General features: G+C 34.8%; 7 protein-coding genes across 14 annotated transcripts; 4 read left to right on the top strand and 3 right to left on the bottom strand.

The window, feature by feature from the left end:
- Positions 1-60869: 60869 nt before the first annotated feature.
- On the bottom strand, positions 60870-63648 carry LOC140883449 (transcription factor BHLH089-like). The gene is made up of 6 exons (XM_073289915.1): positions 63235-63648; positions 62748-62939; positions 62550-62615; positions 61596-61664; positions 61398-61463; positions 60870-61270 (listed from the first exon to the last, which is right to left on the bottom strand). The coding sequence occupies exons 1-6, from the start codon at positions 63469-63471 to the stop codon at positions 61142-61144; spliced, it is 759 nt and encodes a 252-aa protein (XP_073146016.1). The 5' UTR covers positions 63472-63648; the 3' UTR covers positions 60870-61141.
- A 22335-nt stretch (positions 63649-85983) lies between these two features.
- LOC140885226 (glutathione S-transferase U17-like) lies at positions 85984-87282 on the top strand. Its single transcript, XM_073292173.1, has 2 exons — positions 85984-86316; positions 86784-87282. Exons 1-2 carry the CDS (start codon positions 85999-86001, stop codon positions 87156-87158), a joined length of 693 nt encoding a protein of 230 aa, XP_073148274.1. The 5' UTR covers positions 85984-85998; the 3' UTR covers positions 87159-87282.
- An 8309-nt stretch (positions 87283-95591) lies between these two features.
- Positions 95592-97196, top strand: LOC140883919 (glutathione S-transferase U17-like). The gene is made up of 2 exons (XM_073290541.1): positions 95592-95978; positions 96673-97196. The coding sequence occupies exons 1-2, from the start codon at positions 95661-95663 to the stop codon at positions 97042-97044; spliced, it is 690 nt and encodes a 229-aa protein (XP_073146642.1). The 5' UTR covers positions 95592-95660; the 3' UTR covers positions 97045-97196.
- A 7128-nt stretch (positions 97197-104324) lies between these two features.
- Positions 104325-108611, top strand: LOC140880903 (uncharacterized). 6 transcript variants are annotated; one of them, XM_073285762.1, is made up of 14 exons: positions 104325-104582; positions 104907-105059; positions 105194-105292; positions 105511-105612; positions 105874-105956; positions 106326-106424; positions 106502-106631; positions 106710-106814; positions 107099-107205; positions 107288-107339; positions 107608-107697; positions 107788-107872; positions 108214-108278; positions 108364-108611. In XM_073285762.1, the coding sequence occupies exons 1-14, from the start codon at positions 104490-104492 to the stop codon at positions 108451-108453; spliced, it is 1353 nt and encodes a 450-aa protein (XP_073141863.1). In that variant the 5' UTR covers positions 104325-104489; the 3' UTR covers positions 108454-108611. The 6 variants fall into 6 exon arrangements, 4 of the variants coding, with proteins under 4 accessions (XP_073141863.1, XP_073141864.1, XP_073141862.1 ...); XM_073285760.1 differs by having other exon boundaries at positions 104330-104582; positions 105813-105956; positions 106326-106420; positions 108364-108610; XR_012149734.1 differs by lacking the exons at positions 108214-108278; positions 108364-108611 and adding an exon at positions 107955-107973 and having other exon boundaries at positions 105813-105956; positions 106326-106420; positions 107615-107697.
- A 3755-nt stretch (positions 108612-112366) lies between these two features.
- Positions 112367-114970, top strand: LOC140879396 (uncharacterized). Its single transcript, XM_073283090.1, has 2 exons — positions 112367-113128; positions 114222-114970. Exons 1-2 carry the CDS (start codon positions 112602-112604, stop codon positions 114667-114669), a joined length of 975 nt encoding a protein of 324 aa, XP_073139191.1. The 5' UTR covers positions 112367-112601; the 3' UTR covers positions 114670-114970.
- Positions 114971-116227: 1257 nt separating this feature from the next.
- LOC140879395 (uncharacterized) lies at positions 116228-120007 on the bottom strand. 2 transcript variants are annotated; one of them, XM_073283087.1, is made up of 4 exons: positions 119138-120007; positions 117807-117997; positions 116910-116987; positions 116228-116790 (listed from the first exon to the last, which is right to left on the bottom strand). In XM_073283087.1, exons 1-4 carry the CDS (start codon positions 119814-119816, stop codon positions 116401-116403), a joined length of 1338 nt encoding a protein of 445 aa, XP_073139188.1. In that variant the 5' UTR covers positions 119817-120007; the 3' UTR covers positions 116228-116400. The 2 variants fall into 2 exon arrangements, with proteins under 2 accessions (XP_073139188.1, XP_073139189.1); XM_073283088.1 differs by having other exon boundaries at positions 116228-116792; positions 116915-116987.
- A 2358-nt stretch (positions 120008-122365) lies between these two features.
- On the bottom strand, positions 122366-131565 carry LOC140880928 (AMP deaminase-like). 2 transcript variants are annotated; one of them, XM_073285814.1, is made up of 20 exons: positions 131060-131565; positions 130578-130747; positions 130036-130237; positions 129748-129923; positions 129592-129643; positions 129361-129488; positions 129064-129243; positions 128875-128942; positions 128641-128783; positions 128155-128216; positions 126706-126819; positions 125728-125868; positions 124723-124875; positions 124528-124581; positions 124339-124449; positions 123762-123935; positions 123611-123691; positions 123190-123288; positions 122933-123015; positions 122366-122645 (listed from the first exon to the last, which is right to left on the bottom strand). In XM_073285814.1, the coding sequence occupies exons 1-19, from the start codon at positions 131529-131531 to the stop codon at positions 122947-122949; spliced, it is 2649 nt and encodes an 882-aa protein (XP_073141915.1). In that variant the 5' UTR covers positions 131532-131565; the 3' UTR covers positions 122366-122645; positions 122933-122946. The 2 variants fall into 2 exon arrangements, with proteins under 2 accessions (XP_073141915.1, XP_073141914.1); XM_073285813.1 differs by lacking the exon at positions 122366-122645 and having other exon boundaries at positions 122751-123015.
- Positions 131566-144179: the final 12614 nt, after the last annotated feature.

Raw genomic sequence — 144179 nt, 5'->3', positions numbered from 1 at the left:
GGGAAAATTTTTATAAAAAGAGGGATGCAATTGGCCCCGAAAAATGTGTTAGTATATTTTTGGGAAAGTTAGGAAACTTTAGGGACATAATCATTAATTATCCCTCAAATACCTATGTTGAAATTTGAGTTCTTGCCCTTAAATTGAATTGATAGTAGGATTTTTGAATTTTGCAAGAATTCAAATTGAAGAGAGTATAAAATAAGATGCACGAAATCAAAATAAAGACTCTAAACTAAAATAATGAACCTTCAAATACCTATGTTGAAAAAAATTTTATTCATCAATTTGAATCTTTCTTAAAAAATATTACAACCAATCGAATTCTTAAATCTAGACGATTGCTTATTCATAAACTATTATTATTACTAGATTACTTAATATTATTAATTATTAATTTTATTTCTTGAATAATTCAAGAATCCATTAGTTTGCTGCACTTTTGCAATAATAATATTAATAATTAATAATATTAAGAAAGATTTAATTTTTTACATATTAATCAGATCATATAATGAAATCCATTACAAATCAATTTTCTTCAACAGAATCTTACATACAGAGAGGATTGATAATCTTAGAAACACTACTAGTTATAGTGTATATGTTGCTCACATAAATATTTGTAGGAACACCAAAACACGGTGTACAGAAATCGAAATCCAATCTATTACAAGTTGAGAGAGGGAAAAAAATCTCATTCATTCATCCATTGATGATCCAATAAGCCCTCCACCACACTGATAATCAAAGGATATATATATATCTCTCGTTTATCAGTCACTCACAGAAGAGAATTATGAGTCTTGGAGTCGTGTGATGCTCATTGATGGCTCTTTCCGTTAAGAACAAATTGGATCTATCTCTCAACCATCGTAACAATTATTTAAAGTACTAATTAACCATTTATATATACATTTATAATTATAATGAAATTGATCTATTTAGACTGGTATATATATATATATATATCCATATATTTTCCGTTTGATCACGCCGAATTCGACGAAATATAATCTATATTGGAAAAGTATTATATGCATGGTTCAAAACCATCGATCTACTGAATAATTTTTGATGTCATTATAGTAAATTCTATTCATACACATACAAATTACAATAATGTTCCAAAATATATATGTCCGTACGCACAACATGAAAATGGATTTGGAAATCTGATGAACATTTCAGAATGGGAAATTAAAAAATATGAGAGCTGTGCTATGAAAAAAGAATGCATATATGAAGCAATATGGTTTATATTGTACAAAGATATATCGATTGCTAGAAACTACTAATCAACAATAAGCAGTAGGCAATATCTGGAAACGGCACATAGGACAGTAACGGCTAGACTGGAGCCACTTGTTGATGCAATCTTGGTGGAAAATATGCGAGCACGGCATCGATAAAACTTGACATCCCGCGTAGAAATCATCAAGACAGATGCAACAACTCCGCTCTTCGTTTTCGGTGCAGGTAGTAGTAGTAGTCTTGATCTTCAAATATTCATCAGCCGGAACCATGATCTGATCAAAATCCGCGGAATCTGAAGTCTCCAAATCCTCCTCATGATCAGACGACAGTGGATCATCATCCATCCATTCAGGGTCATTTTGGTCGACGTGTTTGTTGCAATCCACCAAAACACGGAAAGGAATCACCAAAACATTGTGCTGCGGAGGCATAAACCTCGCGATTTCTTTCGCCACTTTGAAAGCGAATTCGCTCAACTTTCCACGGTTGCGATCGTCCAGAGGCCATTCAGCTCCCAACTCCCGAGCGATCATTCGGCGCGACTCTTCGGGATCCATAAGTTGCTTGATATCCATACGGACTGATTTTGTCATGAATCCTTGTCGCACGATATGTCCGAAGGGGACATTATCGTACGATTCGCACACGTCCAGGTCGCAACAAAAATTCATATCCACATGAAATTGATCATCAGCTTCACGTGTGGTTACCACTTCGGACACCACCGCATATGCCTCCACCGAGACGATCTCTAATTCACCAATATCGATATCCATTAATATTATTCGATCAAGAAGGAGAAGAAGCTGATTATTAATATCGAAATATATGATCGAGGGAAGAAGATGATCAAGAAAAGAAGAAGATGGTCCAAATATGAGAAGAAGATGATGATCGAAATATGACAAGTATTTAATTTATAGGTCGGTTGTTCATTTGGATTCTAATAATAACAATTTCATGATGCGTATATAGTACGTAGGATTAGGAGTCATGATAAGATTCTCAAAATCAAGATACTTAGTTTAAATTTAAAATTTAGATATATAGGATCGATATAAAATCAAGATAAATAATTTTGTAACTAACACATTTCATTTTATTTTTCGAGAAATCGTAATTTTTAACGGGGATTTTGGTTTTCGAGGGGGAAAATAAATAGCCCATGTGGTTTTTTTATTTTTGGTTTCACCTTATATCGATATAATATACAAAATGGCATAACTAAAATCCACCGAGAAATGCAAATTCGTAATTTTGGATATTTTATTTTCATTGCACTTCACAAGCGAAGCAAAAATTTATAGGTGAGGATTTTATTATTTATGTTTACGCATTCAATTTCAAGTTGATTAAATTCATTCGGCAAGTTTATGAGAATATTATTAAATGTGTAGTATTTGTTTCCAGTTAATTTGATTGATGGATATAACTATGTTCTATTCCGTAAATTCACGTAATTAATGCAACCAATTTTATTGGGTTTGATTATACTCTTGTTAGTATTTTATTATTTATCTGTTGCTTTTTCGTAGAATTGCTCTCTATCCACAAAGTTTTCGCTTTGTTGTATTATGTTGCCGATATGTTAAAGATCATATAAATAGGATCAGTGACCACTGTCGACTACCATTACAACAATGTTTGTGTTTCTTTATGAAATGATATTTTTATTTTTATTTTTTGCATTTTTTTTTCTTACTATAAGGTTCCATTTTTATAACTTAAAATTAATGATTAATGTGTGCCTCTGTCATAATTAGAGAGTCTTAGATAGAAAATAAATGCATTTGTTTTTTTTATTATAATTGTTAACACAATTTCATCATCTTCAAACTTTTTCTCTTCTCATTCTCCAACTTCAACTATTTTTTTATATAATTTCTTTTGGGTATGTTCTACACCATACCCTTTTTTTCAACAACCCATTTTTTAATTCACCAACTCCTTCAAATATTTTATCAACACATTGGGGTTTTTTAAATTTCTAAGAGCTCAAAGGGTATAATTGTCTCAAATTTTGGTTAGAAAAATAGTGTATAACCTAAACTCAAGTTGTCAATGCAGTGTTGAAGAAATTAAAAATGTGGTTTAACTATGTGTCATCGTTCAATTTTATCAAGCTCAAAAGGAGTTACTATTGGAAGTGATGGCTTAAGAATTTTTCAAAGTATTGTTAGAATAAATCCTTATTTTATAGTTTTTCGGTAGCCGTTGCCACAATATTTTGTGAATGTTCTTTTCTCATTTTCAGTTAGTTTGTATGAGAATATAAGTCAAACGTTGTTATCAACAATGCAATCAATTTGATTTAATTCACTTTGTTGATCAAATAAAGCTTTACAAATTGGTATCAGAGCCTCACACAGAGGCCAGATCGTGAGAAATTGAGTGAGGTTAGGAAACCGAGGTATATATCCTAACGTGAGGAAGGTTAAAACACTTGAGAGACGAGTGAAACACTTAGAAAGTGATTCAGAGATGGCAGCAGAAAGAAATACTGGTTTTGCTCAACCGAGCATTCCCAAGTTTGAAGGAGATTACGATCATTGGAGTATTCTGATGAAAATCTTCTGAGATCGAAGGATAATTGAAATCTCATCGAAACTGGGTACTCTGAACCAGGAGTTGGAGAAGTTTTGACAGTTGCACAGAAAAAAAATTAAAAAATTGGATGAGCTAAAGCTGAAGGATTTAAAGGTGAAAAACTATCTTTTTCAGTCATTTGACAAATTAATCTTGAAGAACATCTTTAAAATGGATACATCCAAACAAATTTGGGATTCAATGAAGAGAAAGTTTCAAAAAAATGCAAGATTTCAGCATGCACAACTCCAGGCACATCGGTGAGATTTCGAATTTCTGAAATGAAGGTTGAAGAATCAGTTTTAGATTATCTCTTAAGAGTTACGTTGGTTGATAATAATATGCGGAACTTTGGAGAAGACATGTCAGATATTAAAGTGGTGGAGAAAATCCTACGCTCCTTAACAGAGCAGTTCAACCACATTGTTTTCTATATCGAGGAGTCAAAGGACATCAATTCTAGAGATATAGTTTATTATTTTAACAACAAAAATATATTTGAAATACATCGATACAAACAATTAATTTAATAAAACACAAGATTAACTAGAAACCCTGATAATTGGACACCTATCATGAATAATTATTTTAGAGATATGTTCCGAAACTTCATGATTATGAATAAACTTCAACTCATGCGTTGGTGTTACAAGTTTTTTTTTTTTTTTTTTGTAGCAGAAGGTATTAAATATATATATAGGGGGTGAATGCGTTCCTTCTTATCTTTTCTTCTATTTTTCTTGTGTATCAATTTTTTTATTACTTTTTTTTTCTTCACTTTCCACCCTTTCTTCCGTTTTTTAGGTTTCTTTCAGTTTTTTAGTATGAATCTGTGACCGTATTTTGTCTAAATAGTATACATAGGTAATAAATAAAAAAATACTAAAGATCCAAGCCATAAAATTATTCAATTCTGATATAAGGTACTTATTAGATCGAATGTACTTATTCGATCTAATAGAATTATTTTGTCGTATCTAGACTAATATCAATCCAAGTCATTTCATGAATAAAATATGACCAAGCAAATTATTGAATATTTCGAATAAATCCCAAAATTCAAAACTACCTATTGTCTAATAAAAACCTAAAATTGGGCTTTACCTGGAATGAAAGAACAAAAATGGATTCATGAAGGTTTAATTACTGAATCACTTCCCAATGGCATGTTCCGGGTTCGGTTAGATAATGAGGAACTCTCTATGAGTTGGGCTACATAAAAGATCCTATTCAAAAATGGATGTAGCTTAACTAAAGCCCAATGCAGTGAACTCTATGGAATCTAAGCCTCACTACCCTCTTAGAGCGTTACAAGGAATTTGTTGGGATCGGTTCAGAGGGTAGAGGGGGGGGTGAATACACTCTGAAACTTTTCTTCTACTTCTTTAGAATGATCAAGTGAAGTTTAGTTCACTTAATCAGTTTTCTCAACTTCTAAAACGTTTTGAACAACTTAAATAGTGCGGAAATAGTTCAGAGGTTTTAGTGATGCAAAGTTTATAATGCAATGTATGAGCAGGATGTGAGATAAGTGGCAGTAAATGCTAAAGCACGATTTTATGGAAGTTCGAAGGCTTAATCCTTCTACGTCTCCCCTTCTTCCACTTAGGAAGGAATTCACTAGAAGACTTTGGTTATTACAACGTCTTGTAATACACCCACTTCAGACTTAGGACTTATCCAATGCCTAATCCGAAACTCCTAGATTTACACAGATAAGATTCTCAGTTCTTATCAGACTGGTGGAAGCTTTCAGAGCAGCTTCAAGTCTCTTCAACACTGAGTATAGTTGAGTTGAGCTTCTCAGACTACAGAGCGGTCGAGAGGCTTGAAAACCCTAGGATGATCCTTGACGATCAGATATGTGAACTGTAGGCGAGGGTTTATTTGAGCAGCAGATGATTGATCTTGTAAGTGTGCTCAAGTATATCAGATGAGGACTTCTGATATTAGTCAAGTGATTGAAATTTTTCTGAGTTGCTTGTCTCTCTTTGTTGTCTCGTATCACTTGTTGTTGTTGTTTGAGCAATCTTCCCTTTATATAGGTCAATCATCAACGTCTTTATTTTGAACGTTCTGATGCTGCATTGAATGCACATTTAATGCTCATAAATGCATTGATGATTCTGCATGAGGATCGTACACTGCAGACAACTTCCAGGGTCCAAAACTGGAATAAACGGTCGAATGCTTTATCTGCAGTCATTCTGTGTTTTTGCCATTTTGGTACAACCTGTTGTCTTGATTTGCAGGAGTCAACAAATCTTCTGAAACGCCGGTTCTGCTTTTAATAAAAGATCCTGCAAAGAACATCTTGTCATAGGTACTTGTCTCGAGATATCTAGATAGGCAGTTGGCATTCTACCGGTAGAGATATTTGTCCTCTGCTGGTTTGAATAACCTAGTCGATAAGCTTGTGACTTCAACCGGTCGAGAGATAAAGGCGGTTGACAAGCTTCCGGTAGATAGATTTATCCTCTGCTGGTCTTGATAGCCAGTTGATAGGCTTGTGACTTCAGCCGGTCGAGAGCAAAGGCGGTTGACAAGCTTTCGGTAGAAGTTGTAGTAGGTTCCTGAAATACAATGGTTGGCAGCACATTCCTATACAATGAGTTGTTGTTTGTTATCACCAAAATATCGGATTCAACAATTTCCCCCTTTTTGGTGATGACAAAACTTAAGTGCTCCAAGAACAATATGAAAGCATTAAAATGAACTTCATTGAGAGAATGAATTTCATTAAGTACAATAAGCATTTTTATTACACCTACAGAAAAAAAGATGCGGCTGCGATAAGTAAAGAAGAGATAAGTTGTTCATCTTTTGAACCAACTGGCTCCTCCTGACCTATCGCCTTCTCTTCTTCTTCTGTCGGCTTCTTCTTTTCTTCTGGACTCTTCTTCACGTCTTCTTGCCTCTGCTGCTCTACGTTGCTCTTCTTCCCCCTTTTTGGCATCACCTTGGTTAAGCCGAAGGATGACCTCAGTGAGTTGAGTGCCAAGGCAGGCTTGCATAGTGTCTATTTTTGCATCGATTTGAGCAAGTAGAGTGGCTTGCATAGTGTCCATCCGATCATTCAACTGCTTATGAAGGCGATTTTCGGATCGGATAACTTGTTCGGAGACGGTAGAGAGCGTGTTGATTTGAGTGCGATGATGATTAGTGATCTCTGTGGACAGACGAGCGAGGTCTCGAGACACGGTCTCGAAATGCCGAATCATCGTCTGGCGTGAATTATCGACCGATAAGGATGAGTTTGTTATGTCTTGAGAGAAGGACCTAACCGTTTGCATGAGCTCATGAAGCCGATTTATCAAGGTATGATCTAGAGCTGCGGCCATGGCTTCAATTAAAGAATCATCAGTCTGAATCATTTGCCCTTCTGAGTCATTTCTTGGTGAAACAGGGCTAGACTCACGATGATGTGGCGCGGGTGAACTTGCTGGAGAGCTACCCGATGGACCTTCCAATAATGGTACAGTTGGAGATGTAATAGTTTCGACTGCAGCCAATATGGTTGGTGGAGTACCAGGATCAGCACTTGGTTCATCCATAATGAGATCTTCCATAAACTTTTCAATAGATGGAGACGGTTGAAGTGCTGGATCAGCATCAGTCACTTGCTGTTCTGGAGATGCAGGTGATACAATAGTGCTTGATATCTCCGTTGGGGGCACTGTTGCTTCACTACTGCAAGGAGCCTCTGTCACAGAGGTGACAGGTATCTCTTGTGCAGCCACTTCTAAAACATCTTGTGAATGACCGGGAGAAGTGTGAGCGGTCGTCACGGGAGAGGAGCGAGCAATCACAACTGCTTCCGGTGGAGTAACTACTTGGACTGCGGTTGAGGAGGGGTCGACCGATGAAGATGCTGCTACACTCGATCTTAGAGCATATGATTGAAAGAGGTCAGCAGTGATGAGATCGGTCAGAATCCCATCTGAAGAAGGAAGAGCATAGACGTCTTCTTCACCCTGATCTTGAGTGAGAAAGGTTTTCATCATCACTTGTGCTTCCAGCACATAAGCTTGCAAACAGGCTGCTGAAGCTGGTGTTTTGACATTGTTGAGAGCTTGGAAGTGCTGAAGTAGTTGAGTGATTTGACGTAGACTATCCTGTAGTCCAGTCAAAATCACAAAGTCATCGGCAGCGGTAGGACTCTTGGATTTGAAATTCTTGACACGCTCATTAATTAGCAGTGATAGCAGGCTTCCTCGAAGCTTCAAGTCTATGAGATGTCTTCTTCCAGAGCCTCCACGATGTCTTCAGTATCAGCAAATAGAAGCATCTTCTGCTCAATGACGTTTAGAGATTTCCATTTAGGAAATATTTGAGCGAGTGTCAAGTGAGTGCGGGAGTGATGCCATCTGTCAAAACGTTGTAGATGACGCTTGATAGTACGGAGTACGTGAGAGATGATCATATTGAGTTCTATCGTAGCTGCTGGTTGAGCCTTGGGTGTGTAGATCATCACACCTTTCCCTTTGTCTTTGGGATCAGCTAGAGTGACCTCAGGAGCTGATGAGGCACCTTCTCGGATTATCACACCTTTTGTAGGACGAGGAGCAGTAGAAGCAACAACGGTAGTAGTCTCGACCGTTGGCAGGGTAGGAGCAAGTCCAGAAAGAGACTTTAGCTTCTTGTGCTGCCTCTTCTTCTCGCCTGCAGGCGTGGATGACACAGCTGCTTTGGAGACCGAAGGGGATGACCTGCTGAAAGCTTGAATCAGTGGAACATTCTCACGTGATTCATCCTCAGAGTCAGATTCGATGATCAGTTGACGCTTGGCAGACTTTTTGGTATGGACTGGTTTGGCCACGACCGAAACCGTTGAAAGCGGTTGAGGGATAGCAATAACCTTTGCGGTTGAGGGCAAGGTGTCGACCGCAGTCTCTTTCTTGTTCAGGAATTTGAGAATCGTAGACTTGTTGAGCCATTTGGTGGGATGCAGAGGCTCAGTCTTGGAAAAGTCCACTCCAAGGACGCCCAAGATGTGGCAGATTTGCAAAGCAAATCCCTCGGATTGCCCTTTGCCCCTGATCATTTCACATAGAATATTGAACAGAATGTCTGACCAGTTTATGTTGATCTTGGAGGCAATACAAGCCATGTATTGAAATTTCTCCAGCGTCACCTTGTCGTAAGATCCAGCCTTGGCCAGAAGATTCTTGGCCACGATATTAGTCAGTAGCCTGAATGGAGCTTTGAGAGATGTCTTCTGGGCCGGCAGTTTGATCGGAGCATCAGTAGTTGAGAACTCCTTCAACCAATAAGAGCAGTTACCATCTGGAAGATCCGTGCATTTTGTCAAACCCCTGGAGGGCAGATCAAATGTGCTGGCGAAGAACTTCTGATTGAAGGAGTAGACCTCTGTCTTGATCAAGCATTTGATAGTCCCATGCTCGATTTGAGCGGTTGCGAAGAACTCCTTCAAAACAGGCAAATCGCAGATGGCGCTGCATTCCAGAAATTTCCTCAGTCCAGAGGCTTCAAGCATGGTGAAGACCTCAGTTATTCCTGCGTTGTTTGCCTTAACAACGGAATCAAAGTTGATGGCGAGGCAAGTCTTCTGGATCGACATGATATCTATAGATAAGAACTCGAGCAAAGAGTAAGCAAAAGCTTGAGAGTAATTCGATGGAGCGTTTAATACAATATGAAAGTTTTTAGCAAAGGTGAAAAATTGATATACGAGTGTAAAGAAGTATATATAGGAACCTATGGGCCATAGGGTGATGTCATGAAAAGTATTTTTGAAATTCAAAAAGTTTTGAAGAGCATAATCACGGCGCCCAATTAATGTCATTTGGTTCAAAGCACCAAGCTGCTAGTACGAAGCCTGTCAGAGACTAGTTAAAGGCGGATGATATGTCAATATTAATGGCAACGTAACAGCTGATCTATTAATGTCATATTGACAATCATTCCCCCTAAACACATGCATACTAACTTAAATCTACTAAGCCAAGAATATTTCGAAAATATGAAAACTTAGCGTCCGGTAGAGGCTTGGTGAATATGTCTGCTGCTTGCTGATCGGTAGAGATGTATTCCAGCCTAATTTCCTTCTTTAAGACATGATCTCGGATAAAGTGATGCCTGACATCAATGTGCTTTGTCCGAGAGTGCATCACTGGATTGTGAGTGATGGCTATGGCACTTGTATTGTCACAGTAGATTGGAGCTTCACTCGACCGAATCCCATAATCATTAAGCTGCTGTTGAATCCAGAGTATTTGAGCACAACAGCTGCCAGCAGCAAGGTATTCTGCTTCGGCGGTCGAGGTAGCAATTGATGTCTGCTTCTTACTTGACCACGAGATTAGTCTATCTCCAAGGAATTGACATGTGCCACTTGTACTTTTGCGATCAATTCTACAACCTGCATAATCTGCATCTGAATAGCCAATAAGATTAAGATTTGAATCTTTGGGATACCAAAGACCCACATTAGTAGTTCCTTTAATATATTTAAGTATTCGTTTGGTAGCAATGAAATGAGATTGCTTAGGTGCGGCTTGAAATCTAGCACATAAACAAACTGAATACATGATATCCGGTCGACTGGCAGTCAAATAGAGCAGTGAACCAATAAGGCCTCGATACATGGTTACCTCAACCGGAATTCCCCCTTCATCTTTATCAAGCTTAATTGATGTACTCATGGGGGTAGATACAGTTGAGCATTGTTCCATTCCAAACTTCTTTACCAATTCCTTGGCATACTTGGACTGATTGATGAATATTCCAGTTTCAAGTTGCTTTACTTGAAGTCCAAGAAAGAAGTTTAGCTCGCCCATCATGCTCATTTCAAACTTCTCCTTCATCAGTTTAGAGAACTTTGAGCACAACTTGGGGTTAGTTGACCCAAATATAATGTCATCAACAAAAATTTGTACTAGTAACACATGATCACCTTTTACAAATTTAAACAGGGTCTTATCGACCGTTCCAATTTGGAAATCATGTTCCAGTAAAAATTTTAGCAAAGTGTCATACCAAGCACGCGGTGCTTGTTTTAATCCATAGAGAGCTTTGTCAAGTTTATAGATATATTGAGGATGAGTAGGATTGACAAAACCTGGTGGTTGTTCAACGTACACCTCTTCTTGAAGTAGACCATTGAGGAATGCAGACTTCACATCCATTTGATAAACTTTAAAATTCTTGAAGGCTGCATAAGCAAGAAAGATGCGGATTGCTTCTAGTCTTGCAACTGGCGAAAGATTCCTCAAAGTCTATGCCTTCTTCTTGTCTGAATCCTTGAGCAACAAGTCGAGCTTTGTTACGCACAACAGTGCCATGTTCATCGAGCTTGTTACGAAACACCCATCTAGTTCCAATCACATTTTGATTTTTCGGTCGAGGAACTAGATGCCAAACATTGTTGCGGGTGAATTGATTCAACTCTTCTTGCATAGCTTCAATCCAGCTGGCATCTGATAGAGCTTCATCTATTTTCTTGGGCTCTACCTGAGATATGAAAGCTGCATGCAAGAATTCATTAATCATTTGACCACGTGTTTTTCGAGGAGCAGAAGGGTCACCTATGACCAACCCAGGTGGATGATCTTTGTTCCACCTAAAATAATTCCCTAAAGGGTTGTCATCAATTGGTTGATGAACGTCCTCGTTTACTGGATCATCATTGGCTGGAGGATTGTTATCAACCGGTGGATCCACTTCTGGCCTTGTTTGATCACACCCGGTAGAGGGAACTGGATCATCCTTCTTTGGAGGATATAGATCACTGTCATTCTCTTCCTGTAGATTTGTGATTTCCAGTCTGTGACTCAGATCATTTATGCTCCCTTGAGTTTGTTCTGTACATAGAGTAGATTCATCAAAAACAACATGAATGGTTTCCTCGACCGTTAGTGATCTTTGATTGAACACTCGATAAGCTCTGCTAACGGCTGAGTAACCAATAAAAGTTCCTTCGTCTGCTTTGGCATCGAAGGCTGTCAAATGGTTTTTGCCATTGTTGTGGATAAAGCATTTGCACCCAAAAATTTTGAAATAAGAAATGTCAGGTTTTGTGCCATTCCAGATCTCATATGGAGTTTTGTTAAATCGTTTATTAATCATAGATCTGTTTTGAGTATAGCAAGCTGTGTTAACTGCTTCTGCCCAAAGTCTTTGAGAAACATTTGAATCAGCAATCATAGTTCTGGCTGCTTCTTTTAAAGTACGGTTCCTTCTTTCAGCCACCCCATTTTGCTGTGGGGATCTAGCAGCTGACAACTCATGCTTGATTCCCTGATCATCTAGATAAGTCATAAGAGTGGTGTTTAAAAATTCAGTCCCTCTATCACTCCTGATTCTATCTATCACAGTAGATTGTTCATTTTGCAAGCGTTTAAAAAGCTTAATCAGGTGAGGTGCGGTTTGATCTTTTGAGGAGAGAAAGATGACCCAAGTAAATCGAGAAAAGTCATCTATAACAACAAGAGCATATCTCATTCCCCCTATGCTTCTTACTGGTATAGGACCAAATAGGTCCATGTGAAGTAAGTCTAAACATTTGGAAGAAGACATACACCCTTTATTTTTAAAAGTTGCTCTCACCTGCTTTCCTAGTTGACAAGCAGGACAAACTTTGTCTTTTATAAAATCTCCTTCGGGCAGACCAGAAACCAAATCATGCTTCCTCAAGTTAAAAATGGACTTAAAATTTAGATGATTTAACCGCTTATGCCACAACCAATGTTTATCATGATGAGCAGTAAGACAAGTGGGTGAAGAAATATGTGAGCAAGACCAGTTTACCTTGTAGGTGTTTAGGTCTCGTACACCGGTCATAAGAGTCTCACCTTTGTCATTTTTTATGAGGCAAGTGTGTTTGTGAAACTCGACCGAATGATCATTGTCACATAGTTGACTAATACTTATCAAATTATAGCATAGTTTGTCAACAAGTAACACATCTTTAATATGATGTTACCATGGATGATCTTACCCTTACCCACGGTTTTACCTTTGGAGTTGTCTCCAAAGCTGATCTTTGGTCCTTTGCACAACACCACTTCTGTTAGAAGTTCTGGATTCCCTGTCATGTGTCGTGAGCAACCGCTATCTAAATACCAGGTAGTGTCCTTGATAGAAGTGGTTTTCTCGCCCGTTTGGACTTTTAGTACCTGCAAAGAGTGAAGAACTTTTGGTACCCATATCTAGTAGGGTCCAGGTCGGATTAGCCCTTTCGGGACCCACACCTGGAACACCCTTACAGGTTTGCCCGTGTGTGTCCAGAAATCTGTGCGGTTGATAGGCAGTAAATGTGTGTGCTTGTGAGGTTGCTGTGTGCTGCTTGCCTTTTTTATTTTCATCAGTTAGCATGTACCTCTTTTGAACTGGCCTGCAATTAAAGTACTGGTAAGGCTTCTCCTTTGACCATATTTTCTTAGAGTAGTTAGACTCATTCCATGGCCTTTTGAAATTAGATTGGTTTTCCTTTCTTCTTTCATTAGGTTTTGGTTTGATCCAAGTTCCTCTTTGATTAGAGGTCTGGGGATCCACATATCCCAGCCCTTTATGCTTAGAGCTTCGTTCGTTCGATACTTTCTGATTTTTGTCAAAGCTGCACTCATCGTGTTCATATATCGTGCTGGACCTGACAAATCTTATTTTGTTAAGATTGCCTTTGTCCAGGCTTGACTGAATACAGGATTCCATAGACTGTTCATTTGTTCCAAACCCTAGACCGGTTTTATCATGTACCGGTCTTTGGATTTCTTGAATCTTGTCAATGGTTACCGAAGATTTATTCCAAGCCTTAATGGTTTCAAGTAGTTTTTTATTTTCAATCAAGGTAGCTTGGAATACTCTTTTCAAGGTGTCGTTCTCAGTAGCCAGCAGACTTAGCTTGACCTTAAGACCATCAAGCTCTTTTTGCTGCATGCAGCTTGATTTGCTTGACTTATCTTTTAGATTAGCTCTTTCTGCCTTTACTTCCTCGAACTCCTTGGATAATGCTTTGTATTCATTAGCCATTTCGTGTAAAGCAGTAACTAAATCACTGTGAGTAAATTCAGGTGAGCCAAAGTCAAATACCTCCTCAGCTTCTTCTTCGATGTCGGCCATAAGGCATTCCACTTTTTCATCATCGCTGTCATCTGAAGAGCTTCCGGTATTGGAGTTGTCAGAGTCAGACTCAGCCCACTTGCTTTTGCTTTCATCTGCTACTAGAACCCTTTGGTCTTTTCCTTTTCTAAACGTCCTTTTATCCTCCTTACCCCTTCTTCTTTCGGAGAATTGCTTCTGATCATTGTTCTTAGGCTTGGTGCAGTCTGCAATGAAATGGCCTGGCTTTCCACAGTTAAAACAAGTAGGACCATCGTTTGTATGGTCCGATTTATGATAATTTTTAAATTTAGAATTGTTTTTACGCATAAATTTACCAAATTTCTTGACAAAGAGTGTCATGGCTTCATTGCTGATTTGCTCAGCTGATCTCTTTGGAGGTTCCTCGACCGGTGGACGTATCACGGTTGAGGTTAAGGCCTTGGTTGGTTGAGATGTGGATGGTTCATCTTCTGTTCTCATGTTGAGCTCGAACTCGTAGGCTTTGAGATCAGCAAAGAGATCATGCAGTTCAACCTTGCTCAAGTCTTTTGACTCTCTCATGGCCACTGTCTTGATCTCCCATTCTTTGGGCAGAGCTCTCATAACCTTCACAGCAATTTCTCGGTTAGTATAAGTTTTACCTAAAGCAGTAAGATCACAGATGATACTACTGAACCGTTCATCAAATTCAGCCATGGTTTCCCCTGGCTTCATTTTGGCGTTGTCATATTTTTGAATGGCCAGAGTGAGCTTGTTTTCCTTTGTCTGGTCATTCCCTTCACACAGCTGAGTGAGCTTCTCCCAAATCTCCTTTGCTGTGGAACATGACTTGATTTTGCTGAACATATTCTTGTCCAGTGTTTTGTATAGGATGTCCCGGGCCACATTGTCAAGATTGGCCTTCTTTTTGTCCTCAGTGGTCCACTCAGCTCTTGGTTTCTCAATCATTTGTCCTGCACCATCGGCTAGAGCTGGGTTGACCTTCATAATTTTGATAGGACCGTCTGTTATGACATATAGCATGTCATCATCCTGTGCTGCAAGATGTGCCTGCATGCGAATTTTCCAATCATCATACTCTTCTTTAGAAAACATAGGAATTCTGTTGAAAGAAGTCATGATTTGAAAACTTCAGATCAGCAGTTGAGAAAGGAACCCGCTCTGATACCACTTGTTGGGATCGGTTCAGAGGGTAGAGGGGGGGGTGAATACACTCTGAAACTTTTCTTCTACTTCTTTAGAATGATCAAGTGAAGTTTAGTTCACTTAATCAGTTTTCTCAACTTCTAAAACGTTTTGAACAACTTAAATAGTGCGGAAATAGTTCAGAGGTTTTAGTGATGCAAAGTTTATAATGCAATGTATGAGCAGGATGTGAGATAAGTGGCAGTAAATGCTAAAGCACGATTTTATGGAAGTTCGAAGGCTTAATCCTTCTACGTCTCCCCTTCTTCCACTTAGGAAGGAATTCACTAGAAGACTTTGGTTATTACAACGTCTTGTAATACACCCACTTCAGACTTAGGACTTATCCAATGCCTAATCCGAAACTCCTAGATTTACACAGATAAGATTCTCAGTTCTTATCAGACTGGTGGAAGCTTTCAGAGCAGCTTCAAGTCTCTTCAACACTGAGTATAGTTGAGTTGAGCTTCTCAGACTACAGAGCGGTCGAGAGGCTTGAAAACCCTAGGATGATCCTTGACGATCAGATATGTGAACTGTAGGCGAGGGTTTATTTGAGCAGCAGATGATTGATCTTGTAAGTGTGCTCAAGTATATCAGATGAGGACTTCTGATATTAGTCAAGTGATTGAAATTTTTCTGAGTTGCTTGTCTCTCTTCGTTGTCTCGTATCACTTGTTGTTGTTGTTTGAGCAATCTTCCCTTTATATAGGTCAATCATCAACGTCTTTATTTTGAACGTTCTGATGCTGCATTGAATGCACATTTAATGCTCATAAATGCATTGATGATTCTGCATGAGGATCGTACACTGCAGACAACTTCCAGGGTCCAAAACTGGAATAAACGGTCGAATGCTTTATCTGCAGTCATTCTGTGTTTTTGCCATTTTGGTACAACCTGTTGTCTTGATTTGCAGGAGTCAACAAATCTTCTGAAACGCCGGTTCTGCTTTTAATAAAAGATCCTGCAAAGAACATCTTGTCATAGGTACTTGTCTCGAGATATCTAGATAGGCAGTTGGCATTCTACCGGTAGAGATATTTGTCCTCTGCTGGTTTGAATAACCTAGTCGATAAGCTTGTGACTTCAACCGGTCGAGAGATAAAGGCGGTTGACAAGCTTCCGGTAGATAGATTTATCCTCTGCTGGTCTTGATAGCCAGTTGATAGGCTTGTGACTTCAGCCGGTCGAGAGCAAAGGCGGTTGACAAGCTTTCGGTAGAAGTTGTAGTAGGTTCCTGAAATACAATGGTTGGCAGCACATTCCTATACAATGAGTTGTTGTTTGTTATCACCAAAATATCGGATTCAACAGAATTCTTGGCCTAATGACAAGAGTTTAAAGTATGGGTTAAACCATAGGTGAAAGATAGCCTACACAAGCTAGGCCTAGCTAGTAATAAACCAAAATCCCGTACGCGATTAGTTACAAACACTTTTTAACAAGGATTTGCCGCAAGAGATCATGTAAACCAAAATCCTATTAATAGATAGGGACACATTCCAACAAATTCCCAAAAAATATAAATTTGTATCAAATTCGAACTATTAACTAATCCCAACATAGAAATACCGAAAAAACTCATATAAGCAAAAAAATCTCAAATATCCTTGATCGTAAGTCATATAATTATCACTATAAATAAGAATCATAATGTCAACAGTAGTGGTTAACATTGACATAATAGAAGTAAGTAATCGATAAAGTATCCAAATTCTAAAGAAAAATCATTATCAAGAGTCCAAGACCATACATGTTGATAGATAGAACTGCTATTTATTAACTAAATAAACAGATTATGTAGTGACTCTGCATGGAATCACTTACTAACTGGCAACTTAATAGCATGCATTAAACTTAATAAGCAAAATGCTTAACAGAGTAAAACGTGCGGAAACATAACCATTAATTTACATATCAGCTTAGTAAAACCTGTCCAGGCTTATTACTGTAGTGATACAACCATATCAAAATACCTAAAAATAAACTGTCTAAACCATTTATACAGCTAAACAAATCCTGTTGTATAAAATCCCCTGAAAAGCTCTGGCTCCCTAGTCCTGCCTCGAGCTACCGGCTTCGTCCATCCTGCGACCTGCCCCGTGGAATAGGGTGTCCAAGATAACAACTAGGACGTGAGAGCTAACGCCCAGTACATAAACATGAGTAAACATATATATATATGATGCATGCAACATGATGACTGGTAAAGGGTCATCTGAAAAGTCATGCTCAGTACCGGTGCCACATGAGTGTTGCCACCGCACGGATCAACCTCTGGGTGCAACCACACTCGTCTAGTACACCAGAGTATTCAGACATACATGTCTCCGCCATCGCGGTACTCTCAGTGACAGATTGTCGAGTATAGAGCTGAGCCGCTCTATAAACAGGTATATCAAGGTATAGGCTCAACGTGTATGTGCACATGATATATGAGTATAGAAAGCGGTAAAACATACATCATGTCACATAATAATGCCAAATAAATGCAACATATAAATATGCGGAACTTTGGAGAAGACATGCCAGATATTAAAGTGGTGGAGAAAATCCTACGCTCCTTAACAGAGCAGTTCAACCACATTATTTTCTATATCGAGGAGTCAAAGGACATCAATTCTAGAGATATAGTTTATTATTTTAACAACAAAAATATATTTAAAATACATCGATACAAACAATTAATTTAATAAAACACAATATTAACTAGAAACCCTGATAATTGGACACCAATTGACCGGCTAAATCGGTGTGATATAAATCTACTGGCAAGCATACCAGGTTAAGTAATAGTAAAGTCAAAAGTGGACTGAGAGTCCAAGTATCGATCCCACAGGGACTGTTGTCAATTCTCAAGAATTAGTTATTTTACTTAATATAGACAAAATAATAAAAAGCAATTTGATTTAAAATAAAATAAGAATATAAAATAAAAACTGATTAAGAAATAAGAATAAAAATAACTAAAGATAAAAATAATTAAAACAAAGACAACCAAGACACACGTAGGTACCGAACAAATCATGTAACATGTAGTTGATTCAGGACTCAGATTTAATCTTAATTCACGGGAATTCTCCTAATTTGTTCAAAGGACTATTTCTAAAATAATCAAACCTATTCAAATATTGATGAACTAATCTTTCGTAATTCTAATCAAAATTGAATGCAATAAATATTTGTGAAAATTTAGTTTACACCCAAACCGCACACTGAAACCGAATTCTATTTCTAGTCGGTTTTACAATATGTTGATTATCAGAGTGATCGAAATCAAAACCTCCTCTGTCGACTTGGAATTGATTAACATGCAAGCAAACAGTTGATCAGACTATTCACAAGACAAATATAAATCTGACAATCAATAAAACAAAATCAACTCTGAAAAATCCCAAACAAACATCCAAGTTTTTTACATGAATTTGTTCGGCCCAATCACGCCGTCTTGGTTGAAAAATAACTACTCAATAATTGAAACTAGAATTAAACAAAAATAAAATAAAAAGAAAGAACAGAAGAAAGAAATAGCAAAGAAATCTTCTCTGCTCCCAGCCGCCGCCTTGCGTCTGCGTTATGCGTGTTGGAACCCCGTGTTGGAACCCCTAATATGATGAATAGATTCGTATTTAAATGCCCAAAGGTCTTCAAAAGATAGCATCCAATCCGAGCAAGAGTTTCTAAAAATACAAATTCTGCACGCTCCGCTAGCTCGAGCGAGCACAGGTCTCGCTAGAGCGAGCAACTCTCTGTCCAAATATTTTTTTTTTCAGTCCAGGTCTCGCTCGCTCGAGCGAGCATAGACTCTCGCTCGAGCGAGTTAATTTTTCTACTCCGCGCGACAATTTTGAAAAATTCATATCTTGAGATCTAGCCGTCGGATCGAGTTGAAATTTGGACAGAAGCTTCAAAACATCTTGAAATTTATTCTGAACGGTAGAGATCGGATTTGGATCTTTCTAAAATTAAATTTGATTTTTCGATCAAGGCTGCTCCGTAATTCACTCTTCAAAAATCCATTTTCCTACAAAATTAACCCGAGGAGTGAAATACACACACATGAACTAAAACACATAAAAACACATAAAATCAATATGAATGCACATAAAATAGACATAAAAATAACATGAAATAATGCACACAAAATGCACTTATCAACACCCCCATACTTAAACCTTGTTCGCCCTCGAGCAAGACATGCAAAAACAAAATGCAAACAAAAATATAAGTAAGGACGATTCATAAATGTGCACAGCCTCCGAAAAGTTCAATCACAAAACCAAAAACAGAGACATGCTCTCAACTTTTCATAATACACTTTCGGTTTAACGTGAACGTGTGTGTGTGAAATGTCATTCCGGTTTCATGCAACTTAGATCGAATTCGTCTCAAATCTGTTTAGCGACCTATGACAAATCAGTGCAAGTATCACAATCTAGTGCCTATTCCTTCCAACGACCTCTAGACTAAACCCACCTCCCTTGAGATAATGAATTACACACCTCCGGATTTTGCACCCGGTATTGCTTTAGCCCCAATAATTACCCGCTGACTTAGCTATAACTGGATAGGATATGAAAAATCATTCTATTTTTTCTTTCTAATCCTCTCATCTATAGCCCGGATGGAGCATCAATCCCATTTAATCCGCATACTTAGCCTTAAATTTAGTCTTTTATAGGATTTTAATCCTTTCAAGACCCGGATGGAATTGAAATTTTTTTTTTCTAGGTGCGCCCAAGATCATAAGTGTAAACTAGAGCCTCATCAAAATTCATAGAACACAATCAAGATCCACAAACCACCTATTGTCGTGCAATGGTCAAACAGACAGAAACTTCATCAAATATTTCGCTACAATTCACTGGTCTAACATTAGTGCTTAAAAATATTCACGGTTCAACCTACAGTTTCTCATGTCAAGTCAAGAGCAAATTTTTTTAAAAAATCCATTTTTTTCAAATAAACTTCATCATCATTGGCTATTATGACTCATTCTACTCATAACAATGCAAACAATAACAAAAACAAACTAAATGCAAACAAACACAAAACATGACAGATGCAACACAAACATAACAAACAATGCAATATACTAGTCTACCTCCTACTTATCCAAAGCATTGCCCTCAATGCTTCAGAACAATGAACAGAATGCATAACAAAAACACAAATGCAAAGACGAACAAAAACACAATGAGAACAAAAATAACACTCCCCTGGTTTTCAATTCATCCTCTTCCTTCTTGACAGTATCAGCTGGGACATCAGCAGCAGACTGTGTATATCGGCAGGCTCGGCAAACTGGAATGGGAAAGAAGTAAAAATTAAATAAATAAAAAACAAAAAAAAACCAAAAATAAAATAAAAAAAACAAGGGAAAGAACACTGGATTGCCTCCCAGTCAGTGCTAAATTTATAGTCTACAGCCCGACTATGCAGAAGACACCATCAAAGAGCGGCTGCCGCCCATAGTAAGAATCATACGACTCTACGTATGGGTCTTGATTTCCTTCGCCCTCAAGCTTGGCGTGATATATACTTTGTAAGCTCGTCGGTCCAACAACACTCAGTCGGAACTGATTAGTTTGGAAGGAGACTCGGATTGCAGGCTGAAGCTCATGGAGGATGGAATATTTTTGAAGTGGAATCAATGGCAAGAAAGAATCTTCTAACGGTGTACATGGAACGACCATTGACGAGGTAAAATCTGTAGCCTTGTATGTTTCTTCCTCCTCCACTATCACTATTGGCTCTTCTTCACAATAAAATTTCTCAAAAATTATTTCTTCATGCGCTGGCTCAGTTACTTCACTCTCTTGGCAGATCTCAAAAATTGGTTCTTAAGAAGCGCAATCTGTTCATTCAAAAGACACCAAGACTTGATACGGCTTTCTAAGAATTGATTTGTCTGTGTCTGTTTCCGCAAAAGATTCTCCAACTGAGCCACATAATCTTCAGAACACCCTACACACTCTTCTTGACTCTCCGGTTGTTGGTTTGCAAAATTTTTAGAGTTGATATCTGGAGGATATTTGTGACTCCAACCTTGTAATGAAGGATCACAATGTCAATGGTAGTCGAAATCTGCCATATCATTTAACAAGTGCATCGCACTGTCTTCATCTCTTCTAAACAATTGACTGCCAGTGGCCAAAGCTCCAGAATCTACCTAACTTCTTGTAATCTCATCCAAACCACCATAAAAAATTTTAGTAAGGGTGTAAGTCAAAAATTGATGTCATTGAAATTTGTTCGCCAAATCATTGAATCTCCCCCAAGAAGCATAGAAAGGCTCCAAGTATTGCTGGCCAAATCTTGTGAACACCTGTCGATGGTCCATCTCCAAGTACCTCACAAGAAAAAGAGAAAAAAAATTAAAATTTAAAAATAATCAAAGGAACGAAAAAAATAGGAAAAACAATTTCTAGTCTCAAGCAAATAATCTATCCTAATATTAACTAAACAGTCCCCGACAACGGCGCCAAAAACTTGACCGGCTAAATCGGTGTGATATAAATCTACTGGCAAGCGTACCAGGTCAAGTAATAGTAAAGTCAAAAGTGGACTGAGAGTCCAAGTATCGATCCCACAGGGACTGTTCTCAATTCTCAAGAATTAATTATTTTACTTAATCTAGACAAAATAATAAAAAGCAATTTGATTTAAAATAAAATAAGAATATAAAATAAAAACTGATTAAGAAATAAGAATAAAAATAACTAAAGATAAAAATAATTAAAACAAAGACAACCAAGACACGCGTAGGTACCGAACAAATCATGTAACATGTAGTTGATTCAGGACTCAGATTTTATCTTAATTCACGGGAATTCTCCTAATTTGTTCAAAGGACTATTTCTAAAACAATCAAACCTATTCATATATTGATGAATTAATCTTTCGTAATTCTAATCAAATTTGAATGCATTAAATATTTGTGAAAATTCAGTTTACACCCAAACCGCACACTGAAACCGAATTCTATTTCTAGTCGGTTTTACAATATGTTGATTATCAGAGTGATCAAAATCAAAACCTCCTCTGTTGACTTGGAATTGATTAACATGCAAGCAAACAGTTGATTAGACTATTCACAAGACAAATATAAATCTGACAATCAATAAAACAAAATCAACTCTGAAAAATCCCAAACAAACATCCAAGTTTTCTACATGAATTTGTTCGGCCCAATCACGCCGTCTTGGTTGAAAAATAACTACTCAATAATTGAAACTAGAATTAAACAAAAATAAAATAAAAATAAAGAACAGAAGAAAGAAATAGCGAAGAAATCTTCTCTGCTCCCAGCCGCCGCCTTGCGTCTGCGTTATGCGTGTTGGAACCCCGTGTTGGAACCCCTAATATGATGAATAGATTCGTATTTAAATGCCCAAGGGTCTTCAAAAGATAGCATCCAATCCGAGCAAGAGTTTCTAAAAATACAGATTCTGCACGCTCCGCTCGCTCGAGCGAGCACAGGTCTCGCTCGAGCGAGAAACTCTCTGTCCAAATATTTTTTTTTTCAATCCAGTTCTCGCTCGCTCGAGCGAGCATAGACTCTCGCTCGAGCGAGTTAATTTTTCTACTCCGCGCGACGATTTTGAAAAATTCATATCTTGAGATCTAGCCGTCGGATCGAGCTAAAATTTGGACAGCAGTTTCAAAACATCTTGAACTTTATTTTGAATTGTGATGATTGGATTTGGATCTCTCTAAAATTAAATTTGATTTTTCGATCAAGGCTGCTCTGTAATTCACTCTTCAAAAATCCATTTTCCTACAAAATTAACCCGAGGAGTGAAATACACACACATGAACTAAAACACATAAAAACACATAAAAGCAATATGAATGCACATAAAATAGACATAAAAATAACATGAAATAATGCACACAAAATGCACTTATCACCTATCATGAATAATTATTTTAGAGATATGTTCCGAAACTTAATGATTATGAATAAACTTCAACTCATTCGTTGGTGTTATAAGTTTTTTTGAAGCTGAAGGTATTAAATATATAGGGGGTGGCTGCGTTCCTTCTTATCTTTTCTTCTATTTCTCTTGTGTATCAATTTTTTTATTACTTTTTTTTTCTTCACTTTCCACCTTTTCTTCCATTTTTGAGGTTTCTTTCAGTTTTTTAGTATGAATGTGTGACGGTATTCTGCCTAAATAGTAGACATAGGTAATAAATAAGAAAATACTAAAGATCCGAGCCATAAATTTTTCAATTCTCATACAAGATACTTATTAGATCGAATGTACTTATTCGATCTAATAGAATTATTTTGTCGTATCCAGACTAATACCAATCCAAGTCATTTCATGAATAAAATATGACCAAGCAAATTATTGAGTATTTTGAATCAATCCCGAAATTTAAAACTACCTGTTGTCCAATAAAAACCTAAAATTCCTAGTAATAAACCAAAATCCCGTACGCGATTAGTTACAAACGCTTTTTAACAAGGATTTACCGCAAGAGATCGTGTAAACCAAAATCCTATTAATAGATAGGGACACATTCCAACCAATTCCCAGAAAATATAAATTTGTATCAAATTTGAACTAGTAACTAATCCCAACATAGAAATACCGAAAAAACTCATATAAGCAAAAAATCTCAAATATCGTTGATCGTAAGTCATATAATTATCACTATAAATAAGAATCATAATGCCAACAATAGTGATTAACATTGACATTATAGAAATAAGTAATCGATAAAGTATCCAAATTCTAAAGAAAAATCATTATCGAGAGTCCAAGACCACATACATGTTGATAGATAGAACTGTTATTTATTAACTGAATAGACAGATTAGTTGAAAAAATCATGACTATACTTAACAATAAAATACTTGTAAAGGCCCACATACGATGAAAATCTTTTGTTGTTATCGAAAAAAGAAGAAGTCCAGTTCCTATTAACATAGGAAGTACTGGAAGTGGAAGGAAAGTTATGATCCATACGTATTGATAGGTATATTCCATAAAAAAGTTTTTAAATTCGTGTATTCGTGTAATTAATATTTATTGTATTGTTTTCGATTCACCGGTACCCCTTTTCAAAAGAGTCAATAAAAAATTAAGATATATACTAACTTAAATAGAATTTTTGTTAAATAGATTTTTTTTTTTCATTTTTCTTTCTTTTTACTTATTTTTTTTGGAGTTTATGTTAACTACTTCAAATATTCAAATCAAGAAATTACAATTGGTCAAATGAATGTAAAATATTTAAATTATTCTCGCTCAAATTTCAAAATTTAAATAAAATTCGGAGTATTTTCCCGAGTTTGACAAGTTAATAGAACAAATTTTAATAAAGTTTTTTTATAAACAGAAAGTCGGTTTCTTATCTTAAACCTTTCATGAGGTATTTTCATTTTATGTCAAGTTATGTACTTTTGGATTTTTTATTTTTATTAAGTTCAAGCAATTCCATTTCTATGGCACAATATATTTTGGAAATATAGATTTGAATCGAAAAGAATATCAATGACAAACACCAAGTGGTAAAACCTTTTTTTTTACGGATATATATTCCATGGAATGTAAAAACTTATTTTAAAAATAAAGAAATAATATTCTTCTTTTTAATTTTCTATTTTTTAATAATATTTTATACAATTTTTGCATATCATTGACCTATACCTATTCTTTTTTATATATAAAAAATATATATTTTTAATAAATTAATAAATTAAATATATAATGAATTAGGAAAAAATATATTTATTTTGAACAATAGATGTCTTTCACATCTAGTTATACCAATGAGTAATCTCTTAATTTTAATTTAAATGGCAGTTCCAAAAAAAACGTACTTCGATATCAAAAAAGTGTATTCGAAAAAATGTTTGGAAAAAGAAGGGGTATTGTGCATCGTTAAAAGCGTTTTTCTTAGGGAAATCTCTTTCTACCGAGAATTCAAAAAGTTTTTTTTGTGCGACAAACAAATAAAATAAATAGTAAAAAGTTGAAATAATCTGAATCGGCCTGACTCGAAAAATAGACTGATTTCCATTCAAAAATAAAATTCTCAATTTCCATTTCCTATCTGAGTTTTTTATCAATATAAAATGGAATTCTCGCCTCTTTGAGAATCTAGAATATATGAAAAAATTCTTTTGTTTACCTTACCAAATTCGAAAAAAGAAAATAATAATTTCTTTTTATTAACAAAAAAACACAAGATACTCGATTTTTTTTAGTATATCTTTTCATTTTCAAGGTGGGGAGTATTATTTTTCCCATAAACCTATTTCTTCCAATAATTTAAGTTTTTATTTTTTCTATATATTCACTTTCTCTATATCCTTTTCTCTATATATCTATAAAAGAGTAAATATCTTTCGTTACTAAAATAATTGAAACTAAAAATCGAAACCCTTTTCTGTAGCTTTCTTACTTTTTCTATTTCCTCGAAATTCCTATATAGACCACCCTATATGTCTTGTGATGAATCCATTCAAAAATACTTATTGAAATTATTCTGGATAAATAATGTGTCAATTGTGACTGATTCAAAATGGATTTTTTTTATTAATATTCAGTGATAACTGCATTTTTTTGTTTTCAATTTTTGAGATCAACTAAATTTTGAAATAGTTCATTAAAACAAAATTTTGAGTTATTGCCCTTCAATTGAATTGATAGTAGGATTTTTGAATTTTGCAAGAATTCAAATTGAAGAAAGTATAAAATAAGATGCACGAAATCAAAATAAAGACTCTAAACTAAAGTAATGAACCTTCAAATACCTATGTTGAAAAAAAAATTATTCATCAATTTGAATCTTTCTTAAAAAATATTACAACCAATCGAATTCTTAAATCTAGACGATTGCTTATTCATAAACTATTATTATTACTAGATTACTTAATATTATTAATTATTAATTTTATTTCTTGAATAATTCAAGAATCCATTAGTTTGCTGCACTTTTGCAATAATAATATTAATAATTAATAATATTAAGAAAGATTTAATTTTTTTATTGTGTTCGTACGCGTGTTATTCTATTAAAGATCAAGAGTTCATACGATCATATCGAGACGATGTAGATTTCTTTATCAATTCATGATATTCTTTTGATTGTAAAATTTAATTAGTCTTTAACTAACAATTCAAAGAAGAGTAAATTGTTATCATTATATAATAAAAATAGTATGGTATATTACTATTGAGACTCTTAAAGAGAATTAACGAGAGTCTTTACAAAGATGGCATTTTAGATAATTATTGAATTGCCATTATTCAAACAATGATAGCTAAAGTTTATCACATGAATTTGCAATTCCAATCAAATTATACAACAATAAAAAAAATTTATATATCTAATGAAGATTTCAGCATGGGAAATTAAAAAGGAATAAAAATATATCAGTACGTATTATGGACATTAATTAATTTCCATTAAAAAAAATGCATATGTGAAGCAATATATTGTACAAAGTCGATACCCTGCCTTAATATAGAAACTAATCAACAATAACGTTAGGCAATATCTGGAAACGGAATTATTAAAGAACCTCCAAAGACTTGTCATCCTCTTAATAACCCATCTCCGATCGTATATCGTGAGAATCAAAGAATTTTCCTGCCATTATTAAAGATTCAAAGTGAGGGTTTCAGAGAGTTTTTGCAGAGAGAGTTAGAAAATAATGAAGCCGATGGATAGATCAAACTCCTCAATGACAGACATAAATAGGGATAAGGGGTTTAAGCGGTAAAAAAGGCACGCAAAGTATTACTATATATATATATATATATCTATATCTATATATATAAAAAAAACAAGAAAGTATGCTAAAAAAAGAAAAATAAACATTTTCTTGCCTAAAGTTTATTCTAAAATTAGTAAAATGTTGCATAGATAAAAATAAATATATTGTTGAAATTTAAACTAGGTAAAGATAATATTAAAAATAAAACAAATATTATATTACAAGAGATAAAATATGTTATCCAAAAATTTTAAAATATAGTTAAAATACGAGTGATTTTTTTTAAAAAAATTAAAATATTATTTTTCTTGATTCAACAAAATTGAAATTTTTTCTAATAGCCGGTGGCAATTATGTATATACACAAAGAAGATTAAAAAATAATATTATTAATCTATATCTATATAAAAGCAGAAAAGTCTGCTAAAAATATTTTTCCGTCCAAAAGTAATTTATAAAAATAGTAAAAACATTATCATTAATCATTAAATTTGAAAATAAAATATAGTTAAATTTAAAAGTATAGATAGAGATAATATTGAAGATTAAAAAAATAATATTATGATTGATAAAATATTTGATTTAAAAATTTCAAAATATATATAAAAATCTGATTTAATTTAAAAAAAATTAAAGTACTATTTATAGTGATCAAACAAAATTTCATTTTTGTTTTTAATAATGTGGTTGTTTTGTATCTATATATATATATATATAAACAAAAAAGTCACATAAATAGAAATAAAACAAATTTTCACGCCCAAAAGATATTTTCAAAAATAGTAAAAATATCATAAAATTAAAAAATAAAAATAATATATTATTTAATTTAAAATTATAGATAGAGAAAATATTGAATATTCAAAAAATAAGATGATATTATAAATAATAAAATATTTGATCTAAAAATTTTAAAATATATATAAAAATACAATTTAATTTTAAAAAATTAAAATATATTTTATTTTGATCAAACAAAATTTAATTTTTGCTCTTAGTGTTAGTTGTTTTGCCCAATAAAACGAAATTTGTACACCAAATTTTACAACACAAAAAATTATATAGGAATTTAATATATAAAAATATCATGATAAATTAGATACAAAATATAGCGATAACATAGCAAAATTTCAAGATATTGATATTTTAGATATCATTGCACATGATATTTGTTATACCTTTAGCAATTTTTATATATAAAAACATAAAACTCATATGCAAATATTTAAACTAAAATTTTGAAAATATAAGTAAAAAATATGATTGAATTAAAAAAAAAATCAAAATAGTCTTTCTACAAAATTTAACTTTTTTATTTTTTTATAAAAATTCGACAGATTTTTTTTAAAAAAAATTAATAAAAGTTTGATAAAAACTTTCATTATTAAAAAAAGTTTAATAAAAATTAGTGATATTATATTTAATCTAGAAATTATAAATATACATAAAAATACAATTGAAAAAAATTAAAATATTATTTTTTTATCAAATAAAATTTAATATTATTTTAATAGGATGATTGGTTTGTCTATATGCATATGTAGATATACACAACAAAAATATTCAAAAAAATATAATGTTATGAGCGATATATTATTTAATATAAAATTTAAAATATATATAAAAATATTCTTGAATTTAAACTAAATTAAAAATAAATTTTTTTGTGATAAAAAAATTAATTTTTGTTTGTATATATAAGATGAAAAGATTTCTAAAATATAAACTATAGTATTTTCAATCGAAAAATTATTTTCGAAAATAGTGAAGGCATTATCATCAAATTTAAAAATTCAAATAAGATATGATTGAATTTAAATCTATAGATAGAGATTATATAGGATATTCAAGAAAATATTATTTTGATTTGAGTGATATATTATTTGATTAAAGTTTTTTAAAATATAGATAAATATACGATTTAATTTTAAATTGTTTTCATTATAATACTTATAATTTTTTTGTTTATTTAATTTTATATAATTTATATATTAATTTTTTGTTAATATAAAAAACATTTTATACTAATTGTAAAAAGTTTAATGTAACTTATATTATTAAAATATTATGTATCTATATTTTATTATATTTATTTTTATATTTTATATTTTTATATTTAAACTTTGAAATTTTAAAATTTATTTTAAAATTTAAAAAAATTATATTTTTCTTTTGTATAGAATACAAATACTGCATGCATCAAATTTATAATTATTGGATAAATAAATCCCTTAGAAAATAACAAATTTTTTAATACAAATATAATATGAAAAACTAAAATATTAAAATAAGATATTTATAAAAAAAAAATAGGGGTGAACAATATATATATATATATATATAAACATATTAGAAGATGTTAAATAACTTATTTCAATTGCTTAAAACTATTTTCTAAAAAAAATTTCAAAGAAATTTACAAAAGTTTTAAACTCTGTCAAACACCACTCCAACAACAATGAATTTAAATTGAGTGCAATAATCTAAGGATTTGAAATCCGTTGTGATGACTTCAATTGTGGTGTAATAAATTTCAAGTTGAATTTTTTTTTTAAAGTTAAGCAATGTAGATTTCAAATCATTTAATCCAATTCAACCTTAATTTATTTATATTTTAATTATTTATTCAAGCGCTCATATTATGTCAATAATTACATAAAAATAACATACTGTGCATCGCACAGGTGGAAATACTAGTCTATATATATATAATAACTGAGTTTTTGCCAAATATAGTAAAATCCCGCCAAAAACTTTAAGCTAAAATAGGAAACAAACTTTATTTAATTCTATTTATATGTTTTATGCACCGAAATTTATTTTAAATATTACTTAGAAATAGTTGTCATTTTCATATATATCTATATATATAATGCACAAATATAATTGATTCAAATTAACTTATTTTATAATAATTTTATTTGCCAAAAACTTACTTTAATTTAAAATTTGCTTAATCACTTTATAAAAAATAATTAATTATTTGAGTTCATATATATTTCAAAATATCTTACAATACTATAAATAATAATGTACAAATGTATTATATAACAATTTATTTCATTTAGTATTTCGAATTTGCTTCATAAACAATTTTATACGGAACTAAATTCATCTGAAAACATGCTTTCAATGCCAACGAACAAACTTTTCAAACAATTATCATATATATGTGAAATCTTCAATAAATGCTATATATATATTATATAACAACAACAACAACAACAACAACAACAACAACAACAACAACAATAATAATAATAATAATAATAATAATACAACAAAATTTTGCAGACTTCCCAATTATATATAAAATTTTCAATAAATGATAAAATTTTTGTAATTTAGAATTAAAATTTATATGGGTCAAAATTCGTCTGAAAATTTGCTTCAAATCAAATTTTGAAACAAATTACCGCATATATGTGAAATTTTAATAAATTCTAAATTTCTATAATAATACAACGAATTTAGAATATTTCTCAATTACATATAAAATGTTCCATAAATAATACAATTTACCTAATTTAGAATTAAAATTTAGAAATTTTACAGAATTAAGGAGGTTCATTTTTCTTTAAAAAAAAGTTTATGTTAGAATATTATTCGCAGAAAAATTTGATTCGTTTTAAAATATTTACCATATTTATGAGAAATACTTATATCATTTGAGATAATCTTTAAATGGACATACCAATTTTGTGTGATTACATTAAATTTTTTATCTTGGTTGATATAACTCTTATTAATAAAAAGAATATAAAAAGATATTATAAAAAATCATATATTATTTTTCAATCAGAATTTTTAAAAATAAATATTTTTCAAAAAATTCAAATTTTTTGTCGATTAATAAATTTGATTAAAAATGATAATTATTTTTTAGAATATGTTAAGTAAATTTATATCAAGGTTCTAATTAAGATACGTAATATAGATTTATGGAAAGTTAATGTTGGGATCGGTTCAGAGGGTAGAGGGGGGTGAATACACTCTGAAACTTTTCTTCTTTCTTTTCAAAAATGATCAAGTGAAGTTTAGTTCACTTAATCTGTTTTCTCAACTTCTAAAACGGTTTGAACAACTTAAATAGTGCGGAAATAGTTCAGAGGTTTTAGTGATGCAAAGTTTATAACACAATGTATGAGCAATATGTAAGATAAATAGCAGTAAAGACTAAGGCACGATTTATGGAAGTTCGAAGGCTTAATCCTTCTACGTCTCCCCTTCTTCCACTTAGGAAGGAATTCACTAGAAGACTTTGGTTATTACAACGTCTTGCAATACACCCACTTCAGACTTAGGACTTATCCAATGCCTAATCCGAAACTCCTAGATTTACACAGATAAGATTCTCAGTTCTTATCAGACTGGTGGAAGCTTTCAGAGTAGCTTCAAGTCTCTTCAGTAATGAGTACAGTCCGGTTGAGCTTCTCAAACTGCAGAGCGGTTGAGAGGCTTGGAAACCCTAGGATGATCCTTGAAGATCAGATATGTAAGCTGTAGGCGATGGTTTATTTGAGCAGCAAGTGAATGATCTTGAAAGTGTGCTCAAGTATTGCTTCAGTATATCAGATGAGGACTTCTGATAGTATTCAAGTGATTGAGTTGATTGAGATTTTTCGTGTTTCTTATCTACACTCACACTTCTTTAGCAATCTTCCCTTTATATAGGTCAATCATCAACGTCTTTATTTTGAACGTTCTGATGCTGCATTGAATGCACACTTAATGCTTCATAAATGCATTGATGATTCTGCATGAAGATCGTACACTTCTTTAAATGCAGACAACTTTCAGGGTCCAAAACTGGTATAAACGGTCGAATGCTTTATCTGTAGCCATTCTGCGTTTTTGCCATTTTAGTGCAACCTGTTGTCTCGATGCAAGAGTCAACAGATCTTCTGAAACGCCGGTTCTGCTTTTGATAAAGATTTTGCAATGAACGTCTTGTCACAAGTACTTGTCTTGAGATATCTTGATAAGCAGTTGGCATTCTACTGGTAGATAGATTTATCCTCTACTGGTTTGAATAACCAGTCGATAGGCTTGTGACTGCAACCGGTCGAGAGACAAAGGCGGTTGACAAGCTTCCGGTAGATAACTTGAAGGGTTTAGACGGTTGCGGTAGGAGTTGTAGTAGATTCCTGAAATACAAAAGATTGGTAGCACATTCCTATACAATGAGTTGTTGTTTGTTATCACCAAAATGTCGGATTCAACAATTTTCCCCTTTTTGGTGATGACAAAACTTAAGTGCTCCAAAAACAATATGAAAGCATTAAAATGAACTTCATTGAGAGAATGAATTTCATTAATTACAATAAGCATTCTTATTACACCTACTGAAGAAAAACAAAATGAGATACAGCTGCGATAAGTAAAGAAGAGACAAGTTGTTCATCTTTTGAACCAACTGGCTCCTCCTGACCTATCGCCTTCTCTTCTTCTTCTGTCGGCTTCTTCCTCACGTCTTCTTGCTTCTGCTGCTCTTCGTTGCTCTTCTTCCCCCTTTTTGGCATCACCTTGGTTGAGTCGAAGGATGATCTCAGTGAGTTGAGTGCCAAGGCAGGCTTGCATAGTATCAATTTTTGCATCTAGTTGAGCAAGTAGAGTAGCTTGCATAGTGTCCATCCGATCATTCAACTGCCTATGAAGGCGGTTTTCGGATCTGACAACTTGTTCGGAGACGGTAGAGAGCGTTTTGATTTGAGTGCGATGATGGGCACTGATCTCTTTGGACAGATGAGCAAGGTCTCGAGACACGGTCTCAAAATGCCGAATCATCGTCTGGCGTGAATTGTCAACCGATAAGGATGCGTTTGTGATGTCTTGTGAGAAGGATCGAACTGTTTGCATGAGCTCATGAAGCCTATTTATCAAAGTGTGATCGAGAGCTGCGGCCATGGCTTCAATTAATGAGTCATCAGTCGGAAGCATTTGACTCTGTGTGTCATTCCTTGGTGAAACCGGGCCAGACTCAAGATGATGTGGTGCTGGTGATCTGGCTGGGGAGCTAGCTGATGGACCTTCCAATAGTGGTACAGTTGGAGATGTAAGAGTCTCGACTGCAGCCAAGATGGTTGGTGGAGTAGCAGGATCAGCACTTGGTTCATCCATTATGAGATCTTCCACAAACTTTTCAGTAGATGGAGACGGTTGAAGTGCTGGGTCAGCATCAGTCACTGGCTGTTCTGGAGGTGCAAGTGATACAATAGTGCTTGGTATCTCTGTTGGGGGCACTACTACTTCACTGCTGCAAGGAGCCTCTGTCACAGAGGTGACAGGAATTTCTTGTTCAATCACTTCTAAAAAATCTTGTAGACGACTGGGAGAGGTGTGAGCGGTCGCCGCTGGAGATGAGTGAGCAGTCACAGCTGCTTCCGGTTGAATTACTGCTTGGACTGCGGTTGAGGCGGGGTCGACCGATGAAGATGCTGCCACACTCGATCTTAGAGCGGATGATTGAAACAGGTCAGCAGTGATGAGACCGGTCAGAATCCCATCTGAAAGAGTAATAGCAGAGACGTCTTCTTCACCCTGATCTTGGGTAAAAAAAGTCTTCATCATCACCTGTGCTTCCAGTCCATAAGCCTATATACAAGCTGCTGAAGTTGTCGTCTTTACGTTGTTAAGAGCTTGGAAGTGCTGAAGTAGTTGAGTGATTTGACGTAGACTATTCTGTAGTCCAGTCAAAATCACAAAGTCATCGGTGGCGGTAGGACTCTTGGATTTGAAGTTCTTGACACGCTCATTAATCAACAGAGATATCAGGCTTCCTCGAAGCTTCAAGTCGATGAGCTGTCTTCTTCCCAGAGCCTCCACGATGTCTTCAGTGTCAGCAAAAAGAAGCATCTTCTGCTCAATAACGTTCAGAGCTTTCCACTTAGGAAATATTTGAGCAAGCGTCAGGTGAGTACGGGAATGATGCCATCTGTCAAAGCGTTGTAGGTGACGCTTGACAGTGCGGAGAACATGAGAGATGATAAAGTTGAGCTCTACAGTAGCTGCTGGTTGAGCCTTAGGTGAGTAGATCATCACACCTTTCCCTTTGTCCTTGGGATCAGCGAGAGTGACCTTTGGAGTTGATGAGGCACCTTCCCTGATTATCACACCCTTGGTAGGACGTGGAGCAGTAGTAGCAGCAGTGGTAGTAGTCTCAACCGTTGGCAGAATTGGTGTTGGAACGGTAGGAGCAAGTCCAGAAAGGGACTTTAACTTCTTGTGCTGCCTCTTCTTCTCGCCTGCAGGCATGGATGACACATCTGCTTTGGAGACAGAAGGAGATGACTTGCTGAAGGCTTGAATCAGTGGAACGTTCTCACGTGATTCGTCTTCAGAGTCAGACTCTATGATAAGTTGACGCTTGGCAGATTTCTTGGTATGGGCTGGTTTGGCCGCTACCGGAACTGTTGAAAGCGGTTGAGTGACAGCAACAACACTTGCGGTTGAAGGCAGAGTGTCGACCGCAACCTCTTTCTTGTTCAGAAATTTGAAGATTTTAGACTTGTTGAGCCATTTGGTGGGATGCAGAGGCTCAGTCTTGGAGAAGTCTACTCCAAGGACGCTCAAGATGTGGCAAATTTGCAGAGCAAATCCCTCGGATTGCCCTTTTCCCCTGATCATTTCACATAAGGTAGTGAACAATATGTCTGACCAGTTGATGTTGATTTTGGAGGCGATACAAGCCATGTATTGGAATTTCTCCATCGTCACCTTGTCGTATGATCCAACCTTGGCAATAAGATTCTTGGCCACGATGTTGGTCAATAGCCTGAATGGAGCTTTAAGAGATGTCTTCTGAGCCGGCAGTTTGATCGGAGCATCAGTGGTTGAGAACTCCTTCAACCAGTATGAGCAGTTACCATCGGGAAGATCCGCGCATTTTCTCAAACCCCTGGAGGGCAGATCAAATGTGCTGGCGAAGAACTTTTGATTGAAGGAGTAGGACTCTGTCCGAATCAAGCATTTGACAGTCCCATGCTCGATTTGAGCGGTTGCAAAGAACTCCTTCAATACAGGTAGATCGCAAATGGCGCTGCTTCCCAGAAACTTCTTTAGTCCAGAGGCTTCAAGCATGGTGAAGACCTCAGTGATTCCTGCATTGTTTGCCTCAATAACGGAATCAAAGTTGATTGCAAGGCAAGTCTTCTGGATCGACATGATAGCTGTAGATAAGAACTCGAGCAGAGAGTAAGCAAAAGCTTGATAGTAATACGATAGAACTTTTAATGCAATATGAAAGCTTTAGCAACGGTGAAAGGTTGATATACGAGTGTAAAGAAGTATATATAGGAACCTATGGGCCATAGGGTGACGTCATGAAAAGTATTTTTGAAATTCAAAAAGTTTTGAAGAGTATAATCACCGCGCCCAATTAATGTCATTTGGTTCAAAGCACAAAGCTGCTAGTACGGAGCCTGTTAGAGACTAGCTAAAGGCGGATGATATGCCAACATTTATGGCAATGTAACAGCTAAGCTATTAACGTCATACTGGCAATCATTCCCCCTAAAAACATGCATACTAACTTAGATCTACTAAGCCAAGAATATTTCGAAAATATGAAAACTTAGCGTCCGGTAAAGGCTTGGTGAATATGTCTGCTGCTTGCTGATCGGTAGAGATGTATTCCAGCCTGATTTCCTTCTTTAAGACATGATCTCGGATAAAGTGATGCCTGACATCAATGTGCTTTGTCCTAGAGTGCATCACTGGATTGTGAGTGATGGCTATGGCACTTGTATTGTCACAGTAGATTGGAGCTTCACTCGACCGGATTCCATAATCATTAAGCTGCTGTTGAATCCAGAGTATTTGAGCACAACAGCTGCCAGCAGCAAGGTATTCTGCTTCGGAGGTCGAGGTAGCAATTGATGTCTGCTTCTTACTTGGCCACGAAACTAGTCTATCTCCAAGGAATTGACATGTGCCACTTGTACTTTTGCGATCAATTCTACAACCTGCATAATCTGCATCTGAATAGCCAATAAGATTAAGATTTGAATCTTTGGGATACCAAAGACCCACATTAATAGTTCCTTTAATATATTTATTTATTCGTTTGGCGGCAATGAAATGAGATTGCTTAGGTGCTGCTTGAAATCTAGCACATAAACAAACTGAATACATGATATCCGGTCGACTGGCAGTCAAATAAAGCAATGAGCCAATAAGGCCTCGATACATTGTTACCTCGACCGGGATCCCCCCTTCATCTTTATCAAGCTTGATTGATGTACTCATGGGGGTAGATACAGTTGAGCACTGTTCCATTCCAAACTTCTTTACCAATTCCTTGGCATACTTGGATTGATTGATAAATATTCCAGTTTCAAGTTGCTTCACTTGCAGTCCAAGAAAGAAGTTTAGCTCGCCCATCATGCTCATTTCAAATTTCTCCTGAATCATCTTAGAGAACTTTGAGCACAACTTGGGGTTAGTTGACCCAAATATAATGTCATCAACATAAATTTGTACTAGTAACACATGATCACCTTTTACAAATTTAAACAAGGTCTTATCGACCGTTCCAATTTGGAAATCATGTTCCAGTAAAAATTTTAGTAATGTATCATACCATGCACGCGGTGCTTGTTTTAATCCATAAAGGGCTTTGTCAAGTTTATAGATATATTGAGGATGAGTAGGATTGACAAAACCTGGTGGTTGTTCAACGTACACCTCTTCTTGAAGTAGACCATTGAGGAATGCAGACTTGACATCCATTTGATAAACTTTAAAGTCCTTGAAAGCTGCATAGGCAAGAAAGATGCGGATTGCTTCTAGTCTTACAACTGGCGCGAAGGATTCCTCAAAGTCTATGCCTTCTTCTTGTCTGAATCCTTGGGCAACAAGTCGAGCTTTGTTACGCACAACAGTGCCATGTTCATCGAGCTTGTTACGAAACACCCATCTAGTTCCAATCACATTTTGATTTTCCGGTCGAGGAACTAGATGCCAAACATTGTTGCGGGTGAATTGATTCAACTCTTCTTGCATAGCTTCAATCCAGCTGGCATCTGATAGAGCTTCATCTATCTTCTTGGGCTCTACCTGAGATATGAAAGCTGCATGCAAGAATTCATTAATCATTTGACCACGTGTTTTTCGAGGAGCAGAAGGGTCACCTATGACCAACCCAGGTGGATGATCTTTGTTCCACCTAAAATAATTCCCTAAAGGGTTGTCATCAATTGGTTGATGAACGTCCTCGTTTACTGGATCATTATTGGCAGGAGGATCATTATCAACTGGTGGATCCTCTTCTGGCCTTGTTTGATCACACACGGTAGAGGGAACTGGATCATCCTTCTTTGGAGGATATGGATCACTGTCACTCTCTTCCTGTAGATTTGTGTTTTCCAGTCTATGACTCAGATCATTTATGCTCCCTTGAGTTTGTTCTGTACAAAGAGTAGATTCATCAAAAACAACATGAATGGTTTCCTCGACCGTTAGTGATCTTTGATTGAACACTCGATAAGCTCTGCTAACGGCTGAGTAACCAATAAAAGTTCCTTCGTCTGCTTTGGCATCGAAGGCTGTCAAATGATTTTTGCCATTGTTGTGGATAAAGCATTTGCACCCAAAAATTTTGAAGTAAGAAATATCAGGTTTTGTGCCATTCCAGATCTCATATGGAGTTTTGTTAAATCGTTTATTAATCATAGATCTGTTTTGAGTATAACAAACTGTGTTAACTGCTTCTGCCCAAAGCCTTTGAGAAACATTTGAATCAGCAATCATAGTTCTGGCTGCTTCTTTTAAAGTACGGTTCCTTCTTTCAGCCACCCCATTTTGCTGTGGGGATCTAGCAGCTGACAGCTCATGCTTGATTCCCTGATCATCTAGATAAGTCATAAGAGTGGTGTTTAAAAACTCAGTCCCTCTATCACTCCTGATTCTATCTATCACAGTAGATTGTTCATTTTGCAAGCGTTTAAAAAGCTTAATCAGGTGAGGTGCAGTTTGATCTTTTGAAGAGAGAAAGATGACCCAGGTAAATCGAGAAAAGTCATCTAAAACAACAAGAGCATATCTCATTCCCCCTATGCTTCTTACTGGTATAGGACCAAATAGGTCCATGTGAAGTAAATCTAAACATTTGGAAGAAGACATACACCCTTTATTTTTAAAGGTTGCTCTCACCTGCTTTCCTAGTTGACAAGCAGGACAAACTTTATCTTTTATAAAATCTCCTTCAGGCAGACCAGAAACCAAATCATGCTTCCTCAAGTTAGAAATGGACTTAAAATTTAGATGATTTAACCGCTTATGCCACAACCAATGTTTATCATGATGAGCAGTAAGACAAGTAGGTGAAGAAATATGTGAGCAAGACCAGTTTACCTTGTAGGTGTTTAGGTCTCTTACACCGGTCATAAGAGTCTCACCTTTGTCATTTTTGATGATGCAAGTGTGTTTGTGAAACTCGACCGAATGATCATTGTCACATAGTTGACTAATACTTATCAAATTATAGCACAGTTTGTCAACAAGCAACACATCTTTAATAATGATGTTACCATGGATAATCTTACCCTTACCCACGGTTTTACCTTTGGAGTTGTCTCCAAAGCTGATCTTTGGTCCTTTGCACAGCACCACTTCTGTTAGAAGTTCTGGATTCCCTGTCATGTGCCGTGAGCAACCACTATCTAAGTACCAGGTAGTGTCCTTGATAGAAGTGGTCTTCTCGCCCGTTTGGACTTTTAGTACCTGCAAAAAGTGAAGAACCTTTGGTACCCATATCTAGTAGGGTCTAGGTCGGATTAGCCCTTTCGGGACCCACACCTGAAACACCCTTACAGGTTTGCCCGTGTGTGTGTCCAGAAATCTGTGCGGTCGATAAGCAGTAAATGTGTGTGCTTGTGAGGTTGCTGTGTGCTGCTTGCCTTTTTGATCTTTATCAGTTAGCCTGTACCTCTTTTGAACTGGCCTGCAGTTAAAGTACTGGTAAGGCTTATCCTTTGACCATCTTCTCTTAGAGTAGTTAGACTCATTCCATGGCCTTTTGAAATTAGATTGGTTTCCCTTTCTTCTTTCATTAGGTTTTGGTTTGACCCAAGTTCCTCTTTGATTAGAGATCTGGGGATCCACATATCCCAGCCCTCTATGCTTAGAGCTTCGTTCGTTAAATACTTTCTGATTTTTGTCAAAGCTGCACTCATCATGTTCATATATCGTGCTGGACCTGACAAATCTTATTTTGTTAAGATTGTCTTTGTCCAGGCTTGACTGAATACAAGATTCCATAGACTGTTCATTTGTTCCAAACCCTAGACCGGTTTTGTCATGTGCCGGTCTTTGGATTTCTTGAATCTTGTCAATGGTTACAGAAGATTTATTCCAATCCTTAATTATTTCAAGTAGTTTTTTGTTCTCAGTCAAGGTTGCTTGGAACACTCTTTTCAAGGTGTCATTCTCAGTAGCCAGCAGACTTAGCTTGACCTTAAGACCATCAAGCTCTTTTCGCTGCATGCAGCTTGATTCGCTTGACTTATCTTTTAGGTCAGCTCTTTCTGCCTTTACCTCCTCGAATTCCTTGGATAATGCTTTGTATTCATTAGCCATTTCGTGTAAAGCAGTAACTAGATCACTGTGAGTAAATTCAGGTGAACCAAAGTCAAATACCTCCTCAGCTTCTTCTTCGATGTCAGCCATGAGGCATTCCACCTTTTCATCTTCGCTGTCATCTGAAGAGCTTCCGGTATCGGGGTTGTCAGAGTCAGACTCAGCCCACTTGCTTTTTCTTTCGTCTGCTACTAGAACCCTTTGGTCTCTACCTTTTCTAAACGTCCTCTTGTCCTCCTTGCCTCTTCTTCTTTCGAAGACTTGCTTCTGATCATTGCTCTTAGACTTGGTGCAATCTGCAATGAAGTGGCCTGGCTTGCCACAGTTAAAACAAGTAGGACCATCGTCTGTATGGTCCGATTTATGATAATTTTTAAATTTAGAATTGTTTTTACGCATAAATCTACCAAATTTCTTGACAAAGAGTGTCATGACTTCGTTGCTGATTTGCTCAGCTGATCTCTTTGGAGCTTCCTCGACCGGTGGACGCATCACCGTTGAGGTTAAGGCCTTGGTTGGTTGAGAGTTAGATGGTTCATCTTCTGTCCTCATGTTGAGCTCGAACTCGTAGGCTTTGAGATCTGCAAAGAGATCATGCAGTTCAACCTTGCTTAAGTCTTTTTACTCCCTCATGGCCACTGTCTTGATTTTCCATTCTTTGGGCAAAGCTCTCATAACCTTCACAGCAATTTCACGGTTAGTATAAGTTTTTCCTAAAGCAATAAGGTCACAAATGATACTACTGAACCGTTCATCAAATTCAGCCATGGTTTCCCCTGGCTTCATTTTGGCATTGTCATATTTTTGAATGGCCATGGTGAGCTTGTTTTCCTTGGTCTGGTCATTTCCTTCACACAGCTGAGTGAGCTTCTCCCAAATCTCCTTTGCTGTGGAGCATGACTTGATTTTGCTGAACATGTTCTTGTCCAGTGTTTTGTATAGGATGTCCCGGGCCACATTGTCAAGATTGGCCTTCTTTTTGTCCTCAGTAGTCCACTCAGCTCTTGGCTTCTCAATCATTTGTCCTGCACCATCGGTTAGAGCTGGGTTGACCTTCATGATTTTGATAGGACCTTCTGTTATGACATATAGCATGTCATCGTCCTGTGCTGCAAGATGTGCCTGCATGCAAATTTTCCAGTCATCATAATCTTCTTTAGAAAACATAGGAATTTTGTTGAAAGAAGTCATGATTTTAAAACTTTAGATCAGCAGTTGAGAAAGGAACCCTCTCTGATACCACTTGTTGGGATCGGTTCAGAGGGTAGAGGGGGGTGAATACACTCTGAAACTTATTTTTTTTCTTTTCAAAATGATCAAGTGAAGTTTAGTTCACTTAATCTGTTTTCTCAACTTCTAAAACGGTTTGAGCAACTTAAATAGTGCGGAAATAGTTCAGAGGTTTTAGTGATGCAAAGGCAAGTTATAACATGATGTATGAGCAATATATAAGATAAATATGCAGTAAAGACTAAGGCACGATTTATGGAAGTTCGAAGGCTTAATCCTTCTACGTCTCCCCTTCTTCCACTTAGGAAGGAATTCACTAGAAGACTTTGGTTATTACAACGTCTTGCAATACACCCACTTCAGACTTAGGACTTATCCAATGCCTAATCCGAAACTCCTAGATTTACACAGATAAGATTCTCAGTTCTTATCAGACTGGTGGAAGCTTTCAGAGTAGCTTCAAGTCTCTTCAATAATGAATACAGTTCGGTTGAGCTTCTCAAACTGCAGAGCGGTCGAGAGGCTTGGAAACCCTAGGATGATCCTTGAAGATCAGATATGTAAACTGTAGGCGAGGGTTTATTTGAGCAGCAAGTGAATGATCTTGTAAGTGTGCTCAAGTATTGCTTCAGTATATCAGATGAGGACTTCTGATAATATTCAAGTGATTGAGTTGATTGAGATTTTTCGTGTTGCTTGTCTTCTTGTCACTTCTTGAGCAATCTTCCCTTTATATAGGTCAATCATCAACGTCTTTATTTTTGAACGTTCTGATGCTGCATTGAATGCACATTTAATGCTTCATAAATGCATTGATGATTCTGCATGAAGATCGTGCACTTCTTTAAATGCAGACAACTTCCAGGGTCCAAAACTGGTATAAACGGTCGAATGCTTTATCTGTAGCCATTCTGCGTTTTTGCCATTTTAGTGCAACCTGTTGTCTCGATGCAAGAGTCAACAGATCTTCTGATACGCCGGTTTATCTCTCGATGCAAGAGTCAACAGATCTTCTCATACGCCGGTTCTGCTTTTGATAAAAGATCTTGCAATGAACGTCTTGTCTCAAGTATTTGTCTTGAGATATCTTGATAATCAGTTGTCATTCTACCGGTAGATAGATTTATCCTCTGCTGGTTTGAATAACCAGTCGATAGGCTTGTGACTGCAACCGGTCGAGAGACAAAGGCGGTTGACAAGCTTCCGGTAGATAACTTGAAGGGTTTAGACGGTTGCGGTAGGAGTTGTAGTAGATTCCTGAAATACAAAAGATTGGCAACATCTTGAGCGTCCTTGGAGTAGACTTCTCCAAGACTGAGCCTCTGCATCCCACCAAATGGCTCAACAAGTCTACAATCTTCAAATTTCTGAACAAGAAAGAGGTTGCGGTCGACACTCTGCCTTCAACCGCAAGTGTTGTTGCTGTCACTCAACCGCTTTCAACAGTCCCGGTAGCGGCCAAACCAGCCCATACCAAGAAATCTGCCAAGCAAAAACTTATCATAGAGTCTGACTCTGAAGAAGAATCACGTGAGAACGTTCCACTGATTCAAGCCTTCAGCAAGTCATCTCCTTCTGTCTCCAAAGCAGCTGTGCCATCCACGCCTGCAGGCGAGAAGAAGAGGCAGCACAAGAAGTTAAAGTCACTTTCTGGACTTGCTCCTACCGTTCCAACACCAATTCTGCCAACGGTCGAGACTACTACCACTACTGCTACTACTGCTCCACGTCCTACCAAGGGTGTGATAATCATGGAAGGTGCCTCATCAACTCCAAAGGTCACTCTCGCTGATCCCAAGGACAAAGGGAAAGGTGTGATGATCTACTCACCTAAGGCTCAACCAGCAGCTACTGTAGAGCTCAACTTGATCATCTCTCACGTTCTCCGCACTGTCAAGCGTCACCTACAGCGCTTTGACAGATGGCATCGTTCCCGTACTCACCTGACGCTTGCTCAAATATTTCCTAAGTGGAAAGCTCTGAACGTTATTGAGCAGAAGATGCTTCTTTTTGCTGACACTGAAGACATCGTGGAGGCTCTGGGAAGAAGACAGCTCATCGACTTGAAGCTTCGAGGAAGCCTGATATCTCTGTTGATTAATGAGCGTGTCAAGAACTTCAAATCCAAGAGTCCTATCGCCACCGATGACTTTGTGATTTTGACTGGACTACAGAATAGTCTACGTCAAATCACTCAACTACTTCAGCACTTCCAAGCTCTTAACAACGTAAAGACGACAGCTTCAGCAGTTTGTATACAGGCTTATGGACTGGAAGCACAGGTGATGATGAAGACTTTTCTTACCCAAGATCAGGGTGAAGAAGACGTCTCTGCTATTACTCTTTCAGATGGGATTCTGACCGGTCTCATCACTGCTGACCTGTTTCAATCATCCGCTCTAAGATCGAGTGTGGCAGCATCTTCATCGGTCGACCCCGCCTCAACCGCAGTCCAAGCAGTAATTCAACCGGAAGCAGCTGTGACTGCTCACTCATCTCCATCGGCGACCGCTCACACCTCTCCCAGTCGTCTACAAGATTTTTTAGAAGTGATTGAACAAGAAATTCCTGTCACCTCTGTGACAGAGGCTCCTTGCAGCAGTGAAGCAGTAGTGCCCCCAACAGAGATACCAAGCACTATTGTATCACTTGCACCTCCAGAACAGCCAGTGACTGATGCTGACCCAGCACTTCAACCGTCTCCATCTACTGAAAAGTTTGTGGAAGATCTCCTAATGGATGAACCGAGTGCTGATCCTGCTACTCCACCAACCATTTTGGCTGCAGTCGAGACCCCTACATCTCCAACTGTACCACTATTGGAAGGTCCATCAGCTAGCTCACCAGCCAGATCACCAGCATCACATCATCTTGAGTCTGGCCCGGCTTCACCAAGGAATGACACACAGAGTCAAATGCTTCAGACTGATGACTCATATATTGAAGCCATGGCAGCAGCTCTGGATCACACATTGATAAATAGGCTTCATGAGCTCATGCAAACAGTTCGATCCTTTTCACAAGACATCACAAACACATCCTCATGGGTTGACAATTCACGCAAGACGATGATTCGGCATTTTGAGACCGTGTCTAGAGACCTTGCTCATCTGTCCAAAGAGATCACTGCCCATCATCGCACTCAAATCAAAACGCTCTCTACCGTCTCCGAACAAGTTGTCAGATCCGAAAACCGCCTTCATAGGCAGTTGAATGATCGGATGGACACTATGCAAGCTACTCTAATTGCTCAACTAGATGCAAAAATTGATACTATGCAAGCCTGCCTTGGCACTCAACTCACTGAGATCGTCCTTCGACTCAACCAAGGTGATGCCAAAAAGGGGGAAGAAGAGCAACGAAGAGCAGCAGAGGCAAGAAGACGTGAAGAAGAATCCAGAAGAAAGGAAGAAGCCGACAGAAGAAAAAGAAAAGGCGATAGGTCAGGAGGAGCCAGTTGGTTCAAAAGATGAACAACTTGTCTCTTCTTTACTTATCGCAGATGTATCTCATTTTGTTTTTCTTCAGTAGGTGTAATAAGAATGCTTATTGTAATTAATGAAATTCATTCTCTCAATGAAGTTCATTTTAATGCTTTCATATTGTTTTCGGAGCACTTAAGTTTTGTCATCACCAAAAAGGGGGAAATTGTTGAATCCGACATTTTGGTGATAACAAACAACAACTCATTGTATAGGAATGTGCTGCCAATCTTTTGTATTTCAGGAATCTACTACAACTCCAACCGCAACCGTCTAAACCCTTCAAGTTATCTACCGGAAGCTTGTCAACCGCCTTTGTCTCTCGACCGGTTGCAGTCACAAGCCTATCGACTGGTTATTCAAACCAGCAGAGGATAAATCTATCTACCGGTAGAATGACAACTGATTATCAAGATATCTCAAGACAAATACTTGAGACAAGACGTTCATTGCAAGATATTTTATCAAAAGCAGAACCGGCGTATCAGAAGATCTGTTGACTCTTGCATCGAGAGATAAACCGGCGTATCAGAAGATCTGTTGACTCTTGCATCGAGACAACAGGTTGCACTAAAATGGCAAAAACGCAAAATGGCTACAGATAAAGCATTCGACCGTTTATACCAGTTTTGGACCCTGGAAGTTGTCTGCATTTAAAGAAGTGTACGATCTTCATGCAGAATCATCAATGCATTTATGAAGCATTAAATGTGCATTCAATGCAGCATCAGAACGTTCAAAATAAAGACGTTGATGATTGACCTATATAAAGGGAAGATTGCTCAAGAAGTGACAAGAAGAAGACAAGCAACACGAAAAATCTCAATCAACTCAATCACTTGAATACTATCAGAAGTTCTCATCTGATATACTGAAGCAATACTTGAGCACACTTACAAGATCATTCACTTGCTGCTTAAATAAACCCTCGCCTACAGTTTACATATCTGATCTTCAAGGATCATCCTAGGGTTTCCAAGCCTCTCGACCGCTCTGCAGTTTGAGAAGCTCAACCGGACTGTATTCATTATTGAAGAGACTTGAAGCTACTCTGAAAGCTTCCACCAGTCTGATAAGAACTGAGAATCTTATCTGTGTAAATCTAGGAGTTTCGGATTAGGCATTGGATAAGTCCTAAGTCTGAAGTGGGTGTATTGCAAGACGTTGTAATAACCAAAGTCTTCTAGTGAATTCCTTCCTAAGTGGAAGAAGGGGAGACGTAGAAGGATTAAGCCTTCGAACTTCCATAAATCGTGCCTTAGTCTTTACTGCATATTTATCTTATATATTGCTCATACATCGTGTTATAACTTGCCTTTGCATCACTAAAACCTCTGAACTATTTCCGCACTATTTAAGTTGTTCAAACCGTTTTAGAAGTTGAGAAAACAGATTAAGTGAACTAAACTTCACTTGATCATTTTGAAAAGAAAAAAAATAAGTTTCAGAGTGTATTCACCCCCCCCCCCCTCTACCCTCTGAACCGATCCCAACAATAATAATAATAATAATAATAATAATAATAATAATAATAATAATAATAATAATAATAATAATAATAATAATAATAATAATAATAATAATAATAATAATAATACAATTTTGAAGATTTCCCAATTATATATAAAATTTTCAATAAATGATAAAATTTTTGTAATTTATAATTAAAATTTATATGGGTCAAAATTCGTCTGAAAATTTGCTTCAAATCAAATTTTGAAACAAAGTACCACATATATGGGAAATTTTAATAAATGCTATATTTCAATAATAATACAACGAATTTAGAATATTTCTCAATTACATATAAAATGTTCCATAAATAATGCAATTTAACTATTTTAGAATTAAAATTTAGAAAGTTTACAGAATTAAGGAGGTTAAATTTGCTTAAAAAAATACATAAGATAATATTATTTGCAGAAAAAAATTGATTCGTTTTAAAATATTTACCATATTTATAAGAAATACTTATATCATTTGAGATAATCTTTAAATGGACATACCAATTTTATGTGATTACATTAAATTCTTTATCTTGGTTGAGATAAATCTTACTAATAAAAAGAATATATAAAGATATTATAAAAAAATCATATATTATTTTTCTATCAGAATTTTTTAAAAATAAATATTTTTCAAAAAATTAAAATTTTTGTCGATTAATAAATTTGATTAAAAATGTTAATTATTTTTTAGAATATGTTAAGTAAATTTATATCAAGGTTCTAATTAAGATACATAATATAGATTTATGGAAAGTCAATACACCAAATATTCTAGACTACGCTCTTTTAAAAAGTTTAAAAATGTAATCTATATATATATATATATATATATATATATATATATATATATAATAACTGAGTTTTTGTCAAATATAGTAAAAATCCAGCCAAAAATAATTAGCTAAAAAAGGAAAACTAAGACAACTTATTTTTGTTTATGTTCTAAATGCTACGAACGGTTCAATTATTTTCATACATTATATATATATATATATATATATATATATATATATATATATAATTTATAAAGATAAGTCAAATTGCATAGTTTATAACGTTTTCATTTGCTAAAATTTACACTTTAAATGTAGAAAAATAAATAATACAAATATAATAATAAATAAATTATAATTTTAAAATTTTCTCAATTAATCTTTACAAATTCAATAATTTTAGTAATATGTATATATTAAATAAATGCTTTAATATATAAAATTTTAAATGATTAATATATTTCTTTAATAATATAACCAATTTAGAAGATTTAATAATTACATATAAAATGTACCGTAAATAAAATAATCACTTGATTATTTTAAATTTTAAACATTATAAAAAATCTTGGTTCAATTAATGCCTTCAAATAATTAAATTAATAAAATACAAATAGATAAAATAGTGTAAACGGTGAGCATTAATTATTAATAAAGAATGTCTAACTTTAAATATAAAACCTAATAATTAAATAAACGATTCAAAATATCTATAAATAAAACTGAATATTTAAATAATCACTTAATTTATTTTAAATTTTAAACATTTAAAAAATTATTGGTTAAATTAATACCTTTAAATAATTAAATTAATAAAATACAAATAGATAAAATAGTGTAAACGGTGAGCATTAATTATTAATACAAAATGTCTAACTTTAAATATAAAACCTATTAATTAAATAAACGATTCAAAACATCTATAAATAAAACTGAATATTTAATTTAATTTAAATCTCTACATAAATACATATTTTAGTTTCAATCAAATACATGCAAATATAATACCTCCCATAATAGATTAAAAAACATATTAAAAAATCAATGCAATAATTACAACAAAATACGATCAATATTATCACCTAACAAAATTTTCGAACATATTTACTTTCTTTATACACAGTATCGACTAACAAATCAAAACATTCATCATTATGATTCTTTAATTTAATTTAAAATTCAACAATAAAAATTCATTGTCAAAGAAAATCTTTAAAGTGTGAGATATTCCATATTAGATTTAAAAAATGCAAGTTAAAATTGATACAAATATTGTAATAATTTTTTTACCGGCCAATCAACTTAGCAATTAAAATAGGAAAATAGGACTCAATCCCTAACCGTAAACATACAGATAAATTTTATGACTTTAAATAACTTATAATGCATAAAAAAATTTAAACACTCGACACTAAACAATGAATATTATGAAAAATAGTAAATATTTATAACACGGTAGCTTAGGAATAATATTTACTAATTATGGTTGTAAACAAAGTAATAATGTTGAAAAACAAACAATTATGTCAATCAATACCATAATATTTGTCTTAGTTTTCAAAATATAGAACTACCAATCAAAATTTTAAAAAATCAATCAAAATTATTTCTTATTTTAATTATTATATATTCAACACAAATACACATTTTACTTTCTATTTTTCGGACAAATAAGGCACATTCCACAAAAGATTAAAAAAAAATTAAAATTCGAAAATTTCATGTAAAATTATAAGAAACTGTGACCAATTATTTCACAAAATATTAAAAAAAAAACTTGAAATTTGGAAATTAAATGTAAAATTATAAGACATTGTGATCAATAAAAAAATAAGCAATATTTCCTTTCTTAATAAAGTATATCATTTAAAGATTTTTCAAATCAATCAAAATAATTCGTAACTTAAATCTAACTAAATGCCAGATTTAATTTCAATCAAATAACAGCAACTAGGATATATTTCAAATTTAGATTAAAAAAATTTAAGTTTAAAAATTTATAATAAAATTGTAATATATTTAAATCAAAATAATTTTTTTAAAAAAAATGAAAACATAGGTTATCCGTTATTGAGTCAATCCCATAAGTCATGATTCTCAAATATAGAGCATATATAGTTAAATCACTCCTCTCACATTATTCTTGAAAACATTTACCATCAAATTACAATTTCGAGAAATTCAAGACACAATCTCAAATTCAAACTCACATATTTTCATAAGCAATTATCACATTATCATAAAAAAAAAAATTCAAGATCGGCTATAAGGTTCCCACAATGATATAGCGAAGAACATTCAAACATATGAAAGGCTGCTGAATTTTGAAGAATCAAAATTACTATGGAGCGACTGACAAAATCTACGGATAGACAACAAGAGACGGAAAACTAACAATCAAGCAAAAGATAATTAAGTATACTTTTAATTTACTTTTTGGGATTGAATTTTTGAGTTATTCATACCGTATATTTAATGTTTGAAATACAAGTTGAAAAAATTGTCCTTACGCATCATTTTTCAATCGAACTCCTTCTGCTTATATGCATCTGAAATTGATATACAGATGGATAAACATCAACTTAAAATGATATCTAGATGTTTATCAATAAATTTCTAATAAAAATGCATTATCTACCATAGACTTAACTTTCTTGATAAGATATAAGTAGTCCTTCTAAATTGATAACCTGCAAATAAACAAAACATTGTTGAATTAATATTATACTTGTGCAGATGATTATATTAACTAATCTAAGATTCTAAGCTAACAATCACTTTAAATCACTTTTAATATATGCATATATCGAATCCTTCTAAGAGAACATCTATAAAATAATTACCTAAAATCGTTTATAATTAAAAGCAACATCTCAAAGTGTTGATAAATCAAGATGTAACATACATAACATGATGCAAATAATCAATATAAAGAATTAACATATAATAAAACTATTTTCAGCCAACATAAATTAATATGGTATTGACAACATCAAAATATCCATTAAGTGAGATCACAAATGGTATGATATTTTTTTCATGCGTTATTTTTTGTTATTTGTCTACTCAAATTATTATATTTGTTTTCTTTTAACATCGGTATACGTGCAGCTACTTCATCGAGCTTAGTTGATATAGATTCTTCTTCTTAAAGGCCTAGCAGCTCAACTAAAAATAAATCAGATATGATTGATCTAACGATTGATGATGATTTCTCTCTCTACTGTTAATACTGACGACAAACTGTCGTTTGTTTATCAATATAATTTTTTAATAACTACACGTGTTTTTTTTCCTAATTTTAAGATATTATATTTAAGATATAAGTATAATCATCAATTAATAACGTTTTTTTTTTTTTTGCAATTGAATTTGATTCAATTCAAATAATTAAGTTAACATATTGGACATTCAACATAGTCATGACAATCTCGACAAAAATATCTCAAAATCATCCATTGGTAAAATTATATTATATTGGTTTTATGTTGTTTTAGTTTAAAACAAGTTTATGTTGTTTTATTCAAATTTATAAAAGAATTTTTTTTATTTTTCAGTTATAACATATTTAATTTTTTTATGTTACGTATTTTTCATTTTTTTTTTTGGAATATGTGTGTGTTAACAACGTCCTTTTTTATATAGATTACTGGGATATAGGAAATCCAATATACAAATGTGATTTTTGTGGTGCGATATTCTGGTATGAAGAAAGGTTATGCAAGGAAAAATACAACTTCCTCCTTTAAAAAAATCTCAAAATCCTAAATACTTCATGTGTTGTATGCAAGGAAAAATACAACTTCCTCCTTAAAAAAAACATCATGAAGTATTGCATGATTTTTTAAATGAAGTGGATGATAAAAGCAAACATTTTCTTGAGAATATCATATCGTACATTAGTATGTTTTATTTCACGTCGATGGGAGGGAAGATAGATTCAAGTTTAAATCAAGGTGGCTCCGCTTCAGTGTTTAAACTTCATGGTCAAAATTATCATTTAATTGGAAGCATACTTCCATGTGAAGGTGCATCTCCGAAGTTTGTGCAGTTATATATTTACGACACAGAAAATAAAATTACTAATCGAATTTCTATTGTCAGATATGCCTTAAAATATGTCTTATTTTGTATTTATCGTATTTGTCAATTTATTAAAAAATATTCATTTATATCGAATAAACATATTTTTCAGAAAAAACAGCGACACAAATAATCTGCATCTGGAGATAGTCTCTAATTTGAAGATCATGTTAGATGAAAATAATGTTTTGGTAAAGTTTTTTCGGATGATCAAAGAAAGAATGATGGTAATAGTACAATCCGATATTAAATTACAGCTGATTGGGAGAATAGATAAGGATGGAAAACGATATAATCTTCCTTCTATTTCCGAGGTTGCTGCATTAATCGTGGGATATTTTAATGAGGCTTTGGGAGACAGAGATATTTTAGTAGAAACACAAATTGGTCAACTAAAACATATCAATGAGTTGAATCCTGCATATATCTCTCTAGTATCCTATACTTTTCTCCCTATAGTGAGGATGGTTATCGAGAAGATATTCCATTCTCAGAATCCAAGTCAAGTGTTGGAGGTAGAAAAAAAGTGAGTATAAGAGAATTTTTGCCTATCGACTGCATGATAGGGACATCGAATTTTCAAGTATTTTGTCTTCGAGAAAACTTTTTCAACAATTTATTGTTGATGCATACACAATGGTTGAATCTGGAAGGTTGACATATGTTCAGATGCATAAAAAACAATTAAGATGTGAAATGCACAAAGGTCTTCATGATGCGCTTTTGCGTGGTGAAACAAATGCATCTACACAAAGAAAACGTATTATCTTGCCTTCTTCTTTTACTGGGAGTGCAAGATATATAATTCAGAATTACCAAGATGCCAAAACTATATGTAAGTGGGCTGGATATCCAGATTTGTTTTTTACATTTACGTGTAATCCAAAATGGCCAGAAATTATGAGATTTATCGAGGCTCGAGGATTGAGAGCCGAAGACCGTCCGGATATTGTCTCCAAAATCTTTAAAATGAATTTGGATGTCTTGATTAAAGATGTTCGAAAGAATACAATATTTGGAAATGTTAAAGCAGGTGTAACATTTTTTTAAATATAATGTTTTATATATTTCTTATCTTATGATGATAATTAATACCTTTTAGTACATACAAATAATTAATTTTTTAAATTTGTTTATATTTTACTTTTATATTTGAAATATAAATTTAATCCAATTTAATTATATTATACACAAGATATAATCCGTGCATCGCACGGGTGAAATACTAGTATATATAAAAGAAAAGTAAAGAGTAAATACCATATAATAATTAATATTTCCTAATGTTTTTTTGGTGAAATCTTATTTCAAATTACAATTACACGGTTATTTTATAACTTTATTGGTGACATTTTTTCTCCATTTTTTTTTATATATTTAAAATTCTTCCGATCCTATTTTAATTAGAAGACAATATACATATAGGTGATTATGTTTTTTGAAATTATTTTAAAATAATTTATTCATATTTTCAATTAATTAAAATATTTTATATGTATAGTTTTAAATTTGTGTGCTTGAATATTAGTCAAACAATGATTTTACAGAATCATTAATGTCAAGGATACCTCCAAAGATCAAGGCATAAATAAAGGAGCAGCATATCAAGAAGAAAATCAATTCAAGGATAAATTACACAATTAAAGATTGACTGACGCAATAAGTTTTGCACTTTCCTTTCTACAAAGCATTCATACGTGTATATATTGTAAAGCTATTATATTAATAAAAGATATGTGAGAGCCTTCTACTTTCTTCCAAACTTCACATGGTATCAGAGCAGGACCCTACATCACCAAATCAAACCAAAATGTCTTATGCTTCTTCTTCGTTACTAAATAAAGAACCAGAACTCAACTTGGTGTCATTTCATCAATGTTCCAGTTTGATTTCCATCAAACTAAATTCCAGCAATTTTCTTTTGTGGCGATCTCAAATCATCCCACTAATACGCATCCTTGGTATTTACCATCACATTACTATGAATGAAATACCAGCTGAAGAAGTTGCAAGTGAAAAAGGAGAAAAAATATCGAACCCCAAGTATCAAATTTGGCTGACAAATGATGGGCTTCTAACTTCGTGGCTTCTTGGAACAATGACAGAAGATGTTCTTAGCATGATTTTCGGAGAAGCGGGAACTTCTTTCGCTTTATGGACATCACTAGAACAACAACTACTTTTTGTCACCATTGAGAAAGAAGGAAACTTGAAGCATCAGCTGTTGGTGATCAAGAAAGGTTCTCGCACACTTGAAGAATACGTGAAAGAATTCAAATTCATATGTGATAATCTTGCTGCCATTCAAAAACCAGTTCCAGATCTTGACAAGGTGTTCCAATTTTCAAGAGGATTAGGTGCCCAGTACACTGATTTTCAAAATGCGTGGCTCACCAAGCCACCAGATCCTGCATTCAACCAGTTTGTCTTGGCTCTTCAAGGCCATGAACAAACCTTAGCATCACAACGAGAGGAAGAGAAAACATGCATACAACATGCTCGGGCCTTCTTTAGCCAAAGAGGATGCGGGCAAAATGGACGACGAGGACGCTTCAACTCTCGCGGCAGAGGATTTACACCAGCTGGACGATACAACAACATCCAAAATGTTGTAGTGCGACCGAACTAGAATATAAATCCATCACCCAACTATCAAAGTCAACCCAACAATCTCAATTGCCCTTTGAAGATGGATATTCAGTGGTCCAACAACTCAAATGATCCCGATAAAGTCACGTGTCAAATATGTGGAAAGCCTAACCATCTTGCCATTGAGTGTTGGTACATGTTTGATTACTCTTACCAATCAGATGACTTGCCCCAAGCTCTTGCTGCAATTAATCTTAACAATGAAAATGATCCGTCATTTTACATTGATTCTGGGGCTACTGCTCATATGACAAATGATGCAGGTAAATTGTCCTCTTTAAAATCTTACATGGGAAATGATATGATTTTTGTGGGTGATGGAAATGCCTTACCAATCTCTCATGTAGGTGATGCACATGTTTCTACAAAAGAAGGAAATTTTAAATTAAATGATGTGCTCGTCGTTCCGCATTTGAAAAAAAATTTGATATCCGTTGGGAAATTTGCATCAGATAATTATTGCACCTTTGAATTCACATCTTCTGATTTTGTTGTGAAGGATCAAAACCAAAGGATAATTGCGAAGGGCCATAAAAAGGGGCAGTTATATGCCTTGGATGGAGTTTTTCATGAAGCCTTGAGCGCAATAAGAAAAGGAGGTTCATCGTCTATACTTTGGCATCAAAGATTACGACATCCTAATTCAAAGATATTATCTTTATTAAAGGAGAAAAATGTCATTGATGTTTCTCATTGGATAGCTAAACCAAACATATGTATTAGCTGTCAAATGGGTAAAAGCTGTAGACTCCCTTTTAAAACTAATAATAAGATTTCTAAGCTTCCTATTCAAAAAATACATTGTGATCTTTGGGGGCCAGCCCCTACAGCCTCAAATCAAGGCTTTCGATATTATGTTGTTTTTGTTGATGATTTCAGTAGATTCACGTGGTTATATCCTCTAAAGAAAAAGTCTGACTTTCTAGATTTCTTCCTAAAATTTCAGAAACTTGCGAAGAACCAATTCGATCAAAAAAATTAAAATTTTTCAGTGTGATGGAGGTGGGGAGTTCAATTCAAATATTTTTACCGATCATATTCATAATAGTGGAATTGAGTTGCATGTCTCTTGTCCTGGCACTCCTCAGCAGAATGGTATAGCGGAACGAAAACATCGGCATATAGTTGAGACTGGGCTTACGATGTTATTTCATGCTAATTTGACATTGTCTCTATGGGTTGAAGTTTTTTGTACTAGTTTATATTTGATTAATCGCCTACCATCATCAGTTTTGCAGAATGAAAGTCCTTATCGCAAGCTTTATAATGGACATCCAGATTATAATGTCTTGCGGGTGCTAGGATGCTTGTGTTTTCCTTCCTTAAAACATCAAGGCGGTTCAAAGTTCGTCAAGAAAACATATTCATGTGTTTTTATCTGGTACAGTCCAATACACAAAGGATATCAATGCCTAGATCCAAAAACAAAACGAGTATACATCTCTCGGCATGTCATTTTTGATGAAGAATCCTTTCCATTCAAACCAACTCCACTTTGGAGGTGTCCGGTGCTGGTCATACAAATCCACCAATCATGGACTCACAAGAATCATTAACAACAGAAACATTGATTGAGCCAATCCTGCAGAATGATTATGAGGAAACCGAAAGAAATTTCAATGAGCCACCAACAGAGCCATCATCCGAACAGTCACCAAATATGGAAAATCCAGCACAAATCATCGAACATTCTGAAGCAAATTCTCAAATTACATCTCGGCCAGTGAGACGCCAGAAAGCACCTTCATATTTACAAGACTATGCAATTTTTGCTACAAAAGAATCTTTTCCATCAGAACCAAACAACCTTAAAGAGGCTTTAAAAGATCGACATTGGATAAATGCTATGGAAGATGAACTTTTTGCTCTCAAAACCAATGGTACGTGGGATTTGGTTCCTATGCCCTCTGATGTCAATATTATTGGCTCAAAGTAGGTCTATCGGATTAAAACAAAAGAGGATGGAACAATTGATCGCTTCAAAGCTCGTTTAGTTGCGAAAGGATTCACACAAGTCTCGGGTGTTGACTACGATGAAACCTTCAGTCCGGTAGTTCGCCCAACTACCATCTGGCTAGTGATTGCTCTTTCATTGTCCTTGAAATGGAAGATGAGGTAACTCGACGTTAAAAACGCCTTCTTGCATGGAAATCTCAAGGAAACTATTTACATGGAACAACCTCCAGGATTCATTGATTCCACAAAGAAAAATCATGTTTGCTTGCTTAAGAAATCAATCTACGGATTAAAGCAAGCACCTCGTGCTTGGTTTGATAGACTTTCTCAATATCTGCTACAACTTGGTTTTTCTTGTAGCAAATCTGATGCCTCACTTTTTATCTATCGTGCAAATGATATCACTGTTATTATTCTCATATATGTGGATGATGTTCTCCTTACAGGAAACAATGATGTCTTTGTTCAAGGTCTTATTGATAAGCTGGGCCAAGAATTCCCCATCAAGGACCTCGGCTTACTACATTATTTTCTTGGTGTAGAAGTGAAGAACTTTTCTGGTGGTGTGTTCTTATCACAACAAAAGTACACTCATGACTTGCTGCATAGAACACAAATGCTTGAACCATGACGATAAAAGACAAAGAGCAACCCACAGATTCAGAATCCGTAGATGCGACTATTTTTCGAAGCATAGTAGGTGCACTACAATACCTCACTTTCACAAGGCCAGATATAATTTATGCAGTCAATAAGGTTTCTCAATTTCTCAGCAGTCCTACACTAGTTCATTTAAAGGCAGTGAAGCGTATTTTAAGTTACTTAAATGGTACACGAAATTTTGGTGTTCGTTACATAACTCAAACTCCTACAACTCTCTATGCCTTTAGCGATGCGGATTGGGCTGGTTGTCCAACCACCAGGAGAAGTACCACTGGATTTTGTGCATTTCTTAGTGCAAACTGCATATCTTGGTGTTCAAAAAAATAGCCTACAGTGTCTCGCTCTAGCTCTGAAGCCGAATACCGGTCCATGGCCTCCACAACAGCAGAAATAACATGGCTAACTTTTATACTTCGAGACGTTGGGATTAAACTAGCACAACCACCACAGTTGTTTTGTGACAATATCAGTGCACTCCACATGTCAGTCAATCCGGTTTTTCATGCACGGTCAAAACACATTGAGCTTGACTATCATTTTGTAAGGGAGAAAGTTGCAATGGGCTATCTTGTCACAAGATACATTCCGACATCGTCTCAACCTGCTGACATCTTTACAAAACCTTTATCTAAATATGCCTTTCAAAAATTCAGATACAAACTGGGTGTTTGCCATCTCCCACACTCCAGTTTGAAGGAGCATGTCAAGGATACCTTCAAAGATCAAGGCGAGCAGCATATCAAGAAAAAAATCAATTCAAGGATAAATTACACAATTAAAGATTGACTGACGCAATAAGTTTTGCACTTTCCTTTCTGCAAAGAATTCATACGTGTATATATTGTAAAGCTATTATATTAATAAAAGATATGTGAGAGCCTTCTACTTTCTTCCAAACTTCACAATTAACATAAAGTTAGCTAAAAACAAACATCAGAAATATAAACACGCCATGATTTACTCTATGAACAATTGGAGAAGCAAACCATTAGAAAAAATGAAACATGGTTTAATTAAAGAAGAGTAAATTGTTATCGACATTATATAATAAAAAAACAATATGGTATAATATTGAGACACTAAAGAGAACGACAGTCATTACAAAGATGGTATTTTAGATGATTATTTGTTCGACATGAATTGCCATTACTCAAACAATGATCGATATAGCTAAAGTTTATCACAAGAATGTTTAATTCCAATAGAATTATACAACATAAAATAAAAAAAAAAAAAGTACTAGACATCTAACTGGTAGGCAATATTTGGAAATGGCACATAGGACAGCAATTGTTAGACTGGAGCCACTTGTTGATGCAATCTTCATGAAAAATATGCGAGCAAGGCATCGATAAAACTTGACATCCGGCATAGAAATCATCAAGACAGATGCAACAACTCTGGTCTTCGTCTTCGGTAGTAGTAATCTTCATCTTCAAATATTCATAATCAGCCGGAACCATCTCAAAATCCACGGAATCTGAAGCCGGAGGAACCATCTCAAAATCATCCTCAATATCAGACGAAAGTGGATCATCCATCCATTCAGGGACATTCTGGTCGACGTGTCTGTTGCAATCCAACATAACACGGAAAGGAATGACCAAAACATTGTGCTGCGGAGGCATAAACCTCCTCGTGATATCTTTCGCCATTTTGAACGCGAATTCGCTCAACTTGCCACGGTTGCGATCGTCCAGCAGAGGCCATTATCCCAACTCCCCGAGCGATCATTCTGTTGGAACACGTTCTCGGATCTGTCAGATTTGATATGCATCGGAAGTTTAAAAATTTTATTTTCTGATCTGGAACGATTCCAGATCATGGATATCAAATCCTTACGATTAAAACAAATAAGCAAATAAGTAAAATAAAATAACAATTAAATTTTACCTCTCAAGTCTCAACTTGAGGTTATGGACTCCAACAGATAAAATCTGCTCTTTTTGTATATCCCAGGAACTGATAACTCGATCGATCAACTCCTGAATCAGGTCCACGAACAGAATTCTAAAACCCTCTGCCAGACTGCACTAGAAAGTCTATCAGAAGTTTCTACGAAGAGAATTAACAGATTTGATATGTTAAACCAGACTGCAATTTCGAAAATTGCAGAATGGAATTTTCGAACACAGAGGAGGAAGGGGGCGGCCGAAAACCCTAGGGAGAGAGCTCTCTAGGTTTCGAAAATTATGAGTTGTTGCATATAATTTCTGTACTGCAATAACTTATTTATAACATGGGCTGCTAACAGCTTAGGGCCCATTAGTCATAAGTTCAAGCCTGACAAGCAAAGCCCGCATGTTCAGAAATTAATATAAAATTCATCGTGACTTAATTTGACAAACCAATTTTACCAATATGTACAGAAACATTTTCTGTACATTTTAAAGTCAGGATAAATTTTCTGAATCCGAATTCAAAGGTTTTCAAAAATGGAATTCCTATGTCATTTTAGGAAATCTCACTCCCTCTACTCATTAATAAGAAGTCCTACTTCTCATTTGCTAAATTTAACTCATTAAATTTAATTATCTCAATGGAGATTAGAAATCTATTACTTGTGTAACCCTCAATGGTTCAGGGATACAGCTAGCCGTGGGCCCACAACTCCTTTGTCACTCGAAACAACAATTTCTGACTTGCCCATCGAATCATGGTAAGAGCGCCTAGCAACATCGCCCCATGATTCCCTAGGTATCACTGATAGTACCTGCAAGAACCAGTGGGTTTTGGTTAGCGTACAGTACGGTCCCTTCATCCATATATCCCGATCGAATCAACAACCATTGGTATATCGAGAGTCGTTCGAGATTCGATAACTATGCAATACTTCTTGAAGATCAAATAGTGACATCGCATGTGCAACTAGGAAACCAAGTAACCTAAAACACATCATGTACTCTGGCCAGAGATTTGTCACACTAATATCTCCTCAGATCGCATAGGATATCCACACTCGCAAGCATGTGGTAAATCCTTGACAACAAAGCATTGACTCCTATGTGTATTGTAACTGTACCCAATCTCGACACTTGATGACCCTCATAGAGTCGGTAAACGAGTCAAAGTACAGTACTAGCATATAGAGTCTCCATGATGTTTCAAATAGTAAGGACTAATGATGTACAACCAAAACCACGAACTTTTCCACTCAATTAGTGAAAATCACTTGGAAAGTCCGAATAGGGTAGTTCGATCATTCATCCAATGAATATCCATTTGCATGTTTCGAACATCTCTATGTTACATACCAATGAAACGTGATACTCGGCATTGCAAATGCTAGTCTCAATCTTGAGCGATCCTTATCCTTATTGCGGATGGCTCAATTGACTAGGAACTGGTTTAGAATATACAGTGATTACAAGATGTGTTTCATGATAGTCATCCATATCCACTATCACATCTTGCATGCACTTTAGTATATTCAAGGTTTTTATCTAAACATCGTATAGCACGTCACAACATATTTAGTATATTCAAGGTTTTTATCTAAACATCGTATAGCACGTCACAACATAACAATATGATAAAAGATAAAGTAAATGTCAATATAAAGTGTAAATTATGTTAAACAAATATTGTTTACAAATAGAGTCAAAAAGGCTTTTAGCCACAAGTTGGCTAGCAGGGCACCCACTCTTTCACATTCCGCACGACTCTTCGGGATCCCTTAGTAATTGCTTGATATCCAACCGGACTGATTTTGTCATGAATCCTAGTCGCGTTGTATGTCCCAAGGGGACATTATCATAGCAGTCGAACACGTACAGGTCGCAACAAAAATCCATATCCACATGAAATTGATCATGATCAGCTTCACGTCTGGTTACCACTTCCGAGAACACCACATATGCCTGCACCGAGGCCATCTCTAATTCACCAATGTCGTTATCCATTAATTATTATTCGATCAAGAAAGGAGAAGAAGCTGATTAATATCGAAATATATGATCGAGGGAAGAAGATGATCAAGAAAAGAAGATGGTCGAAAGAAGAAGATGGTCCAAATATGAGAAGAAGATGATGGAAATATGAGAAGTATTTAATTTATAGGTCGGTTTTTCATTTGTTTGGATTCTAATAATAACAATTTCATGATGCGTATATAGTACGTAGGATTAGATTTTCAAAATCAAGATAATTAGTTTAAATTTAAAATTAAGATATATAGAATCGATATAAAATCAAGATAAATAATTTTGTAATTAACACATTTCATTTTATTTTTCGAGAAATCGTAATTTTTAACGGGGATTTTGGTTTTCGGGGGGAAAAATAAATAGCCCATGTGTTTTTTTAATTTTTTAATTTTTGGTTTCACCTTATCCATATAATATACAAAATGGCATAACTAAAGTTCACCGAGAAATTTTTTATTTTTTGCATTTTCTTTTCTTACTATCAGGTTCCATTTATAACTTAAAATTAATTATTAATGTGTGCCTCTGTCATAATTGGAGAGTCGTAGATAGAAAATAAATGTATTTGTTTTTTTATTATAATTGTTGACACAATTGTTGGCCAAGAATATTATTGTTTTTTTTTTAAAGAAAGAAAGAATTTGTTAAATTTGAGTCGTTTTGTTGGATTAGATTAACTTTCAACGTATTAATGTAATTGATAATTTGTTACTGATGACGCTGATACAATACAACTATATATATATATATTTTTATTTATTATTATTATATTATATGTGTGTGTGTGTTCGGCGCGTGTTTGTACAAAATCGGAGGTATTTTGACAATTGTTTAAATTGGCCAAAGAAAAAGGAAAAGTAAAGAGAAAAAGAAACGATGAAATTGAAAAAATATATACGTGAAACGAAAAGTTGTAATTGCATTGAAGGCCGCACCAAACGTACCAAATTGTGTCCTGTCTTCTGTGCTGAGCCTTAATATATAGTTATAGATTATAGATATATTATCACACATGTAACATACTTTTTAATGAATAAGATGAGCCCGTATTTTTTAATTTTTCAAAACTAAACCAATGCGTGAACTGGTGAATCCAATTTCATTTACAGAATTACCAGTTCTTTTATTCGAGTGATGTTTTAAGTCGATGTTACTACGATGATACACATTTGGTTTAAAAGAAATGCGCAAACAAAGCTTGAACTTTATTGAATGTTCACCTGTGTTTTCAAATACATCCCAATTACAAACAGAGCTTTGACAGAGATAATATCACAAGCAGTAATTTGTCACAGGCTTTACACAAGGTCCCTTGATTCTTGGAATCTTCTAATCTACAGGACGAGAAGGCGAAGCCTGCTTATGCGATGCAACCGTCTTCCACACCGTGATTCGATTTTTGTTTATGGAATTATATTACGGTTCAAGTAATAAGTATACTTTGAGGAAGATACAACTGATTTCACGATGTTCGTTCAAATCTGCCACCAGTCTGCATATGCAGCCATTCCGGAGACAAACTCCTGCCATATTCTCTCACACCTTGGGAACCATATGTCATTCCAGGAGCATCTAAATTTTGCTGCGCAAACTGCAAAATCGTAAAAGACATAACAAACGTTGGAAACTTTCAAGGCATGGATAAAGGTTTACCGAACATCATTAAGTAGGAACAACTGAAAATTTGAGGAGTTGATGATCGTGATTCAAGAACTTACATCTTTTGAAGGATACCCGTCAAGGCCTACTCTTGAATTAACTGCTTCCAGCTTCATTGACAGGAACTGTTGGACACCATCAATTGTATATGATTAAATACGATTCTTTAAGAAAAAAAAAAGTATGATGTAAAAATGTGCCATGTACACACAGCATCTACTGAGGAAAGGGGGATTTGGAGAAAGGAGAGGATTTACCTCAACCTGGTGCTGTAATGATTGTATATAATTAATTATCTCATCAAGTACCAGTGCTTTACCAATAACCTGAAGCCCAACGAACAATTCATTCAATTTGTTATTCCAGAAAAGGGGTTAAAAGGAGGAACTAAATTCAGGAGTAGATAAGTCAGGTTAGACGATGATGCAACACTAAAATCATTGGAAAATTTCACATAATTACTAGAATCAGAATTATCTTGACAAGCTGGGCATTAGAGAAAGAAAACAGCCCCAAAAAAGTGAATAAATTCTAGAATTCGACACAGAAGCAAACCACAGGTCGTGCATTCTACTACATGAGCCAGAACTATAGTTACAGCATATGCATCATTTGGCCAATAAACTTTTATATAAAATTTTCCCATACCACTTCCAAGACCAAGAGTTTTATGTTTCCGCCCTTAAAATTGTTCATTCAGATGAAAGTTTGGGCATTGCAGGAAACACCAAGTTCCCTTGCGCAATTGAAGATGAAAAAATAATCTGATACTACTGTAATATTCTTGTGCATGTCCAATTTTTGCGACTTCACAGGCACATCAGCAGGCACAAAGTCCTGAAACATCAATACCAACTAAGAGGCCTTTTTCACAGCAAATATGGAAGCGGACAAATGTTAAGTTGGATAAGAGAATTTTTAGAAGTAACATTGACACATGGTCACATGTCAAACTCCTATGTGGTGGACTCAAAGACTAGCCTCTTTTTGCATCGATCCTAATCCAATGGAATCCTCCTATATCCAAGAGGAAATGACAAAACTAAAGTTGATGTTTGCAAGGCAGACAAGTATAGTCCGGGATACTGTATATGTCGAGAAGTAACAGAAACGGAGAATACATGAATCAGGGTCACGAGGGCCATTATCATTAAGTGCAATTTCGAAATATTTCTTTAGTTCTTTTAAGTTCAAAGGCTGCCAATACTCACTTTATTGCAACCAGGCACTAAATCTTGGAGAATTTTCATTCTCTCGCTAATCTTTTCTCTCCTAGCCTGCATACAAAGGCAAAAGAAACAATGGAAAAATAATTATTTACTTTTCACCAATAATGTCGTATGTTGAGAAATCCAGGAAAGACAAAATCTTTACACACAAACCAAATTCAATTACAGTAAGGTCATTACTCTTTCAGCCAGACTATGACTATCAGTAGCTTGTCCTCTTCTTGCTCGCACATGGATGTAGTCTTGCTTCGGCTGTTCAGCTGGTTTCGGACGTTGATCCACTGCTTTTCCTGAATTTCCCTCTGTATCTACTTTGTTTTCGTCGTCCTCATTCGATCCCTCGGCCTTAAGCCTTTTACTCTCACCGTCATACTGCTCAAAGCCAAAATTATTACCAAAGTCAAACACAAACCAAAACAAGAAAAATCAATGGTTAAATCAAAAGATGGAAAATTGGCAGGGAATTTACTGAATTTGGCATAGTTTTGAGTTGCCGGAAAATATTAAATGCAAAAAATACACATGTAAAACACAGCATCTGAATTAGGTGATCAAAGCCACGGAATGACGAATAATCCCTAAATCACATAGCAAAACACAACCATCCTCTCACTGCACAATCTACATTCGAAAATTAACGATTTCTCGCACTCAACCGAAACACTACCGAAACATCAATATTGTTGCCATAGCAGTGGCTGGTGGAAGCTCCTCCTCTCGCACACTCATCCTCCTCGCGGCGCTTCCTCGAATTGTGGCCGGACGGACCGTGATTCGATCCGTGGTCCACCACCATCGGATCCACATTATACTGCGCCGCATTGGCGTTCATCTGAAACCCCGACCAGATCTCCGAGTAGTAAACTCCTCCGCCGCCGCTCATCATCCCCTCCTGCGGATCCATTTCACACAAAACGGAAGATCATTCACAGGAGAGGAGCATGTACAGGGACGAGGAAGCAATAGATCTCTCCCCACCCTTCAGCAGCGGAGTTGGTTCGGGGCACGGCGGCGTACGGTTGCGAGCAGCGGCAGCATTCAGTGGCTCACTTCTTTTTTGTTCAGTTTGGAAGTGACTTCGAGATTTATTCGGAGCGTCCAGCGCTGATGTCTTTCAGCAAGACGAGTGTTTTCGTCTGCGACCGGCTCACGTGGACCGAACTGTTTGGCAGTCAAACTGTCAAATTAACCGGGGTGGTAAATATTTCCGAAATCCCCAACTCTTGTCGAATCCTTTCTTATTTTCATCTCGAAAAACAACGTATTTTCGACCCGAATTTTTGGGATTTTTTTCGTCCCGATTAATATCAATTGAAAGGGATCAAGAATAAAACCTTATTCCGACGAGATTTCCGACCAATCCCGTCCCGAAATAATATTATTATATATTTTATTAATAATTTTATTAATAGATCAACTAAATAATATTGGGTTTCTACCCATATAACAATTAATTATGAACTTATTCATATAATTGTTTATTGTTTCAACGATCGAATTGTAAAATCACGAAATAATATTTTATTTTTTGTATTTTTTAAAAAAAATAAATTAATGATTTAATTAATTCATATTTATAATTATTTAATTAAAAAATTTATTTAGTAATTTCTATCTGAACATTTTATCAATAATTATTCGATGCAAAGTATGATATGATATTCTTATTTTGACAAAACTTTGAAACATTATTCGAAATATTTTAATATTATATGTTATATGTTGAATATTTATTTTTATTTAGAAATATAAATTTCTAAATATTATTTTTTGTTAATAAAATAATCACTATTTTTTTGTTTTTGAACGAAATATTAAACATGAAAAAAACTTTAGGATTTTTTTCTCCATAGCCTACAGGATGGGGAATATTCGAGTCCCGAAATATGTCAAGTACGCGGGATCGGGAGAAAAAAATTCACCTGATTCTTTTCGAGACAGAAATTAGGTAGGAGGATTACGGGACGGGTCTCGACCCAATTCTACCCCTAGTCAAATATACGAATTTTAAATTGGGATAACATTTTTAGTCACGGTTATTTGCATTTTTTTTTTATTTTTGGTCATGTTAGCGGTGAATTTGTGTTTATAGTTCTGTAACTTACATAATTTTTTTCATTTTTTGTCATGTTACGGTAAATTTTCATTTTTAGTTCTCTAACTTGTGTATTGTTTTCATTTTTGATCATTTAACTTGTATTTTTTTATATTTTTGGTCATTTATGATCGATAAAAAAAAGATAAAAAATGAATATAACTACAGGACAAAAAATGCAAACAATATATAAGTTACATGGCTAAAAATGAAATTGATCGTAAAAGGACCAAAAAAGAAAAAAAATGCAACTTACAAGACTGAAAATACAAATTCACTGTTAACATATGACCAAATGTGAAAATTGTGGAAAGAACAAGACCAAAATTATAATTCTCCCTTTTAAATTTATAATTTTTTTTAAATTTTATGGGAATCCAAACAGATATTACACTTTGATTGTTCTCTCAACAGACATAATTTGTTTCATTATGCAACACATGAAGCAAGCGAGACAACAACAACAACAATGTCAAGCATATATTAATTTATTTTGTACATTTTTTAAAAGGTTTTGTATAAGAGAAATTAAGATGTTATAACGAAATGTGAAAAAAATGGAAATGGAAAAAACGTATATTAAAAATTAAAAAATGAATAAACGTGTTTTTATTATTCGTAAAATAAAAATATTTACTAGAAGATAAACAAGCATTTCCCTGACTTGCATTAATTATTTATAACAACTTACAATTAAATTGTTTCAATAATAAATGATAAAGCGAACGAATTAACAGAAGACAAACACAAATTACAAAATTAAATAAATCCACGCAAAACGAATATAAAATTATTGGCGCTCCTAAAAGAAGAAGTCATATCCGGGAACAGATGGGATGCGAGACATCAATATGCTTTGTTTGATTGGATTGTTTAGAATATTAATCAATTAATTAATTAATATGGGATTTAAAGTTTGTGTTTGTTTAATGATGTCTTGATTATGATTAAGGAAACAATTTGGTAGAAAGGTTAGTGATAATGATAGTTTTGATCAATTTGAGTGAGTTTTGGAGTTCATTGCCAACTATATCCTCCAATCATTGCGTAGATAAAAATGATAGTTAATGGGGAAAAAATTGCTGACATTATATGTTTATTACAAAGGAAAATTATATTTGTAATATTTCTATTTGTGACTTTGTTTTTCCATATTTCAATATTTCATTCTTAGTTCGTTGCTTTTAATTTTGAGAATTTTATTTATTTTTTCTAAGTGGTATTGACTGTATAATGTCATATTAACATTCTTTATGAGAAATGATGAAAATTGTCAATTATCGCAAGATATTAAAACAAGACTGAAATTTAATGATGTAGAGGATCAGAATTTCCAAAGAAACAATTATATATGACGAAAAATATTCAATTTTCCATTTTTATAATTTTTTTAGAGTTAAAAGTAATGATTATACAAATGATCCAGAACTTACATAATTTTTTAGAATTTAATAGATTATTATTTTATTTTTTCATAAAATTGTTTATATGTAATGCAATTGATTTTTTATAATAATTAATAATTTTAATTATAAATTCCTTGAGTTTTATGCATAATTATTTTATTTAAGTTGCTTCATAATTTCATCATTTTTTTAATATCCATAATTTTAGGGGTAAAATCGTCATTCGATGGAATTAGGATCTGGAAGAAACAAAAATTATCTGGAAGTTTCACTAAACTTGGAATGATCTGAAATCTGTATTGATAATGATTGCAACTCTCATTTATTGCCCCACATTTTTTAGATTTTTAGTTTGGTGTGTGCCTAACAATGTACCATATTTTAATTTTTCATTTTAGATATTGTTTTTGGATCAGGAGAATTGATTCATGGTACAAAATTGAGATGTAATATACACATGTTAGAAATTAATCGAACGAATGGCATTTTGTACTCAAACAAAAACCCAAAAAAACCGCGTTATTCTCTATATCAATATCTGAGAGTCATTGTCTTTCATCATCTGGTTTGCTAGGATTTCCGTCGAACGGATTGGTTGCATACATGATGCTAATGCTCTTGGTTTTATGTAATGGTGTTATAACTACTATGAGAAAATGGGCAAAATTCAATGAATTTATTGATATTGGATCGAATACTCTAGCTAAGATTTTTGCAATCTCAATTAGTATCACGTCCGTATAATCTTTGACTACTTCTCGCTCTAAATCAACAAACATTAGTTTATTTTAAAACTAACTTGATCATAGTAACTTGTGATTGAACAAGTTCTATAATTCGAAACTCTATTATAACAAACATTCATTTCTCAACGACCGTATACTTATGATGAGTTTTGGAAACATGAACCTATATTCCTCCACATTCTAACTCTTTGTTTAATAAATTGGCGCCTTTTACATCATAAAATTAAATTATTGTGAATTTTTATATGTTTTTTTTTAAAAAAAACATATGTTTATTAGTTTGTGAAACGATATCAAGTGTGAATGTTCTAGGTTTGCTGTAATTATATTGGAGATTAGGCATGCATGTATATAAAAAGCAAGTTGTTAGATGGTTTGAACAGTTGCTTTTGTTTCTATATTAAAATTGTTTTCGTTAATTTTGTCCACGCAAAGCTGAAAGCTCTACTTTTCACTGTGCATGCTCATTTTTATTTATTTTTACCTAAATACAAAATTATTCATAGAAAAAAATTAATTTGACAGGAGGACTAATATTACTGTAATAGGAGATGAAAATGATATCATTTTTTAAATAAATAAAAAAAATTACTCGTGAAACTTAAAGTATACCATTTGATAATAAATTGTCTGCTCAAAATTGTGTTCAAGAAAGTAAACATTAATCCCTGCTAAAAGACCCATGAAGTGTAATGTTTGAGTTGTTGGATAATTATAAAAAATCGAATAGGCAGTTAAAATATAACGTTTGAGTTGGTGAATGATTTTTTTTTAATATAAAAAAAATGTAATTATATGTTTACTGTTGAGGTATAATAATCAAATCATGATATTTGAGTTGTTCTACGGGTTAAAACAATTGAGTTATATTATTATCACGACTATACTTTTCAGTAAAACAGCAAAAATTTGCCTATCTACGGTGATATATAATTTTTCAATAAAATATCAAGTGTTTGGTCGTACGCGAATTCGTAAATAATTTTATTTTGTCCAACAACCTTATGACGTTGATACTTAAATACCCGTAGCTTGTGAAAGTGATGAGTCTATAACGAAGTTGAAAGCCTCTTAAAGCTACCATTATGCCTAACTTTACATACAGTTGATCTAATTTAGTTAGACATCAATAATCATACTAAAGAGTAACGCCTAATTACTTAAATAAAGTTAAAGCTTTTGAAGATTTTGAAATTGACAAATGCTATGGATAGTGGGGCCCCATCTTCATGCTTTTATATTATGATATGATACTTCTTGTGATTATCCAAATTTTCAATGTTATTTTATATTATTATTATTATATTATTCAATTAACTTGTCCGATTCTCCATTTTGGCCAGCACACTGTCGAAGTTTAATTTTTTTACGCAAAATTTTAATTTTCAATCATTGTTGACGTAATATCTGATAAGTTACTAATTTTTGATACCATATTAACATGTTTCGATATCATAACAATATTTTTCGTCTTGACAAGAACAATTGGACCAAAATTATAATACCTAGAACCGTAATTCCCAAGGGCCGGGCAAGGTGGTACATGATCCATATGAAAACCAAACAAGTAATTGGGTGATGAGAGCATGAATGAACTCGATTTCACAACAGAGTGATAGATATAAAAGTTTGATATGTACTACTAATATCAGCAAGATGCATCTTTTTCGACAACATAAAACTTAAAAAAAGTGTGCTTGACTTGGTAAAATTCTAGGATAAGTAACCCTAGGAAGTTTTCGAGGTTGCAAGTGAATGAAAATATATATACATAAGAAAGACACAAATTGGTCTTTGAATAAATATATATAAGGCAGTACAAAAATAACTGAAAATTAAAATTTAATTTACCAAAACCAAATTTGAAAACTTAGTAAAGCAAAACTCAAAATTTAAACAAGTTAGTCGAAAAAAAACTATTTTTCATTTTTTTAAAATAGTAATATTATAAATTATTTATAGGGTATTTCACCGAACACAATAATGTCAATGGTTATATTTCTGTTGAGCCGCAGTAGTCAATAGTCATGCACTCCGCTAGGATAGATCGTTAAGATTCTGTTCATTGAAAAATTTCTAAGACTAAATTTGATTTTAAATACATATCACAGATATAGTACTACATTTGAAACATTGAAAACTTGCAATTTCATCAGATTTTTGTTTCCAAAATGTCCTTCATATATATTTCATATTATATTATGTTTTACATAATGGCCATTAAATATTATTTTTATTTCATTTACATAATTACGAAATTCTTATTATTTTATTATGATTTAATTTATTATATTATTCCATTATTGTTTATATTATTCATACAATTTTCTTCCTATATAAGAATTAAAAAGTATAGGAAATATAATTTTATCGGTTTTTTTAACTTTGTTCATTGATAAATTTTATTATTCCACCACTTACTAGAAAATAAGATTATAAAAGCAGTTAATATATAATTAATGAGAAATGAAAGTTGAAAACATAAGGATAATACAATAATATAATTTCTATTACAATTATTGTGAAAGCCAAACCGAAAACTTGAAAATGAAGTTAATTTAGTCTATCACATGCACAAGTACTGAGGTTATCTTTGAAACACGTGTTAATGATCCAAAAGCTAACATTTGAGCACATCATAAATAGAAAAATACTCCATATAATATATAGAGTTATATGCTCACTTCATGCTCACCATGTACAAGTCAAATCATCTATTGTACCGGTCAACTCATTTATTGTACATGTTGAGCATGAAGTGGGCATATAGTGTTGGACACCATAATATATATATATATATATATATACACGTGTAGACACTTGATAAAAAAAGTTACAAAGTCATTAGAGATCATAATATATATATATATATATATATATATATATATATAATGATCTCTAATGACTTTGTAACTTTTTTTATCAAGTGTCTACACGTGTGTGTGTGGGTTACATAGACTCTAATGTAATTGTGCACATTTTGTGCGTACAATCGATTTCTTATGCGTGATTAATTTTGGAGTTTAGCTCGTTTTTATATATATAAAAAAAACTACGAACAATTATAGTGAATATGATATATTGTGATTATTTTATTATATTTTGTGATTAGTTTTGGATGATGCGTGATTTTTAAAGAAAATCTTACTATAAGTATTTAATTAACTTCCTTCTAATTAATTGGTTAAATTTGAGATAAAATTACGATTTTAACCAAACTTAATTATCAACAAAACTAAAATTATTGAACAAATTAGTCATTTTATATGACCTCATTTTTTTTTAGCCAATATATGTTTTCCTTTTTTTAAAATCAAAATGTCACACACTTTTGTGTAATTTGATATTATTTTATTTAAAACATGCACTCTCCTTTTATTTTCCAAATTTTTCCATTTTTCCGTTCTCGTTTAAAAAATAAATTGTACAAACACAACATGTGCACCAAAATATTACTATTATTAATTATACAAAGCGTCTATGCGACCTCTCTCAGTATTAAATCTAAAGTGTGATTCCCCAAGAACATCGATCTTGTGACACTCATAGTTGTCCATGTAATGTTTCATAAAATAACCTAAAAATTAGTTTTTTTAAAAAATATATATATAACCTAACCTAATAATAATAATAATAATAATAATAATAATGGAAAGAGAATAATTTTGCAGTCCCATCAAAGGATCAAACGGTTGGAAGATAGTTCTTCGGGGACACGACGTACGGCCTGTACATGCATCTAACAAATTAACTGGAGCTACGAAATTTGTATATGCATGCATTTATGATATTGCTGACCCTATACATTTTAGGATGTTATAAAGTTTATTAATATTAATTTTAAATTAAACAAAATTTTGAATCTATCATTTTTTAGCAGCATTTATATATAGCAATGAAAATTAATTTAGTTACTATTGTGCAGTTTTCCAATATGATCAGACGGATTAAAAAATCCGACACAGTGGTCAATTTTTGAATATGACCATGTTGGATACAAAAATTTCGATGAAGAACATGATCATGACAGATACGATAAAACCCGACAAATTTGTTATTAATTTTCGAATATGATCGTGATTGGTACAAAAATTTCGATGAAGAGTAGTGTTGGGATCGGTTCAGAGGGTAGAGGGGGGGTGAATACACTCTGAAACTTTTCTTCTTCTTCTTTAAAATGATCAAGTGAGGTTTAGTTCACTTAATCAGTTTTCTCAACTTCTAAAACGTTTTGAACAACTTAAATAGTGCGGAAATAGTTCAGAGGTTTTAGTGATGCAAAGTTTATAATGCAATGTATGAGCAGGATGTAAGATAAATGGCAGTAAATGCTAAAGCACGATTTTATGGAAGTTCGAAGGCTTAATCCTTCTACGTCTCCCCTTCTTCCACTTAGGAAGGAATTCACTAGAAGACTTTGGTTATTACAACGTCTTGTAATACACCCACTTCAGACTTAGGACTTATCCAATGCCTAATCCGAAACTCCTAGATTTACACAGATAAGATTCTCAGTTCTTATCAGACTGGTGGAAGCTTTCAGAGCAGCTTCAAGTCTCTTCAACACTGAGTATAGTTGAGTTGAGCTTCTCAGACTGCAGAGCGGTCGAGAGGCTTGAAAACCCTAGGATGATCCTTGACGATCAGATATGTGAACTGTAGGCGAGGGTTTATTTGAGCAGCAGATGAATGATCTTGTAAGTGTGCTCAAGTATATCAGATGAGGACTTTTGATATTAGTCAAGTGATTGAAATTTTTCTGAGTTGCTTGTCTCTCTTCGTTGTCTCGTATCACTTGTTGTTGTTCTTGTTGTTGTTCTTGTTGTTGTTCTCTTTTTGAGCAATCTTCCCTTTATATAGGTCAATCATCAACGTCTTTATTTTGAACGTTCTGATGCTGCATTGAATGCACATTTAATGCTCATAAATGCATTGATGATTCTGCATGAGGATCGTACACTGCAGACAACTTCCAGGGTCCAAAACTGGAATAAACGGTCGAATGCTTTATCTGCAGTCATTCTGTGTTTTTGCCATTTTGGTACAACCTGTTGTCTTGATTTGCAGGAGTCAACAAATCTTCTGAAACGCCGGTTCTGCTTTTAATAAAGGATCCTGCAAAGAACATCTTGTCACAGGTACTTGTCTCGAGATATCTAGATAGGCAGTTGGCATTCTACCGGTAGAGATATTTGTCCTCTGCTGGTTTGAATAACCAGTCGATAAGCTTGTGACTTCAACCGGTCGAGAGATAAAGGCGGTTGACAAGCTTCCGGTAGATAGATTTATCCTCTGCTGGTTTTGATAGCCAGTCGATAGGCTTGTGACTTCAGCCGGTCGAGGGCAAAGGCGGTTGACAAGCTTCCGGTAGAAGTTGTAGTAGATTCCTGAAATACAATGGTTGGCAGCACATTCCTATACAATGAGTTGTTGTTTGTTATCACCAAAATATCGGATTCAACAATTTCCCCCTTTTTGGTGATGACAAAACTTAAGTGCTCCAAGAACAATATGAAAGCATTAAAATGAACTTCATTGAGAGAATGAATTTCATTAAGTACAATAAACATTTTTATTACACCTACAGAAAAAAATGCGGCTGTGATAAGTAAAGAAGAGATAAGTTGTTCATCTTTTGAACCAACTGGCTCCTCCTGACCTATCGCCTTCTCTTCTTCTTCTGTCGGCTTCTTCTTTTCTTCTGGACTCTTCTTCACGTCTTCTTGCCTCTGCTGCTCTACGTTGCTCTTCTTCCCCCTTTTTGGCATCACCTTGGTTGAGCCGAAGGATGACCTCAGTGAGTTGAGTGCCAAGGCAGGCTTGCATAGTGTCTATTTTTGCATCGATTTGAGCAAGTAGAGTGGCTTGCATAGTGTCCATCCGATCATTCAACTGCTTATGAAGGCGATTTTCGAATCGGATAACTTGTTCGGAGACGGTAGAGAGCGTGTTGATTTGAGTGCGATGATGATTAGTGATCTCTGTGGACAGACGAGCAAGGTCTCGAGACACGGTCTCGAAATGCCGAATCATCGTCTGGCGTGAATTATCGACCGATAAGGATGAGTTTGTTATGTCTTGAGAGAAGGACCTAACCGTTTGCATGAGCTCATGAAGCCGATTTATCAAGGTATGATCTAGAGCTGCGGCCATGGCTTCAATTAAAGAATCATCAGTCTGAATCATTTGCCCTTCTGAGTCATTTCTTGGTGAAACCGGGCTAGACTCACGATGATGTGGTGCGGGTGAACTTGCTGGAGAGCTACCCGATGGACCTTCCAATAATGGTACAGTTGGAGATGTAATAGTTTCGACTGCAGCCAATATGGTTGGTGGAGTACCAGGATCAGCACTTGGTTCATCCATAATGAGATCTTCCATAAACTTTTCAGTAGATGGAGACGGTTGAAGTGCTGGATCAGCATCAGTCACTTGCTGTTCTGGAGATGCAGGTGATACAATAGTGCTTGATATCTCCGTTGGGGGCACTGTTGCTTCACTACTGCAAGGAGCCTCTGTCACAGAGGTGACAGGTATCTCTTGTGCAACCACTTCTAAAACATCTTGTGAATGACCGGGAGAAGTGTGAGCGGTCGTCACGGGAGAGGAGTGAGCAATCACAACTGCTTCCGGTTGAGTAACTGCTTGGACTGCGGTTGAGGAGGGGTCGACCGATGAAGATGCTGCTACACTCGATCTTAGAGCATATGATTGAAAGAGGTCAGCAGTGATGAGATCGGTCAGAATCCCATCTGAAGAAGGGAGCATAGACGTCTTCTTCACCCTGATCTTGAGTGAGAAAGGTTTTCATCATCACTTGTGCTTCCAGCACATAAGCTTGCAAACAGGCTGCTGAAGCTGGTGTTTTGACATTGTTGAGAGCTTGGAAGTGCTGAAGTAGTTGAGTGATTTGACGTAGACTATCCTGTAGTCCAGTCAAAATCACAAAGTCATCGGCAGCGGTAGGACTCTTGGATTTGAAATTCTTGACACGCTCATTAATTAGCAGTGATAGCAGGCTTCCTCGAAGCTTCAAGTCTATGAGATGTCTTCTTCCCAGAGCCTCCACGATGTCTTCAGTATCAGCAAATAGAAGCATCTTCTGCTCAATGACGTTTAGAGATTTCCATTTAGGAAATATTTGAGCGAGTGTCAAGTGAGTGCGGGAGTGATGCCATCTGTCAAAACGTTGTAGATGACGCTTGACAGTACGGAGCACGTGAGAGATGATCATATTGAGTTCTATCGTAGCTGCTGGTTGAGCCTTGGGTGTGTAGATCATCACACCTTTCCCTTTGTCTTTGGGATCAGCTAGAGTGACCTCAGGAGCTGATGAGGCACCTTCCCGGATTATCACACCTTTTGTAGGACGAGGAGCAGTAGAAGCAACAACGGTAGTAGTCTCGACCGTTGGCAGGGTAGGAGCAAGTCCAGAAAGAGACTTTAGCTTCTTGTGCTGCCTCTTCTTCTCGCCTGCAGGCGTGGATGACACAGCTGCTTTGGAGACCGAAGGGGATGACCTGCTGAAAGCTTGAATCAGTGGAACATTCTCACGTGATTCATCTTCAGAGTCAGATTCGATGATCAGTTGACGCTTGGCAGACTTTTTGGTATGGACTGGTTTGGCCACGACCGAAACCGTTGAAAGCGGTTGAGGGATAGCAATAACCTTTGCGGTTGAGGGCAAGGTGTCGACCGCAGTCTCTTTCTTGTTCAGGAATTTGAGAATCGTAGACTTGTTGAGCCATTTGGTGGGATGCAGAGGCTCAGTCTTGGAAAAGTCCACTCCAAGGACGCCCAAGATGTGGCAGATTTGCAAAGCAAATCCCTCGGATTGCCCTTTGCCCCTGATCATTTCACATAGAATATTGAACAGAATGTCTGACCAGTTTATGTTGATCTTGGAGGCAATACAAGCCATGTATTGAAATTTTTCCAGCGTCACCTTGTCGTAAGATCCAGCCTTGGCCAGAAGATTCTTGGCCACGATATTAGTCAGTAGCCTGAATGGAGCTTTGAGAGATGTCTTCTGGGCCGGCAGTTTGATCGGAGCATCAGTAGTTGAGAACTCCTTCAACCAATAAGAGCAGTTACCATCTGGAAGATCCGTGCATTTTGTCAAACCCCTGGAGGGCAGATCAAATGTGCTGGCGAAGAACTTCTGATTGAAGGAGTAGACCTCTGTCTTGATCAAGCATTTGATAGTCCCATGCTCGATTTGAGCGGTTGCGAAGAACTCCTTCAGAACAGGCAAATCGCAGATGGCGCTGCATTCCAGAAATTTCTTCAGTCCAGAGGCTTCAAGCATGGTGAAGACCTCAGTTATTCCTGCGTTGTTTGCCTTAACAACGGAATCAAAGTTGATGGCGAGGCAAGTCTTCTGGATCGACATGATATCTGTAGATAAGAACTCGAGCAAAGAGTAAGCAAAAGCTTGAGAGTAATTCGATGGAGCGTTTAATACAATATGAAAGTTTTTAGCAAAGGTGAAAGATTGATATACGAGTGTAAAGAAGTATATATAGGAACCTATGGGCCATAGGGTGATGTCATGAAAAGTATTTTTGAAATTCAAAAAGTTTTGAAGAGCATAATCACGGCGCCCAATTAATGTCATTTGGTTCAAAGCACCAAGCTGCTAGTACGAAGCCTGTCAGAGACTAGTTAAAGGCGGATGATATGCCAATATTAATGGCAACGTAACAGCTAATCTATTAATGTCATATTGACAATCATTCCCCTAAACACATGCATACTAACTTAAATCTACTAAGCCAAGAATATTTCGAAAATATGAAAACTTAGCGTCCGGTAGAGGCTTGGTGAATATGTCTGCTGCTTGCTGATCGGTAGAGATGTATTCCAGCCTGATTTCCTTCTTTAAGACATGATCTCGGATAAAGTGATGCCTGACATCAATGTGCTTTGTCCGAGAGTGCATCACTGGATTGTGAGTGATGGCTATGGCACTTGTATTGTCACAGTAGATTGGAGCTTCACTCGACCGAATCCCATAATCATTAAGCTGCTGTTGAATCCAGAGTATTTGAGCACAACAGCTGCCAGCAGCAAGGTATTCTGCTTCGGCGGTCGAGGTAGCAATTGATGTCTGCTTCTTACTTGACCACGAAATTAGTCTATCTCCAAGGAATTGACATGTGCCACTTGTACTTTTGCGATCAATTCTACAACCTGCATAATCTGCATCTGAATAGCCAATAAGATTAAGATTTGAATCTTTGGGATACCAAAGACCCACATTAGTAGTTCCTTTAATATATTTAAGTATTCGTTTGGTAGCAATGAAATGAGATTGCTTAGGTGCGGCTTGAAATCTAGCACATAAACAAACTGAATACATGATATCCGGTCGACTGGCAGTCAAATAGAGCAGTGAACCAATAAGGCCTCGATACATGGTTACCTCGACCGGAATTCCCCCTTCATCTTTATCAAGCTTAATTGATGTACTCATGGGGGTAGATACAGTTGAGCATTGTTCCATTCCAAACTTCTTTACCAATTCCTTGGCATACTTGGACTGATTGATGAATATTCCAGTTTCAAGTTGCTTTACTTGAAGTCCAAGAAAGAAGTTTAGCTCGCCCATCATGCTCATTTCAAACTTCTCCTTCATCAGTTTAGAGAACTTTGAGCACAACTTGGGGTTAGTTGACCCAAATATAATGTCATCAACATAAATTTGTACTAGTAACACATGATCACCTTTTACAAATTTAAACAGGGTCTTAACGACCGTTCCAATTTGAAAATCATGTTCCAGTAAAAATTTTAGCAAAGTGTCATACCAAGCACGCGGTGCTTGTTTTAATCCATAGAGAGCTTTGTCAAGTTTATAGATATATTGAGGATGAGTAGGATTGACAAAACCTGGTGGTTGTTCAACGTACACCTCTTCTTGAAGTAGACCATTGAGGAATGCAGACTTCACATCCATTTGATAAACTTTAAAATTCTTGAAGGCTGCATGAGCAAGAAAGATGCGGATTGCTTCTAGTCTTGCAACTGGCGCGAAAGATTCCTCAAAGTCTATGCCTTCTTCTTGTCTGAATCCTTGAGCAACAAGTCGAGCTTTGTTACGCACAACAGTGCCATGTTCATCGAGCTTGTTACGAAACACCCATCTAGTTCCAATCACATTTTGATTTTTCGGTCGAGGAACTAGATGCCAAACATTGTTGCGGGTGAATTGATTCAACTCTTCTTGCATAGCTTCAATCCAGCTGGCATCTGATAGAGCTTCATCTATTTTCTTGGGTTCTACCTGAGATATGAAAGCGGCATGCAAGAATTCATTAATCATTTGACCACGCGTTTTTCGAGGAGCAGAAGGGTCACCTATGACCAACCCAGGTGGATGATCTTTGTTCCACCTAAAATAATTCCCTAAAGGGTTGTCATCAATTGGTTGATGAACGTCCTCGTTTACTGGATCATCATTGGCTGGAGGATTGTTATCAACCGGTGGATCCACTTTTGGCCTTGTTTGATCACACCCGGTAGAGGGAACTGGATCATCCTTCTTTGGAGGATATAGATCACTGTCACTCTCTTCCTGTAGATTTGTGTTTTCCAGTCTGTGACTCAGATCATTTATGCTCCCTTGAGTTTGTTCTGTACATAGAGTAGATTCATCAAAAACAACATGAATGGTTTCCTCGACCGTTAGTGATCTTTGATTGAACACTCGATAAGCTCTGCTAACGGCTGAGTAACCAATAAAAGTTCCTTCGTCTGCTTTGGCATCGAAGGCTGTCAAATGGTTTTTGCCATTGTTGTGGATAAAGCATTTGCACCCAAAAATTTTGAAATAAGAAATATCAGGTTTTGTGCCATTCCAGATCTCATATGGAGTTTTGTTAAATCGTTTATTAATCATAGATCTGTTTTGAGTATAGCAAGCTGTGTTAACTGCTTCTGCCCAAAGTCTTTGAGAAACATTTGAATCAGCAATCATAGTTCTGGCTGCTTCTTTTAAAGTACGGTTCCTTCTTTCAGCCACCCCATTTTGCTGTGGGGATCTAGCAGCTGACAACTCATGCTTGATTCCCTGATCATCTAGATAAGTCATAAGAGTGGTGTTTAAAAATTCAGTCCCTCTATCACTCCTGATTCTATCTATCACAGTAGATTGTTCATTTTGCAAGCGTTTAAAAAGCTTAATCAGGTGAGGTGCAGTTTGATCTTTTGAAGAGAGAAAGATGACCCAAGTAAATCGAGAAAAGTCATCTATAACAACAAGAGCATATCTCATTCCCCCTATGCTTCTTACTGGAATAGGACCAAATAGGTCCATGTGAAGTAAGTCTAAACATTTGGAAGAAGACATACACCCTTTATTTTTAAAAGTTGCTCTCACCTGCTTTCCTAGTTGACAAGCAGGACAAACTTTGTCTTTTATAAAATCTCCTTCGGGCAGACCAGAAACCAAATCATGCTTCCTCAAGTTAAAAATGGACTTAAAATTTAGATGATTTAACCGCTTATGCCACAACCAATGTTTATCATGATGAGCAGTAAGACAAGTAGGTGAAGAAATATGTGAGCAAGACCAGTTTACCTTGTAGGTGTTTAGGTCTCGTACACCGGTCATAAGAGTCTCACCTTTGTCATTTTTTATGAGGCAAGTGTGTTTGTGAAACTCGACCGAATGATCATTGTCACATAGTTGACTAATACTTATCAAATTATAGCATAGTTTGTCAACAAGTAACACATCTTTAATAATGATGTTACCATGGATGATCTTACCCTTACCCACGGTTTTACCTTTGGAGTTGTCTCCAAAGCTGATCTTTGGTCCTTTGCACAACACCACTTCTGTTAGAAGTTCTGGATTCCCTGTCATGTGTCGTGAGCAACCGCTATCTAAATACCAGGTAGTGTCCTTGATAGAAGTGGTTTTCTCGCCCGTTTGGACTTTTAGTACCTGCAAAGAGTGAAGAACTTTTGGTACCCATATCTAGTAGGGTCCAGGTCGGATTAGCCCTTTCGGGACCCACACCTGGAACACCCTTACAGGTTTGCCCGTGTGTGTGTCCAGAAATCTGTGCGGTCGATAGGCAGTAAATGTGTGTGCTTGTGAGGTTGCTGTGTGCTGCTTGCCTTTTTTATTTTCATCAGTTAGCCTGTACCTCTTTTGAACTGGCCTGCAATTAAAGTACTGGTAAGGCTTCTCCTTTGACCATCTTTTCTTAGAGTAGTTAGACTCATTCCATGGCCTTTTGAAATTAGATTGGTTTCCCTTTCTTCTTTCATTAGGTTTTGGTTTGATCCAAGTTCCTCTTTGATTAGAGGTCTGGGGATCCACATATCCCAGCCCTCTATGCTTAGAGCTTCGTTCGTTCGATACTTTCTGATTTTTGTCAAAGCTGCACTTATCGTGTTCATATATCGTGCTGGACCTGACAAATCTTATTTTGTTAAGATTGCCTTTGTCCAGGCTTGACTGAATACAGGATTCCATGGACTGTTCATTTGTTCCAAACCCTAGACCGGTTTTATCATGTACCGGTCTTTGGATTTCTTGAATCTTGTCAATGGTTACCGAAGATTTATTCCAAGCCTTAATGGTTTCAAGTAGTTTTTTATTCTCAATCAAGGTAGCTTGGAATACTCTTTTCAAGGTGTCGTTCTCAGTAGCCAGCAGACTTAGCTTGACCTTAAGACCATCAAGCTCTTTTTGCTGCATGCAGCTTGATTTGCTTGACTTATCTTTTAGGTCAGCTCTTTCTGCCTTTACTTCCTCGAACTCCTTGGATAATGCTTTGTATTCATTAGCCATTTCGTGTAAAGCAGTAACTAAATCACTGTGAGTAAATTCAGGTGAGCCAAAGTCAAATACCTCCTCAGCTTCTTCTTCGATGTCGGCCATAAGGCATTCCACTTTTTCATCATCGCTGTCATCTGAAGAGCTTCCGGTATTGGAGTTGTCAGAGTCAGACTCAGCCCACTTGCTTTTGCTTTCGTCTGCTACTAGAACCCTTTGGTCTCTTCCTTTTCTAAACGTCCTTTTATCCTCCTTACCCCTTCTTCTTTCGGAGAATTGCTTCTGATCATTGTTCTTAGGCTTGGTGCAGTCTGCAATGAAGTGGCCAAATTTCTTGACAAAGAGTGTCATGGCTTCATTGCTGATTTGCTCAGCTGATCTCTTTGGAGCTTCCTCGACCGGTGGACATATCACGGTTGAGGTTAAGGCCTTGGTTGGTTGAGAAGTAGATGGTTCATCTTCTGTTCTCATGTTGAGCTCGAACTCATAGGCTTTGAGATCTGCAAAGAGATCATGCAGTTCAACCTTGCTCAAGTCTTTTGACTCTCTCATGGCCACTGTCTTGATCTCCCATTCTTTGGGCAGAGCTCTCATAACCTTCACAGCAATTTCACGGTTAGTATAAGTTTTACCTAAAGCAATAAGATCACAGATGATACTACTGAACCGTTCATCAAATTCAGCCATGGTTTCCCCTGGCTTCATTTTGGCGTTGTCATATTTTTGAATGGCCAGAGTGAGCTTGTTTTCCTTTGTCTGGTCATTCCCTTCACACAGCTGAGTAAGCTTTTCCCAAATCTCCTTTGCTGTGGAACATGACTTGATTTTGCTGAACATATTCTTGTCCAGTGTTTTGTATAGGATGTCCCGGGCCACATTGTCAAGATTGGCCTTCTTTTTGTCCTCAGTGGTCCACTCAGCTCTTGGTTTCTCAATCATTTGTCCTGCACCATCGGCTAGAGCTGGGTTGACCTTCATAATTTTGATAGGACCGTCTGTTATGACATATAGCATGTCATCATCCTGTGCTGCAAGATGTGCCTGCATGCGAATTTTCCAATCATCATACTCTTCTTTAGAAAACATAGGAATTCTGTTGAAAGAAGTCATGATTTGAAAACTTCAGATCAGCAGTTGAGAAAGGAACCCGCTCTGATACCACTTGTTGGGATCGGTTCAGAGGGTAGAGGGGGGGTGAATACACTCTGAAACTTTTCTTCTTCTTCTTTAAAATGATCAAGTGAGGTTTAGTTCACTTAATCAGTTTTCTCAACTTCTAAAACGTTTTGAACAACTTAAATAGTGCGGAAATAGTTCAGAGGTTTTAGTGATGCAAAGTTTATAATGCAATGTATGAGCAGGATGTAAGATAAATGGCAGTAAATGCTAAAGCACGATTTTATGGAAGTTCGAAGGCTTAATCCTTCTACGTCTCCCCTTCTTCCACTTAGGAAGGAATTCACTAGAAGACTTTGGTTATTACAACGTCTTGTAATACACCCACTTCAGACTTAGGACTTATCCAATGCCTAATCCGAAACTCCTAGATTTACACAGATAAGATTCTCAGTTCTTATCAGACTGGTGGAAGCTTTCAGAGCAGCTTCAAGTCTCTTCAACACTGAGTATAGTTGAGTTGAGCTTCTCAGACTGCAGAGCGGTCGAGAGGCTTGAAAACCCTAGGATGATCCTTGACGATCAGATATGTGAACTGTAGGCGAGGGTTTATTTGAGCAGCAGATGAATGATCTTGTAAGTGTGCTCAAGTATATCAGATGAGGACTTTTGATATTAGTCAAGTGATTGAAATTTTTCTGAGTTGCTTGTCTCTCTTCGTTGTCTCGTATCACTTGTTGTTGTTCTTGTTGTTGTTCTTGTTGTTGTTCTCTTTTTGAGCAATCTTCCCTTTATATAGTTCAATCATCAACGTCTTTATTTTGAACGTTCTGATGCTGCATTGAATGCACATTTAATGCTCATAAATGCATTGATGATTCTGCATGAGGATCGTACACTGCAGACAACTTCCAGGGTCCAAAACTGGAATAAACGGTCGAATGCTTTATCTGCAGTCATTCTGTGTTTTTGCCATTTTGGTACAACCTGTTGTCTTGATTTGCAGGAGTCAACAAATCTTCTGAAACGCCGGTTCTGCTTTTAATAAAGGATCCTGCAAAGAACATCTTGTCACAGGTACTTGTCTCGAGATATCTAGATAGGCAGTTGGCATTCTACCGGTAGAGATATTTGTCCTCTGCTGGTTTGAATAACCAGTCGATAAGCTTGTGACTTCAACCGGTCGAGAGATAAAGGCGGTTGACAAGCTTCCGGTAGATAGATTTATCCTCTGCTGGTTTTGATAGCCAGTCGATAGGCTTGTGACTTCAGCCGGTCGAGGGCAAAGGCGGTTGACAAGCTTCCGATAGAAGTTGTAGTAGATTCCTGAAATACAATGGTTGGCAGCACATTCCTATACAATGAGTTGTTGTTTGTTATCACCAAAATATCGGATTCAACAAGTAGCTCGAAGACTTAATCTGTTCGAAAAATAAATAAATTTTAATTTTTAGAAACATAACATAGAAATTTCAATCTTTCCTTCTTATTTGCATGTCTTGAGAAAAATAGATTTTTTGGTCAATTAATTTTGTCAATTCTAAGTTTTGATATATTAACTTTGAATTTTGCTGGCCTTCAATCATATTTCGTCATAGTGCTGATATGACACCAAAAATTTCTGACTTATCCAATAACACGTCAATTGATATACGAAAAATAAAAAATTTTAGTGTACTAAAACCATAAATTGGGCAAGTGAGTGGAGAAAAAAAAATCATTTTCTCATATATTTTTTTTGGCCTTCTCAATTATAAAATGGACGAGTTGTTGAAAAGTTTGATGTGAGATATGCTGCCAACCGCAATCAAGATTGATGTTGAAATTGAAATTATTAAAAATTGAAGTGAAACTAAGGACCCAAAGTGGAGACAGCCACAGCTAATATGAGCTATCTCGAAATGCCCCACTGTTGAGTGAGTTGATGGATGAAATTTGAATACATCGCCTTCGCCTAAATGAATGGACCCTTTCGTTGCCAAATTATTAGATGGTTGATAAAATAATCTAAATGCCATGTCAAATGATGAATTTTATTTTTATTTTTTAAAAAAATAATGTTGGATTATTTTAATTTTTTTTTCGTGTGGAAAAAATTATTAAAATGCACATCGCGTGCCAATATATAGATGTTATAAGGAATGCGCCGCGCCGTCTGAATCGCGATCGCAACCATGTGATCACGATACTCGGTACTATGGCATCAAAGAATATCTCCGATCAGAAATTTTGTTTTAATGTTGGTTTTGCATCAAAACAGCTTAGTTTCCATACCAAACATAAAAGGTCTATTCAACTTATGTACTTCAAATATTACTCTTAACAGAATATCAGTGTAGTAATTGGGAAATATTTTTTTTACCTATTAATTTGCCCATTTTTGGGTTTTGATTTATTAATTTTTCATTTTGGTTTTGGTACATGAATTTTTAATTTTCGGCTATTTTGGTCAAATTATTAACGTGGTAACTTGACAAATCGATATTTTCCAAAATCACGTCATCATTTTCCAGTTATACATTAGTATTTTCAGGTGACACATCAGCAATTGGACCACGATTGCTGAAAATTAAATTTTAACGTATGAAACCCAAACTATGAAACTTAGTGGACCAAAGCCCTAAATCGAATAATTAGTGGAAAAAAAAACTATTTTCCTACTTGTATTTACATGAAAAAATGTTTGGGAAAATTGCGTATATCATCCTTGTTAAATCTCGAGTGCGTTGATAACCCACTATGAAATTTTTTTGACCTAATAACCCCCTGTGATTTTAGGTTTGTAGCATACACATCACTTCCAGCTAAAAAATGACGAAAATACCCCTACTTAAATAAATAATTAAATTAATTTTGTTTTAATTATATATTTAATTGAATAAAATAATCAAATTTTATTTAAATAACTATGAAAATTATATATAATTATTTTATCTTAATATTTGTTATACACGAAATATATTTTAATAATAAATTGTAATGTTACATTAAATTAAGTAATAAATTTAATTATTTTTTAAATAAAATTTAATATTTAAATTTTTAAAGTGATTGTATAAATAACCTTAATTGAAAATATAAGTTAATGTATCGATGTTTTAATTTAAATTTTCAATAAAAAGTGATAAAGAGTTCAAAAAAGTCATTCAAGAATAGTTTAGTCATTTTTTAGCCAGAATGAGCGTGTATGCTAAAAATCTAGAATTACAGGGGTTGTTAGCTCAAAAAACTTTCATAGAAGATTATCAGTAAACCCTGGATTTCACATGGATGATATATGTCATTTCTCCATATTCCCACAAATTATATGTATGAATTTATTATATTTACATATTAAATTTACATTTAAGTAATTTATGTAATTGATTAATTCAATTAAATCAATTTTCGGACTAATTAAACACAACATCGTTTACCGTTAAAATGACACTAGTTGTTTTTTTTTTTTTTTTTTTTTTGTGGTAAGGAGGAAATAAAATGACACTAGTTGTTGATACTCTCAAATCTCAATGCCCGTTAAATTCAATTTTTAGCGCAATATTTTTTTAATTGTTTTTTGTATTTTAGTGATTGTGAATTAATATATGACAATTGAAAAATATATATTCAATCAATCAAACTATTGGCCAAATATTTGATTGGGATAAGAAAATTTATAATACTAACTGTTATATAAAATTATATTTCAGATTTTATGGATATAATTATTGTCTTTGTTAAGAGATGGATCAAGACATAAAATTTGAGTAGCCATATGATTTAAAATATTTGAGTTGCACCACTATCACTAGTTATAATTTTTGGTAAACGATAATCACTTGATGATATGATATATCATGGCAAAGATTGTAATCGTTGAGCAGCCACATTTCCGATTTGCGATTTATGTGATGGCAAGGATTGTAATATCACGAGAGGTATTATTAATTGTCTCTGCTGAGAAAACATTAATTGATTCATGATGCTTGAGTTTTTATTTAGTTTACAAGATTTAGGTTATTAATTATTATTAATTTTAACTTTTGTTAAAGAAACCAACGCTCGGAAATGTCAGCGTCATCTTGTATACAATGCTAAAGCCATGAACATCTACCACTTACGATTGATAATATTTCATTAGCCCAATTTAGTTTCTTATGGGTTATCTTGCATGGCCTAAAGTTTAAACCGCCGTAGATCTAATGGACTTGGGCCTAGTTTTAAGACTTTTTCAGATCTTGACACACTCGGATATTATCTATATTCTAAACTGTGATTTTTGTATAAGTGAGAAATATTTTTTGATCCATTAACTTGTTCATATTTTGGTTTTGGTCCATAAATTTTTCAAAATTTGATTTTGGTATTCTAACTTTTAATTTTCAGTGATTTTGGTCCAACTGCATACATGTCAGCTAGACATTGACACACGTCACGTCTAGCTGACACGTGTGCAGTTGGACCAAAATTACTTAAAATTAAAAGTTAGTGTACCAAACCAAATTTTGAAAAGTTTATGCACCAAAACCAAAACATGGACAAGTTAATGGACCAAAAAAATTATTTTTCCTTTGTAAAATTACATCATGTTAATGAACATTTTGGACTACTAAATTAGCCGTAAATTTGTTGTGAGATGATCTTATGATATATATCTGTGATACGGATAGAATATTGGATCCATATCTGTTATAGAAGAAATACCCTTTCCGTAAGTAATCTATCTAACAAAATTGATTTGTGAGATAATCTTATTTTTTGCTATATTAAAAAAATATTTATAAATTCTAAAAATAAATGATTGCGAATTTTTCTTTTAACTATCTCGGAAAATTCATTGTGTTACATCGATAGAAGCAGCATATTCCCGAATAGTCAGTGTAATCGAAGGGTGATACTCGATGTCGGACAAAGGGAAAGACATATAGGTATCGCCAACGTTGTAGCTAGTTAGTAAAGAAATTGAGGCACTGTTTGAGAGTTTTAAGAAGCACTTTTTTTTTTTTTTTTCACAAAATTTTCAAACACTTCCAAAATCAGAATAAACCGCGAAGCTGTAAGATTCCTTGCGGCCATAGTTTTTGTAAAAAAGTTCACTAGATACTAAGCATTCATCATAGTTTATTTTACCATAAAGTTTCTATCATCCGATTATTTTATTCATCTGCCAGCCGGCCAAAGGTACATGTGCGACAGATTCAAGATTTAAAATTATAAAACCCTAAATAATAATCATTTATAGCAATCAAACCATTAATAGACTAATAGTGCCCTTTGGAGGCTTCCGAGTATTCTGGCCATGGAAACAAGTGGTGTAAAGCTTTTAGGAGCACTTCCAAGCCCATATGTTAACAGGGTTGTATTGGCTTTGAAGATTAAATCCATTGACTACGAGCTTGTTGAAGTTAATCCACACGAAAAAAGCGAAATCCTTGTTAAAGCCAATCCAGTGCACAAGAAAATCCCAGTTCTTATCCATGGCGATAAATCGATATGTGAGTCGTTGATCATTGTTCAGTATGCAGATGAAGTGTGGAATGAAGGGCCGTCTATACTCCCTTCGGATCCCTATGATCGCGCCATGGCCCTGTTTTGGGCAGCTTATATTGACGATAAGGTAATGATTTTACAAAGAGAAAATAATTACACTTATGTCTCATTTTTCCATTTTTTGTTATGTTATTGGTCAAGTCACAGATTTAGTCCACTAACTTGCACTTTTTCAAGAAAGAACTGACATGAGAGGCAAACCCGTCAAGGGTATAAGTTATGCTTTTGTGATTTTATAAGAATTGCATCCATCTAAACAAAATTTATGAGTTTGTCTCTAGCTGACATGACATCGAATACGTTGTCCAATAATACATCATTGTTTTCGGACTACACGTCTACATTCCAATGAAAATAACCAAAATTGAAAAAAAAAAGTACAAAATAGTATAGAGACGGTAAATTGAAACATAAAAGTTGTAGGAGCAAAAACATAATTTTTCCTTGTGATAAAAAGTAAATGGTACGTGCCTTGCAAATTATATTTGAATACCACTCTGTTTTGGCTCACAAACTTGGAATGAACAATTTCAGTGGTATCCATTATTCAAGCAACTACACGGATCACAAGGAGAGGATTCAAGAAAAGAAACACTGGATAAAATATCCCAAGGATTAGTGTTATTGGAGAAGGCTTTCAAGGATTGTAGCAAAGGGAAATCCTTCTTCGGAGGAGAAAATGTGGGATATGTGGATATTGCACTAGGGAGCATTGTTGGATGGGTTAAGGTTGCAGAAACTTTGATCGGACAAGAAATATTCGACGAGCAAAAGGCTCCGCTTTTGATGGGATGGATCGATAAGATTTATTCGGAGGATTCGGTCAAGGATGTTATGTTGGATCCTCAGACATTGTTGGAGGTTTTCAAGAAATTCCAGGCCATGAAACCAGACGTCGCTGCTGCATGAGAATGACTGGCTCTTTTTCATGTATTCATGTCCTTTGAATTATTTTAAATTGTTGTACTAAGAACACGAAAAATGACTCTAGTCAGAAAACTTGTTTTTTCTTGCATAAGCTCAATATTTCTGGAATTTGTGTGGCTTCATTGCTTTTACAAGGCCATGTTTTGATTCATTTTGATGCTAATAAAATGAAACATAGTACGGGTCGAGTTCAAACTAGCGTAAAAGAGTACTTCATGATTTATTGGAGAGTAATGCTATATGTACAATCAAATTTGTACAACAATTTTTACACCACAAAAAACTCAATACAAAATTTTAATTTATCAAATTTCACAATACATTGAATGTAAAATCTCACGATATCATATCAAAATCTCACGAGATAATAGCAAAATATCATGAAATAATTGTTGTAAACATCATTATATGATATATTGGTTGTACTTCTAACATTATTTTTTATTGTATTAGCACTATTAATATTAAATTAAATTATACGTTTGTTAAGATACGATCGAGTCATTGTCGATGCTTATTTTGATTTGTTGTTTGGTAATGTAAAATTTTTATTTGGAGAAAGGTTAACAACAATGTCCCTGCTAATTAGGTTAATTAGTTGATTAAAATTCTCTACTAAAACAAATTCGAAACTTATCATTATATCATTATACCATTAAAATAAATAAAAAACTTAAAAAAAGAAATACCTGTCTACTTCAAATCACAAGTAAAAAGTTTTCAATTCTCAAATCTCAAGTAACACTTCAAATCTCCAAAAAAATATAAATAAATTAATAAAACAAAAACAAAAACACCACCACCACCATAAATTGTCCAAGACAATTATTAATTATTATTGAAAATTAGAGGTGTGAAAATGGCAGGCCCGTCGGTGACCAAATTAACAATTAACAAACGAATATAAGCGATTGGGCCCAAAAGAGAAGGCTTCGCCGAGACCCGCCCCTTGATAAAGATGGCTGGAAACCCTCGAGACTAATCAGAACACGAGAGAGAGGAAGTGGAAATGGTGCCAAAAAATCTGAAGTTCGGACCCCTATTTATAGACAGAGATTGGAAGCTTCGAACTCCCGATTGTACGTTTCGATCTCCGCATGCATGCCACATTCCGAATTGCAACGATCGGAAGCTCCGATCCCTACTTCAAAAGTTCCGATCCCATGCATCAACTACGTGTTCAAACGTTAATGACACGTCACAAATGCGCATGGCCTAAATACGATCATACTTCAGACGTTTCGATTTCTCCAGAGCTTTCGAACTCCTTCGCCGCTTCCGAACCCTTCGGATCCTTCGAACTCTACAATGCATTGGGTTCGGACCTTCCGAACCACCCGAGCCCAAATAAGCCCATTAACCATTTTTGGACATTCTGGATCCAATCTTGGTCCGTTTGATATATTTAAAAATCTCTTAATCATGTTTTATTATTTTTAAACATGTTTAACCAAATTAATCTTGTAAAATGAGACCGGACTACTACAGTAAATGAAAATCCTATTCAGACAGCAAATACATTGTTAAATCTTTAAACCAAAAATAATGACCATTCGGTCCTTTACAGATAGAGGCTGGACTCGAAGTCAATGTATGAGGATATTTTAAAAAAATTGAAAAGTGATGTTTTAACTACCAAAATTATACTTTATATTTTAAAAAAAATTAAATCTATGGATTCTAGGAAGAAAGGAAATAATAATCTTGATCATGATATCCGACGAGCGGAGGATTTGTTGAACTCTCTTTCGGATTTCCCCGGCTTTCTGATGCAAGAAATCCATCACACACCAGGGCTTTCCACTGTTCCGACAACTGAAAACGGACATCTTCGCCTAGAAGTCGACCAATTCTACCTCGAGGAATATTGGTTTCAGAGTCGCACAACGAGGGATAGTGTCCGCACACTGCTAGTTCTCGTCTGAAACTTTCCCGAAAACCACCATCCTCCATCTTTGGCCGTTGGGCCTTTCGTAAGTAACCACCCTCTTCAGCATTGATCAAGTGAACGTTGGAGATCAATGGTCACGATGAAGTGATTGTTGATGTCTCATTGGGTCAACCTGACGGGTTGTTGGTTCGACCCGCCGAGCGAGCCTTTGAAATAAAAAAAAAAACCACGATTTTGTGGCTTTTTATGATCAACGGCCACAATTACATGGCCATCGTGCAACAATCGACCCGGATGGTCGGCTCGGATCCGACCCGACGGGTTGAACGATTTTTTTAAAAAAATATTTTTGTCTATAAATATCCCAACCTCTTTCATTTTTAATTTTCACACAATTTTCTCAAAAATCTAATTCTCAATTATATCTTGATATCAAAATACGAAGTCTCGATTATTTATTTATTGTCAATTATTGATTTAATTTCATAGTTACTCAAATTTCATATTCTTCAATTTCATATTTATACAAATTTCTGAAGACAAATCAAATCATAGTAGGGGACCAGGGGTGGGTGGCAAAGGAAAACGAAAACGACATCATGCCACGTGAGGTCGAGTTTCCTTTCTTTCAGTGTCAATGACTATTGTAGCTTCACTCTAATAACTTCATTTCTTATGTAGTTTTTTTTTCCCAACCGAAACTTCACACTAACCTTAAATTTGCGAATGTAGCTTTTTCCAACCATATACTAGTGTAGATTTTTTTTAATTATTATTGTTATGTTTTTTTTTTTCAGTAAACCTGCATATGATTTTTCTTTGAGAACAAGTGATTAGACTACAAGGATGGATTAAATCTGAATTCACGATTAAATTATCCTATCTTTCAAAGAGAATCAAATAAAATCTCTCAATCGAATAGTTTTATAGTGCGTGCAAAGTAAGTGGTAACAAAAAAACTTCTATTATTTAAATTAACAATTTTTTTTTTGACGGAAAAACATATTCGAATATCTCGAATCGAATAACACATAATTCGATATAGGATCGTTTGTAGTTGATTTACCAACCTTGCCTCCGACGATATTTATGTTTCGATGATCCGGATCCAATCACGAACGTTTTGCACAATCCAAATGCAAATTAATTGTGATATGATTTTGATACAAATCTCTCAGAAAATGTCTCGGTCCTCTTTATTTTTTTTTTAATTGAGATGTTGGAAGTTACTCTTATTATCCAAGATAATGAGAGTTAAAAGAGTAGTTAATAAAAACTACTCCCTCCGGAATTCAAACTATCGTTTTTGAATTATTTCGGTCGGGTCGGGTCGGGTCGGCCCTCATGGGCGACCCGTTTGTTATTTCTTACATTTTTTCAAAAAAGAAAAGTTTCGTACCTTGAAAAGAACATAAGATTCAAGGATTATAGAGTCAAGAAATCAAGAAGATTGAGTTGTCTGTGAGTATGACCAATAAGTTTCTGAATTCAATGATAAAATTTGTTGACCTGATCAAAATTGTGTGAGGTGAATGCAAACTAATCCAAGACCTTAATAACCTCAGAAAACTTAGGCCTTTTTTCAAGTTGCAAACACCAACAATGTTCGATCAAAGCTTTAACAGCCTCAGAAAAAACGGGTCTCTTTATTCTGCGGATCGGGTTATGGATGTCATACAGAATTCTCTGACATTGTGGTATATTATTTAGAAATTTCAAGCCACGAAACCAGAATCAACTACTACATGAAAACGTCTGCTCTTTCATGGATTCATGTCCTTTGAGTTATTTTCTATTTGTGTACGTACTAAAGACATGAAAAGACAGCTTAAGTCGTGCTCCAACATGAGTGAATGATTTTCAGTAAAACAAAACAAAGCATTTGACATGCAGCCTTCTCTTGTCATAAAGCAGTCTTATGGATGATCTTGGGTGACTAAATGGATAAGTCGACACAATAATCTCGTAGAATTTTTAGATTGAGAAACTATTAAACTTGTTTGAATGAAGAATAAGTTGGTCAATTCTTGAGTTTTTAATAAACTCATGCCCCTATATATACAAGTCATGCATCTACATTATCTAGATCTTTCTAGAATGTAATGGTTGAGATCAAATCTCCAGAATACTCTACACTACTCTATATAACTTCTTGTTTCATAACTCCCTACACTAGCCTCCCACACTTCTACACGCTACATGATGACATCTCTATAATCGTCTGGATTTTCTTGTTAAGTTTTTGCATTTCTCTTGACGGCCATGGAAACTTCGAGGCTTAGAATTTTTCACAACATTCTAATCATTCTATTATCTATATGAACTAGAATTTTCAAGTATTGCCTAATATGTTCATGGTCCTTCCACACGATTTAGGACTAACAAAAAATATATAAATTTGTTCAAAAATATATATATATAAATGTAAACGCAAATTTTTTGAAAAATATATATGAATAAATTCATTTTTTTTTCCATTTGATTGAAAGTAGTCTAATTTGCTCTTTATGATCTTGTCTACAAAAAATTTTGACAGACGTACGTCTAACAAAAGAATCCATCCATATATCAAATCGGATACACTGTTTGATTGAATTATTAATAATTAATAATTATTGAGAAACTTTATTGTTACCATCTCTGTTATTTATTAGTGATAATAATCTATTATTCGATTGATATTAATATATTATTACAAAATTTATATTGGAATATTGCAAATACATGGACGAAATGGTGTATAATAACATATAAAATGCATGTATCAAAACTTGATACTATTAATAGTAGGAGAGAAATAAAGTAGAAAAACATATAAATTTTATGTGTGACGGATATTTGATACCATTAACAGTAGGATATATCTAAAGTGAAAGTTATAGAATTAAATAGAGTCCATTAATTTTTGTTTATTTACTCAAAATATTTTTTTGAGAAACTTTACTATTACAATCATACTATTTATTGGTGACAATAATCTATTCTTTGATTGGTATTAATATATTATTACAAAATTTATATTGGAATATTGCAAATTCATGGACGAAATGAAAAAAATAAAATAACATATAAAATTAATGTATGAAAATTCAACACATGATAGTAGGAAGGAAGTAAAGTGGAAGAACATATAAATTTTATGTATCTCTCAAAAAAAAATTATGTATGACAGATATTTGACACAATTAATAGTAAGATAGAACTAAAGTGAAAGTTATAGAATTAGATATAGTCTATTTACTTTAAATATTTTTTGAGAATTTGTCAAAATCTATATAAATTTAGTGTATGCATTTGTTTGCAAGGTGATAATATTCTATTATTTACCATTACATTCATACGTTTATAATAGAAATAAAAATAAAATAACATAAAAAATTAATGTATGAAAATTCAACACAATTAGTATATATGAAGGAAGTAAAGTGGACAAAATGTATATAAATTTAGTGTATGCATTTGTTTGCAAGGTGAAAATATTCTATTATTTGATTGAATAATATTAATATATTATTAAAAAATTTATATTTGAATATTTTAAATAATGGATGAAATGAAAAAAATATAATAATAATAACATATAAAATGTATGTATGAAAATTTGACCCAATTAATAATAGGAAGGAATTGAAATGAAAGAAATAGAATTAAATAGAGTTCATTAAAATAGAAGTTATATGTGAAATTATTACATTAATTGTACGTCTTGTGCATTTTTCAATTTTGTCACTTTTTATTTTTTTGTAATTTTACTTATATAACCCTCATTATTATCTCATTTATATAGAATGAAAGGGTAAAAATGTATATACACAATGAAAAAACTTTATCACTCATTCATCATTTTATAATAGAAATAAATTGATATCAATAATAACATTTGTTGATGTTTAATTATTGGTTATAATGTAGTCAAGTAGGACATATATGGGCCGGGCGAGACTAGCTATACGAAAATTTCGAACCTATCCATGGGATAATACCCGAAAAGTTCGGTCCTACCCCATGGGGTACGTGTAGGCATGTAATTGGCCAATTCATGTGGGCCCCACATCAATTGACGTGGGCCTCACATGAATGGACCACTTACATGCTGCCACCTACCCCATAGGGTAAAATCCATGGGGTAGGGTCGAACGAACCGTAATATCCCATGGGTGTTGTGGAGTGTTGTGATTGGTCTAATTATGTGGGGAGTAATACCCCATGGGTAGGGTCGAAGGAACCCTAGCTATACATATATGCCCTAAAGCACACCCCTTAATCGATAGATCTCATATAACATGTAGGCTCACTGATCCAAGGCCCTTAGACTAAGGGTTGTGCTGCACCATTATATGGGTTTTAGTTAGTCTAAACATTTATTAAATGTGTTGATTTGTGTTTTCAATATTGATCAATTATTGAATTTGTCGGCTTTGTGTGTGTCTGTGTTTTTTTTTTCTTTTCTTTTTTTGAACAATGGGGGTTTGGCGGTAGGCAATTTAAGAAAATGTAATCGTTGTCACACGCATGCAGCCGATTTTATTTAGTGGTTATTCGTTAGTTTTTTTTAAAACAAAAATTAATCCAGACAATAAATACTCAAGATACATTATTTGAAAAAAAAAAATTAAAACCGTCCGATTATTCTCAGGTTTTAGTATATTTTTCTTTTTTCTTTTTTCTTTTTTTCATTTAAAAAATATAAAAAAACTTGATCCGAACAGAATTAAGTTGCTTGGATTAATCCAGTGATGTTGTGTCAAAATCGCAGAGAACCGACAGTATACATGTGACAAAAAATTACAAATATGTCCAATAATTTCATTGAATAACATCTTTTAACGCTCTAAATTAATCTCATCATTACTAAAATAAAAATAAAAATAAATAAAATAATCAACTTCAAATGAAGAAAAAATGGGTCAATTATCATCTAAAACATTGAGATTATCCAAAACGTAACCGAAAACCCTATTCAGACAGCAAATAAATTGTTAAATCTTTAAATAAAAAATAATGACCATTCGCTCCTTACAGATAGAGGCTGGACTCGAAGTCAATATATGAGGATATTTTGACAAAATTGAAAAGTGATGTTTTAACTACAAAATTATACATCTAAAACATTGAGACATAGTTTGGTTTGGTGTATTATTAATCTATGTATAACTTATCTCATTCAATTTCGCGTTATTCTCGTCATATTATTTATCCATCTATTGATTATTAATTTTACATCAATTAAATCAAATAAATTATAATATATCCATCAAATCAAATAATGTATTAACTATTATTTCTTATTTATTTTTAATTTACATTATATAGAAATGATACCCTGCACCCTAGGTGTGCAGGGTAACATGAGTACCGCATACGTGGCGGTCCATGATTGGTCAGCCAGTTTTTGTAAAAATCAATTGTGTGGTTGTGGGCGCGCCACGTAGGCAGGTGCCCACAGGTGTGCAGGGTAAGGGTGTGCAGGGTATCATTACTCTTACATTATATTACTTATATATGTATTACTTATCATATCACTCAAACCAAACGATAATAGAAAATGAGATTTCTCGAAATGGCAAGAACTAATCTATTTTTATTATTTTTTAATAAAGCAAGAAGGTGTCTTAATAATTACTTTTTGGTATTTTTATGTGAACTTTAAAAATTAACCCTATCCAATAAATTTAAAAAAAATATTGTTTAACAATTTCAATTTAATTTCATGTAACTTTTCCACCATTTTATGCTTCAAATTTAACATATTTTAATTTTAAAATTCAAAAATTAACTTTCGCATATGTTTACCTACTTTGAGTTGGTTTCTTTTTTTTTAAAAAGATTAACAAGTTTTATTTATAAATTATTTTTTAATATGATAATTTGATAAACACACGCATTGCGTGTGCAAGATGCTAGTATATATATATATATATATATATATATATATATATATGTCATGCGTGTGTGAAAAACCATAGTCTCTGCCATTTTTCATGTAAAAATAAGGTGGCGTCGTGTGTAGGTACGTAGAAAAGCTTTCTAAAACTAACACTTACGATGGTTTGTTGACACTTGGGTGGGGTTCTAAAGACCTTTTTTATCTGGATAAAATGTTTGATACAATTGGGTCTCAAATCAAGTCCTTGATCCGAACCAAAACAAAAATCGTGAATTTATATCTGTAAAACGGATCGATCTAATATTTCAATTCATATGAAAAACTATAATTTTGAAATAAAATTTAATTTTTATTTTCAATCAAATCAAGTTGAAAATCAATTTCACAAAATTGGCATATAAAATCATCTCAGACATTATACGAACATCATGAAAACACTTTTTGAACCATTCAAAAGCTTGAATTGGAATAAAATATATATTAAATGTGTTGATTTATGTTGTCGATCATATCGAAGCTACAAGATTCCTTTCGGCCTTGGTTTTTCCCAAACAAAGACGACAAGATATCATTTATTATTTATTTATCTGCCAGCCTGGCGAGATGGCAGTGGGACAATAAATTCAAAGATAAAAAAAGACCATCCTAAAACCTTGAAAGTTCCTCAAATTATTCAGGCAAAAAAACAGAGTACGTATTTTGAGCAATGGAAACAAGTGGCGTGAAGCTTGTCGGAATCCTGGAAAGCCCGTTTGTTAATCGGGTCGTAATGGCTTTGAAGATTAAATCCGTGGAATACGAGCTTATTGAAGTGAACCCACATGAGAAAAGTGGGATCCTTGTTGAAGCCAATCCCGTGCACAAGAAGATCCCGGTTCTTATCCATGGCGATAAGCCGGTCTGCGAATCGCTTATCATTGTTGGGTACATCGACGAGGCGTGGAAAGAAGGCCCGTCGATTCTCCCTTCGGATCCCTATGATCGTGCCATGGCCCTTTTCTGGGCAGATTATATCGACGGAAAGGTATGTGTTATGTCACACTTATGTGCCCAATATTGATTTTACGTTAGTATACAAAAGTATTACGTACGTAGTACCACATCAGTATTTAAGAAGAAAAACTATTAAAACTAGTTACGGAGCACACACAACTAATATAATGTATGATATTAAAATTTTGTGAGTGTAATGTTATAAGCTCAAAACATTTTTTTGTCAATATAAAACACATAAAACCAATTGAAAGGGGAAACAAAAAGAATTAAAATTAAGGAAAGTAATAGAGAAGAAATGTGTTTTTAGTTTCGAAGAAGAAATTGCAGTTGCTCCAAAAATTAATGCATGTAGGTGGGCAGTTAGATTTTTAATTGAAGAGAAAATGAGATTAGAGGATAGAAACTGCTGCAACGTGAAAATATTTTTGAAAAAAAAAATGTTCACCACCACTTAAAATTTGGCTGCAATCAAGGGGCAAAACTGGAAGAAAATTTTGATGTCTTCAGACCATACCAAAAACAGTTTTTATAAGGGTATGAAGTATTATAATATAGTACTGACTACTATAGATAATATAGTATAGATTAATAAGAATCGAAAATTATATATAATTAAAATTGTAATTTTTCCTGTAATTTATGTGTAGCTGTAAAATCATATATAATAAAATCAATCAATACCTCTATCTTGCTCACAATCTTAAAATGAACAATTCTTTCAGTGGTTTGAATCATTCAAGCAACTTCGCGGATCAGAAGGAGAGGCGAGAAAAGAGTTGCTGGATAAAATATCCGAGGGACTGGTGTTGTTGGAGAAAGCTTTCACTGATTGCAGCAAAGGGAAACCCTTCTTCGGAGGAGAAAACGTGGGATATCTCGATATCGCGTTGGGGAGTATTGTGGGATGGATCAAGGTTTCAGAAACTATGATCGGACATAAAATATTCGACGAGGAGAAGGCGCCGCTTTTGGTGGAATGGGTCGATAAGATGTATTCGGACAGTTCTGTTAAGGATGTTATGCTGAATCCTCAGACGTTGTTGGAGTTCTTCAAGAAAATGCAGGCCACGAAACCAGAAGCGGCTGCTGAATGAAAATGTTTGTGCATGATTTTCATGTTCTTCTGTGTTATCTTAATTTTCCTTTTGCATGTATCACATTGATAACGTCAGTTGTCAAAGTCGGATCGTAGTTCAATAAGTCGATCGATCTTTGCTTTCATATAATTTGATGATGTTTTGTTAGAGTGCTGATGGATCAACACACCAATCCAAAAAATTGGAATCAAAGTGGGAAAAAAGACCAAATCGTTAGATTAAAGACCAAATCCCGATTTAACTTAAGTACCTTTAAGTACTTTAAAGGAACGCAAAATGTGGGCATTTGGTATCCTAAGGATTCTACATACATTTAACTTGATTGATTAATATTCAGATGCCGATTATGCCGGACGTAAATTAGACAAGAAAACATAAGTGGATCATTGCAATTATTAGGTGACAATTATTTCATGATTCAGCAATAATCAAACATCCATTGCTACCTCCACTGTCGAAGCTGAATATCTAGCCGTTGTGCATAATTATTATGGATTCAATAGCAATTGAAAAACAACGGAATTGATGATGTGGAATCACCTATATTTTGTGACAATGCAAGTGTAATTGAAATCACATACAATTCAGTAATGCATTCTCGAACCAAGCACACAATCATCAGACATCATTTTATCCGAGACCATATACTCAAGAAGCATATCAGAATGGAATATGTTTCAATAGAACAACTATAGCCTGCCGATATCTCCACAAAACCCCTGTCGGAGGTTATGTTTTCTTTCTTTAGAAATGTTTTAGGAAGTATTTATTTATCTTAAATTAATTACGTTTCGATACACATGTTTAGGGGGGATCACCGAATCAAGGCCTACTGAATTATCGTATAATCGACAAGGCTACAAATATTTTTATTAGCATAACAAAAAAATTAGCAAAGTCGTGTTTACGTACACATTCCAAGCCAAGCCGATTTTTGCCACATAACAAAAAGATTATTCTTCCATTTCAAAGTAACCAATATGGAAAGTTGTCACTAATTATTTTACTGGCTTTTAAAATTAATTTTCATTTATATTTCTATACATTTAACAAAACATTCCAAAATTTTAAAAAAAAGACTCAATTTCGTTACCTGGTTGAGAGAGTCTCTAGCAGAATTAAAGGATGGGGAAGCAAATTCTTTTCGGTTGGAGGGAAGGAGGTATTAATCAAATCAGTTCTACAGGCGATTCCAATCTATGCCATGGCTTGTTTCCAAATTCCTAAGTCGACGTGTGAAGCTATGGAGAAGGAATTTGCAGATTTCTGGTGGGGTATGGAGAATGGCAGAAGAAAGATGCATTGAAAAACATGGGGCTTTCTCCGTAAGCCTAAATGTCTAGGAGGTATGTGAAAGGATTGTATATTCTTAATGATATATATCATTTACATATTTCAAGCATTTATAGAACTGTACAAGTAACAACTTATCTAAGCTATATCCTATATACATGGAAGTAGATAAAATACATCATTTCAAAATTTATTCAGTTGCCGTAGATGTGGAGATTTAATAAGAATTGATCTTGTTGTTGAGTCAGATTCTTCTACAGGCCCCTGCAAGACGGTCGCAAAGCTTGAAAAGAGGCAGAAGCAAGCGGTTTCGTTAAGGTGTCATCCAGTTGATCCTTGGATGAAACATGTGAAACAGAGAAGGAGACTCTAGCAACATGATCACGTACAAAGTGATAATCAATGGCTATGTGTTTCATTTGTGAATGAAATACGGGATTCACAGATAGGTATGTGGCATCAATATTATCACAAAGAATTCGAGGAGTAGACGACGAAAGGACATGGAGCTCTTGTAACAGATTTTTAATCCAGAGAACCTCAGTTACACGATTTCCTGCCCAATCGGCATCCAGAGAACCTCAGTTGCATTACCTCCCAAGTAAACAATGTAACCTGATGTAGAAGTGTAGTCATCACGATTTCCTGCCCAATCGGCATCGATGAAAGCAGTAACATCGAGCTGCTGGTTTCTCTTCAGAAAAAGACCAAAGTGAATGGTGCTTTTTAAGTAGCGCAGAACTCGTTTGGCAGCAGACCAATGAGTTTCGGTTGGAGAATGCATAAAACGAGCCAATTTGTTTACTGCATAAGACACATCTGACCGAGTAAGAGATAGATATTGTAGAGCTCCAACAACCTTCCGATATCGTGGCATCCGTTTGCTTAGATCCATCATGAAACGTAAAATCTGAGTAGATGACATCGGTGTAGTGCACTCTTTGGCTCCATTCATGTTTGTCTTTGCTAGGAGATCCCTTATATATTTGTGTTGAGTAAGAAGCATACCAGAGTCTGTGGGCAGTACCTCCACACCAAGGAAATAATTGAGATCACCAAGGTCCTTGATTGAGAAACGGGCAGCCAAAGCATGCACGAATTTGTTGAGGCAGCTGGGTATTGTTTCCTGTCACTATTAAATCATCCACATAGACTGAAAAATACAATGTTATGGCAGCAGTATGATAGATAAATAATGAAGTATCACTTAGTGAATTTACAAAGCCATAAGAAATCAAAAATCCCTTGAGCTCATTGTACCAAGCTTGTGGAGCTTGTTTGAGACCGTAAATTGCCTTTCGGAGTTTGCAAACAACAAAATAATTTAATCAAGTTCTATGGTTATCTTTCAATGACCTCAAAGGAACTTGTAGGCCTCTCGACCTCTACAAAAATCCTAAGTTATTTTTTCCTATGATTATATTCAAAATCTCATATTACGAGTGCCAGATTTCAAATAAATATAACAATTCAATTAGTGATCAAGTAATTGAAAGACAATCAAAACTGAAATATACAAATAAATTGTTAAGAATAAATAATCGTAGGCAAAATAATAGTCAAAACATGAAACTCCAATCAAGATCCGTCAATCTCTAGAAACAACCAATATGTTTATAATGAAATAATTAAACACATAGATATGTCCAAAAAATCTCATAATAAATCAAGGCAGATAATAAAAATCACAGAGTAGAGTTGATTTTCCGTCCCCAGATGAATGTCTTCTATCTTGTGATTCGATTATCCCTCGTCGTTCGCTCCCATGTCTCAAATCTGTGTCTCAAGCCTACTTGAATGCGTAGTTGTGTGGTTCTGTTGTTTGGGTGCCGTTTTTTCTCCTCTCAATTATCTCCAAAGTGTGCGGCTGATTTTTTGTGGCTTCTCTTGTCCAGCTCATCCCTCTAATTGTGCCTAAATATCTCTTTTTATATGCCCCTAAAATCGTCCAAAAAAAATCTCAAAGAAAACCCAAAGTTTCCTTCCAAAAAAATCACAAAATCTGACTTCGCGACGGCGCGCCTATAGTCTCGCGGCATGGATCTCGGGTATGAAATTCTGCAGCGCGCGACAATTTTCAAAAAACTCATTCTCACAATCTATCCGTCGGATTTAGCTGAAATTTTGACAGTAGTTTCAAAACATCTCAAAATTTATTCTGAACGGTGTAGATCGGATTTGAATGACTCAATAATTTTCAGTAATTTTCTGAAGTTTCTGCTCCGTATTTCATCCTTTCGCTTCTTCTTGGTACTTTTGCACCAATCCTTGCAACTCACAAAAACAACAAATATGCATAATACCCACTCAATACATTACAAAAACCAAGTCAAATAATATATAAATTAAGTGCATAAATTGCACTTATCACATGTAATTTAAATAAAAAAAATAAAAAATCGATTATTTTGGTCAAAATCGAAATAACCGATTTTTTATCGGTTTGGTTTAGTCAGTTTTAATATACAAATTTGGCCGGTTCGGTTTGTTAAAAAATAGATCGGTAGGTTCGATTTTTTAAAATTTCAGTTCGGTCGGTTTGGTTAAAACCGATTGCACACTCCTAAATTTAACTTAAAAACAATAATCAGAAAATCCAGCAAAAACTTACATAATATAACTAACATCCTCCGGCAGAATACAACCGGTCCAATAGCAAAACTAAAACATTATACAACCTCATCGAAGATAATGCTAAAAATCTCAAATACGGAAAATTGGTACAGTACAATCTACCCTACTGTAGTTCAACGACTGCTACCATCGGGTCCATCCAACCTGAGTCCTGCCCCATGAAATGGGGTGTCCAGAACTAAACCGTACGTGAGCATAACAAGCTCAGTACGAAAGCATGAGTATACAAGTGCTATGAGTGAAAATGCAAGTGAAGGGTACCGGGAACCTATAAAGAATATTGCTCAGTCAAAGGCTCCATGGTATGTAGCACGCTAGGCCGGCGTATCAGGAGATGGCTCCCATACCATAAACAGTTAACCGTGGACATATCCGGATTCAAAACCATGACATTCATCCAAAAATATAATGGGACTAAGCGACTCCTCTACCGGTTATAACAATAATAAATAAAGGCTCAATGTGTAATGCATGCAGCATATATAATATCTGTGACATAATCCATGCACATATACAAAATGCCACATAAAACAACCATACTCAACCAGGATAACTCGGATAGTACGTCTGTACCTCAAAGCAAGCAACATAGCGACACAAGTCCTCTAATCCAAGCCTATAAGCAGACAATCATTGTATCACTATTTATCCTCTAAAATCCTTAATTAAACTAATAGATACTCACTTAAGCTAAACCGAGTCTAGTAGTATACATGTGTTTGTCGTTAGTCCACTAATGACAATAGCCCCAAAACTTGGGCACAACTCTGCTACAACCCCAGTATCGCTCCGTCGCCTCTTGGTCCTCGAGTAGACGCTTAAAAGACCCTAAAAGCTAGTAAAAATCTAGATAGGAGAAGTTGGAATGAGCAAATTAAACTGAGCTCTCGGACCTCTATATATAAGCGACGATCAGATGGCCCGATCTCCGAGATCGGATCGTCCGATCCCTTCCAATCAACCCCTCCGAACACGTATCCTGACAGCTGCCTACACCTGATCGGATCTTCTGATCCTACTTCGAATCATCCGATCTCCTGGTGTAATCAAATCAAAGCTCATACTCCTTATCCAAACGCAATCGGATCGTCCGATCGCACCCTTAGCCTCTGAACTTGATCCTATGCCTCCGAACAGATCGCATCCTCCAATTTTGTAGTTCGGAGCGTCTGAACTCCTCGAACATTTGGAGTTCTTCTGAGCCATTTTCGAGCATCATGGATCCAATTTTTCACTCATTTAACTCATTTAAGAACTACTTAATCATGTTTTAGAAAATAGATTAGTTAAATTAGTAGTAGAACTGCTACAGATCTCGTGATGTAACATAGTCGAATCAATATAAATACCACAAGAAGACATAATTTAATTAATAAAGTGTACAAACTTTCGGCACAAAAATACATTTTGATTAAAATTATAATATCAATTTTGTTCTTTTAAGACTCCGAAAGATTGAAATTATTAGAAATTTGAGGAATATTTACGCTCGGCCACTCATAGTCATAATTTCCTAGTTGACAAAAATTCTTTGAAGAATCCATTTCTACGATGAAAAAAATGCATCAGCTTAATAATTAATTCAATATATTTACTTATATATAATGTCTTGTCTTCTTCACGACTAGCTATTAATTCAGGGACGGCAACACATAAAATTGTACTGTTCAATAATTATCATATTATAATTAATTTAAATTATGAATATGGCAACAAAAAATTAGAAAAGAAATATTTATCAAATAATTTTGGTAAGAAAATTTAACTTTACCAAAAAATATATATTTTCCCTTCATCCACTTACACATACAAAATAATTTTAAAAAAAATTGTGTTAATTTTTATTTATAGTGTCACACAACAAAGAAATTATATATAATATATTACCTTTTATATTATTTTATTTTAAAAGTTATTGATAGTTATAAATTTTATTGTTTCCAATCAACTAGATTAATATCATCAAATTCAGAATTGATTTGTTATGACATAATAGTTCATTCAAATAATTGGAGAAAAATAATAATAATTTGAAAATGAAAAATAAAATATTTTCTCAAAAATTTCCATTTATTTAGTATGTTCAGACTTTGTTTCATAAATAATCGAGATGAATTGACAGATTAATAAAAATTTAGTAATAAATTTATCAAATTAATAATCAAAATATTTAACTTAAATTAGTTGAATCGTTTAGTATGACTAAATCAAAATTCTCTATCCTACTAAAAATTTGGGATGTTCCTAAATCAAAATTCTCTATCCTACTAAAAATTTGGGATGTTCGCCTCTTAGTGATAATATATTTTATTACAGAATAAAGTTAGACTTATATCTATTATTAATAAATAATAATATCTTTTTATGATAATGAAACTTGCATCTTTCACTGAACTTTGGATAAATATTCAAATTAATATAATAGTATGCAAATCACGTTACTCAGGTGAACTATATTGGATAAATTTAATACGACAAGATCATTCGAAAAAATATTCGTAAAAAAAATCAAACTGATTTTTGTTATTTAAATTTTTCTGTTTCTTCAACTTGGATATTACGAAAATGATAATTAATAATATTATTATTTCTATATAAGAATATTACATGTGATGTGGCAGAGAAATGCCCCACCTGCATTTTAGGATGCAAGAAATTTGTGCGAGACCATTACAATTTGATATCGGATTTTTCTGATTTTTTTTTTTTTTTTACCACTGACCGGGTTTTAGTGGTCGAACATAGATTTTTTTGTAGATATAAAACATATATATATATATATATGTGTGTGTGTATGTGTGTGTGTGTTTTTTTTTTTTTGTAGATATATAGGGAGCTCATGAAAAGTGAAGGACGAGGGGGCAGCTGCTCTCGATATGAAATTAATAAAATGTCTTATGTTTTTAAAATTTAAATTATACACATAAAATGATGTCAATATCTAGTCTGAACGATAGTTTAATTGCTTATATTAAAAATAATATATGTTTTGAAAAATGAAATTATTAATTATTCAGAAAAAAAATATAAAGTTTTGAGGTCAATTGTAAATTAAATTTGAAATATAACCATATATTTAAATTTTGCTGCTATATTTGAAATTTTATTATATATATATATTATCTCTGCTCTTCGTCCTCCAGTATTCCTCAACAAAATTTCTGGATTCATCCTTCTATATATCATAAAATTTTAATTTTATGTTTTGAACTTGTATAATAAAATATTTGCCAATACTATGTAATTATAATTATCTAACCTCATATGAGTCCTTTGGAGTTGGAGTAAATTATTAATTTAATTAAATTAAATTTAAAAGTGGATAAATTTGGAGAAAACGCCCACGCCCATATACCATGAAAGGGAAAGAAAATAGCATTTTCAAGCTTCCAAGTTCCAAATATATATAGGTAGGTGTAGCCCACACAGGCCACAAGAGAAATCCCAGGTTTCCAGAAATCACTCTCACCCAAACCCATAATTTGATTTAATTTAATTTCTCCCAAGAGAAAGAGATGGAAGGTGAAATGAAATTAGACTGTTGGGGTTACCAAGTAAGAACTTGTTCAGATGCTTGTATGTCTGCCATCAATTCATACTATCAACAGGTAAATGTTGGTCTAGTTTCTTATTTTATTTCTTGAAAGATGTTTTCTTGATGTTATTTTTTTTGTCAAGTTCTTTGATTGCTTGAGGGTTATTTTATATACGTTGTTTACTGTGTAGTTCTTTGGTTTCTAGATTGTTATTTGTGGTGTAGCTCTTTGATCCCTCGAAATGCTTTTTTTTTTTTTTTTGAAATGTTAATTATGGTGTGGTTTTTGGATTGCTTGAATTATTTTATGTGAAATTGTCATTTCCTTTTAGTTCTTAGATTTCGGCCCTTTTTGGTTCTTGGAATGAATGAGTTCTTGAATTTACATTTTGCTTAGGTGCTTAGTTATGGGAGAAAAAGGTATGTGATATTGGATGCTCCAAAAAGCGATCCACAATGTGTTCTTGGAAACATTTTGGCAGCTCATTTTCTCTGCTCCGCGGATTCATCTCGTGCTCAGCCGCACATTGAGGCAGCCAAGTCTTATCTCGTATATATCTTGTTGATTCGATATTATTAATGGGTTTAGTTTTGGGTTCTTATAATTAAGCTTTTCCTACTTTCTGGTGCCTATTCTTTCTCTTATCTTCTAAATTAATGGATGGACTTTTTGAATTTGAACAGAATCATGCTAGTCCATATGAGAAAGCCATGTTTGATGTTTTGCTGTATTTTGTTTCTCCTGATAGAGACGATGATCTGGCTGTGGAGTTGCATTCCAAGGTTACTGCTGAATCTTGATCACTCTCTGTTTTCCTTTTCTTGATCTAGTTTATATCTTGTTTTCCTTAGATTTTGTCGATTTATTATGATAGTATGGTCATGATGTGATTATTATTGGAGTTTTCAGACTGCTTTGGATGTTTAAAGTAAAATATAAAAATGTCTTACATATAATCTGTACTCATTATTTAAGGTTCTTTCTATTGGCTTTGTTACAGCTCTTACAAGATTTCCCTAGAGATCTTGTATCACTTAAGAGAGCTCAAATTCTATGCTTTTATATGGGTCGACCGGATCTATCTCTGAAACTTGTAGAACAGGTACTCATTGAAGTTATGGTTGAACCAATCTCGTATGTGACTTCATTCCCAGTTATGATTTTGAAATGGCTTTTACATTTCAGTGACAATATTTCAAATATCATCTTCTTGTGTATAATCACAGACAACTGTTTCGGAAACAGATCAATAAAAGTTGAAAATCGAACCTCCTAGATTTGTAAAATTAATTCTTGTACCAGGTCCTGCCAATTAATGGGAATGAGAATTATATATATGGCATGCTTGCCTTTCCTTTATTAGAGCTTGGCAGAATGGAAGATGCAGAGGAAGCTGGAAAGAAAGGATACGAGATCAATAAAGATGACCCTTGGTCACAACATGCTGTAAGTTTGTGTGGATTCAACTTCTCTTATTCAATATATAGCACTAAATTGGAACCGCATCATCACCTATCCATGTGTTTTACTTGTTGTAGGAAATATTTTTTTCATTTAATTACATGAGATTCAAAGATATTCCTTGGATACATTATTTAATCATATGATCATTGAAAATTCTTTTGGCTTTACTAACGCCAGTTTTTCATATTTTGTAGCTCAACTTGAAGCATTATTAGCTTTTGTATATGGAGTGTGAGATTCCTACATAGATAAAATTTACTTGTGGCTAGAAGTAAATATTTGCTTGATTGTCCAATAAAAGCTTTGTACTTCAATGGACTCTTACAGGATCATGATATTTTCTTTATGCAGCTTTGCCATGTTTACCAGTTTGATTGTCGTTTCAAGGAAGCCGTGGAATTCATGGAAAACTGTGCAAGATCATGGCATTCTTTATCGTCTTTTATGTTTGTAGATATTCACAAATAGCATATTGTTATTTTCCACGTACCTTTTCCATTCAGATCATAAAGATGCATTTTTATTAGGTTGACACACAACTGGTGGCATGTTGCTCTGTGCTACTTAGAAGGCCAGGCGCCGATGACTAACGTACGAGATATTTATGATCATTGTATCTTGAAAGAACTGGAAAGAAGCGATGCGGTGCCTGCAGAGGTTAACATGATGCTTCTCTTTTATGGCAATTTTATTTATTCGTTGTTTATAATGTACAATTGGGTTCTATTCTTGCAGGTCTACTTAAACGCTGTTGGTTTGTTACTGCGTGTATATGTCCGTGGTGAGCTTGACGCGTTTGGTGACCGCCTAAGGGTTTTAGCCAATAATGTAGCAAATCAAGTGAGTGGCCACTCGTCGTCATCTTCTCATATCTCTCTCCCTCATTTAAAAAAATGCACAAATTAGTTTATCTTCCATCGGAGGAAAAAATAGTTTGCATCAATGGAAGAGAAGAGTGAAATAAAGAGGCTTGTTCACTGCACTTGTTTGATCTTTTTATCTTATTTTTTGGAAGTTGCTATTTCATGCTTTGTATATGAGACTTCATTATACAAGTATGGCATAACTACTCAGATGTGGTACTCTGTTAGTCTGATTATTCGAACATGAACCACCTGCTTTAGGCATTTTGGTTTCTGGAGTGGCACCTTGATATCCTGATACTGTGGGCGCTATCATTTACTGGAGAATTCACCAAAGCTGAAGATCTTCTCAAGGGTTTGAAATCAAGGTGTGGAGTTCTTATTGTTCTCTCCCATACTATGTTTGCACACGAATCTGGTATATGATTTGATGTATATTTCTTTATGTAGAGTTTCTATGATGAGCGAGAAGAAACGACAATTAATGCTGAGGGGCCTTTCGGTTCGTTTCTTTCTTTTTCCATGCATTTGAAACGTGTTCAATTCTGCGCCACCTTGAGAATTGCAATCAGTGGTTGTTTCTGGCTAATTATAATTTCCAATCCAGCATTTTGATTCTTTGTTAGATACTTAGATGTCAATAGAATGGACTTGAAGAATGATTTTAGACATCTTGAGCGCGCTTTGAACTTTGAGTGCTCGTCTTAAGTGGAAAATAATCAGTGAACCTTTTCCTTTAGAGTCTTGGTAATATAAACACACCATTTTAGCTTGCAGAATGTCTCTTTAAGTACGGGAAGGGAGACTACGAACAGGCACTGGAATTCCTTGGACATGAATTCGATGCTGTTAACTTTAAGGTACCTTGACAGATACACCCGAATTCTTATTTTTCGCCTTATTCTAATATATGCTGGTCGGGAAACATCCATCTATCGTTGTTGTGCTAGATAATCGGGGCATCTGATGAACAGCTTGATGTATTCACTGAAGTATATATCAGTTTGCTTCTTAATACCGGGGAACCCAAGAAAGGTACGAACTGTGAGCTTGACTCCATAAAAGAAATAAGCACCTCAAGATGAATAAAATAAATCAAACATGTACTTGAAAACAGAGTCAGCACTAACAGCTCGAAACACGGTTAAAAACAACTACTCGAGCTCGACTCTTGTAAATGCCTGATCCAAGATTTGACTGAGTTACTTGCGAGTGGCTCAACCTAGCAGTAATCGGTTTACTCTCTGTTAGTTTTTTTTTGCGCTCCTAAAAATACTATTTCAATTTTGGCTCACCTGATTCTGAACACTCCTGGTCACGTCTCTGCTCTCTGCAGTGCATTAGTTTACTAAACTCATTACTTATGCTCCTTTTAGCAATCCAAGGTATTGAAAAGCAGTTGAAGCAGCGGGAAGGCGTGCCATTCTTGTGGTGTCTCTTGGTACGTCTTTTCTTTTTGATGTTTTCGCATTATTTGTTCCTATAAATAAGTGCTGGCTCCGATCATCGTCGATTTGATGATATAGGAGAAGGCTTCTTTAATGTTGGGAAGGGCAGAAGAAGCTGCAAGCTATGGCAAGAAAGCCAGGGAGTTAGAAGCCGCATATTTCACTTAGATAACGAGTGCAGAATTATGTTCCCATGTGTACATTATTGTCTTGTAGAGGTCTAAATAAGTGTTATCGAATTTAACAATAATAAGTGTTTCTATTAATTTAATAATTATAAATGACTCAATTCCTGAAAGAATAATAACCTCAAATGTATGTGAATTTACTGATAATAACATGTTTATATCTATCTTTATCTATTCTATACCTGTATCTATCTATATCTATATATATATATATATATATTATGTATAAATATTATAAATATATACATTATATATAATTTAACATTTTTTAATATATAAATATACCACTTTCAATTGTGAATTTTTTTAATATCATTTATTTTATGTTAATTAAACCTCATTTTCTTCTTTGTTAATCCACCATTACTTTAAATATTTTAAATTTCTTAATTATGTTTTCAAATGTTAATTATCTACGTGCAACACGTGCACTTTCTTAGTATATATAAATATGTCACTTTAAATTGTGAATTTTTTTTGTACTCATTTTCTACTTTATTATCCCACCATTAATTAATCATATTGTGTCTTTATTAATTTTGTCAATCAAATTTCTCTTCACTATTATGTATTAGATATTAATAAACATATATTTAATTATAAGTTTTTCATGTGCGATGCACGTGCGTTTTCTTTGTGTATACTGAGTAAATTTCTTGATTAACGCAATAATTTGCAAACATAATAGTTAGGTAAACCGCATTGGACAAATTTTATATAAAATGCCCGTTCGATAAAATATTGGTAAAATGAATTGAACTATCGATCATTATTCTAATAGTCACTTACTCTATCAAATTAAATCAAATATTTATGAAAGACATGTAAATATCTCTTTGGTATGATCACTCCAATGTAATACCTTTTCAGTTCATTTACATTTTATTTTTATTTTTTTGAAAGGGTTAATTTACATTATTATATTATATTATATATATATATATATATATATATATATATATATATATATATATATATATATATATATAATGCTCAACCCACGTGACCGACAATTGGTCTACTCTCACGGTACGGCCTCGATTTCCAAAATCACAAAACTATATCTTGGTCAATTTTCTTAATTATGATATGATCTTTATTTTATCAAAAATCCAACTAATTATAAAAAAAACAATTAATGAACTCCAAAGAATTTCTTTTTACATTTTGTTATACAACCTATACAGTCATTCAATCATTCTTTGTTTAAAAAAATGTATGATATGGGCAAAAGAAAATTGCTTGAGAAGACCAATAAGAAAAAAAAAGATTATCGAATCAGATCACATCATTAAATAATAACATTCATTTTTCAAAATATTACAACTGTATCGTGTCTTGGTTTTGATGCAATAATTGTTCTTCTTGGATAAAGTAATTGAAGAAGCTGTCGTGCGGTTCAAAGATTGAACATGTCTCTTATAAAACAGTCACATTGATCTTTATTCGTGAGTCGAGACAGTACTCACCATGTTTACAATAAAAAATAATAATATTTTTGACATAAAAATTTATATTTTTTCATGCGTTGCTCAATTAGGATATTTATCTCATAAAATTGAATCTTTGAAACTGTCTCGCAGGATTTTTGTGTAAAAGATACCACCAGCTATAACTTTTTGGTAAAACGAAAAGTGTTCGGTCTTACGATTGTCATCAAAGTCGAGGTCACGAGTTCGATTTGCATTTATTGCAAGAAGTGCAATTATTGAGAGTGAGATTGTCGAGTGCAATAAGTGTCTTTGCTGGATGGAACAATCGAAACGTGATGTTTGAGTTGCTATGCGATTGAATGATTTAAGTTGCACCATCAGCTACAGCTTCTGATTATTTGATATAACGAATGATGCTCGATTATACAATATTGTATTTTAACATCAAAATATAAGACTCATATTTATTACAAAATATTCATATATTATATCACATACGATAGGGTATTCATCGTACTAAAATAATATATATATATATATATATATATATATATAGAGAGAGAGAGGGGTATAGATGTATATGTTTTTGAGACAGGTATAGATGTATATGTATATCAGTATATATGTATATTTGCGCGGGACTTCATATTTATGATTTATCGGCATGTCTTAATTTCCAGATGCATGTTGCTGAGCAACGATGGGCCCAATAATATTTTTGGGCCAAGGCCCAAACCCGTGATTTTGAAGATCCCATACCGTCATCTTTGTCATATTGTCGGAAAAAAAAACGTGACAAAAACGACGCCGTTGTCGGATGCCATGGAGACGGCGCCGTATTGGCGTAGACGCCAAAGAGATTCGATTCCTCCTTTTCATTTTTTTAACGTAAAACACAAAGATACTGGGAGTTGGGTGGGCCCCAGCGTTAACGCGGTTGCACGTTCTCTCCCAACCCCACCCGCCTTTTCTGTTTTGAGGCCCCCCCCCTCCCCTCCCCTCTCCTCTTTTCTACAACCTGCCTCTCACCTACCTCATCAAATGATACCCATTATACACATACATATACATATACATATACATATACATATACATTATACATACACATATACATACACATATACATATACATATACATATACATTATATATACACATATATATACATATATGAGTTATGACGATTATGTCGGAATAATTTATTCGATCTAGTGTTGCGTTTGGATTGATACCGATTTTCTTGACTTGCTTGGGGTAAGACAAAATTGAAGTGGAGTTGTATTATATCAAATTAGTAGTAGGGGCACACGCAATGCGTGTGTAACGAACAAATATCGTGTTTTTTTTTCTCAAGTGGAAAATGTGGGAAATGAAAAGGTTAAAATGACATAAAAATAACATAGTGGATTTTGAGATAGTCAAAATTGTGGTAGGAATTATGTTAGGAAGAAAGTAGTTGAAAAAGAATGTGGGTGTAAAGGGTATTTTTGGACATTTGAAAAATAAACCAAGACAGGAACAAATATTTTTTATAAGGTGCTCAAACTTAATTAATAGTAAAAGATAATGTGTTTTTCAATATTAATTATGACAATTTTAAATACCTCAAGATGAATGTCGTCTGAAATCTGTAAATTTGATCATTCAAAAGCAACCTAAGGGTATTCAAGTTCAATTATGAGTATTTTTTTAGTGTAAAGTTGATTTAATTACATATAAAAGTTTGAGAATATATTTTTATTTTAGATTTTTTAAGAATAAAAATGATATTTTTTAAACTATCGTGCTTAAAAATTATATTAATTACATAGTATTTTACTTGAAGTTGGTTTTCCATAAATTGTCATCATAATAAAATTTCTTAGGATGCTCATATCTTTTAGACTTTTCACACGAGAGATTGGTGCAATCAACCTTATTTTATATTTCGATTAATTTTACGTCTGTGTTTCATCCAACGTGAACGAATAAAAATGATTGACATAAGTGAGAGATGTATAATCAAAAGCATCAGAATTTAAAATATAAAAAAAAAAAATTGGCGAACTATTTAATATTTGTATGTTGAAATTGCGTAAATTATGGAAAATTATAACGGTCATCTCGTTAAAATAAGTTTTTTCGTAAACCAGATAAGAGACGTTGAGAGATTTATTAACGCATACCCTCATTATTTGCCGCATCAAATGGCGCCAAAAATCGTTTACAACTTATTGTTCATACGAAGATTCGAGATTCAATTACAACAAGTATATGTCACATGCTTAAAACAAAGCTATAAATATCATTCCAAGTTTGCGAGAAAATTATTATTCTCACTTCTATATATCATCTGACACCTAATTTAGAATCTTGTATCCAAATGATATTTTTTTAAAATTTATGTATTAAATAAAATATATTTGTTATGTTTGTTTTATTTATACAGTGGTTTTTAAAAAAGGTTGAAAGTAAAGGAGAGTGCTGGATCAGCAGTTTCTTCAACCAAGAGGGTATCTCCAACGTCTGCTCTCCTTTAAAATATCGCGCATTACGCGTACCTTAGCACAACATCCGCCATTCGGCTAGGCTACGCATCCGCGAGGTTGACTGTCCGCCGACCTCTCGCCGCCGACCCATTTCGATTTCCATCCTTATCCGTTCATTGCATGTGCTGACATTTCAAGAATTTTTCTTCCAAGCTTTTACTCGCGAGAATGGGCGTTGATTACTATAACATCCTGAAAGTTTCGAGGGACGCTGGTGAAGATGACATCAAGAAATCTTACAAGAGATTGGCGATGAAATGGCATCCGGACAAGAATTCGGTGAACACCCAGGAAGCGGAGGCCAAGTTCAAGCAGATATCTGAGGCTTACGATGTGTTGAGTGATCCACAGAAGAGGCAGATCTATGATTTGCACGGGGAGGAGGGGTTGAAATCTGGGTTGTATGCGCCGCCGAAAGATTACGGCGGGGGAGGAGGAGGAAGGGGGTTTATGTTTAATCCGAGGGACGCGGAGGCTATTTTTGAGGAGTTTTTTGGTGGGTTGGATGGTGGGACTGGAAGGAGTGCCGGCGGCGGCGGTGGCGGTGGCGGTGGCGGCAATGCTGGTGGAGGAGGGGGAGGTAGGTTGGTGAAGGCTGAGGCGATGGAGAGCAAGTTGCCGTGTAGTTTGGAGGAGCTGTTCAAGGGCTCGAAGAGGAAGATGCAGATTTCAAGAATTGTTCTTGATGATAATGGGTTGGTACATTTGAGTTTTCTTGCCTTGTTTGGTTAATTTTTCCCTTAATTTCAATGTTGAATTGGCATAAACTGAAATTGATCATAATTGGTTAAATACTTTCCGATCACATATGTTATACTTGCCTTGCAATGGATTGCAAACGATGTTTTTCGATGCTTCGGCTATGATTGCTGAGATGGATTTTTAGTATGACGAGAGGATATGGATTCCATGAAATAAATATGAGCACAATTCAGAGACAAATCTTGTTGTAGTTGCATTCGTAGTTGTATTTGTTTAGGGGTGATGTTGATGTATCATTGCTTAATTATGTCTACTTTGTTGTGGTGCGACAGAAGAGACCTCAAGCCTGCAATTTTATCTAAAATCTTCACTGTATGATTTAGTATTGTACGTTGTAAATAGAGTTAATCATGCATATGTCTAATCATAGTTGTCGGGCTCGATGGTTAGTGAGGCCAAACCGTTGTGAATTGTGATGCGACGTAACATATGGTACAGGACTCTCTCGAGTAACCAAGATGTGAGGTGGATTTAATGTATTTTCTTATCATGGCGCTATGTCCATCAGAAAAATCTCTATCTTCAGTGAAGTTAGTCGTCTTCTATTCTGGTTGGTCAAACGAATGAAACATTTGTACAAGAAAAATTCACCTTAACTTCATGCTTTTAGCAGATTTTGTTTCTTTTTGTTAGTTCTGTAACTTCATTTTCTGTGGTTTTCGCATGAGTACTTGTTAGATACCTCATATTTGAGGTTCAATTTGTGCGGCATGTTTTCGAAAATAATGAGTCTAGGAAAGTACAGTTGCTTGGACATGCAAACAACAAAGCAAGTAACAAAAGGCTGTAATATTTTTGGGGCTATATGCTTGTTATAGGTAAAGTGGAAGCTCTTCTACCTTGTCAAGTTCTTTTAAGGCCTTGATGAAAAGTGATATAATTTAAATAAAATATACAAATGGCTTTCAACAACCCAATAAATGTTAAGATTTGAGTGCTTGATGAGATCAAAATTATCAATGCTCTAGTTTCTCTTCCTGCCATTGAATTCCATTGGTTATTATTAATGTGGAGTCATGATTGCAGAAAGCCTAGCACCATTGAAGAAGTCTTGACCATTCATATTAAACCTGGTTGGAAGAAGGGTACAAAAATCACTTTTCCTGAGAAAGGGAACCACGAACCAGGTCACGCCCCTGGAGACCTCATCTTTGTGATAGACGAAAAGCCGCATCCAATCTTTAAAAGGGATGGCAATGATCTACTCGTCAATAAGAAAATCTCCCTGCTCGATGCTCTTACAGGCAAGACTCTCAACCTAGCAACTTTGGATGGACGAGATTTGGCTGTTCCAGTATCAGATATCATCAAACCAGGCAAAGAGATTGTGATCCAAAATGAAGGAATGCCCATATCAAAAGAACCTGGTAAGAATGGAAATTTAAGGATCAAGTTTGATGTCAAGTTCCCTTCAAGGCTTAGTTCGGACCAGAAATCAGATCTACGGCGGGTGTTAGGCAGGACTGCTGAGTAATGCTGGATTCAGTTCGAAGGTAACTTATCGTCATCTTCCGTCGTCGAAGTCGATCGTCATCTCCCGTCATCGAAGTCGAACTTGGTGTATATACTTCAAACGTTTTCGGGCTAGATTCTTTATTGTTCATAGTAGAAGAATTAGATTGAGTAGTTTTTTTTTTTTTTCTTTTCTTTTCGCTATTTAGAATTGTCTTAACTTGAATTCAGCTGCTAATTCAACTGCATGACAACTTTTTTGTGATTGCTGTGAAAACATGTAAATTCAGCAACTCCTCCTTAATCAAAAGGAGGATTCCGTATGATTACTTTATATGAACTCTACTCGAATACGGGACGACTGCGAAAACACTGTTGTATTCGTGATCCAAGAATTACAAAAGAACCACCATATTGCTTGTGCGAGCAGCAAGCTCTATCATCTTTTTTAGGAGGGATGAAATGGACACGAAAGGAGCGGGTCGATATCACTGAACCAAGCTGGGCAGCTTTTTAAAACCCTGTCAACTTCTTTTACTCTCTTTATGAGTATAAAAGTTGGCATTGGCTCCCACTTTCTTTAAAGAGTATTATTCATTACTAGCTTTTAGCTAAAGAATCATCTAAAATTTTAATCTAAAAGTGCAACTTTTGGTGAGTAACATGTAAATATCCGACCCTACTTGCTTGGTGATGCAGTGGTTTCCTAAAGGGTTAGTAGTTTAGCCCCCAACCCACCCCCAAACCCCTGTTATTTTGAACCTTGAAGGTAAATATGGCATTATTTTTTTGGTCAACCATCTGTTAAAATGCGGGTAAATCAAAATGTGAGACGTGACGCATCATTTCATGACTCCAAAGATCATTCTCATATTGTATGTACTACTTGATGCCTCGAAGTTAAAAGCAAGTCTAAATCTTAGCCATCCAAGTGTGAAGTCCAGTGTTCAAAATAACAACTGAATTGTTTTAAAAGAGACGTTGTGTGTATTAACAAGCATTTATATCTAAAGTGAGTCTTGTAAGCGAATCGATGGGATTCGAAAGGCTTGCCTGAGGGTGAAAATTGCATCATGCATGTGTGTGTTTTTTTTTTGGCGATGGAGTTAATGCTACTGTAAAAATATTACTTTCATTCTAAATCTAATGATCTAAAATTGACTTGGACATGTGAAATCTATAGAAATACAGAGCAAATTATAATTAGACACGTTAATGTAGTATAAAAATACTACCTTCCGTTTGATGTGAAGGATAACACATTGATTAATTAATAATTATTATTTTGTTCAATGTTTGGCTCAAGTTCTTCCAAATATTAATGTCATACACCATTGTTTAATCCAAATATATTGATTTAAAATCTTTATATTATTAATCCATCACCATCCAATCCATTAACCAAACAGTGCCGGTATGTCTCATCAACTTAAGGCATTGTTTGGTAGATGGGAAATAAAGATATATTTATGATACCTATTCATCGCACGTTTAATTTACTGGTTAATTATTTTATTTAATTCCTACCTATAAAAGCTTGATAAATAAGCACTCATCGTCCCACGGATTAAACCAAACGATGCCAAAAAGAAAGATAAATATTTATCCTTCCCATTCATTGTGCCATAACAAAAGTGCCAAGAGTTCTACAAAACCACCACTTCCATACCCGTCCAATCATAAAGAAAATGACCACAGAAGAAAAACTCCCGAAAGGCCAAGAAACCACATCACTAACCCCTTGACATAAAGCTCAAGAAGCTGCTGGAATGTGCCCGGCATGACCTGCAGAAGCATGATTGTAGTTATTGTTTCCCATTCCCCTGCCCCCTCGACCTCTAAAATTGTAGTGGTTCCTCGGGTAATAACCGCCTGGTTGATCATAAAATTGGCCTCGTCCATTCTGATAGTTTACCCTCCCAATGCCTCGCCCCCCACGACCACCATTAGCGTACCCTCTGCGTCCACCACTACCGCCGCTGCCACGACCACCACCTCTATAGTTCCGCTGGTGTGCCCTGTGAGTAGCATGCTGCTGCTCGTTCAGATCCAGATCTCTAGGGTCTTGATCCACTTCGGTTTCTGGTATTGCCACCTCTGTTTGAACCTGAACTTCTGGTGAATTATCTAGCTCTTGTCCTCCCTAAAAGCAAAATATATTCTTGTTAAATTACTGTTATTATTACAACCAAAAAATATTGGGAGAAGAGGATTTTGATTTCCTCCACGTGATTCCAATCTTCTAACAAGAGGAAAACAAACCATCTGATGAAATTCTTCAACTGGTTCAGTTTTATCATTGTAGATTTCCTCGCTGTGGGAATTTGGTGAGTCCTCTTCCTGAAAGACACGAGTGAGGAATATAAAAGGACAACAAATGGAAGGAACAAGTGAACCGATGTCCAAATAATATGGGAAAGAATCATTAAGGTACACATAGAACTAGTATCAGGCAATGCAAATCACTATGACCATTTTGCGTATTTGAACACAGGTTTTAGTAAATTACAATCCTAGTGTATACTATAGGAATACTTCATATGTAAAGCCAATTGCTCAGGAGTAATTTATGTTGAAGATTCTATTGTAAGTCCCCTATAATGTTTTGAAGTCACCGGAGTTTTGTGTAGGTTTGTCCGCATCATCTACTGGAAGACGAGATTAGTTATTTCCACCGGCCTTCACTTTTGATCAATTTAGACTGTATGCACATAATCAACAACTGATTGGAGAGTCTACTGATGCACAAAAAAGACGGTAGAGAAAAAAGGAACTTAAAACTTATACGTGATATCCAGAATGCAGAGAACACTGACAATTATAATGACATCCTAAAAATTTAAGCTTTCAGAAGCAAAGTCAAGAAGTAGAGTAACTAGAGTTGAGGCCTTGAAGGTGTGAAATACAAGAACCAGTATACAAACAGCCAGAGGGATCGATTTCTGTCACAAAGCTACGTGAAGATCATGTATCATGGTTCAAGAAAATGATGTGCCATTAGAAATTGGTAGATCAAATATAACAGAACATCGTTCATAAACACACTTTGCAGAACCCATTAAACCTATGGTTCATCAATCATAATTCATGTAAAATCCAATTAAAAATAAAACTGAAAGTGAAAAGACAGGGAACAAAATGCAACTAAATCTAAATTACCTGTGGCTGATACTCCGATGCTGATCCTTCGGACGTCACACTAACAGGAACCACAGACCCATGAACTGGGACCTGAAAAGACTTGTAATTCTCGGCAGCAGCAGCCACGTCAACAGTAGCCTTGATAGCTGGAGTTGTTGTAAAGTATTCTGAAGCCATAATTTTATCCAGTTTCTCCCTTAATCCAGCGTCTAAAATGATAAAACTGAAGTCAATACTTTTATACTCTAGATGCCATGGCATTTACTATGCTAAAAAAGGTAAGACCTTTAAGGTATCACAAAGTAAGACCTTTTAAATATCACAATCAAACTTACATTAAAAGAGGGGTTGGGACTCGGGTGGGATGTGGGGAAATCTAACTGTGGACATGCTAACTCCAATTTCCTTCTTCATCATAAAAAATCACCATGGAAGACACAAAATGCTACAGAAGTAATCAATCATATGGAAGTAGATCCACGGGAGCATACACACTTAATGCTTATCCAGTTTCAAAATACTGTATCTTCCTAAACCTCACAAAGAAACGAATTCTAGTTTCAAATAGAAATGTTTTTCCCTAAAGAAGAAACCTTCAACCTCAAAAGTTACAGAAAACATCCCTCGAGCATAATGGGAAATAACAAATACAACTTCTCATGTTAGTGCAAATTATTATTAATGAAGAAAATCATGAAGGAGAACCATAAATAAAAGCATCCGGATTTAAACACGCAAGAGTTCTGTTCCTAAATTGTCTTAAGACCAGCCAAATGAGTGACTTTCAGGCATGATAAACATAATTCCTAGGACACATTTGCTTTTATATATAAGAAATGATGTTAACAAATGTAGAATGTACAACTATACTCCTTCTCAATCAAACCAAAGGTATAGAAGAAGGCACCTAGCTTTTTGGGGACTCCAATTAACATTTTCAGGGGCTCAAAAACAAACAATTGCTTATATTTTCCAAAATATTCAAAAATATACTCCGAGGTTGCCCATAGTCATACTACATAAATAACAGAATCATGCATCCACATTCGTTGCAGTACAACCATTAACAGAGACAATTGCATCTCTTCTCTGTGCAGGAAAGACTGTATAATTATTATTCATAAAAAAAAAACGAGTGGGATTCAGACTACTCCAAGCAGCCTGCAAGCCAGAGCTCTTCTACTTTTGAGAAAAATCAAATCCAGTACATATTAACTTCTAAATTCTTAATCACATAAGTATGAAAAGAAAAGGAAAGAAAGCTACATACACGTAAAATGACATGATAGTAAGATATGGAAAGCAGATGGAACAATTATGGTAAAAGAAACTTTGTGCAATATCCATACAAGTGATATCCGCATTGGGATCAATGCGTTGTTCCGAATTTGTAAGCCAGAGCCTAGCATGCTCGACGCATTTCTCCAGTGCGTTCTTGTGCGGCAAATTTGAGTTAAACGGCCGTGAAATCAGCGTACTACCAAGCATCGAAATCAAATCCAAATCCCACTCTTTGAGGGGCGCCCCGGAGGCATCATCATCCGTAACATAATCATACGTCAAGCAGGAGCTCCTCTCATGAGACCTTGTAATCATGTTGTCGTGCGCCCTCATCAGCGTCTGAACATCAAAAACACTCCCAAAATAGAGCAAACTGAGCAGATCCGAAACATCCGAAACACCGCCGTTCCCTTCCTTCACATCGAGCTCCCGAACTTCTTCCTCGCGGCTATCTTCAGCCCCCAGACTTCGCTCCTTCTCCAAGGCGAGCGAAATCTCCTGGCCAACCGCTTCCAATAGAGGTTGACGAAGCTTCTCGAGCTCATCAATCCCCGCCACAACGGAGGGTTTAGACCTCAGGGTCTCGTCCTGCTCCTTGTTTAGGGTTTTCCCCTGAGACACAGATTCCTCCATCTGCGCTATGCGGTTCAACTTCTTACGCAAGGCGCGGAGGCGTTTGTTGACAACGTTAAGAACTGGACCGTCGTTCGTTGATTCGGTCAAGGAAGATGCCGCCGCTGCCGCCATCTCGGGTTGAAATTGAGGGGAAAATAGGAGAGAATCTAGTGTTCCGGCCTCCGGAACGGCTGAATCAGGGGTGGAGCCGGGGGTTTGGGGTCGCAGGAGGCGGCGGCTGGGGGGTTTTAGAGTGACAGAGGGAGTGGGCGGTGTTAGCAGTTACTGAGATTTATCAGTGTGATTATTGATTGTAGGGCGGTGAGGGGTCACTACCTCACTGGTCATATTAGCATCGAACTATTTATTTTTTTTTTAAAAAAAAACATAATAAAATTAATTTTTTGAAAATAAATATTTATTTTACATATTTTTACAAGCAAATAAATAAAAGATAATCAACTTATTTTTAGAGCGTGCGATTTTTTATTTTGATTTTGTACATATATATTTATTAATCTTGTTTCGTGAAAAGTTGAATAGTAATTTAGAAAGCGCACGAGATTTGTACGAAAAGGCACGAAAATCGCACTTGTATTAAAAGCGCACGTGTTTTGTACGAAGAAACAATTTTATTTAATTTAAAATAAAATTAGCTAATGTAACAAATAAAAATGAAATTTATATTTTTTCTAGAATAATTATATTCACCAATTATCATAATATTATTACTCTATAATATGCACCCTTCTATATTCAACCATCAAATTTAAAAGTTAAACATATCATTTTATAGCTAGCTAAAATAATCTTATTCTAATTATAATTAGAGGCCCGAGATTTTTTATTTTGATTTTGTACATAAATATTTATTCTCTCTGTTTGGTTGAAAAATAAAATCAACTCATTTCAAGCATAATAATAATTATTATAAAATAAATATTAAAATCTTCTCACAATCGTAACGTCTCGCGAATATATAATTAATAATTATAACTATCATTAATAATGACTTCACACTCTCATGTTCAAAAATAAAATTTAAACTTGAATATATTTCAAATTAAATAAACATATTATTTTATTGTTATATATTATCAAATTTATGTTTCATGATTTATACAAATAAATAAATAAAATCAACTAATTTTAGTTGTGATAATTAAAGCACGAATTTTTTTTGTACATAAAATAAGATGAATCGTTTTTATCTCCCAATGCGATCCCAAGCTATTTTTATTTATTTAATATTTTGATATTCTAGAACCATTTCTATTGGTTTTATACTGAACTGGGCCGAACTTGGATTGGTTCCGGATTAACAGGGTAACATATTTTCTTGTATTTATTATACATGCCAAATTGTCGATGATACTAATGTAGACTAATTATTTTCTTTATACGTCAAAAAAATAATTATTTTCTTTCATTATGTTTTTATTTCATTATTTATGACACTATATCATTCTTCAATCATATTTTTGCATATTTTTATATGTATTATTTTTTTCAACATACGATGATTTCAAGAGGTGAATATTATTGGGCAGGTTGAATATTGACCAATATATAATTTTTTTCAAAAGAATCTTTAAATAATTATTAACAAATTATATATCCATTGATCCTATAATTCTCATTAAAGAAATTATATTATTTTTGTAATATGGAATTGTTATGTTCACATTTATTTTCTTGATGGGCACTTCTAAATTAACCAATGCTTTAGGAACTAATTGATTTTCCATTTATGTTACATTATTAACATAAAAGATTAAAAGATTACTAATAGAATTTTTATTTTATTTTAGAAATAAATTACTATCGTAAAAGTAAATTATATTTTTGGTCCAACTAAAAGTCAATCTACAATTTTAATCCATTAACAAACAATTTCTTTTAACAATATATTTTTCGGTGTCACGTCAGCACTCTGATGAAAAATGACTAAAATACGAGAAAAAAATGCAAATTAATAGTCTAAAAGCATAAAAATCGATTGTCAACCAAAATAAAATGAAAAACATGTAAGTTACATGATCGTCAATCATCCGAAAAATATATTTTTTAAAATATTTTTAAAAAAAATTTAGTTACATAAAAAAAATTTCACCAGCATAAAAAGAAGTATTCCATCAATAATCTCGAGCACACTCTCACTTTCTTGTCTTTAACCATGAATCATGTTCGTGTTTTTTTCCCCGATGTGTGCATGTTAATTATTATATTTACGTATTGCATTAATATATGGTTTCATTTGAATATCATGTTTATAGTGTATTTCATAAATATGGTGCAGAGACTAATCCGACACATAGTTTGTTCATGACTTTTGCAGCTACACGACTACGTTCTGTGTCAAATTCATGAGAGAAAACACGCTGCTGCGCTGTCCAGATCCAAACATCACACTCCAGAAGACATACAGCTAACAGCATTTTCTTTTGACAATTTTGACTCGAGTACGATGATGCATTGATCGAGTACAATGTGATACGGTAGAGTTCAACTTATCTTACGGTTATTACCTTAACGATAAATCTAATGTCTTATGATTTATCACATCAATAATGTATCATTAATTACGCCTATGTGTAGAGATATTATAAAATAAAAACATTGATGAAAATAAAATACTTGGCATATTTATCATTATTATCATTGACATCGACTAGCGCAAACACAAGAAAGTATGCTTACCATATTAATCCAGAACCAATCCGAGTTTGGTCTGGTCTAATTATCTAAGAAATTAATTATGATAAAATCTTCTTGTTGATCACAAATTGATAATATCAAATCAAATTACAGAATTCCAATATTTTATTGCTAACATATCGATATAACTGAAAATGTTGGATAAATACCATGGTGCATATATCCTCTTCAGTGTTCACCACATGAAGAGACAAAACTAGGCCGAAAATGAACAACTTCTTCAGAATTCGAGCATCAAATGATCTGATATATGGTTGAGCAACAAACACGATGATAGAGCATTCAGTTTTTCAAGAGAATGCTCCATTAGGCACGTAAATGCTAAAAAAAATCGAACCGGTGTGATGAATTCAATGGTTTGGCTATTTTTTTTTTTTAAAAAAAAAAGTGTTGAACCCGAAGGGGACCCATTTCACATGAGTCAGAGACCCATTGGCTCATGTGGAGGGTAATGGTTTGGCTATTTTGGAACCGTGAATGGTGGTTCAAATTGTAACTTGTGTTATAGAAAGGCTATTGAATTCTGTTACCATGAAAATTTCCCTTAGTGCTCAACTTCCAAAGGGAGCCTGGCTTTTCCTCTATAAACATACTGCATCTCCGCTACCCATGTCTGCAAAAATGCCCCATTAGAGAAGGTAGAAATTGAAAGTAACTAGCATGTTACAATGAACACCAAGTAGCGATTTTTTCAACTAAATCAGTTCAAGAACCCTTGATCTTTCAGAAAATTAAGTATATTTACCACAACTGATGATACAAGGAAGAAACACGAATGAAAGCTAACCTCGTGTCTGAAGGAAATGCGTATGTTGGGTACATTAGTCTTGTGTATTTCATTTCCTAAAGGGCCCCTTTTGAAATATTCATCTCCAAGCCAGTGTAACTAGAAGCACAATAAAGGTCATACCTATTAACAATCAACACGTTGAAGAATGTCCAAACTGACTGTTTCTTTGATATACTTGAAGAAATGGCCACGAAAAATTTGATAAGCCGAGGCGATATCAGTTATTGCCACAAGTAACTAAAATATATCAATGTAGAGACTTTCAGGATACATTTATTTTATCTAATCTAAAGTTAAATAAAAATCATTAAACCTTCTTTGAATTCCACATTCGTATATATATTCAAACAAAATTCAAAAGTCGTGTGAACAGTCAATTTATAATACTAATAAAGCATCTTATCTTAAAAATTCTAACCTTGGCTGCATGACTAAAACCAGACTGGTAGACAGAATTCCGAGCTATTTCACAGAGATCGCATGAACTAAGCTTCCACACCTGATAATCATTTTTAAGATATATGCATGTGTTGGAAATAAAAAAATGGGAGAGATGGAAGGAAAGAAACCTTAGCGGCTACACTATATTCTTCCACAAGAGGCTCTTTTGTCAAGTGAATTTGTAGAGGATCATCAGTGGAGAGGGAGACATTTAAGCCACGTTGGAAAAATATGGGAAATGGATTCCGATGGTAATCCAAGAAAAGTGAATTGTTGCTTAGCGGAGACATGGCTAAACCAATCTGGAAACGCAAATCAGCTTAGTGAGACTGGTTATATCTCAAATGCAAAAAATATAGGAAGAAAGAAATCAAAACAGGAGTAATTAGAGGACGAACTCGAACACAGATGTTTTACAACAAATTAGCAGCCACCATGAAATGCTCAATCTAAACAGTTGATTTTGCATTCGTTTTTATTTCCAGAAAAGCTTGCGCTGAGATGTTACAAAAGATGTGGCATCTAGATTGAAGAGTTTTTATTGTTATTTAACTTGCTTTTGCGACTTCAAGTGATATAGCATTTTTCAGAATTCAAAATTCTAAACTGTGCACAAGAGTTCCATTTCATATTTTGTGTGAATTTATTAAAAAAAAGTTACGCTCGATCTCAGCTAAATAACGAGGCAACGGTTAAGTAACAAACCTGAGCAAGATAGTAAAGATATTGCAAGACCGGGGACTTCCGCAAATTAATACCATGTGATATATTATGGGAGAGAAGAAACCCAGCGGCTAAATGATCAGTATCACCAGCCTGCTTGACGATAAACAAATTTTAGGATAAAAACTATAAGACATTGTCTTGTTAGAAAAAGGTACGTCAGAATACAACCTCCCCACAGTGAGGCCTAAATCTTATTGTTGGCAATCCTTTTACTTCGCGTAGCTGAAGGAAATTTATCAAAAATGAATTAACATGTGTGTGAGAAATTGAAATTAAAAGTCAACAAGCAAAACTTCTAGCAAAGATTTAGATGTTTATCAAAGCGAACACTGCTGCAGTTCACGTAATTCAAACAAAACTGACCTTATTAAGCATATACAAGTTTGCATAGCAGTAATAAGCATAATAAGAAAAGGCAGGATTGAATCCATTTGTCCACTCTGAAGGATGTGGCATGTGTTTTGTAGGGCGTCTCTCTGGTTTACTTTCATCATCTACAATGTCGAATCCTACAACCTTCATTGAGAAGCATAAGGCACAAAGTTAGCCATCTCATAAGAGGAAAAAAAAAGTCACTGTGCACAAAGAAAATGAGGAGAAAATCATGCAGTGTTGTGTTAAACAACTGTAAATTGATTGTTTGGATATGGGGAAAGCAACTTTGACAGCATGTTGGCAAATTAAATTAGAAGAAACTGACATATTTTTTTCAAGCTTATTTCATGCTAGTTGATAAGTGTCTGTAATTCCTCTAGCAAAACAAGTGAGGAAGAGCCTGCATACAACTGATATCACCCTGTTGATTTTAAACTTGGTATACCAAACAAGACTTGTGCCAAGTAAATTACTGACGTAAGATGAGAAACCATCAAAAAATACCAGCCATCCAGGCTAAAACATAAAGAAATTTATCAAACTACCATGCAAATAGCAAGCATTAGATGGAAAAAAAAAATTCAGTCGAATTAATATCCTCACCTGTGGTGAGTCATGGTCATAAAGAGGAAACTAAAACAAAAACACTTAATGCTCAACAATAAAATCATAAATCACTCGAATAATTGTAACTGTAACGGGCCGCCAATTCTGTGCTTAATCAAATATATCCCTTGGGGGAGAGGAATGTTTGTATAATGAAAATACGTTTTTTTATAGGATACCGATACTCTCAGATTTAATGCACCAAAGAGAATCGAAAAAGTCATAACATTGAACGTTGAATGATCCTCGACTAAAAGTGAATGATACAAAGAGTCTGGATCTGGACTGTGGTTGATAAAGCATAAAACTTGCACAAGAAGATTTTAATGATTAATCAAATCAAAAAGGGCAAATGGCAAGATTTAAAGAGAGAATTCTAATGCAAACCTGCAATAAGAAAAGATGCAGGTGAGGGTGTGAATTTGGATCCACTGTGACCTCAAAAAGAGGAATAAAGATATTGTCTAATATATTCTGAAAGGATGTGACCGTTCCCATACTCCTATAGACATTGTATAACCTTGGTAGCTGCAAAATTGAACCAATAAAACAAATACATGTCAAACAAAGATAACTCCAAAAAATCCGTGAGATATAAACTTGTAGAAACATCGCGATGTGAGGCGCAACCCACAAGCAATGAAAGGGGGCTAACCGCTAAAAAAGGCCATCGACTACATAAGGGAGTAGGGACAGGGGGGAGCAAATAACTGAATAGCTCAAAAGTTGCTAAAGAGATGGGATAAAATAATGTACAGGACAGGATCAAGCAACCAAACCAGCCAACATTTTGCATTGTTAGTCCACTTGTCTACTTTTACCATAATGGTGAGCCTTTAAAGGTCAATTCAAATGCTCACCGTACAGGAATTAAGCAACCAGAGTATAGGTACTCCTCCGAAAGGCATGATCCTAAATTTCAAGTAACTAAAAATTCAAAACCAACTAGCATAAAATGGTAAGTATGGATGCGCTTGTCAATAACTCCTCCTCGGTCCAAAGGTTAGTAAACCAGAATCACAGTCATGTAAAGGTTAAATGTGACGCTGTTAAAAAGAAAAGGCAAAAGTTAAGTATTCCAATATATAGACAACCATTTACGGTTGCATTTGGATTGGAGAGAATATTTGGAGGAAGTATTTGAAATTATTCCATATTCAAAAGGATTAAATCCACAACAATTATTCAAAAATAAACTAGTTAAGGATTAAAAATCCGTTATAAAATGAATTTATCAAAACAAACCAATAAATTTATTATCATGGATTTGAAATCTTTCGTTTCAAATACATCAAGCCAAATACACCCTTAGTTTATACATTCAGGCATTATAACAAATGTAACCAAAACATTATTTCAAGTTACCTGAATCAACCAAACTGCATTATCGCTATAAATGCAATTGTTCACGAACCAACTTGCCAGCTGATCCCATTCACTCTGCTTCCTCCCATAGACTGATATCCGATACTCAGCCAACTACAAGGAATATGATGAAATTGGAACTCATGGAAACTAAGTAAAGTTGGTGAAATTCACAATTTAATTTCATCGATTACCACTTAAATAATTGACCTTGTCAAACTCTCTGTTGCAAAAGTGTAAGTTGGTTCTTTTACAAGAATGGACAATATAATATATAAATCATTCTCTGGTACCTCCTTTATGGACCTCAAAAAAAAATTAGCATTTACTTAGCTGAGAGTGATAATGGCCTCATTTGGCATGCATATATTTGATTGATGTCAAAAATATAAATTAATGACTAATGAGCATTTCAAACGCATGGCAAGAAGCACCCAGCTCTAAAGGATGATAATATAGTATAGAGATACCGTGCCTATCTCATCTGGACAAAAGACTTTATTTGTCATTAACCAAGAGACTATAAGTAAAGACAAACACCAAGTCATGTCACATTAGACCCCAGAAATGCAGCATTGTCTCACAAACTCAACAGAATGAAAAGCTTCAAAATCGTCAATGTCCAGATTTCAGTCACACCACATATCTATACGATATAGTTTATATTATTAAATTTGAGATCTTATACTAACAAACTTTGGTGTCATGGTCCGTCTTCTATTCAACACCAAATTTACCAACACTAACAAACTTTGGTGTAGTCCGTCTTCTATTCAACATCAAATTTACCCTTATTTTATTTAACATTCGTTATTCAAGAAAAAATCTATTCAGCATACAAATATGTTCGAATTTTATCTATATCTAATCCAAATTCAAATTATCATATCATCTCTCATTTAAAAGGTATTATAAAAAACAAAAATCATATAAAATAATCTATATATTTATTATTTTAAATTACTACTTACATATTTTACACAAGAATTTTTTTTTGTATTAGTCTCAAGTAAACGTGAGTGATGATATTGGTCACCAGAGTAACATTTTAGTTCGCCTATGCGTTGACCTTTCAGGATGAAAATGAACAAGAAATCAATCATCTTATCCATAATGATGGGAGGTAACCTGTGGGCGGACAAATGGAGAAAATAAGAATCCTCCTTTGACACAGACGTAGGATGTGCATCGAGTGATTTAAATAGAGTTATGTTCCAAATGCAATAAATAGTAATATGATGGTGAAGCTTTATGGATTGAATAAATGTCTTGATTGGTTTGGTCTGTTCAATTCTTCAACATTCAGAATATTGTAAATGCATATGATTCCATCAGTAGACGGCATTATTATATTTAAAATGTAGGATATTGGAAGTGCGCACTAGTTACTGGGGTATCATCCAAAAGCAGGAAAAAGAAAAGAAAAAACAACCGCAAATGTAGCCTTACCTGGTACTTGCTCACTTCCAGATCTGACAGAACCTGCTTTGTCACTTCAGCCAGGAAGCGCCCTGGAAAGAGAAGACAATTTGAAGTCATTTTGTCCTCACGTTTTACACATTCCTGATCAAGTTTCTCAAAAGGAAAAGCTTTGAAGATTATTCTAGCTATCCCACCGCTGATTAGCCTGGAAATTTCACCTCATCTTAAAGCAGTGAAATATTAATGATCTAGCATCAAGTTAACAGATTTCACAGTGCCATTTCATTGTCATTAAAATGATATCTAAGTTTAACAGGTGCCAAGTTTTAAGAGATTTTGGATAGAAAGAGAGTAAATTTTCGCCCACATAATATCAACAGTTGCTACAGAAATGTAATGCATCGAGACTAGCTTTTCCGCACATATTAATATCTCCCGCAAATTAGTCACATTAGATATCATCAAGCATCGCTTTAAAAGGCATGCATATACTACTTTGCATACGGAATAGACCTTGGATGAGGTTGTCCTGCTTCAGAAAGATCTCCCTAAGTCGACTCTGTCCACAAGGGTTGTACTTGAGATTGAATTTGTCAAATCGGTGAAAGGTACTCTTATCAGCATGCACATCTAACAAATCGACATTAAGATCATACCTGAAACAGAGCCAATCATTGTATCAATAAATAAAACGATAAAAAGCTACACAGTGAAAAAAAAATATGTAGATGACTCAGTAATTCAAACCCAGTCAAGTCCAAACTGTCAAAGACTTCCTTCAGCGTAAGATACTGTCCATCGCGATAGATAACCACCTGCCTCACGATAAAGTTACCATTCAGTGAAGCATCAAAGGGAGGAAACTTAATGCTGAAATGTACAAAGCAACCTAAAATATAAAGCATAATGTGAGCAATAATATCACAATTTGTATACCTCATCAGGTTCTTTTCTTAACTTTGATTTGATAAACCGGAGAAGATGCTTCTGGTTCATGCAAGCAGAGTGATGCACGTGAGTATCTACTTTCCTAATATTGTAGAAATCGCGATGAGGTGCGCTCTTCTGAGCTACAAACTCCCTATCCGCAGTAACCAGCAAGTGGAGGCGGAATTTCTGTAAATAGATACAATTCATAATTGGCCAAATTGACACGAAAACTAAACATTCCTATCACAAGAATTGCAGACGACCATCAGATGATCAAAAAAGGGTGGAATTCAGAAATATTACTTCTTCCAGAAATCGTAAGCGATGGTGGCATGCAGAACGAACATTTCCAATGGACATTACTTTTAGGAGATAATGCATATCCGTGAAGAAAGTTGTTGAACTGGGGACGGGAAAAAGCTCTTCAGTATCTGAAATGTTTTCAAGGTATAGTTAGTGAATTATTATAACAAATAATAATGGAGTCATGTACAAATCTATTCAATCTATGTTAGTAGCCTCCTGAAAGTTTACCCATCTTGGTTGCATAAACACGGGCTACTCCATCTTCCATTTTGAAGTGATGCTGTAAGCAAGTAACAGAGCAAAGTCACGTAAATAAGCACTACACAACCCAAGTGATATATTTTACAGTTAATTACAGCAGCGGAGAGAGCTAGGACAACTCACAGAAGTTGCTTCAACAGGGGTGAAGTGAAAAGATTTCTCTTTGACTTTGGATGAAACATATTTCTCTACATTTTTTGACCAAGGAGCATGTGTCTCTCTAAATACATACTTCTCCCGTAATTCTAAGCAGTCACAAATCAGTTTCAGTACTTCAAGTTCTTCAACGCTCACTGAGTCTGATTTTGAACATTTTAAAGAGCATTAGAAATGAAACCTAGTGTTGACAAAAAGTCTTAAAAAAAATAAAAATTCTCTGACAAATTCTTGAATAACAGGAAGGTGAAATACCGTGCAAAGGAAGAATGTTGTTGCTTGAAATAGTATCATTCCCCAAAATATTTGCTGGAGCTGTATCAACCTTTATGGCACCATGATCCATATCAGCCATTGTTTCAGCCACTAATAAATCAGTTTCTAGAACATGAATGTGACTCCCGTTTTCTGCTTGTGCAGGAACAACAGATGGATCTTGAGCAACTGCATCAACATCCTGAAAATCACAGAGAATTTTCATAAGCATCGTGATAACTGATACCTAATAAACATTTTAGTGCCAAAGAAGGGAAACATAGAAATGAGTACTCAGTTCTTCATCCAAAAATTTGAACTTTTTTTTTGTTCCATTACTCCATCTAGGTAGTAGAATGCCACCTAAGTTTCACTAAGTAAGAAATAAACACCAGGTTTAACACCACTATCACACAACAATTTCATTATGTACTGTGTTATCTTGTAATACTTCTTAAAGTCCATAGAAAAGTAATAGGAAAAAAAAATCAAACACGTTGAATTAGTTGTCAAAACTATACATAACCTGGGACCAATTTTACATTTTCATAAGACAGATCAGGATCCTCTCTTTCTGAAAGCTCGGTTCTTTCATCGTCAGAATCTCCAGTACTTTCAAATGCATAACCACCGGTTGATCTTGGGGTCACCAGCCTACCAACCGATCCAACCCGCAAAATTGGACCACAATGACTGACATATAGCTCCTCTCCTGGACAGAGGAAGATCAATTAAAACACAAAATGCGTCCTACGATGCATAAAAACCCATCAAAACTACATTGAGCATAAATTTTGAGCAATGTCAGTAAGTAACCCAAAAATCAAAACTACTCGACTATAATGAAATACACCAAATGAATTAATCTGGAAACCAATAGCATTTCCGTAAATTGAGACTTGACTAACACATTTTTAAAGGACAAACCAGCAATTTTCAGTATTTACTTCATTGTGAAACAGAATATCCAGAATGGTGGCAAAATGGTGTTGAAAGTTGAGTATGAAAGAAAAAAGTAACATACTATCTCTTAGCTCTGTCCGTGGTGGCGGGAAATCGGAAAGAATCGAACCAATCTTGTCCAGTGATTTTGAAACCGCCGATTGCGTACACGCACCAGATACCTCATTAATCCACTCGTCCTTGGAAACACTCACATTTGGCGCCGAAGATGAAACTTTACACTCTCGACTATGATTATCCTCTTCCTCATTAAATGAACTCAACCCGTTCTTATCGTGTTGGAAAATATTTAAGCTGTTACCACTGTCATTGAAATCGGGAGATTCGAATTCTTCTTCATCGGAGAGGGGTTGGGAGCTGGGGTGGCAGCGGCGGAGGTTGATGAGGCGATCGAGGACTTGATCAACGCTGCGCTTGTGGATGTAGAACGCAGAGATCGCCATAACGGAGGCGCCGAATAAGGCCGCCACCGCCAGCTGAAGCGGCGATGCCGGCGGCGACGAGGAGGATAGCGGAGGTGCTTGTGAGTACATATTTTTTATTGGAAGTGTGGCGGGTATGGGTTTAGCTTGGGGTTAATGCAGGCATCTCAGGGATAGTTTGGTAATTTCGGTTTAAAAAATATTTCAAAATATAGAATATAATTTATATAATTTTTTTTTATAAATATGATTGAGTTTAAATGCCTTTTTAAAATCAGATATTATGCACAAATATTTACCTTTAAATAGTTTGTATTAAAGGACCCGATAAATTCTACTTTTGGGATCTCATATTTTATATGAGATTTTAATTATATGAATAAATTTACAACATATATTCAAGTGATTGTAATTATATGAATGGTTGAAATAATTACGTGATTTTTAATTTTCTCATTCATAATGCTGTCTTTAACTTGTTTATTAGATTTGCTTATGAAGAGATATTAAAGTTTAAAGCATGTTAGTGAGAGAGTTAGTACTGACATTAATTACGTTTCGAGATGTTGAAATTATTGTAGAATATGATTGGCCGCATGAACTATAAAATAAGATTTTCGGATACACTAAGGGTTCGTTTAAAGTGAGAAATAAGATAAATAATATAGAGATAAATAATATATTGTAATAAAAAAATAAATAAAAAATATAGTTAATATAAGATTTGATTTAATTGATGGATTATGATTTGTTTGATTTGATTGATTATATTTTATATAAAAATAGTAAATTACCATTTTATCATTTTAATAATTAATAAAATATAAATAATATTATTTATAAATGTTAATATAGTAATTTAAATTTAATAATTTGATTGATGTAATATAAATAATTAATGATTTGATTGATGTAATATAAATAATTGAAAAATGGGTAAATAATATAGCAAAAAAACGTGAGATTAGATAAGATTATTAATACATAAATTAATAATAATTCATAACTTCAAACGGACCCTACATTTTTTAGTGACCAAGACTAATCTATATTGTGGAGACGTACAAAGCGGAATGAGAAGCTTGGTCTCTATTTCATGATCATTCACATTTTCTTCGGACTCATTGGTCTAGCATACTTTGGCCCGTTGGCACTCGAGTATCCCTCGTGTTTACTCATTGTTTAGTACGAGATTGTGTGTCACGTTGTAATCAATTATAAATTATTATTAATTTTTCAATTTTTCTCATGTCGGATAGAGTCATCAAAATCACATGTCCTTAAGAACGGGACATAGTCGCGACCTGGCCTTTCGATTCATCAGCACCAAGAATTTAGAGGTGATTCCTATATTTTTGAAAGGGTGAGGTGCTGACATCGTGACCTGGCCTTTCGATCCACCAGCATCGAAAATCTAAAGAAGTGGTTCTTACAGGTTCAAAAGATAAGGTGGTTCCTACAGGCTCAAAAGGTGATTCCCGTGATGTAGTATTTTGCCCAATGTGGGATAGGGACATCACAATCACCGCCTCCTTCAGAACAAAACGTGCTCGTCACGACCTTACCTCGATACACCAGTTCCGGAGAATCTAGAGGTGACTTTTATAGGTTCAAGAGGTAGTTCTTGTGATAATATAATACTCTTTTCTCCAAGTTTAAGACGTGGCTCCACTGCTTGTAGTACTTTGTTCCACAGTTTTCGAGGGGTTCGACCGACTAGTGACCGTCTCTTATATCATTCTATCATTCTGTCATGTCCGGACTTATGTCTGCATTAGCACGACTATACAACGGGTCTCTTTAGAAACTAAAAGTATATATATGTCTTCGCTTTACGAAAATAGTTAACACAAATTATTACAGAAATTCATTATAGCATATTATAACACATTATTAACTCTTTAATTTTCCTATATCTGGTAAGGGCATCATACTATGTGCTTTCATAAGGTCCATATATAAGAATCAAAAATTTTGTCCTACGGTATAAGCGTCATGCTATAGTTCTTGGCGAAATCATAATGTTGACAATCTTAACAATAAATTTTCAAGTAATTTTTAACTAGCTAGATGAAGTGATTACTAATTAATTGTTCAAAAATTAATAACCACAAATAATTCATTAATAATAAGAGATATGGAGCATTGGCTTACATAATCATGCAATTGTTATAGAACATTGACTTACATAACCATGGGTATTACTTGAATCGTTCATATATATGGAGCATATAAAGTGGGCAACAATTGAATTATTTATTTTGAAATATACTTCATTTTATGGTGGTGTTTGGAAGAGCTTCTAGCTAAAAAACACTTCTCAGCTTCTCGTTAACAAAATTTCACAAAATTTCAAAATTTTGTTAATGAAAAGTTGAAAAGTGTTTCTTATAACCTCTTCCAAACACTTACATATGTTATATATACTGGTTTTATGGGGTTAAAACATTATTATGATTATAAATAAAAATATTAATAATTGTTATAATAATAATTATGATCATTATTATTATTATTGAAGTGTGTCAATGATAAAAATTGGAGGATAAATAATATTAAACTATATATTTCTGTAAAAAAATGAGGGTTGTTAAATGTTTTTTATTTCTCAAAATTTGTTCTAATATTTGATTATTCATGCTACTTGCCAAATTGGGCTCATCCGTGCCCAAACACAAAGACATCTTCGTGGGCCAGATATGGCCTCTTTTTCGTGGACTTCATATTTTAATTGGCATTATCTGGTCTCTTTCTTGTGTGCTTCAACATTTCAAACTAAGATAATTTTTTTAAGCAATTTGAAACTGATAATTCGCATTCACCTTTCTTATATTTCATACATTTGACATTTATTTCTTATCAAGTATAAAAATTATAACATATGAAGGAGATTGATGATGTCGAAATTTTACCTCGGGTTCGGTCTTCATTTTCTGGCACCATGCTCGAACTTTGGATCCACAGAACTGTCTCCCATTATCTGATGCCAACCTGCGAGGGATTCCGAAGCGGCACACTATATTTTTCCATGGAAAATTGAGCACTTCGTTTTCTGTAATTTTAGCTAGGGGCTCGACCTCCACCCATTTAGAAAAATAGTCGACCGCGACCAACAAAAATTTTCTCTGCCCCGTGCTAACAGGGAATGGTCCTACAATGTTCATTCCCTACTGATCAAAAGGACAAGCGGCCACCACTGCCTTCATGTATTATGCAGGTTTTCACTGTAGGTTAGCATGTCTCTGGCAATTATAACACGAATGAACCAGATCTGAGGAGTCTTTCCGCATAGTAGGCCAAAAAAAACCAGCAAGAAGGGCTTTCCGAGCTAGGGCAAGACTGCCTAGATGACTTTCGCAAGATCCTTCATGAATTTCCCGTAATACGTAATTTGCTTTGTCGGGGCCCAAACACTTTAACAAAGGTTGAGAAAAAGATCTTTTGAACAGGATTTGGTCAATTATGATGAAATGAAGTGCTCTTCGTTTTGTCTCCTTAGCTTTCTTATTATCACTTGGCAGTTCTTTTGTAGTCAGATATTTGTGTATATCATATCTCCAATCCCCTTCCGGTACTTGGGTTATCATATCATCTAGAGTTTCCAACTGAGATACGAGCTCCCGACCTGCAACGATGGGGTCAGGCCGAGCGCTCAAGGCACTGGCTAGGCGGGCCAAATGGTCGGCCTTGATGTTCTCGGCTCGGGGGATAAGCTCCAATTTCAGCTCGGTGAATCCTTCCTTGGCTTTGTCTAATGCCTTGGAATATTTCCCCATCTTATCATCTTTGATCTCAAACTTTCCATTGCTCTGCTGAATAGCTAATTGGGAATCGGAATATAGAATAGCCCGGGAAATACCCAAATTCCGTGCTGCCTCGAGTCCAAGTAATAAGGCCTCATATTCTGCTTCATTGTTAGAGGCTCTAAAGTCCAATCTGATTGAAATGTTAGTTTCTTCACCCCAAGGTGAGATGATCACGATTCCAGCTCCGCTCCCCGACTGACATGATGACCCATCTACAAAAATCTTCCATAGCTCCTCTTGTTCTAGCTGAACTGTTTCTGCCAAGAAGTCAGCTAGGGCTTGAGCTTTTATGGCTGCTCGAGGTTCATATTTGATATCGTACTCGCTTAATTCTGTGATCCATTTGACCAGTCTACCCGATACATCTGGATTAGCTGCGATTTTTCCCAAAGCACTATTGGTGAGTACGGTGATAGGGTGCGATAGAAAATAAGGCCTTAATTTTCTCGCTGTGATGACCAGAGCTAGAGCAAGCTTTTCCTGAGTTAGGTAATTGAGCTCAGGTCCCTTCAAGGCGTGATTTACAAAGTATACGGGTTGATGATTCATTCCATATTTTTTGACAAGGACCGAACTGGTTGCTCGAGGAGTAACAACCAGATAAAGGAACAACTCTTCCCCTTGAGTAGGCTTATTCAAGACAGGCAATTGCTTTAAGTAGGTTTTTAAATCCTGAAAAGCCTTTTCACTTTCATCACTCCATTCAAAATCTTTCGTCTTTCGCAGTGCTTTAAAGAAAGGTAGGCTTTTGTCTGTCGATCTGCATATAAATCGGGCCAGTGCTGTAATTCTTCTTGTTAATCTTTGTACTTCCTGTATATTCTTAGGGGAGCTCATAGAAATGATGTCTTGAACTTTTTCTGGATTAGCTTCGATTCCCCTTCTTGTAACCATGTATCCCAGAAATTTTCCAGTCCGAACTCCAAAGGTGCACTTGCTAGGGTTTAGCTTCAGTTGATAATTTTTCAGCGTCTGGAATGTTTGAGCCAGGTCAGTAATAAACTGGTCGGTCGTGCGGGTCTTGACCAGGATGTCATCAACGTAGACTTCAATATTCTTTCTAATTTGCTGTTCGAATACTTTGTCCATTAATCTTTGGTATGTTTCCCCGGAATTTTTGAGTCCAAACGGCATGACCACATAGCAATAAGTTCCTGTTGATGTGACAAAACTCACCTTGTCTTTGTCCTCTTTTGCTAAGGGAATTTGGTGATACCCTTGGTAAGCATCCAAAAAGCTGAGTAATTCATGCCCTGCAGTTGAATCGACAAGCTTATCGATTCTAGGTAGGGGGTAGCAATCTTTAGGGCATGCTTTATTCAAATCTCAAAAATCTACACACATACGCCATTTTCCCGTAGATTTTGGGACTAGGACTATGTTAGACAACTAGGTCGGGAAGTGGATTTCTTCAATACGCCCAGCCCTGAGTAACTCGTCCACCTGCTCCTTTATTACTGCATCTTTTTCAGGACCAAAGTGCCTTTTCTTTTAAATAATAGGGAGACAGCCTTTTATTACATTGAGCTTGTGCTCTGCTATTTTCTTCACGGATCTGAATGGATAGTTGTTCATCCTATCTCATACAGAGTATTCTGCCAAATTCTGATTAGTCTATTCGGACTATCAATTAATCAGAGTATAATATGTTGTAGTCACAGATTTCAAAGTATTCAGAACTGTGGATAATCGGTATCATATCAGATAAAAATTCATTCTCACAAATTCGATTTATCATCTCTGACTATTCTTCCCATTCAAGGATAATATATTGTACCTTTTCCTCAAAAAGTACTCAAAGTCTTCGGATCTTCTGCAATAAAATTAATAGTAAACCCAATGTTTCAATTTGAAACATTATTTCCTGGCTTACTGTTCATCTTGCAACGAATTTAATCATAATTCAGTGACTTGTTCATACAGACAGATCATCGTATACAGTAATGTTCATGAATCAGTTCATATCTACCACCTGTTTATCTCATCTATATTGTTTCATCACGGTAGTTTTTGTAAAATATTCTTTCAAATTATAATCTTGGTTCAATGTTTGGAGTTTCCAAACTAACATTGAACTCATCTGATCAACGATTTTCAACTTCATCAGAAAATCTCTGTATGTTTAACTTCACAAACGTACTAATTATGTTACTACTATTTGCTTTATCTTCTGATAAAACAATTATCGAATGAATATTGAATTCATTGTTGTGCAATTCCTCAAATTCTGATATCTCTTTTCGGAAATATCAGGCACAATCAAATAATCAATCATAATATAATTCATTCATTCGGATCTGAGGCTTCAATTCATATCTCAATCTGGCATTCTGTACTGAATTCTAATTACTTCAGTTTACTTTTTGTGTTGCTTTCATCTTCTGAACAATTCTGCCTTACTTCCAATCGAAAAAATCATTCTGATTGGTGTTATATTCATCTGAATATTCAAACTAGAATACACAGAAATCTGAAATCAATTCATCGGATGCCTATTCCATTCCTTATTTCTATCTTCAAATACCGACAATTCATATCATCTAAACCAAAAATCATGGATCATATTCAAATTCTTCTATCAGTTACGAGTCACTATCTTAAAATACGCTGAAATATCATCAAATGATCAATAATTCTCAAAATCAAAAGAAATAAATCAAGATTGAGAAAATCCCTCAATCAAGGTCATCCAAAATCGAATCTTCTGGATAACAAACTCTGCAAAGTGAAAACAACTCACTTGCATCACATAACTCAGAATGAGTAAATCAACACAGGCTCTAAACGAAAGCAATGTGCCATGAGAGCCAATCAATATTAAATCATTCAAAAATTATATCTCCAGTTGATGTAATCGATTCAGCATAATCAAAGAAAAGACTCATCTGTAACCAATTGTCATATCATCATTTATCTTCTCAACCTCAAAATTAATATATATAATTCATAATCTCATCAAGTCGGTAATTCATAAATTCATCAATTCATCACTTCAATATTGAATTCCAGTTCACAACTTAAACTAAAGTTAAAAATCTTACTGGAACATATCTGTAATCTCTATTCAGTAGCATACTTATCAATGCTAATTTAGATCTTGAACATATCTCGTGCATCGAATATACTGATTTCGGAATATTTCTGTAATCAAACATCACATATCAAACCGAAATCACAGAATCTTAATTCGAGATTCTATATCATATCATCATATTCATATGCATATCATGTTCCTGTTGATCTAATTTTATCGCTTCTTATCATCATACTGATTGGTTAAATCACAAAATCCAGTGATTCAATAATCTGCAACTATCACTAATCAGTACTTAGGTAAATTCTCACATGAACAATATCATGTTCAGTTTCAGTTCATCGAAGCCAATAGTTCTAATCTTCAGTTCAATTCACAAAATCTCTTTTCTGATATAGAGGTAATCATATAATAAGCTTTCAGCTATTATGTATCTATTGCACCAATAATAACCAGGTCAAAACAAAATAAATCTGTTACCTGAAATTTCATTCTCAGGTGCAATTTCATTCTGATCCTCTGTATACTTCTGGAATTTATTCATTGAATAAATTTTAGCACATCTGTCTGACTTGTCCTTACACTATTTGTTCAGATATCTTCCTCCACAAAAAGTGTAATAATTTCTAATATACTCTGCATTCAGAATCAGACTAATCCATCTCGATTCGCTAGAGTTAGAGATTTATTTTCATATCATGCACTTCATATCTGTTCTGGAATAAAACTTGTAGATAAAGTTGTGAGTATCTCACATACTCTTTCATGTCTACAATTTCATTCTCCTAACTCATCATTCAGCTTCAATTCTCCTAGACAAGGCTATGTCTTTAAACAAAATGTTTCAGTCGTCAACATTTATCAGACATAATCTGCGGATTCAAGCCATTAAATAATTCACTCAATCTTGAGCTTTTCATCATCTACAATTCAAAGAATTGTAATAGACTTGAAAATTCTAATAAGGCATTCCTCAAATTCAAAAGATTCAACTTCTACATGGTATATTTTTCTTTCTCATCAGTTCTATCTGTTGTGGCAAAGAACTATAAACATAATTTCGTTCTAAGCACTTACCAACAATCAACATACCTCTGCCTTCTTATCATTTCTTTATCAAAATCCACCAGCTGGTTGCTAGGTTTCGAAGTTGGTATTCAATCACTCTGATCCGATATTCATCTGAATATTTTCGATATTTGAACAACTAATCAAGTTCTTCAAACCAAATGTTACCTACAACATCATCTATTCATTTGCTGATATTCTGTTCTGTTCAATCAGAGATACTTCATTCAGCTGAGCAATACCGTTCTGTTTTGTTCAATCTGACCATACCATTCTGTTCAGTCTGGCCATACCAGTCTGTCAGTCTAGGGTGCTTACGTCACCCAAAGAACACTGTTCTACTCAAGTATGGGTGCTTACATCACTCGGGAAAATCTTATAACAAAACGGTAAAAATTCCAAGAATTTACAAATCAGTAAATCAGGCAATTGAATTTCAAAGATAGATTATGCTCACATGCAATTTATCAAATCATCGAATCATCAAATCAAATAATGCATAATCATGCAATACAATTCATGCATGTGACTCAATCTACCCCGCTCAGCTTCTATCTCAGTCCAAGAACTTACGCTCTGATACCACCTGTTGTGACGACACGAGTTCTAATCTCTCAATAAACATTAATCAACAATAATAGACAACAATCAATGTCTAAACAAAAGAATAAAAAAAAAAAATTAACATAGATTGCCCTGCGCACGCGCGGACATCACCCCTCGCGCGCGCGCCGGCCAATGAGACCGAGATCTCAAAAGCTGGCTCGCGCGCGCGCGAGTACTTGCTCGCCCGTGCGCCGGCCACTGCACCAGAAAAATGCTCAGCTGCTATCAAAATGGTTCTCCAAATATTTCCATCCAAGATCAACTCAAACCAAGATTTATTCATGATCTAATCCATAGCAACATCTAACATACATTCTAACATGCTATACAATGGATACCATTAGATCATAACAAGCCTTACCATCATAATAATCAAGACTTTCCAAAATATGCAAGACACAATGCTATATAACAAGATCAAGATACTTCATGGTGTTTTAAGGATTTACATCAAATCTCAAATCTAAACATCAACAAGACAACAACTAGATCATTTACAATTCTTGGTACAAGTATCTAAATCACATGCTCATGTTTAGAATTCAACTCTACAACATGACAACTCACTCAACCATCTAACTCGGATCATCACGCTATATCTCTTCAACCCTTGTTCTTCAAGATTGCCTTTGTTCTGCTCCATTTCCTCCTATTGCCATGACACATACAACATAACAATAGCCGGATAACTCCGGTGAGAAATATATTTTCCAGTAAAAGCAACTAAACATGCATATCAAACATATATCAAGATCATGATATAAAAGTAAATACAATGCATGTTTTCAAAACAAGGTTCATTTCATCATTCGTCGGTTGGGATCCCGAGAAGTAGATATCATAACTAATCCACCGACTCTCCCGCTCGAGGTGGGGTTACTTATCTTTCTTCTCTAGACTTTGAAGAAACCATATATGCAAATCAGACGCTAGGCTAAAACAACCACCCAGGCCATACATATACGATTCCTCAAATCGTCTATTCGAACGTTTCCGTTCATTTCAAAATCAAGGAATAACTCTTCAAGATGAATGCAACATATATCATCATCAAAGCATTCATAACATCAAAAACTTATTCAACAACTCAAATGAAAGCACATAAGAGCAATTAAGCAAACAAGTATGTGATTTAAGGGAACTCGATACAAACCATCTCGAGTTGTAATCCCAATCAAATAGTAGTCTACTTTTACCTTCGTATTTCGTCTGTTCTGAATTCTTCAACCTCAAAACATGCACATCAATCTTTGTTCAATTCATTCCTTTCAGAATCGAGTCGAAATCATCAGCACATCTTCAATCAAATCATTTCAAATCTCAAGCGAACTTCCTCGGTTCACAATTCAACCTCTGAAGTTGATTGAGCTCGTAACACGTCTGACATATAAATATTATCATGTAACAAAATCAGTATACAATCTCAAGATCATTAGCTCAATTTTAGACTATCAGTATGTTTTCAAAACATAACCAAGCATCGTAGCGGTTGACAATCGGGAATCGTTACGGTATCGAATTCATTTCTAATTTCAATTCCATTCATACGGCTTTACATATCCGTTCATTGTCATTCAACTCTTCAAACCAACAGCTATTATCATAAACATATCAAAGAATATCTTATCTCAAAAATCATCTATCAAACTTGTCTCAAAACACGAATCGACGGCGTAGCGATTAAAAATCGATAACTGATGAAATATCGAAACCATTTTCAATTTCAATTATGGTTTCTCATCAACATATCAGCAACATAACATCATCTACTCAGCATATCAGAAGCATACATTCGAAATACATGCTGTAAAAACTCATTGGAATTCATACGGCATCAAATAACTGATTCGACATCGATACGGAACTACATAATTCAATAGAAAGCCATATTCATGCTCAACATCTGATCTCTGCAATATTTCGATCTTCAAACCATACCGAAGTAATCAGAAACTTACATCAAATCGAAGTACTCGTCGCAAGGATTCCAGAACATCTTTCGGAATCGAAATCGGACGAACGGATCAAAAGTTACGGCGATTTGAAGAAATCAAAATCAAAAGAAAAAGGAAGAGGTTTCGACCTCTGTTCTAACTTTCTGAAACCTTTTTGCTTCAAACACGTTTCATTCTGATTAAATTGGATAGCTATTGCATAAATTGCAATTTAGTCCCTGAAGTCTTCAATAATTGCAATTCAGTCCTCGGCCGTCGTTTTAATTCAATTTCAATCCAAAATAATTTAAGAATATTAGAATTTAAATCAAAACTCTAAATATTCCCAAATTAAATATACTCGGATTAAAATAAATTAAATTCGGATTAATTAAATAATCCCGACCGTTTGCATTCTAGCCCTTCAAATATCAGTATGTGCAAATCAGTCCCTGATCGAGTTGTATCTTCAAAATTCATCTTCTTTAATTTCCAAAACATGGAATTAAATCTTAAATTTCATAAATATTCAAATCGAATATTTATTCTTTTAATTTAAGAATTCTCGGAATTTAATTCTCAAAATCCGCATATTCTCAAATTAAATATTTTCAGCTCGGAAATTAAATCTATCATTTTCAAAACTTCTCAAATCAATATTAGCCCATAATATGGAATTTAATTCTCAAATTCCATAATTAATAATTGAATATTTTCGGGCCTTACAACTAACCCAACAGGTCGAATGTCATGACCCGTGAAACCAAAGAGTGATGTTACAACGGGCTCCATCTTGTACTGTCCCAAGTCCATTTGATTTATTGATTCCTGGAATAGAACGTTGACAGAACTGCCTGAATCCACAAATATCCGAGCTACATCATAGTTTGCGACCGTGGCCCTTATTACCAACACATCATTATGGTTGTAAGAAATCCTTTTCAAATCCTCCAGCCCAAAAGAGAGGGTCGGGCCGGTATGGACAATCTGATTGCCGATCCATATTTACTAATTTTCTGCTACTAGTTTTCCTAGCTCGATTGGAATCTCCATCAGTGGGGCCTCCAGAAATCATGTTGATAATTCCTCGAGCAGGCGGAGCCGGTCTTTGATGAGCTCGGTCATCCCTGGGCTGGTCCTGATTTAGGCGATTGAAGTCTTCTTTGGGAGGAGTAGTCCTGGCTCTTTGTCTCGATCTTCCTCGTTGTTTCCTGCTCGGGTGATACCCCTCTTGATGGGTCAATATATTTTTTTAATTCGGAATGTTGTTGTATTATCCTTTCAATCTCTTGATCTAGTTGACGACAGTCCTCTGTAGTATGCCCGTACTCATTGTGAAAGTGACAATATCTATCTGATTCCCTATTTCGAGGTCCCTTCTCAGTTCATGGAGGACTTTGCGTGAGTTTCCGATCGTCACAAATTTGTAGAGCTCGGACTTTACTCATACGTAAAGGAGTGAAAGAGGTGAATTCTCCTAACAATGCAGGTCGGAATGGTTGTCCCATCCCTGAATTGCTGCTCGGAACCCTATTGTTCTTAGGACTTTTAGGTCGCTCCCTCTTTACAGTTGCTCGAGAAACCTGTATTTCTTCCATGTTGACATATTTTTCAGCTCGGGCAAGTAATTCTTCATATGTTTCTGGCGGCCTCTTTATTAGAGATTTAAGAAAATCTTTTGTATCCAGCCCTTGCATGAAGGCACTGATGAGCAGGTCTGGCGTCGCCATGGGTACCTCGAGAGCCAAGGTACTAAACCTGCGGATATAAGCTCTTAAATTTTCATGTTCCCGTTGCTTGATTGCAAAAAGGCTGAAGGTAGTGGTAGGATGTTTTTTGCTGCTAGCAAAGTGATGCAAAAAGGATTTGCTAAAATCTTTGAATTCCTTGATATCCCCCGGGCGTAGCATATTGAACCATTGCTGGGCTGGTCCTATGAGAGTAGTAAGGAAATCCCTACACTTGATCTGATCAGAATATTTATGCAACAAACCTGCATTCTCGAAGCGTGCCAAATGGTCTTCAGGATCTCCTTTACCATCATACTCCCCGATGTGAGGCAATTTAAACTGTTTAGGGAGGTCGGCGTCCAATATTTCCTGAGTAAAAGGAATGTTTCTGGTTGTGGTAGCTAGGTACCCAGCCTGCTTCTTCCTTAGCTGCTCCATCTCTTCCTTCAACTTTTTTATCTCATCGAGGTGGGCATTATGATCGGGGCGCAGATGATTGGCCTCACCCCTTTCACCCAAAGCCCTCTGAACAGCCTGAGTTACTAATTCCTCTAAATGGGTGATCTCCATTCTGATTAGCC

Source organism: Henckelia pumila, chromosome 2 (assembly GCF_033568475.1).
Source record: "Henckelia pumila isolate YLH828 chromosome 2, ASM3356847v2, whole genome shotgun sequence".
Taxonomy (NCBI): domain Eukaryota; kingdom Viridiplantae; phylum Streptophyta; class Magnoliopsida; order Lamiales; family Gesneriaceae; genus Henckelia; species Henckelia pumila.
This window is presented reverse-complemented; position numbering and strand designations above follow the sequence as displayed.

Bases quoted from the DNA above. Each gene is read 5' to 3' on its own strand.
- LOC140880928 (XM_073285814.1), bottom strand. From the start codon at position 131,531: ATGTACTCACAAGCACCTCCGCTATCCTCCTCGTCGCCGCCGGCATCG. The intron at 130,748-131,059 runs GTATGTTACTTT...TCCTCTGTCCAG, and splicing joins ACGGACAGAGCTAAGAGATA to GAGAGGAGCTATATGTCAGT. The intron at 123,692-123,761 runs GTTTCTTTCCTT...AATGATTATCAG, and splicing joins AATATAGTGTAGCCGCTAAG to GTGTGGAAGCTTAGTTCATG.
- LOC140880903 (XM_073285760.1), top strand. From the start codon at position 104,490: ATGGAAGGTGAAATGAAATTAGACTGTTGGGGTTACCAAGTAAGAACT. The intron at 106,421-106,501 runs GTTTGTAGATAT...CATTTTTATTAG, and splicing joins CATTCTTTATCGTCTTTTAT to GTTGACACACAACTGGTGGC. The intron at 107,340-107,607 runs GTTCGTTTCTTT...ACACCATTTTAG, and splicing joins TAATGCTGAGGGGCCTTTCG to CTTGCAGAATGTCTCTTTAA.
- LOC140883919 (XM_073290541.1), top strand. From the start codon at position 95,661: ATGGAAACAAGTGGCGTGAAGCTTGTCGGAATCCTGGAAAGCCCGTTT. The intron at 95,979-96,672 runs GTATGTGTTATG...CAATTCTTTCAG, and splicing joins CAGATTATATCGACGGAAAG to TGGTTTGAATCATTCAAGCA.
- LOC140879395 (XM_073283087.1), bottom strand. From the start codon at position 119,816: ATGGCGGCAGCGGCGGCATCTTCCTTGACCGAATCAACGAACGACGGT. The intron at 117,998-119,137 runs GTATGGATATTG...TTATCATTTTAG, and splicing joins TCCCAATGCGGATATCACTT to ACGCTGGATTAAGGGAGAAA. The intron at 116,988-117,806 runs GTAATTTAGATT...CGTGTCTTTCAG, and splicing joins CATCGGAGTATCAGCCACAG to GAAGAGGACTCACCAAATTC.
- LOC140879396 (XM_073283090.1), top strand. From the start codon at position 112,602: ATGGGCGTTGATTACTATAACATCCTGAAAGTTTCGAGGGACGCTGGT. The intron at 113,129-114,221 runs GTTGGTACATTT...TCATGATTGCAG, and splicing joins ATTGTTCTTGATGATAATGG to AAAGCCTAGCACCATTGAAG.
- LOC140885226 (XM_073292173.1), top strand. From the start codon at position 85,999: ATGGAAACAAGTGGTGTAAAGCTTTTAGGAGCACTTCCAAGCCCATAT. The intron at 86,317-86,783 runs GTAATGATTTTA...GAACAATTTCAG, and splicing joins CAGCTTATATTGACGATAAG to TGGTATCCATTATTCAAGCA.
- LOC140883449 (XM_073289915.1), bottom strand. From the start codon at position 63,471: ATGGATCCGCAGGAGGGGATGATGAGCGGCGGCGGAGGAGTTTACTAC. The intron at 62,940-63,234 runs GTAGTGTTTCGG...GGCTTTGAGCAG, and splicing joins GCAACAATATTGATGTTTCG to TATGACGGTGAGAGTAAAAG. The intron at 61,271-61,397 runs GTAAGTTCTTGA...ACGATTTTGCAG, and splicing joins ACGGGTATCCTTCAAAAGAT to TTTGCGCAGCAAAATTTAGA.